The sequence below is a fragment of the Anopheles arabiensis genome, chromosome 3 (genome assembly GCF_016920715.1).
Source record: "Anopheles arabiensis isolate DONGOLA chromosome 3, AaraD3, whole genome shotgun sequence".
NCBI lineage: Eukaryota > Metazoa > Arthropoda > Insecta > Diptera > Culicidae > Anopheles > Anopheles arabiensis.
The window spans coordinates 28,876,680-29,020,858 of NC_053518.1; the positions used below are offsets into that span (position 1 = coordinate 28,876,680).

General features: G+C 43.2%; 2 protein-coding genes across 2 annotated transcripts; one reads left to right on the forward strand and one right to left on the reverse strand.

The window, feature by feature from the left end:
• Nucleotides 1-55,687: 55,687 nt before the first annotated feature.
• Nucleotides 55,688-84,682, forward strand: LOC120902952 (zwei Ig domain protein zig-8-like). Its single transcript, XM_040312051.1, has 8 exons — nt 55,688-56,397; nt 64,589-64,669; nt 67,715-67,950; nt 68,056-68,172; nt 74,431-74,524; nt 77,489-77,616; nt 81,475-81,643; nt 82,628-84,682. The coding sequence occupies exons 2-8, from the start codon at nt 64,624-64,626 to the stop codon at nt 82,756-82,758; spliced, it is 921 nt and encodes a 306-aa protein (XP_040167985.1). The 5' UTR covers nt 55,688-56,397; nt 64,589-64,623; the 3' UTR covers nt 82,759-84,682.
• Nucleotides 84,683-108,825: 24,143 nt separating this feature from the next.
• Nucleotides 108,826-114,632, reverse strand: LOC120902475 (cytochrome P450 4C1-like). The gene is made up of 8 exons (XM_040311235.1): nt 114,114-114,632; nt 112,291-112,488; nt 111,956-112,144; nt 111,615-111,687; nt 111,366-111,492; nt 111,115-111,303; nt 109,362-109,669; nt 108,826-109,265 (listed from the first exon to the last, which is right to left on the reverse strand). Exons 1-8 carry the CDS (start codon nt 114,286-114,288, stop codon nt 108,977-108,979), a joined length of 1,548 nt encoding a protein of 515 aa, XP_040167169.1. The 5' UTR covers nt 114,289-114,632; the 3' UTR covers nt 108,826-108,976.
• Nucleotides 114,633-144,179: the final 29,547 nt, after the last annotated feature.

Consider the following 144,179-nt stretch of genomic DNA (forward strand, 5'->3'; position numbering starts at 1 on the left):
TGGATTTTTTGAACAGTTGCATTCCCGGGTCCCTACACCTGTGTCCTGGACACAATACAAGGCACTTGCTATGCCCCTCGGGCCATACATAACATTAAACTTGCGCCATAATAAATTGTTAAACCAAACCGGCCGGCCGGGGCTCGGCTGTGTTGAAATTCATTATGAGCGCTTGTACGCCCGAATGCATTTGCATTTGTGCGCTGGATTTATTCATAGCGTTTCGGAGTGTTTGGCTTAGTCAAATAAACTACACCACCAGCAAGCTCAGTGTATGTGTGTGTGTGTTCGGTGACAATAGGAAGGTGGAAGCAGAGCGAAGCACAGGCACAAATAAAGAGTGACCCATCCAACCGGTGGCTGCGGTTGTCGTAAAAACCAACAGCCAACTCTAACAAATCATGGCTCGCGGCAAGTTTTAGTGAACCGCAAACTGGCGGGAAAGGTCTGGCGTACTTGAGTAAGTGTGTTTGCGCTGTACATTCTGGCTCATTGGAGAGTGGAGCGATGGCGCTGGAATAAGCGAGAGACTCAATTTTTTTTTGTTTTTGCTCCAAGGTTTTGTTTGACCGACGCCAGCGAAGAATAATTCACCTTTGTCTAGCAAACAGGACCGTGCGAAGGCTCGTTTTTGAAACCTTGAAAACTATCCTTTGTGTGATGCGTTTGTTCTCGCCTAGGGTAGACAATTTGCTGCAGAATAGAATGGTTTACAGTAGACAGACAGAGCATCCTTATCTGAGGACATTACTGGAAAGGAATAATTTGAGCTAAAAAGACTTTCAAGCTCACACACTGCTCCAGATGCGGGGAATATTTGCCTCCATTATCGGATATCGGATGAACCGTAAATTAGAACAACACTATCTAAAACAACAAATAATTAGCACTTAAATTTACCGCACTCAAAACGAACCAAGAAAACCACTTATACAGCTAGAACAATTACACACTTTATTTCCTAACGCAGCTAGCCTTGTACCCTATCCAATCTAAACCGCACACGTTTGTCCTACAGCTAATCTACGAATAATCGAAAGCATCTGTGCTTTGGATCTCTCGCACCTCGCACCCCGCACTCACTCTCTCATCTGTTCGCCTCTTCGTCGTTGCTCTTAATCCGCACTCACTCTCGCATCTTTTCGCCTCTTCGTCGTTGCTCTTATCCGCACGGCTACTCACTCTTCCTTATCTCCTCAATCCATTTGCTATGGTAGCCGGCCGAGATCTCCGCAGTCGATCTCGTGGCATCTACTGTGGTACAGTCGAGGGCTCTACACTTGGGTGCAGTTGTACGGTGCGCCACGGTGACCTATTCGAGGCGCAAAGCATCAATCTGCATGCCGGCACACGTTCGGCCAATGTTTAATTGGTGTAAACAGCGCATTCTGCACGGCACGGAAACGGGCACGGAGTAACACAATTTATTCCACCGGCGTTTCGTGTTTGAATGATGATCTATGCTGCGCTTACCCTTGATTAAGGGCATTAAGTAGGGACTGTTTTTTGTCTGTATGAGTGTGTTGCTTCCCATACTCAAGCACCATCAAGCGATCTTTCTCAGTTTGAGTGGCAAATAGCTAACATTTGCTGGAATGCATTTTGCGATGTATTTTTCCTTCCCCACTTTGCTCTCTGTACTGTAGTATGTGCATGCATAGGCAAGTGCGAGCAGTTATATTGTCCGACTGTAGAGCCCTCTTGCCAGCACACACACACAGATAAACACACCCACACACATAAGCGCACACGGTGGTGTGTTGTGCTGTCGGTGCTTGGTCATTAATATTAATTGCCCGCATGAAGAGCTGCAGATGCGGCGGCCGATCGCAGCAAACGCTTGAGCGGTGGAGTGCAATTTCTCATGTTGCAAGATGAAGCATGTGCTACTTACCGAAGAATTTACCGTGAGTGGGTGGATTTGGCAACAATGAGTTACACACAGTGCAGTGGCTGTGTGTGGAGGTGTGGGGCACTCTTAAAGATGCAGGTGCTGGAATGGTAAGTGTACGGTCGTTTAAAGTTGTGCAAAAGGTTATTTTTGTATGCTTTTTTGGGAAAGAGTAAAGTAAGTTTTGTTTAATTTAATGTTTCTGTTGTCATTTTTGTTAACGAATTCTACAATTTTAATATATACGTTTGTTGTCTCCTTTAGAATATTGTAAGCTTGATGCATGAGTAAATACGCCTAAAGGTATGCAATCTAAATGCAATATTGAATTAATTGACGTGGTTTATTTCGGTAAAGTGATCAACTTTGTTTTTCTGCATTTTTTCAATTTCAAAAAAAAAATACCTTGTCTGCAATATATAACTGTAATGAGCCAAGCTTACTTATTTTACAAATAAACCTTTTTTAAATCATATTTACTGTATATTGTTGTCGCTTTTCATAATATAATAACACGTGCTGGTTTGCCATATTTCGTGTGCAGTTGAATGAAAATCGATATATTTTTTATTTTTTTTGCAACTAATCCTGATCACATCACTATATCTTTAAACACAAAAGATAACACACAACTCTCCTCGCGTAATAAAAAAGGAGAGTAAATAAATCATGCAGACTACTACATGTACTTCCGTCAATACATACTCTTACAAGAACGAACATCTTTTCCTATTACCTGACACCTATCATCACGTATTTGATCGCCATTTTCGGGCACACCTGGTGATTGGTGTTGCAAACTGAACATGCCCTTTCAACCGATCCTACTCCTAGATGCATAAGGGTAACCATCGTGTGCACACGAAATCCGTACCGCTTGTTTTATGGTACGATTCGCATGTCCTAGCATGATTTTATGAGCCTTTGGATACTGCCTTCGATGCCTACAGCGCTATCGCCGTTGGCACTGGCACGTTTGCAAAGGTGTTAAAGGTAACGGAGGAGCAGAAGCAAAAAGCTCCAACGCACGTGAGAGGTTCTACCGAGGGTGTACTGTGTCGGCTTCCCTATGTGCAGTCATGTTCAATGCTGGTTCAAGCTACGGGCCAGCAACACATCCGGCACAGTAAGATGCGTTTTGAGCGAATGGGAGTAGAAAGAAGAAAAAAAAACCGGCTGTTACGTGCGTACACTCTAGAACTCCCACCCCATTAAATATCACATCCGGATTATCCGGGCAAAAGCTACCATTGAAGTTGATCTAGCGTCTGGGAGGTGTTTGGGCAAACAAAAACCGAACAAAAAATGATTTGAACTCAGCCCATCTTCCGTGTTACTGAGGGCATAAAGGATATTCAGAGCAGAACGTTACCAAACGGGCCATCTTACACAAGTGGTTTGAGAGTGCTTTTGGCTAAGCGAAGCGAAAGAAAAGAGAAGAAGAAAACATACTTTCCCCCCTTTTTTGACATCGGGAGCTGGCGCTCGATTCTGGGAATGGGAGTTGGTTGATTGACACTTTTATTTTTGCTGATCATCGCAGCAGTTTTTGCTCTCGCACACAGCCCAACACCCTGTGTGATTGTGCTTTTGCTTCGGCAGCAGTTGGTTTGTCTGCCATCTTGACGCCCAGTGGAGGGGGGAGGCGTGCGAACTGGTCGCTCTGTTTGAACTTTTGCCCTCAATGTGTTACCAGAAATGTGTTCAAACACTCGACCTAAACCAGAGAAAAAATCGTTTGAATAAAAAAAAGGAAAGGGATCTCCGTTCGGTTTCGTTAGCAGTTTGTGAAGCATTCTCTCACTCCTTCGCTGTATTTTCTTCGCCCACCAGTCAAATGTTGTGGTGCCCGCACGGGGCGAAAGACACGTTGGCAAAACATAGTGATTTTGTTTTGCACGAAACAGTGCCGAAAGAAGCTTCGTGTGCTCGTTAACACCAGCGAGAAAAGGACTGACGGTGCCTTTCCCGGTCCCCGGCCAAAGCTTTCCACTGAGACAGTTGACTCCTTATATTTCTTTTTTTTCTTTGCTTTTGTCACATCAAACCAGTTCACCACACCCCTGCTTTTGGATACGCCTTTCAGCTAACCTCTTTTACTTGCGCCACACCAGTGCCAGTGCCAGCGTTGAAGAGCCAGGAAAAAAAGCTCATTCGTTTTGCTCTGTTTTCCTTTCCAGGAACCGGCGAAGCACGCAAATGCCACTTTGGCGAAATGATTGCTTTCAATTTAAGGTTACGCATATGTTGCTTAGCGCCACCGATGGAAAAGGGAGGGAAGTTTGCAGCCTGCAAATGAGAGTGCTCCAGTCACAGGGAGCACTCTTCCTGCACGATAATGATGATTTAAGTGTCGTTCAATGCGTGCTGTTGCACGTGTGCCCCTTGCTTGATGCGTACGGGCGATGGAAGGAAAGCGTGTATGTGTGTGTGTACACTGATCTGGTGAAATTATTTCCGCATTACTTTCCGACCTTTCCGCTGACAGAAACGGGTGTGCACGGTAAGACGCGACGAAAGTTGGCAAATAAATTGGAAACGGCTTCAGCACAGCCATCCAACAGCCTAAATGTATGCAGCATGACATCTTATTTGCCTAAATGTATGCAATTCAGTCGACAAAGGTATGTTTATTACCGTAAAAAAAGGACCTGTGTATTGATTAATGATCGGATTATTAAGAAGTACGACACTTTGAAAGTTCGGTATTTTGGTTCTTCGAATTGGAGCAATTTCTTTGCTTTATGGAAAAAACGCTTAGATAATGCTTGCGTTGACATTCGTATTTGAAAGTTGGCTCTAAACATTTTGATAGAATAGTAATAATCATTTTACTTACAAACAAGCACAACTGATAAAAAAATCGAAAAATGAGGTTTAATTTTAGATTTTTATTTTGTTATTGGTAGAATATTGGCAAACATCCAGTAGGTATTCATCAAAGATCCCTAAGAGCATGCTCTTTTATTTAGCAAGCTTGAAGCTCTTTTATTACAGCTTGCGATTACTGATTACTGATATGCCGATTGTGATCCTGTTATCACTAATTATTTGCCCTCAACTTGTTATATTTTTAGTTTTTAGCCATTCATTTTTGCGCACCTTTTCCTTGAAAGAATGATTGAAAAGATGTTAATTGTGAACAAATCCGCAAAAATGAACTTCTTATGGATGGTTACGTAACAGTATGCCTTCAATATAATTGCCTTATGCTGATTGAGGCCAAACTCACAGATTGTTATAACGGACGATATAATTTTATGAGCCATACATGGTCAAATTCCATTTTAAAATGATAATCTTTTATTATGGCAAAAGCTCAAAGGAGCAAATCATGACTTGAAAGGATTTGAAGCTAAATTCCTGAAGTTCCTAAACAAGTCATACGTATGATTTGCTGCATGTGTAGGGTCCTCGTGGTGATTGCCATTTCTCAAGAGTTGAAGCTTTAATTTGCCATGAGCTTGAGGTAACATACTACCAGAAAAGTAGTATTTATTTGGTTTTAAGGGTGCTAAGCATACTAACTACGAGAAACTCTTCACAAACACGAGGGAAGAAAAATGAATATGAGCTAACGAGTAAGAGTTTGAGTAGAGATGAAAACTTCCCCTGCTATCCGCTCCAAACAACACTTCATTGAGAAAGTGGTGCACAAGAGTTTCTCCAATGTGCAGCAGCATTATAATTACACTTGAAAATTTTACCCAGCAACGTTCAAGTACCCGTTTGCTTGGTAAACTTTCAACCCCTTTTTCTAGAAATGTTCCCTTGTTTGAAGTCTTGTTTCTTGCACGAGTTTCGCCTGAAATCGTTCGCCCACGACACACAGTTGACAAAGCAGTAAAACCTTCGCTTGTAATACTTTTAAGTGACAGGACGAGCATTAAATTGTCCATCAGCAGCACGAACGTGTGGCTGTGAGTGTGTGTAATAACGCAAACGTGGCTCATTCACCTCCAGCTGCAGTATCAGATCTGTCAGGTTTGTGGAAAGGGTGTTATGTTTTATACATATCACATCACACATCGAAGCGTGTGAACAGTGCCGGCAACAAATGGAAACCAAAACGCCAAAATTGCTGTTCAACTACCGCATTTTTGGCACGCCAGCCAAGTGTCCCATCTGCCGCCCTGCGACCTTTCACCATCCACGCCACGACCACGGTGATCAGATGAAGACACGAGCAAATCAAAGATAAATCCACATTTCTGACACACCAACCACCACATCAACCTGTCGTGCCGCGTCGTGGTTACGCATTCGGTTCTCGCACGATGATGGGCACTACGCGCGAGCCCGGTTTCGCCAAGGGTATTGGCTGTATTCATTTGCATAAAATTGAAATTCTTTCCGCACTCATATTGCCGTCGTCCGTGTGTGTGTGTATGTGTATGGCGGTGCGCACACGATGGGCTGCCAGCACTGCTGACAATATTATAAAACGAAGTGATATTGTCGCCCAGCACTTGACTCTCGGATGTCAAAGGCCATCCCGGCACGGCGCGCAAACGAACGAGCAGGTAAGTGGTATTGTGTATTTGAAGATTGCTTTTCTTCATTTGCAAAAGGTATCCATCACGTGGCGTTCATTCAATTGCCGAATTTCCCATCGGGGCTGGATTTCATTTTTTGCTGGCTTTTTTTGCCATCCTGATAGGTTCGGCCCATGGGTTTGGAAAGATGCCATTTGCGTTGTTTCGATGCGGGAAACTGTTTGATCTATCCAAGAGCGATCGTTTTACGGTTTCAGTTCTAGAGTCAGGTGTAATCGATGCTGTGTTTGAAGTTGATAAATCCTGGCACAAAACGAGTTGTTGGGCTTGTTTCATTATGGAAACGGGTAATGTGCCACACAAAGAGGGGTACCATTAGCTAATATGACTCAGCGTGTGTTCAGCTTTCCGTAGGCCTAAACGTTTGATGTGTTTTGATTTATGAAATGGAAGTATTATTTTTATCATGGTTTCCCACAAAGGATGCTAGTTTTGCACAGTGGTCTGATTTCCCATCATTCAGGCATTGAAATGTCAATAGATAATCGCACGAATATCAGAACCAAGTTATTATGCAACTGATAGCAATGCGCCTAAAGGTATGCAACACGACAATGTAATCACATTATGGCACTTGACCGGTATTACGTGGTTGATAAGCTTGCAAATTATTTAATACACTTAGCAATGAGCCACATTTGAATGGCCTTCTTTGTGTAGAACCCTCCAACCTAGAAAATATGGATGGTATGATTGTACCTGCAGTTTGTAGAGAGTTTGTAGAATGGGAGTTTGCAATTGGTCAGGGGGAAAGAATTGCAACTGTTTAAAAATTGAAAACCCTACCTACAGTTCACAAGTAGGTGATGTGCAGAGGTGTACGAAATAAAAAAAAAGATCAAATAAATTTTGTTCGGGTTACAGTTTGATCAAGAATGAGCATTTTAGGGTTGTTGCAACCATTTTACTATGAAAACAAAACGCCTGCCAGTACGCAATCGTTGGATAAAATCTACTTTTTCAGCGGAATCATTATGCTTACGAGATTCGTGTAGTGTATATGCATCCGAGAACGCACTAATGGTCTGTAACGTCACAAATTTCGCGAAAATTTCGTTTCAGAATTATGTGAACGCTGCATCACATACCAGAATTGTGTGAGGTTTTATTTGTAAAATTTATGAAGCAGGCATCTCGTCACATTTCCTTCTTGCTTAGTTGTTTACCCAGAAACCTTTTTAGTAATTATTCAGATGTGTGCAGTCGATGTTTGATGTTTTGCGAATGCATAATGAAAGCTGCACAGTGTGCATAGTACATAATATCCTGCAAAGTAGTACATTTTAAGCAGCATTTATGTCAATATTACCAGTCGAACGTATCGCACGCTACACAGTGCACGCATTTGCGTAAATTAATTATTCCGACACATGTGGCTTCTATTCAGAGAAGATGTGCTGTGTGCTGTAGCCGAAATAAAAGAAATAATTTGTAGTGAAGCGGAACAACTGCTATATGTTGACTGCACATTTGTAAATGTATGCCAGTTTCAGTTTTTAGATACCTTAACTTTTTGGTGCAAGAGCTAAACCCAGTATGAAATCTTTCATCAGCGAACAATGCAACGCTGTAACATGCACAACCGGCTTCACAATTTCGCATGTAGCTGCAATGTGAATGGGTGAAAGGTTTTGGGTCTACCGTTAACTGGGGTGTAGCTGTAAATTTTGTACGAAAACCAAAAACTGATAAAGCCTTCGAATTCCTGCAAACCCTGTACCATCGTCTGATAACATGCTTTGAAGTAGCGAAAGTAATGTAACGACCGCAACAGCAACAGTCGCAACAAGGTTGTTTCAAATTCTAGAAGTAAAAAAAACTAACTTCCCATACCACAATGAACATTCCCTGTCCGCCATTTTCACCATCATCCTTCAATGTGCATGGCGTACGCAACCGATCTCAACCCTCTTTCGAACGTAACACAAAGGCGGATAATAATTTGGGAATGAGTGGAAGGTAATGATTTGGCACAAAATTATGCAGCAGCACACAAACGCGCGTGCGAGCACCGTTGGTGTAAATATTTGCAAAATATGATCATAAACATGTGAATTAATCGAACGACGGCAAGCATGGTTTCTGGCGGCACGGTGGTCAGGGTTGGCAAGCCACTAAAACGGTGTGACATATTAATTTGATTAAATGGTTTTGGTTTTCCGTTCGGCGTCACGTTCACCCTACCGAACTCCTGGGGAACCGGGTGCAAAATTTGTGTGTTTGCATGTGTGTGTGTATTTGCGGTATTGGTGTTCGCTTTCGTCGGTTTTGCCGTATGTGGTTTCGTCGTGTATTAGTGAGAGCTATATGAGGAAATTCCTACACAGTTTAGGTGAACGTTTTTTATTGCATTTTACCAGATGATTGTCGACAGTGCAATAAATGCTTCTGTTCTTTTTTTCCCATCCCTCCGTTTGGTTCGGTGGAACATTTTGTATTGCGGCGGGAATTTGATTCATTCAGGAAAGTCATAATATCACCATTAGTGGTGTTGGAGAATGGTATGGGTTTTAGTCGATTTGGCCAGATTTTGTGGTAAATTATGCATAGCGCTTTGTGTGGCGGTGAGTTAATTTGCATATTTCATCGGAAAACGGATAAAATGGTTAACATTTTTTGGTGATTGTGCAGAATGTGTGTAACCGGTCAATTAGAATTACCAAACTATTATTTGGCAGGTTTTGTGATGTTGATTGCATACTTTTAGGCGAATAATTTGAAAGTTCTTTGTTCCTAATCGAATATCTGATTGAAGAAAAACACAAAACACACTTTTGTAGGTTTCAATGAAGACATGTACAAATCAATACGAACATGCTGCATGGATTTGACACACTCTCACAGCTTCCCTCGGCAGTAAAGAACCTTCATCAGATTAAGTAGGTTTATATTTTCTTTGCCTCCGGTGCTTGCCGTTACTGTTGTTTGTGCTCATCGAAACTAGTTCTCAATAAAAGAACCTCCCCATCCATCCAATTTTGTTTTCATAGTGCTTCCCCTTTCCATCGCCCACACGCTGATAAGCACAATCGGCCCTCATCTGCCGTATGCTGCCACACCGTGTAACACTCCGTACAGTCGCAGCCGTGCAGTCTCGTCGTTGTTTTGACTGCCAAATCCGTAACACTATTGGCCCGGTCCCATTGCAGACAGTGCGGGCACTAGATAGTGGCACATCCTCGCTCAAGAACGCCCGGAAGACGGAAGCTCTGCGCCATTTGTGTCACAAATATTTGCTCACCGAGTGCCGCATCCGTGGGCGACTTGGGTCCACACTTGCGCCGAGATGGGAGCGTGGTTCGTAGCATGAATACCATTTCGCGGCTACCAGTGTGCGCCTGAGGGGGAAGACAAACAGACAGCCTGGCAGGCAGGCAGGCGTCGGGCGGAGGTTTTGATGATGAAGCAATGAGCGAGTCGAAGCGCGGAAGGAAATGCTGCCGTGTGTAAAGCCCAAAGTGGCCGAGCGTCGAGCGTGACTCGGTAAGTAAATTGGCATCATTTTCTTCGTCACCCGCGTGTGGAAAAGCGCCCCAGCGGCCATTGACAACAGCTTCGACATGGTTGTAATACACGCTGCTCGTCATTTCTTGGTTGTGATGGTGGTGGTGGTGGTGGTGGAGCTTTTGTTGTGATGCCTCAGGCACATTCATCGATGCGTGGCACGCACGTGGTTCGGCGCACGCTTGTTCGTGAAGATTTTTGGCAAACAAAGCCACGTTCGAAAACACGTTCCTTGCACGTTGCTGTGTCGTATGTTACGCTGAACAATGCTTGGATGCCTTGGAATGATGATTTTGCTTCCTGGAGTGTTGTTGCTGCAAGGGAAAGTGATGTTAGAAATTATTCGATTATTTTGGCGTAGCAAATATCATCCAGGAAGTAAGGCTTGATTCAAAATCGTTAGACGCTGGGAAATGTTTCAAACGAAGCTGTTCTCTTACATAAACAAACCATAAGCAAAGAATGACTGCAAAACAGGTAACTAACGTAACTTAAATACAGGTCACAGTGAGCGCATAAATGTATGCAAGCTGTTTTAATTTTTCTTCTTTAAATATTGTTGCTCATTGAGAACTATAAACTGTTTTAATCAAAATCATCATATCTGTGAATTGTCGTGAAAATATAATTGTCAGAGCTCGTCACAATTGTGCGTTGAAATGGAATAATAAAAACAGCCAACAAGTTGTTAAAAGTTGTACAAAAAGCCCCCGTTTTGCTAGTTCCTCACTGTCGACGCTTGCACAAATGTAAAAGCCACTCGAGAAATAACAAAGCTTTGCACAGTGTTAACGCATCCGTAGCAACAAGAGACAGCAGTGTCGATTGCTTCTGTGCTCATTTCCGCGAATGCGGAAGTGAATAATGTTTGCCTTTCATCCTTGCAAAACTCGCTCACTTTTAAGCAATTCGCCCTACCCCATACAGCAAGCAGCAATTATCGTTACGGAATCAAGTGGCACGGTTTGTTTACCCATTTTGCAGGCGTTGTCTTACTACCAGGTGGCTCCTTTAACTTCAAAGCAAAACACAGCGGAACGCAACGCGCGGCATCGACGAAGCATAGGGTATCGTTTGTACGCCGTTTCGGCGTCAGAACCGGGTGTAGTGTCTTTCGCAAGGCGCGGCAATTGGGTGTACAAAAAATAGGAACCTACCTATTCGGTCGCAGCACATCGCTAAGCAGGTGGAAACGTGACGCGGCGTACAGTGTCCCTAGCTGTTGACTTTCAGGCTGCTGGGAAATGGGACAACTTCGTTCTTCCTTTCTTGTTCTGCGGGTGTCCCTGCACGGCTCGGTAAAGCCAACATCACGGGAGAAGGCGGACGAATGAGCCACCCGGCCGCCCCGTGATGATGAATGACGTGGCTTAGGGTTTGCGCGTACCAACTGTGCGCGAATCACCCGCAGTTGAAGATGACGGCTGCTCGTTAGCATTAAAGGACAATGGCGCGCTGCACACGACTGTCGCGGTCGTGTATTTGTCGTTTGCGGATTTGAAATAGAGGGACGGGTCCCCCGTAAGCTGATACGATTCTGACATGCCCTGGGTGGTGCTAATTCCCGCGCTACAACTGCGAGAGTAGTGTCATATGGAAGGCGCCAGCTTTTGAGTCTTTTTACTCCATGTGCTTGTTTATTTTTGCTTTCTTTTTTGCAGCATCGTTTACGCTTCACCGCAACCGGAGCCCGTTCGTTCGCTGCAGGCTCCCGGCTGAAGGATCCGGAAGTGAACAAATAGAGAATGGTAGAACGGGTACGCTGTAGTACCCGCGGGATAGAAATAAACGTCATGTAGTGCAGCTTTTGCTTTTTTCCCCGAGAACGGGGGGCGCAGAGAAATCACGCGGCGTAAGATTAATGTGGACAAAGCGGAGCGGCCAGCAGCAGTGCTTCTGGGTCCATATGTTGCCCTACGCGACGGCGGCAACCTTTACGCATAATAATGACGAAGGCACTCTCCCCCCACTGTCTCGGCCGGTTTCGCTGGCTAGTTGGCCAGGGCAGGGACGCATACGAGAGCTAACCGGGAAGGCCTGGAACTTTACATTTTGTGCCTTGATTTATGATTTAATTACTGCGATTAAATCGCAACGATCTCACGCTGGTAGCTGTGCTTTCGTGGCTTTAATGGCGAGCGTGCTTTAACTTTCGCGTGTTGCGTGTGGCGGGAGGGACCAAGGTGCATAAAATATGAGCTACATTGTGCTTGGTCGCATGAAGTGATATTTTAATCAGCAAACGGCTGAATTCGATTAACTTTTGTTTGTTTTTTTTTTTTGTGCAAGTACATTTTCCGAATGACCATGTGGCCTGAATGTTTAAAGGCGAGGAGCTTAAATAATGGTTTTTCGTTAAATATTGACGACACGATTGACGATAATGACGTTCAACTCATTATTCATGCAAGATAAAGGAAAGCGCTGACTTTTTGTTTTATAAATTGGCTCACGGGTTTAAAATTATCTCCGTTATGTAATGCATCCACTAAAATCATTTGATTATTCATTCCTCTACTTTGGTGTAGAGAGGTTTTAAGCAGCGCAAATGCAAACAGGAAGTAAACGTGCGTGTGTGTAGGTGTGTTGGTGAGTCAAAATCCAATAGCGAATAAACCATTCGTCCGAATCCTGTATCTCCTTGCTATTGCACACAGACACACACACACCCTCCTCCAGGGCCATAAATCAGCGCACGACTAAATCATGTCGGTCCAAACGTGTCCTTAATAAACACAACGCGAACGCTCCGATGAGCCATCAGCGGCCCGGGTAGGTGTCCGTAACAAGTTCACAACAACTTCCGCCGCACTTGAACGAAATCCCGTATGAACTCGATGAGGCTGTGTAAATAGTCGCTTTCACCGCTGAACGACTCGAAAAGGTCGAGGTAGCCCTGCCCTTGGAACACCTGTTTGGTGAAGCTCCCTGTGCGTTTGTATGGAGAGAGAGAGCGTATTTGTTGTCTTTTTTTCCTCTTCTTCTCCGAGACACAGAACAGCACAGTAACGCACGACCAAGAGCAGACGGGGCCGAAGTGTTTACATATTTATGAAATAAATCGACACCATAAATTCTTCCGCCTGTCAGCCGCCAGATTGCGACTTATCGGGAAGCGCTAACGATGGCGGAAATCGTCCAGCTCGCCATTCGCTGGTGTGTGGGGCGCAAGCCATGGACATATTGCCTGCCGCATTGTAACCATAGAAATGGTCAGTGGGGGGATATTTTGTCTTTTTTTTGTTTTTATTCCGGACTTTTGTTTGGCGATAGGCTTTTCCGAAGGGTGTTGTAGAATTCTTGAGACGGTGTAAGAAGCTATTTTTAATGGTGTTTACTTTCGCTGGGTGTGCTGCTTATCTTGAATCATGGGCACTTGAAATAGATTCGATTAATCTTTTTGCTATCACTTTTTTAGATGTTGTTGTTTTTTTCTATTTCAATTTGACAGAAACTTATCTTTTGCTTTTCATGATGGTGTATAAAATTGTTAATAATTGAAAAACTCATTTCTACGGTGTGAAAACTCTAGCATCATTAACTTTTGTTTCATTACCTTTTACAACTATGCTTAAAATTACAACATATTTCTTGCTAGCTGTTATTTTGAAGTCGATCAACAAACATTGAGACATTCAAAAAACATCCTTCTGTAACGTGGGTTTGCATACTATAAGGCGGTTTTTTTGGGATTGAATTCACTCCGAAGTTTTTATGCGTTGTCATGGCATCATTGCAGACAAATTCCCACATTCGCCCAACCAATCCGAATAGCCAGCGCTGTAAAAACTTTCGCTAAGAACCGTCTTAAAATAATACATCACTTAGCAACCTTCAATGCTTCATCATAATGCATAACATTTCTTCGATATGATTGTACCCAATAAACATCACGAGTGAGTGAAGAAGGAGAGAAAGGTGGAAAACTCCCAGAATTATGAATGCTTTTCAAACAACAACGGCCCCCCACCCGGACCCCAAAATAAGTCAAATCAAAACCACACAAACGCACAGCTCCCTCAATCGGAAAGGGTGCGGGCAATGGTTTCCTTCCCACCGCACCATTCTCAAAAACCTGTCATTGCGTAGCAAAAATTTTCCAGAAGGTTCGCCACAAACAAAACGTATCCGTATGGGAGATTGTTTAGGACAAAAACATTAAGATGAATCAGTAGCCGGTGAAGTGAACCCTTTTTTTTTGAGGGGCATCCAAAAGCATAATGCATAAGAATGATGGCGTACTGCAGTGTCCGCTTCTTGGAAGGTTTGAGGGATGTTTTGCCGACCAAAAGAAAAAAAAGAAAATAGGGGAAGATTTTTGTTACGGAACAGGTACGCTGTTCGGGAAGAGTGTCGTGGACATACAGTTGTTTACTTAAACATATTTGCCATATTTTTGTGATGGCACCATTTATATTTTAAGAAGGTTTTATGTCCTCTCGAACCTCCCGAACCGAGGTGAGTGTTTGCAACGGTTATTTGATATCAATCGTTTTAGTTCTTTTGCCTACCATCGACTGTACCTGTACGACTGTACCTTCATCCTTGTTTGTGGTGGTTCAATGTCAATCGCTCAATCTTATTGTGCAGTTGCGCATGACGTTGCGCTACCGTACGGAGCTTGTCGAATAAATGAAGAAAACATTACAGTGCCATCACCGTGATGCAAAATGGCAATCAAAGCACTTACGCTCATGAACCCTTCCCATAGCAACGATCGAAGTGTATCTGTACTCGTACTGCCTCAATACTTCCTTTGCCAATTGGCTGCTGAAAGCCAATCTTTTCCCAATTTATCGTAAACCAAGCCACAGTTGCTGACGTGTACCGCACGAACCCCCTACCCGTGGTCCGCTGTACTCTGATTCTTGAATCAGCCTATCGAGCAGGGCACAATTGGGCCCAGGCGTAGGGCTCCCGGCACAAAGTAACTCGCCTCTCGAGTGGCACACTATCGTGCAGGCACCCGGCATTGATTTGCATGAAATACTGACAAAAATCATGCAAATGTAAGGGGGAAATAGAGTGAGAGAGAGAGAGAGAGAGAACATACTCGCTTCAGTGCTTGACTTCGGCGGCTTCGTTTTGACTGTTCCGCACGAAGCAGAAAGTAGAAATTGGTGCTTCGAGTGGCTCGAAAGGTTCGAACTTCCAGTTAGAGTACTAGTTGTGTGCAGTCGAGTTGCTGCTATCCAATTCATCAACCCTTCAACCACAATCATGCCTAAATTACCTTCCCCTCACTCGCATTGTTTCCGCTGCAGGAGTGATGGCAGTTTCCCGCTTTGCTTTCCCCGAAGCTCTTGCGCCTTCCCACCGAATCCGTGCACTTCCGGTCGTGTTTGCGTGCATGATGGCTTCCCCTATTTTGCCCGTTTTGCCTGACACCGGTTGATGTATTTGAGGGGGTTAGGAGGATCCGCACACACACACACACACACACACACACACACACACACACACACACACACACACACACACACACACACACACACACACACACACACACACACACACACACACACACACACACACACACACACACACACACACACACACACACACACACACACACACACACACACACACACACACACACACACACACACACACACACACACACACACACACACACACACACCTACAGGAAACCTGTTACCGCTGCCCGACACCGGAATGGATTCCTGCACAGCACCTGCGGTTGCATGATCGGTGCCGGGAGGTTTGGGGTTTAGCTGTGGCTAATAAAGTGAACCGCTCGAATGACTTAATTTATTTTTGACACGAACCACTCCCTTTCTCGGCACCCTCACACACACACGCACACAGGTTCGTGTTGCACATGGAAAAACTGTTTGCAGGGGGGGGGAAATAGAAAAAAATCGTCTCACACAGCGTTTGCTCCACGTGGCTTAACAAATCGGTTTGAAATTATGCACGACATGTTTGTTGTTCGAGGGAGAAAGAGGGAGAGGAGGAAAGGCGTTAATAGTATATAAAAAACTAAATCGGCCACCAAACACCCATTTTCGTTTCGGTATGCTAGTGTGTTCACTTTTTTATGCTGCGGTTGTTGTTTTTCTTTGTTTGAATTTCAACACGACAACTTCCAATGCGATTCCGCTGCTTCAAAACCACTGATGATGATGATGATCATGCGCTGTTTTGAAGTTTTCATTCCACTTATGTCGTTAGCGCACATACTCACACACACGCGTCCGGACACATGAACGCGCTAATTCGGGGGCGGTCCCATTTCAAAGCACACTATTTAAGATCAACTTTTGATTTCCGAACCGGGCGCTTCCGGGTGCAGCTCTGACAGTTCAGAAAAAGGAGAGCTTCATTTTGCGACTAGCCAATCGGGCAAAGTCACACGGGGGGGAAAGGCAATGCATTCGTCACACGGCTCGCATATCACGTACCCCACGTTGATGAGCGGGACGTGCGCTAACGAGTTTCGGGACGTTCGAGTCGCTTGTCACATGTCGGGACGGAAGGAAGCCGCACTGATTTGTTCAGTGAGCCACGGTGGATGATGTTCAATGTTTGGTTCAATGGCGGATCGAAAGTGGAGGCTGCAAAGACTAAAATAAGTAGATTGTGGTCTTGTTTCAATCGATAGTGAAGCTTGTTTGAGTTGTGAAAAGCAGTCACGAGACCTTTCTTTCAGATGAAACAGTTTCAAATAAGCAAATCAAAGCACTACAGCAAACATGACTAATAAAACGCCTGCAGGTATGCAATGCGCGATACAAAGTGACGGTTTTTAACATTTATGACTGCAAGACGAGTTTTTTTTCTGTTAATCTTTATCTAATTATTTATCAAATGACATTATCGTATCCAAACAATAAATTTGAGTATCATTGTGTTCCAGAATCCTCAATCACTCGATTTGTTCTGCCTGCCTACGACTCAGCCGAGCCGAGGAAACACTTGGCCGTTGATTTGGTAAGGATTTATTAGTTTGATTTTTGACAATTTCTAAATTGAACCATACATCATCCCACCCCAGTGGAGCTAAACTGTCCATCTCCATCCAGCACTGGACAGTCCTGAAACCTACCCTCCAGTTCCATAAACACCGCTCAGCGGGCCACCGAAACAGAAGAAAACTCATTCCGAGACGAGCGAGCCGATTTGCCGCATGATTGCTGACGGTGACCGTAATAAATCTTGACGTGGTAAGCCTTTCGGATCCACTCGAGAATGTCCAGGCGGAGAAAGTTATTTTTACTTTTCTACTCGAGCGCGCGCGCTCGCTTAACCGATTCACCCCACCGTGAGCTTTGATTTTCCAACGAATCGATCTTCGTTGATGAGCTGATGAGTCGGCCGGCCCTGTGGAAGTTGAATCGAATGTGCAGTGAAGGGTAAACTATCACGAGCGAAAGCAATTGTGCTTGCAATGACATTACAAGCCACTGCTGATTGATATTATTCTTTTGGCGTGTTGTTTGTTTGTTTTTTTTTGCGCCCACTTTCCAGCAAAGACCCAGTGATGAGCTCAAGACGCATCTCGAAGGCACTCGAAACCGAACCGTGTAAACAGGCGCGTGTATTGAATTGCGTTGCTAGGAATTTATTCCGCTCCATTCAAAACTGTTTCCGTATCAACCGGAGGAGGGGATTGGGAGTGGGAGTGGACCTCCTCCGTAAGTATCGCTGCCTTCACGGGAAAATGGTTTTTCGATTCGCGCAATAAACGGTCGTGCGTAATGAATTGCTTTTGAAACAAATGCCCCCGAAAACCCCCACCAACACAAAGCAACGCAACGGTATCCACGGTTTGACGTCGGGTCTGGGGCTAGGGCCAAACATAAAGGCCGGCTTCGACTGATGACAGTGTCCCATTCCTCCCGCCAGCAAAGACAGCGATCGCTCAAGGGTGGCTCGTTAACGGTTACGTATTGCGTTTGCGAAATGCTGTGACTTCGTCAGCACGCGCATCCATCCAGTTTCCAGGCGCTTAGCAAAAGCGGCCAGCCTGGCAAGCTGGTGCGTCAAAGACAAGACAAAGCAAGGGGACTTGGTGGTAGAAAGGTGGGGCAAAATAAAACAAATCGCTCCAAACGGCTTGCGTTTAGCGGGCGGAAAAACGAATTACGAATCAAATCGTAATCCGATTACGTTCAATTGTGTGATCAAAGGCAGCCTGTACCAAACGTCACTCGGTGGTTTGGGAGGGCGTGTGGCCATTTATGCTCGTAACCGGTTGGTTGGTTCGTTTAAGCTGTGTAGTTTTGGCCATTCTTTTTCTTTTTGGGTTTTGGTCTTGGTTTTGGGTTTGGTGGCAAATTGGCTTAGATATTAGGTTTACTGATGGTCGTTACGCATCCGTGGTTGTGGTGTCGTTTAAGGATTGTTCGGTACTTCGGTGATTCGGAATCTATATGGTCGATCTAGAACACTAGAATGCTTGATTTTGTTGTATTTGAAATTCATTTGAGAGTTAAATCGCATTATTGGTTTGTAAAATTAATCCTTTTCGTCAGAATCCGTGAATTGCATACATTTTGGCGCATTACCTAGAAGAAAGGGGTTATCCATAAATTTGGTAATGCCGAAAATGAGTATTTGTGTGTTTTATAAATTGTATAATTTAACAAAAATTGGCTTTTTCTGGCCTTTATTGATCATCCATTGAATAGGAAATTCAATTGCATTTTTGGAGAACGTTCTTTTGACTAACGGCTTTGGTTCTAAAATTCAACGCTAACGTCTTATGAGAACGTGTAATTTTACAAAACACAAAAATACAAAACATGGTATGTACAACATAATAACATACTGTTCAATCATTGCATCCAAATCTCTCTACAAAAAAAGATATCTGAACCTCATTCTTTTGCTTCACACATTAACAATCCAGCGCAGCGCGTTCCCCATGTTCATCAATCATGCATTAACGGGGGGGGAGGTAATTTAATTACGCCGGCACATTTGCTGACCCTTATCAAACCGGCCTAACCGGTTTTGCGACACTTCCACTCCTTCTGCCTGCTCCACGCAACGTGCCAATTGAACTTTACACAATTAAATGCAATTGCGTTTTTGTTGCCTCCTTACTGGGATCAATAATTTTTATCGGTCTCCTGTGTAACACTGTTAAACTATGGTGTCGATTGTAATCGAAATTGATACTTCGGTAACAAAGCAACCAGCAGCTGGCTGGGGTTTGGACACAAATGGACCCGGCCAGGATTAAGCTAATTAAAATGATAACTGAAAATGAGCCATTTTAACGAGTAATGATTGCCTACCACGCCCGTTCCCTGCATTCACAACCATTTGTTTGTGTGCGAGCTAGCTGGGAAGTATTAAAGATTATGAGGCCGTTTTATTTGGCCCGTTGTGACTCACGCTGTGTTTTGTGTTTTAAAGATCAAACGCAAAATGTGGCCGTAATCCACGAGCCGAGAGCTGTAATAAGCAGATTGTTGAGAGATTTTGATGTAATTACGTAGAGTCACAATTGTGAATGAAATCACACTTCCAAGAGAAACAAGCAAAACAGTTAAAACTTTGTGCTTTGTCCATTCATGGCTACGACATGATCATTAAACTGGATGAATAATACAGTGCCAAATATCTAACGCTAATGATGTCTGGCAATGTGGCCAGCAGTAAAGAGATAGCGAGCAAACGCACTTTACAAGTTTTGCATCTTACCGTTGCTGATAAAGATGTTATTGTGGCGGCAAATAAGTGCTTTCCCCTTGCTTTCGCATTGCTCAACCGGCTGGATGTAACCGGGTCAAGGCTACTTGCCTCCCCATAGCTCCGCCATTTCCTCCCCCAAAATAGTGAATAGTGGCCTCCAATGTGGTAATGTGCGCACGCTGTGTCCCCTGAACATGGCACCGGCTTCACTATAAATTAAAGTTTATTATGGTAATTTTAATTTTCTTGTCACCAACCCGTGCTGTAACTCAAGGACAGCACGGAAAAAGGGAGATCTGGTTGAAGGAAAGGGGGCGGCTTCCTCGGGATTGAAGATTTACTTTAGCCCAATAAAGCGGCCGCAAGGTAGCCGCAACACTTTGGAACGCTTGCGGGTACGCCCGGGATCGCCCGGATCGCCCGGTAGGGTTGATTTATGTCCCGGCCGTGGCCGGGCCTGTCCGCACTTCACGTTCACAGGGTTTGGTCCGTTTGGAGGTGGGTGGTAGGTGTTGGGCAAACTTAAAAGTTGCCATTTTGCACGGAACCGCCAACTCCTGTACGGAGAGCGGGCGGAAGGGAAGGCTAGATTTATTGCACTGCTTACATGCGGCTGGCAAACGGGCTTAGCCAACAGCCGATGGCGCTGAGTCAGTTGAATTAAATTCGGTGACTCCTGTGCTCTCTGTTCCCGTTTTCCATCGCGCTCCAGCTTCGGTCGGATAAGTGGCCGGATGATCATATCGGATTGACCAAGGCCGCACATGGCTGAACAGTGTCGCGATGTGGTCGCGCACACGCACAAAAGAAAATGAAACACCATCACGCAAAAAAATGAAAAAAGCCATAAATATTCTTAAGTACCTTTTTTTGGTCGGTTTCTTTTTTCGATTTGTGGGTTCATCGCGAAATGAAAAATTGTTCCCAAATTGATCCTAACTGAATTAAGTGCCATAAGGCAGGGCACAAATGTGTGTGTGAGTGTGTGTGTGTGTGTGCGGTTCTGTAGCATGAAAGATTCGATAGTTTGTAGTAAAATAGCAGAGAGAGAAAATCGATATGTTTTTTTTGTTGGTAGATATAAAATGGAAGCCACACAGCGGGATGGACCATGATCAAAAGGGTTCGATTGCTTAAGAGGACACATATTTTATTTGGGTGCGGTTCAACGGACAGGACAGTAAATCTTGGATCGATTGAGCGTCGCAAGCATAACATGTAAGTAGGACGTGAGTTATGGTGCTAGCAGTACGCCTACAGACTGTTCTCCGTCTCTCTGAAAAGGGTTCGTAGCCGTTGTTATCCCCTTTTTCATGTTGGTTGGGCCAAGTATGCGAATTAGTTGTGCGTGCTACTATCACGCTTGTTTATTTTTTTTAAGTTTTCTTGAAAGAAAAGTATTTTTTAAATTTTATTGGCAAAAAACTAACCTAAAGCTGATTTCTGTGACTTTGTGATTAGAGGTCAACCATAAATTAGGCAATGCGCATAGGGAATACAAGGTGTACATTGCAGCGTAACGATGTGTTATGTAAGGAGTACAGAAGACTTTGATTCTACATTAAATAAATAAAGTAATCCAAAAACTACAAATTTGAAAACGTGTTCCCAACAAACATCAAATAATTGTTAAATTGAATCTTTTATGTAGACATACCATGCTTTTGCAGCCTAAAGTTATGCAATTCTGATGCGCTAAATGCAGCAATATATACAGTCAGGCCGTGGTGACAATTACATACATGTGATTGTGTAAGTGCTGGAGTGTTATTCGGGACTACTATCGTAAAACAGTGAAATCTCTCTAAGATGTATTCTCTTCAAGATCAACTGTTTCTTTAATATGAACATTTTCAGGGTGTAATATACCATACAATTTGTGTCTCTACTAGCTGAATGTCTCCCTGAGTCGAAAATTCTCTAAGCTTCATTTGCAATTTGGCAGCTTAAATTTTCTAAGATTAATTTTTGGGTGACGGTTCACAAAAAATTTAGTCATAGGATATCGTGTTTTTACGACGTTTTTTGGATAATTTAAAGCAACACATTCATGAGTTTTCCGTAACATGAATCTTTCGAAGCTGACGGTCCCTTAAAGATTAATCTTAGAGAGGTTTCACTATTATTGCGATTACGTAACTTATGGATGTCCCCTTTAGAATATAACAAAAAATAAAAACTATCAATTCCTGTTTTTTTACAAATAACTGCTTAATTATGTTGGAATTACGGAAAAATTGAAAGAGCGCACCAAGTCAAAAAATATTTAGAAACTTATAGAAACCCCTTATTTTAACAAACGGTACGGATTCACGTTATTGTTAGCAATAAAGTTTAGTTTTAGTCAGTAGATTTTATCTCAAAATGTTTTATAGTGGAACACGTTCGGTATTTAACATTCAAAGGTACGATATTAACAAACATTCGCTGAGCAGATTTATTCCCATGGAACACTGTTTCCTTTCATGCCAAATGCACCTGACCATATACCATGAAGTCTCTTTTGAAGCTTCTCCAATCCCATACCTCATATTTATACTCCAAACGCACAGATAAAAAGCCTAAATAAATGACTCAGTTGTGACGAGTCTATACTCGCCTGCTCCACTTTTCCTAACGCAAACTTTCACCCACAGCGTGTCAGCACCGAAAATCGAACGTGAAAAAGGACGCAAATGATATGCTCTGCGTGCACAAACTGAACCACAACCTCGTTCGACTCGCGATATTGATGGAACGATAGAGGCCGGGAAGGTGTACCGAGCGAGTGGGTACTTTCACGTTTTCGTACCGTCATCCCCGTTTCCCCGAAAGCGCTCCGGACGCATTTCCGCGTGATTTGTGCTTGCATCGGCGTGAATGGCAGCTGCCTGTATGAGATATGGTAATGAGATTTCGCTTAGCTTTCACTGGCAATGATTGATTCCGGGTTGATTAATTGCTTGAGTCAGTTGGAACACGCGGGAATGGCACGCGAGTGAGGCACGCAGAGAATGCACCCCAACCACCCCGAAACGGTTTAACAATTTGGCTTCCAAGTAAGTGGGTCACAGTTGGAATGAGAGCGGCTGAGCCTTGGGTATATAGAAACGTTACTTGTCCCACAAACCCGGAAATGAAACGGAGGAAAACTGTTGACAGATAGAGACGTTTATTTATTATTCGTAAAATGCAAACAGAGGGTTGAGGAGCCGTTGCCGTTTCATCGTTCTACTCCGTCCCCGATTGAAATGTCTAATTTTGATTTCTTGGGAGTTTTGTCTGAGGCTCAGAGGTCAGAGGCTTGCCCAGTGCGCAGCACAGTCGCTTTATTTCGATGGCCAGCTAATTTATTCTAAGAAGCAAACAATTATACTGCCAACAATGCATCCCCGCCGGCACTGTGCGCTGTGTACGCATTGGAAAATCTAATAAATTCACAATTCTTCACAACCTTCTCGCCAAGAAAACCCCACGAGAATGGAACGTTCGCTGACTTTCCATGAATCGGTCTAATTGTTTATAAAAATCTTTACTGACGAGCTGAACGGATGATTTGCATAATTCTTCATCTTCGTCTCTGGGGCGTTTGCAGATGAAAGTCGATACCGATGCTGCCACTAGCGCCGGTGCTGCCAGTCCCCTTTTCATCCCCAAACGAGAATGGATTCATTGATCGAAACAAGTTCTCCCACACCACCGTTGGCATCGTTTATGTCATTTGTTGGCTGCTGTTCACTCCCAGCGTGGTCCATTCCAAAGCGTACGCTTGCGGATCCGTGACTCGTCGAATAGACCATTCCTTGGGTGTGCGGGTGGGGCGGAAAAAGCATCATTCACGGTCGGAAACCATCGATCCAGCACCCCGCTGGAGTCTGTTGTCGATTGGAGATGTGCCTTTTTTTGTTTGCTCTACCTTTCTCACTCACTCACTGTCCCTGCTGATAAGTGGAGCATTTTTGTGCCAACCGACCCAAACGCTCATTAATATTCACGGCACCAATTTGCGGCCTCCAGTTGGCGTTCGGCGGGAAGAAGCGAACCGTGGGAAAGAAATAACCTACCGGTCTCCGTCAGCGCTGACCCGGTGTGGAACAGGAGGCACAGGGATCAATGCTTGTGCCCGGCAGAGGAAAAATGCGAAAGAAAAATGCAAACCACAAACAGGGAGAGCTAAGAAAGAAGCGGATGTAAAAAAAAAAAACACAAAATTCCCACTTACTGGCCCCAACGGTTCGCGGACGTGGTGTCGGACAGGCGTCGAAGTCACGTATTGATAATGATAGCAGGTAATAATTCATTCGGGTAAAAAGTTTTTCGAAACTTTTAATCATACCGCTCCCGGGCGGTGGTGGTGGTGGGTGTGAACGGTTTGCACGCGGTTTGCTTGCCATTATCATACAAATGAAGTCAGCAGAGTAGTAATTTGGTGGCTTTTTTTTGTTAGTAAGAGGGTATTAAAAGACAATAACAAGAGCGCAAAAGACGATATTATAGCGATCAAGCTCATGGTTGATGTAGGTAATTGTTAATAGTAGGATATTGTGACAACGAGTGCATACCTTTAGGCGTTTTCTCCCTTGAACGGTTGTTCCTACTCTTGGGAATGTAAAATTCATTGCAAAAAAACATCCTATATCATTCAAACAGCTTGAAAAATGGTGTTGCTAAGATAAAAAGAAAATTTAAATAGTGTCTGCTCTCAAATGACCCGTTCTTAACCTTACGAAGATTCAAAGCAACGTTCTTTGCTTGATTGTACAGTTCTGGGACCAAACTGCATTGATTTAGCCCACAGATATTGTTAATATCTGTACAATCTGTACATTACCTGACATTCTGAAATCCATAATATAAATTGTAATCAAATGTATCGTAAATACGCTTGGTAGTGTAAATCGTAAATGTATCAATAGTGGTGCAATTTATAGTCGTACAGATGTGTTTTAATGGATTTTAAATGTCAGGAAGGTTAAAATATGATTTTTTTAAACACATATTTATCGCAAAAGGTTTAATCTTCCCACTCACAACGAGTTGTACCACCAAACTCAACATCTTTACGAAAACAGTACGTATTTTTGTGACTGCTTCGTTGCAGTTTGCCTGTTTTCTGTGTTGTGTACGTATAATGTCACTGTGGTGAAAAGAAAAACACTAAAAATGAGAAAATAGACCCAAAAGTCGAAGAATTGAAGTAAATTAATAACATTTCATAATAGTTATGAGTAAAAAATAATAGTTCCACTGTTACGTAGTCATTTACAATCTAAATATGAGTTTCTTTATGAATTTCTAATAATGGCGCCCTTCACGATTCTAGTCATTTTTTTGTATGGAGTTTGACAGTTGAAGCCTTAAATCATTTAAACACTCCATACAAAACCACACATAAAACTAGCCTGCAATTTTCAGTCTAGATTATTCTAGCCACAAAGCTAGAAATAGATTCGAGTACCTGTTCGAAAAATGTCAAAACAAGGTGGTGTTTACATTTATCCCAAGGTGCATTGAAGAGATCTGGTGATGGAATCCAGAATCAAAGTGTATATAGTCCAGGTGGTCTCCTAGTTTTTTTTTTTCTATAACCAAATTTGAATATCACTTTTTGACAGGATGGGTGAAAACTTTTGTTCTAACAAGCTTTCTGGAGGCTTGACGAATACACAAAACACTCTTAAAATCTTGATTCAGAAACAGAAGCGATAAAAATCAGCTATCTAATTTCATACACCTTGGGATAAGCCCACCTGTATATTATACTCACTTAGATAGCTGCTCAAAAACTGCTATACAATGCAAACAGCTGACAGGCTGAAATTTCAGCCTACGAACTTAAAACGGAAAGGGCCCCAATTTTGTAAAAAAAAGGTGACACATTGAAAAAAAGTGATTATTTCCATCACTATCTAATACAAAGGCATATCTTAATTTTAAACCCCTTTCTTTATAGTCCAGAGAACATTTCAAATTAATAGTTTAATTATTTATCAATTATCGTACGCAGTATATTTTAGCGCAAGACCACCATTGGGGCCCTTTCCGTTTGAAGCTCGTAGGCTGAAATTTCAGCCTGTCAGCTGTTTGCATTGTATAGCAGTTTTCGAGCAGCTATCTAAGTGAGTATAATATACAGGTGGGATTATCCCAAGGTGTATAAATTTAGAAGGCTGATTTTTATCGCTTCTGCTTCTGAATCAAGAATTTTAAGAGTGTTTTGTGTATTCGTCAAGCCTCCAGAAAGCTCGTTGGAGCAAAAGTTTTCACTCGTTCTGTCATAAAGTGATCTTCAAAATTGGTTATGAAAAAATGCTATGAGACCACCTGGACTACATACACTTTGATTCCAGATTCCACCACCAGATCTCTTTAATACACCTTGGGATAAATGTAAACAAACCCGTGTTTTCGAGCAGGTACTCGAATCTAATTCTAGCTTCTCACTATATATAAAATCGAAAATCGCCGCAATGACGTGAGAGTAAACATTCAGCGAGAGAGAAAGAAAGCGGTGAGAGCAGAGCTCTCTTAGCAACGCGCGTTGCTGCGAAAGGACTTGCTCCATGCACCACTGCTAGCCCGCAAGTAATGAGTGCAATGGTTACTTAGACTTTTTGTTTACACAAACCGATTCGAAATCACATGGTATTGGATATAATGATTTTTTTAAATATTTAAAGTTGCAAATTAGCCACCAGATGATAATGTGTCCCATTTCATAACCCCTTCCCATTATAAATCAAGATGTTCAAAGAAATATTAAAAAAAAACATGTTTGAAAACTATGCAAAATAGCTTAATTGTGAAATGGTTTATATTCCAATTCATTCAATCATTCATAAAGCCAACCATACTCAATATTGGTGCTTAATCACCTCGAATACTACATACACCGTCGTCATCGGCAGATAAGTGTGGTACAGAATAACCTGTAACACGGGTTGCTATACCCAGGACGTCGAACATGTACATTCCCTCAAATCTTCTTCTATTTGGCGTAACGTCCTATGCGGACATGCCGGCCTGCATAGGCTTTTGAGACTTAATTCATTACCACGTAGACGGATAGTCAATCCTTCCTACGGGGGGACGGTCCATGGGCTTGAACCCATGACGGGTATGTTATTGAGTCGTTCGAGTTGACGACCACGTACGACGAGACCGCCCCAAATCTACTACTCCCTCAAATCTACTACTCCCCAATATTGGTTGAGTCGGGACCAGGAAAACGCATGACAATAAGAGGTGGATGTAGCCGAAAGACCCTAAGCGGCCATATGCTAAAAAGCCTTGCTGAAATTCCGAGGAAGAAAGCGGCGGATGTTGATGGCTTGAAAGTTAAAATTGAATTTGTAACGATTTGCTCGCGGGCAATAAGAACTACTTATTTCAGGATGTCCTTCCGAAACAAAGCACTAAAGGGAGAGATGGTTCATTGCGCAACATGGCTGCAACATACTGCGCGTTAGGTGAGACAACCGTGCGCACTGCATTTAGCCGGATCAGCATCAACTGCAGAATGATCCACAATGAAACTATGCTTACTGTAGCGTGCCCAAGAGGGCTGAAAAGATTCTGACTGTATCTATCAAGAGTGATGGCGATATCTACCATATGATGCTATCACCGTACTATGGTGTTGATTAAGAACAACCACGTTATAATTAAGGACATGTCAAATTAGAAGCAAAATCTGAAAGATGTGGGGTGGCAAGAGTAAATAAAGTAGTTTGCAAGTAAACGTGAGTTAATTGATCTGGGAAGCAGCAGCGGGTTTACAGTGTCGGGGGCCCTAAGCAGTAAGAAGTGTTGAGGCCCCTTTGTACATGATTACCGAGGGGTACTCGGCATCCGTCTTTGATTATGTTACATTTCATCTTAAATTTTGTTGCTGCCGGGGGAGGGTGCTTATGGTTCGTCTAGCGCGGGGCCCCAACGTCCATCACCCACGGGGCCCTCCTTGCTAATACAGTGCCATATTCTATTAACTGTTATGGATAATGGACTAAAGATTCCGGGGCCCCTCATTGACGGGGCCCCCCACAATTGCTTACTTTGCTTGCCGTTAAATACGCCACTGCTGGGAAGGCTGTAACAGTGTTGAACCATTCTTTTCTATAATAGTATAGATCGGAATATTAGAACTACACATTTGGAATGGTTATATGAGGAGATATGTTCACTGTTGAAATTTGATATTTGGCACAACAATAACAATTGTCTCATACACAAATACCAATTCCATTTAATACTTCAAAACCAGTTTCAGGTTAATAAAATTTTGATGGCGTTTTGGAAATGACCCTCATTAAATTGAAGACCCAGAAAATTTACATTGAAATTGTTCTAAGCATCTATTACTTATTACCTAACGTATGAAACATAAGTCGAAAAAAAGAGTAGAAATGGAATTCAAACCACGTGCGATATCATATTTTTGTAGTTCAATCTTACATTTATGGGCACAAAAAACACAAAATGGATTGAAGCAAAAGTGAGCATTTCAAAAATTGAATGTTTTTAAGTACGCAATTGGAATTTAATCTAAACATGTTGTATATGAATTAGCGGCACCCTAATTTTTTAATCCACTGCACATCCATACATTATTCAATGAACACGTTGTTGAGGTTACTACTTAGCTATGCTTTCCATAAAATCATGCTTTCCATAAAATTCCTTAAAAATAACTAAAAAATAATAATCCAAGAAATATACATTTATGTCAACAGAGGCATCGTATCAGTTTGAAAAATACAAAATTGCATGACTTGGCTCAAAAGTAACCTCATCGATATTTAACGGTTCTGCAAAGTACAGTAAGAACTGTCCAGGAAGTTACTAGGTTAACACATTCGTGGTGTAACGCATAAGAACAAATAGGTGTTTGAGTTATGGTTGTTGCCACTGAACGTGGAGAGTTTGAAAATAATTTGAAATTTGAGGACATCCGGTAGATTTTACCGGGCCTTAACTAGTTTAGGCTAAAATTTTCTAGACTGTAAATCGCAGGCTAGTTTTTTGTGTGGTTTTGTATGGATTGTTTACATGATTTCAGCCTCCAACTGTCAAACTCCATACAAAAAACTAACCAGAATCGTGAAGCCCCCCATTATTGGTATTTGCATCACTATAGGTACGTATACCCAAAATAATGTAAAATATAGAATCACCAAGATAAATCGATATTTTTTGGATTATAAATTGTATTAAAGTTCAAATTCGTAAATCTTGAATGATGCATAACTGCTCCAAACTAGCTGCAAGCAGTTTCGGACAAAACACTTTGAAACACTTTTCTTTCCCAAGGACTCGGCACGCAAACTTTAACCAAAGCGCTCGCTGGATAAGAAAATTGAACCATTCGCTAGCATTTGGTCCTCCCTTTTTGCGGATAATTTGTGTCTAAATCTGCTCCAAAATCGGGCAGCAGATTAAATATTGCCACAGTGCAAACACACCCATTCACACCAACACACACACATGGTACGGAGCATTCGCAACGACTTCGTTCGTTCTTCACAGTCAGCATTTGCCGCCTGCCATCACGCTCTTGAACGGTGCCTTTCAATATGCTTCCGTTTCGCTGAGCGCATTGTTCCTGTTCGGAGTGACAAGCACTAGGGAGCAGAATTGTGGGGGGAGCGGGGGGGGGGGGTGGATTGTTTCTTTGGAAGCGCATTTTTTTCCCACCGTCAATCCGCACCGTAGGGCGGATGGACGACGGGGTTTTCAATTTTCCCCGCAAGACGAGGGCAAAATCGTGCAAAACGAACAAATTCCGTTGCAATCTCCCCGGTGGATGGACATTGCTGCCAGATTTATGCTATCCCACTTCGAGTGCTTTCTATCGGCCAGTTAGGAAACGAAAGGGGGATGGGGGGAGGGGTAGGTACATTAGAAAGCACAAACACTCTCACACACACAACCAGTGCTACATTCCCACTTGCGCCAGCTGATGATGCCGTGTATGCATTCCTTACAGGGTGCTGGTCAGCCCAGAAAATGGTGGAATTCAAAATTCATAGCGCAGGAATCATAAATTGAAAGGCCGGCCATCGGTGTGCACCGTCCCGGTCCGGGCCGGGGTGGGAATTTCGAGTCCACTCGCACCGAAAAGATACCGTGATCTTAATGGAGGCCAACGGGTGGATAGTTTCTGGGTGGGGTGTTTCCCGCGCATCGTTTTCCCGGGCCGGCAGTGCAGAAAACGAATGCACATTGCGATGGAGCACGGAATGGACGGTCTCTTAAAGCGAGGATGCGAGCGCATTTGGCACAAAACCCCATGGGGTGTTGGTGGTGGTCACATCTTGCTTTGCTCGCTACTAGCCGTCCTAGCTGCTTTGCATTCCTCATGCTCATGCTTTATGCACACACGATGGTGGCCAGCTTTTTATTAGTTTTGCTTCGTCTTACCACTTCATGAATGAACACGGGAGACAGCAAGAGCTAGTCGGCGGGCTGTGGAAAGTGTTTCATACTTGGAAACGTAGATCAGCCGCCCATTTCCCTGCTCCCGGCACGACTGCACGAATGGTTACTCATGGTAGCGAAACACACAGCAAAAAAAACGACCAACAAAACGAACATACGCTACTCCGTTCGACAGCGTTTTTCCACTCCTTCCCACTCGCTCTACATAATTCATACATTTTTCGCAACTTTGCCAGTCCAGTGTGCAAAGAGTGGCGTTCGACGATGGTCAAAAGCGAGGAACCCAGTGCTGCTCGCCTGCACTCTGGTGGCGAAGAGTGAAATGGTTTGTTTCAAAAACCGCCCTGCTCGAAGGGTTCACTTATGCTATTGAATGGTCAATTCACTTGCAGGAATTTCTATTTCCGTCATTCGCTGAGTCCGTGCTCAGTATGTGTTTGTGTATGTCCTCGTACAGCACACCAATCAGTGCCTTCGGTGTTACCAGTGAAGCGATCCCCCATGGAAGCCGAATTTCTAAAGCGCTTTCGTTTGAAGGGGTTTCCAAAATAGAGGGAACGAAAATCCTCACATTGCACAGATAAAAAAAGAATGGGGGAGTTTGTATCATTATCGATGGAATTTGTTTTCCCACACACGACGCCGGCGTTGGTCACGAATAATTGATTGCGGTTTCGGCTCAACCCGAACGACGGGTAGAAGAGCAATGATACTGAATTGCAAAGTTTATATGCGACTGGGGGACCTATCTTTTACGGCCTTCGAGCTCGATTCTAAATCGAGAGTAATGTTCGTTTTTTATTTTGATTTTCATTAACGTCCGTTCCACCCAGTCCGCCACTTAATCCTTCCAATTCGGTAGCGGAATAGTTGTGCTCCGTTTTGCAAAATAAAGGAAGGCGATGAGTACAAGGGATTCTGCCGACCCCGAGCCGAAATCCGCTTTTCATGGCAATGAAATGAGGAAGAATAATGTGATTCAATATTGCGTTATCAATAAACTGCTGCAAAATATGTGCCTTTGGCTCCCTCCCTCCAAAGCAAGCCCCTCCCAACCCGAGGGTTTATAATACCGCCATGCTCCTCTCTCTCTCTCTCTACCGATTGGCAAAGGCAAGATGAAATCGAGCGTAAAGGGCGCTCCCTATTCCCCTTGCGAACGGAGTCAATTGTTCGAGGGTAAACCGATGCTTCCCCCGATGTAGGCTTAGCGGCAAGAAGCCGTGTGGCGACCCGGGATTAGATTGTCCTGCCGCTACGACGTCGAATACGACGACGAAGACTTCTGGATCAGTGGTGTGTAAAATATTCACCATTCTCTCTGTGTGCTTGCGGTATGACGAAGTCGCTTGCCCCCACCCCCTAATCAGTGCCATCAAGTGGAACGATTTTACAGCCGACCGAGCCGACCGGGCTTTACGGTCGGGGTGGGGGTGGAGGCTGTGGAAAACATTAGCAAAACCGCTGACCAAAACGGCGCTCGGACTAAAACGGTCTGTGTCATCACTTTGGCGAATCCTTTCATGATCGTTTTGGTGGGGGGTGGCGAGAAAGGGGAATGGATTTATGTGTACCTCATTGAATCTTGGTTTGGCCGCTCGCTGTGGCCCAAAATAGTTTGCCCGTTAAGTCAGGGCGTTCGTCGATAAAGCCCTTTTCTAAGATTGTTTGCTAGTTTCTCTAGGGTAGACCCGGTTTTTTAAGCGCAAAGGGCGTGGAATTGATGCAAATTAGTTACCATCCTGAAATAGACCGCGCGCGTGCGTGTCTATGGCGATGCTTTTGAGGCGAAGCAAATGACAAAATAATATTTATTGTGCTTTATCACACGAATGGGTGGTTTGTAGAGGCAAACTGAGGGTTGAGAAGCGCATTATTACGGATTTTGAGAATAGTTCTGAGAAGCTGTTGAGTGTGGCATTATTACACGGCTGCAGAATGGAACACTTTATTGCAACCGCCGGTAAAGTCAATGTTTGTACGAAACGGGGAAACGCTATTGTTGGAACATTGGAGAAGCTTTCACAACTCACACGCAAACTGAGGTACGACAAGATGTAGGCCTCTATATATTGGTTTATATAATCCGTTAACTGTTGACATGCTGACTTCAAACATTTCTTCTCAAACAAGACCGGATGCCAGAATAGCAAACAACCGTACAAGATCACCTTAAACCAGGATATTATTTACATCCTCTGAGTGGGAAGCTTTTCCATCCTGCCACTTCTTACAAGCACTGGCTTACCGTAGCTAGGTCTCTCGTTCATCCGGACGGATCCACCTCACTGTTTATTGTGCCAGTTTTATGCGTTCACTTTGCGAAATTGAGCAACAAGAGGACACACGGGCAGACGTGTACATCCTCTTATCGGGCGGCTGCCGGACAGTAGCCAAGCTTTCACAACAAACAATTCTACGTACACACACACACACATACACAGGTGGAGTGACATAAAACCACCTCGTCAAAAAGTGCCTTTCAATGGTGCGGAGGCAATGTTTTTTGAGCCAGCCACTGTTCCCGTTTGTTGGCCTGCCGAAATGCGTTTTGGGGCATTGTTCGGTAATTGAGTTTTATGAATTTTTATCTGTATTTACACTTAATCAAATATGGTCATTGGGTAGGGCGGTGCTGGAGAGCAGGGTTGCGTATTGTGATGAATATTCATGCCGAGACAAGAAGATAATTGAAACTGTCTCCCGGGCCGCCGGCAGTGTACTGGCCAATGTACCATTGCGACTGGAAGCTTTGGGGCAATGGCTGGGAAATAATTATTATTCCACCACCCTACTCCCACCCGGTGGGAGGTCTGGGGAGTTTGTTTGTGAAATGAAAATATGCGTCTTTGGCGACCGGGAACAGTATGGTGGGTTGGGATTTAGTTTAAGTAAATAAAGCCATCAGTTTTCGACAGAGTTCATGCTAGTTTTGGCAGTCGGTTGGAGTTATGTAAATAAAAATAATTCATAATTCGATAGAATACAGTACCATTTCGGTAGATTTTTGGACACACTGGATTTACTATGCACTTTTTAACACAATTTCCAATGGTGAATTGAGTACTGCACTTTAAACAAGCACTAAAACGGTGGATATGTAGCACAAATTGCATAACGAAAGGCGTATTCGAACATGAAATTTATTTAAAACGATTAAATGGTTTGGAAAGCGTTGCGTTTTACTTGGAAGTTTTTTATTATATTTGTGAAAATTTATGTTAAATGTGACAATGAACAGGATACTACGCTTTTACAAAGTGTCTCCAGTTATATCATTCAACTGCCACACATACACCGGCAAGCTCGGCACAGGCAATAGCACAACCACTTAGCGAACTGTAGTTACTGTAACTTTCCATTTTTTTTCCGTTGCTCTTTTGATCGAAATGACTTTCGGGTGGCATCGGACGATCGAAAACGCTCACCTCTCCCTCAAGTCAACAACTTCCACACCCGCACGAGGAAGCAGAAACGGTCCAACCAATATTTGCTTTAAAAAAAAAAACACACACACATCCACCAACAGAACAAGGTTTGCAATCAGTTTTCTTCTGGTCGATTATTCATCTTTTCCCTCCCAACGATCTTCACCTTCGCCAGCGCTATTCGCTAGAATGTTTTCGTTACAGAGCCTTGGTCCCAGGATGCGATCCGATCCCAACAGGCAACTGGTTGTGTGGACCCACACGAGCACAAGAAGGGGAGTGGGTTGTTTCAAATGGTTCGAGGTTTGAAAAATCGAACGGACAACTTTTTCCCATAAATGGGATGAACTGGCATAAAAAATTCATCCCCGAGGTCACCCCGACGACAAACGTCTCCGTCCCCGGCGTGCTGTGCTGTGCGGTGCTCCGGGTTGAATATTATTCCCGTGCCCCCGTCCGGACGGAACTGTGTATACTGGCTGACTGTCTGTCCGGGTGGGTAAAAATTCACATTCGTAAACAGGCACACTCTCGCTCGCCTCCTGTTGGCGCTCGATCAACCGTTGACGAGGAGGAAGCACAGCCCAGTGTGTGTGTGGATGTGAATATTTTTAATGCTTTTTCTGTTGTTGCTTGCTTGCTTGCCTGCTTGCTAGTCCAACATTTGCTTACCTTCTTGAGCAGCCAGTTGATGGCGCTGCTGGCAGACCGTATCAGGTCGGTTCCGATGAGCGATGTGTGTGTGTTTGCTTGTGTGTGCGTGTCGGAAAATATTCACCAGCTGCGTTGTATCCTTTGCTACCTTTTTTTTGTTGCGCCCTTGCGAGGCGGGCAGCACCGATCGGAGTCGGATCGGTGGCTCGCCCGTCGGTGGGAAGTTTTGTTGCAAACTCATGTAAAATTGAACTGTCTAATGAAACGGAACGGAAGTGATTTGGTAATCTGTTTACCATTTGTTACACGCAAGACTCCGTTTGATCGGGGTTGTTCCGGATCCGATCAGTTGCGGCATACGCGTGTGTGTGTGTATGTGAATGTGTATGTGTATCTATTCGTGCGTGTCGGTTCGGTTGGAGCAGCAGACTTATACGGAATACGATTTGGCTGGAAGGTCATTTAAGAAATTACGAAAGGGTAGCCGTTTCGGAACGGCCAGCCAATTGGGGATGGTTGCCGGGCGAAGAAAAAGCATCCGAAGGGTCGATAGATCGGTACCGAATAGATTCTAATGAGATCAAGTGTTTAGCATATGAATAAGAAAGTTGGGCGGGCAGGCAGCAGTTCAGTTCAGGCTATTTTCCGATGGACCTTAGGTTTACGATGTGATGGTCCATAAACAGTTATTTGGAAGTTTCTAATGGTAAGCAATTTAATCATTTATTGATAAAGGGAGAGCTTACCGATTAATCGGTTAGTTGGTCAATTCTCATAAGAAACAAACCAACAATCAATAACAAATATAGGAAAAGAAGTTTTCGCTTCCTAAAAAAAAAATAACTTTGTCATACCGTAAGCATACATTTAGGCGTTTGCGACTATTTTCTTTCCGCAAATAAACATTCAGGCATTTTTATTGGTTAGGTTTCTCACATAAGTCATTTTGTATTTGGACAAAAACTGAATCGTCTCCTAATATTTCTTTTTAAATTATTCTTGTTAAAATTACTCCGAAAGTATTAATCAAACCCTTCAATCCCGCCCGCTGCTGAGTGCTTCGCTCCAAAAACAACCTCAAATGTATGCAAATTTATGTTTGATCGCTTACAAAAACCCGTCACCAACACCGTCACCGAGCAGTGACAGATGTTGAAAATGGAAAGTCAATATCGTGGAGGCGATAATTTATAATCAACTACTTGAAGGCACGCAAGCAACCATTTTTGTCGCAAGCTGCTCCACGTGTGCACGATGGTATGTGCGCTTAGCATCAGTGTCTGCTAATGCTTCACATTTCTCTTCATAAAGCAGAGGGACAAGGTTGTGCGAGTGATGTACACCACTATCGCGCACCGGCAGACACAAACTCGCATCCATTTCCGCGGGGTTTCATAATTTCCAGATTAGCTCTAGAAGCATCACGGGCTGGGAAGCCCCGTAAAGTACTCTCACTCCGTATCACTGTGAGTGTGTGAGTGAGTGAAAAGTGTATTATTGCAAGAGCCGGAGAGTAGTGACGATGGCGTGGATGCGGAAATAAATCGATCCAGCTAACAGTGGTGCATGCAGTGCGCGCGGCAATAAATTAATTGCGAAATGCAAGTTTGTTTGGGTTAATTTAAAAATACTGTTGCTACTGATGTGGAAGCCAATAATTTTGCACTTTTACTATACTAATAATTGCACAAAAGTAACACAAAAATACACCAGTTGTGTGCAAAACCCTCCGTCAGAGCTACAGTTGTCCCATCACCACGCCCAACCGGATGTTCAGAATGGCCAAAGCGTGCCGCGCGATTGTTATTCAAATTAGAAACTAGTTCGTCCGTCCCGAAAACCCGGGAGTTTCGGTCCGTCTTTTGCGTCAAAATCTTCCCAGCGCAACGGTCTTAACGTACGTGAGTACGTTGGGCATGAAATTATTGATGTCAACCGACGGTCCAACGTGTGTGAGAGCCGTGCGCGAAGGACGTACACAAACTTCAGCATCAGTGTAGTGTTACGCTAGTTGGTAGCTGCTGTCGAGCTGTTCTATGCTCACTTCTGGGCAGACTGACTGACTGCCTGCCAGCTCAACAATAGCTTCATATTTGCTAGAAGAAAGATGGTAAGCAATGGTACGGATTAGTAATGGCGAGGATGCGGTACACACGCAAACATCTCAATATTCGTCGCTGAGGTACGCCGCTCGCCTTACTTCCTCGCCAAATGGGCTCGTTCGGTGCTGGTTTGCGAGGAGAGGGCTGGAAGAGAGTTTCCATCTTCACGATCGTTCGGATGAAGGAGTTTGACTTGAACCTGTGAAGCAGCCTCTTCGATGATGAATAGGTAATTTTCGAGGTAACGGAGATGATTTTCCCACAGCGCTTTCTACGTTGTCTGTGTTCCAGCGCAACGGGGCAATGCACACAAAAGAGTGGCTGAAAAAAAAGAAGAAAAAAAAAACACACACACACACATTCATATAATGATACCTAATGAAAGGACAAGGTTTACCGGAGACACGGTGTAAGTGAAGGAATTGCTGTCGGGTTTTGTGGGTATGTGTGCGTGATAAGTGGGTCGCTTCCCATCCGGGGAGGGGGGAATGGGATCGGAACGGATGGTAGCAAAATATGTGAATATTTTATCATACTATTATACACGTCCCCTTTCAGCGTCCAGTTTGCCGTCTCCACCGCCGAGTCGGAGGGCTCAGGTAACGGTGCGAAATGCCATTACGGGCTCGACGGTAGATGACGGTAGAGCGGGCTTTTCTTCTTTCTTTTTTTTCGCTCTAAAGGCTCAACAGCTTTTCACCGCACCAAAATACGCATTAGTGTACCAGGCAGTGGGAGGGTCATGGGAGGCAGTGGGAAAAATCAAACCTTCCCTTTCGACGATCTGCTTCAGCCCGCAAGCAAATCGAGCAAATCCGGCAGCAGCATAAGAAGATAACGGGCACACGAACGCTGAGGATACGCGCACCCACACACACACACACACATACACACACACAAGAAAGGCTTTTCACGTGTTTTCTCGAACCCTCTCGGATGTGGGTACATCAAAGTTAGAAGAGAGAGAGAAAGAGAGCGAGCAAGAGTGTATGTGTAGGGTAGGGTACATGCTTTTATCCATTTCTACTTTTCGTTTCCATTGTGATGTTTCGATTTCGATGCCCTTTCCTTCCGATGTGATTTTTTGTTACGCTCTCCTCTCTATGCACATTCATCCTTCTCTTGTTCATCTTCCCGTTAGTATCTCGCTCTTTTAGCCATTTTTTTTTTGTTCTTTTAGCGCAGGGACGGACGGGTTTTGTGTGTATTTCCATGGGTACAAATCGGTCGACTGCTTTGTTCGCTGGATGCTTGCGGGCATTCATACAACGAGCCGGGAAGGGAGAGCTTTTCTGAATTTCTGAATATGCTCTTTAGGAAATTTTCATAACAAGAACCTGCAGCACCTTCAAACTGGTGGTAGGGCGACAGCAGCAGCATCAGCAAGGACGGCAAGACGCCGAACGTATCATGCGTAGTGGGATAAGTATGTGTACGGGTTTTTCTTCATCAACAACCCTGTCGGAAGATTATGCTGCTCCGCCCGATTTCGTTCCCCGTTCCGTTGGGTTTTGATACCCTTTCCGTTTTACGTTTTCCTTGAGCGACTGTAGGAAAAAGACAGTGCGCAAAGCAGAAACTGTTAACGCCTTTCTCTTTAGGGACGCTTCTAGCTCCTCGCTTTTTCCGGGAAGATCTCAAAACCCTGCCCCTTTTGCACGCTTTGTTAACCAATAAAATATTAAAAGTAATCGTACAGACATACACACACACACAAACTGTCACCCTTCCCGGTCGTTCTGTTTCATTTTTGGAAATGCTGCCTGAATATTCCCTGCGCACACTGATGACCTGCCTGCCTTGCTTGGTGGAGGGCAGAACACCTCCGTCGAATACCAATGCGGCAAGGGGGTGTCTGATGCCATCGTGATCATCTGCCACCCTCTGCACCTGGGGATGGATGGCGCACGAAAAGGCACGTCGGATTTATCCACCGGAAAAGCAGTAAGCCTTGCCGGGCCGGGAAGAAGGGTGGGTCCATTTACCGTGTGTCTTCTCTACGCTGTGGAACCGTTCATGCCAACCAACGTCTTGCAGCAGCAGCAGCACGATCAGTTTTAATAATAATCCACTAGCAGGAAGTAAGGACTCTTTTGAAGGGACGCTGGTGGCTGGAGGGTAGAACATTCTTGAAGTGAACAACAAAATCTGGAACGGTGGGATTGGGAAGTGCGGAAGTGGGAAGACACGGGAAAGTTCCGGCAGAAATCGGAGACGGCGTCATGCCGCTACAGTTGGGCTGTTAAGGAAGTTGAGCATGATTATTTGCTGCCTTCCATCGAGCCCATTAGAATGAAGCAGCAGTAGTAGTAGTGGAAGTACTACTAGTCGTAGTATTAGAAGTAGTGATGTTGCTAGCAGCAGTCGGTTGTTTTTTGGAAAAAGGGAATGAATGAAGTTGAAATCGAGCACGACACGTACACGTGGTATGTCTATCGACCCAACTTCCTCCCTGCTAGTCCACGAGTTGCACGAGCATCTTCGCCAAAGTTCAGTTTACTTCAACCATCAAGAAACAAGCACGTAGAGGTTAGTGCGTGTGGCATTGGTGGCTGCCCCATTATTGGCTTTATCTTGTGTACGCAGGTTTTCCGGCAGCTTAACACGGCCGATCATGGGGAAGCTGATATGCGGAGGTGAAAGGGTAAAGGCGGGATAGAAAGATTTTAGCTACATTCATTGCATTTTGGTTTGAATGTTGTGTTTTGTTTGTGAGTGTTGGGGGGGGGGAGTTTTGGTTGGGGATATTTATTTAACGCAAATCGCTTTTGTCGTTTAACTCAATGCAATGCGAACGATTAATGCGAATCGAATAGAAAGTTAGCGTTTGTTTGTGGCTGAAACTTAAGCTTTTGTAGCATTTATCTCAGATTTGTTAGGTTGATTGCATACCTAAATGCAGTTTCTCAAATTTACTAACAGTAGGGTCCTTTCCATTTTATGTTCGTAGGCTAAAATTTCAGCCTTTCAGCTGTTTGTTTGCATTGTATAGCAGTTTTCGAGCAGCAATCTAAGTGGGTTTAATATACAGGTGGGTTTATCCCAAGGTGTATGAATTTAGAAGGCTGATTTTTATCACTTCTGCTTTTTAATAAAGATTTTAAGAGTGTTTTGTGTTCGTCAAGCCTCCAGAAAGCTTGAAATTTCACCCATCCTGTCAAAAAGTGATATTCAAATTTGGTTATAAATACATGCTATGAGACCACCTGGACTACATGGTTGATTCTGGATTTGATTCTGGATTTCAGCACCAGATCTCTTTAATGCACCTTGGGATAAATGTAAACAACACCTTGTGTTGACCTTTTTCGAACAGGTACTCGAATCTATTTCTAGCTTTGTGGCTAGAATAATCTAGATTGAAAATTGCAGGCTAGTTTAATGTGTGGTTTTGTTAAATAATTTCAGCCTCCAACTGTCAAACTCCATACAAAAAAACTGACTAGAATCGTGAAGGGCCCCATTGCTGCTACCAACTTTTGTTTACAATTGATAACATCCAATTTTACTGTCATTAGTTAAACGCCTAAAAAATAGTGAATGTTTATTCATTGATGAGATAATTAAAGCGCGACATTCTAGAGCTTTTCTGACATAAAGCGCCTAAAATTAGGCAATTCTAATTGCCAATCATCTTCTAAGGCACAACAAATATTTTATTTGCATCTTTTTAATAAATCTGCACCTAACGGAAAGAAGAATTTATTTTTTCATCATGCTTGAAAATTGAACAACGCATCAATCGTCCCCCAGCTCTCGACTACCATCTTACGTCAGTTCAATTGTTTTGCAATCACGCGCTCGTAAGGCACACTTGTTTCTTTTGCTGAAGAACCGTCATGCGTACACTTGTTACAACCTTCCCTTTTTTGTTTACACCATAACTTGACTTTTAACTTTACATAAGCAGCACTTGCCCATTAAAAAACGAGGCAAGCCAAAACCCCACAGGCCCCAACGGCGCACGATTTGCTTGGGCAACGCACAAATGATGGCATCGTCATCAATCACATAAATTTGATTTAAACGGCAGATATAAACCAGGCGTAGATCATTCACCCACCTTCCTTCCCGAGCCAACCCCGGGGGCTCTGGATATATTTTATATTTTATGTCTTTTTATCAATTTCAACACACGACACCCGCTTAATGATTTCACCCGGCACGGAATGGTGAACGGTGGTGTCTATTATTGCTCCGGTCGGTTTTTTTTTTGTTGCCACGCTCGCCTCTCATGCACCATTCATCATTCATCCGAGCGGAAAGCGTACACAGCTTAAGTGGCAGGCCCACCGTACCACACTGGTAAAAGGTACGCGGTGCCCGGAGTGTCTTCATCGAAAGTGAACTTTTGCTCTCCGTCCGCCAGCCATTCGAGTGCTTACGAGCTTTTGATTTATCTACCCATTTTATTCGCATCGGTTTGCAGACGCTTTTGAACGGGCCCATAGCGGGGCCCTAAATGTTTCCAGCGAGCAAATAAGCGGATCCCGAAACGATCACACCTGACTAGGGGGCAGCCCTTTTTTTCCCCCCAGGGGGAAAACTACGGCATGGTATCGCAAGGCAAGCATCTTGTCCCACTTGATGGCCACAAATTACCCACCGCTTTACATCGTATTACATCGTGTCGGTCACGAGGGGGAGAGGTCGCGTACACTTTATCGATGACAGAGGGTCCGGGATCATAAATTGTGTACGTTCCCCTCATTTTGGGTCCGGAAGGTTGGGGAACTCGGGCAACCAATCGTCCACAACGGCTGACAGTTTGGGATAATTAAGCGGCTTACCCGCGTGTGGCTCGTGCCGTCTGGACTGGGACTGGTGGGGTCCCGATGATTTCGGGTGTTTTTGGTGTTCCGTGCTGCGTGAACGGCTTTAACGATGCAATTATTTTTCCTAAGCGAAACGAAAATCCACCCCGCTCGATAGCGTTCGTTTCGTTTGGTCGAAACCATTCCGAAAGCGGTAACATACATGCTAACGTCCCCTGCTTGCGGGTGTGATTATGTCGAACAAGTGTGTTTCATTGCTTTATTTTACTTTTTCGCGTGGAAGACCATTTTAAACTCCGAAACCCATGCGGTATAAGCCGTGAGCCGGCTTTTGGCCAGTGGAAGCATAAATTATTGATAATGATAACGATACACCATGACAGTGGCGGGTTTTTGGGACAAACGGTTTCGGTCCACCGCTGTGGACACGAGTGTGTATCCTTTCTTTTCTGTTTCGTTGTTACCTCAAACGGACCACCGACAAAGCCGACCAAGCCAAATTACGTCCGGTGAGGAAGAGGACGAGAGGTATAGAGTGAGTGAGAGAGATAATGGACGGTCCAGATTACATCCGCTGACCCGATGCCTCGCTGCTAACGCGTTCTAACCTTACAAAGCGGATTGCGAATGAATGATTCGTGTTCGTGGTCAACGTGCAGAATGGGCGCCAGCTCTCGCCAGCCTTTTGGTGTGCGCGCACAGAAGGTAGATTAACAGAGTCGGGGATGCGATTATTCACAACTGGGCAGCATAGCTTTGAAAGATGGCACAAATGTATAAATCACACGATAAATCGATTTGGAAACAAGTTTTGCTGGGGCTCGAAAATAAATAAATAGTATAAATAAATAAATAGTGTGTGTGTCTTTTTTCGGCTTTGGTTGCTGTATCGCTTAAAAGACTGCTGCTAATCACGTGAAAAACCCTAAATTAGAGCGAATTGTATTTATTTAGGCGGTTTATTTTGCCTTAACATTGTTTGATTATGTTAGTTAATTTGGCCAGGGTACAGTACTTCGCAATGCAATGGAATGGATGCTGAACCCATACCGCTCCTGGAATCAATAATGAGACCATTCTGGCTCATGCCCCACCAAGAAGGTGTTTAACAGCGATCCCCAGTTCGGCATAAAGCGTAGGGGAGCACAGAGAACTCGATGGCTGGATCAGGTGAAGCGAGACCTGACAGAGATCGGGTGTCTAAAAGGATGGGAGGCTGCAGCCAGGGGTCCATCCTGGAGAATTATTGTTGAACGGGCCATGTCATATCAAGCAGGCCAGCTCCATCGTGAGCAGTCCGACAAGAGAGAGTGGTTCTGGCCCAGTTGCTGCACCCATATCAGTCCTTGAATTAATACTGAATCCATACCGGGTTCCTGAAACTGATCATGATTCCATACCAGGTCTTGGAAATGTTCAAGAATCAAATCTTTAACCGACCATGAATTCATACCGGTTCTTGTACCAATCATTAACCCATATTGGTCTTGTGACTGATGCTGTACTCGTACCGGTTCGGAAATAGCTCTCGATTTTATTCTGTTCCTGGAACGTGTAGATGTTTCGGAAACGGAATGAAATTTTAACACAGTCAGTTTTAGTCTACAAACCATATATGTTAGTACATGTGCAGCTTTGGAATAGCGAAGAAAATGGCGTAAGAATTTAAACAGATTTTATAATATAAAATTGTTTTCTTAAAAAAAAACAAATCAGCAAAAAAATATGGTCTTATCTGAGTAAACGCTTATGTGAATGCAATCAAAAGGTCCACTAAGATATCTAAAGAAACATATTTTAAAGACAAAATAGACATATTTCTGATGAAAACTAGCTCCAACCAAACATTAATTTCACTTCGTGTAATTTGAAACAAAACTTAAACTTTAAAACTAACTCTTTAGCATCATTTCACGTGGAGTAAAACCAATGATAAACTCTGCTCATGTTCTTTAAAATTTTGATTTTTTTTTAAACGGACTGAGCTCAAAGAACAAGCACCAACAGTCTTTAAAATTCAAACATGAGCTCCTCATCACAATCAAGTCCATTTATTTTACTCCCATTTCAGTGAGGGCGCATTTTTCAAACTTCCATCAAACCCGCTCGGCACGGATCATTTCCTCGCAGCATCACCCGAAAGTCAGACCCGACTGCCGTTGTGCAAGAGCGAAAGCGTGTTGCACTTGGCATATTCCTTCCCGGGGTTCGCCCTCACACCCGGCCAGGACCAAAATCAGCGTGACGGATGCATCATCACGACCACCGTCGCGTTAAGCATCGGCAACTTCAATTAGTGCAGAATCTTATCACCAACCCTGCCCCGCTTCCCTTCATGCGGCTCCATCAACCAAACTCCAGAAACGTTAGAAAAGGTCCCCGGGATTTAGCCTTACGCTCGGGGTTCCGCCTGCCTACGGGAGCGTAAAATTGGGGTTTGGTGAACTTTTACAAGTTTGCTCATTACTCGGAAGGTCGCGTCGACCACCCACCAACAGCCTCCCCTGTTCCAGGCTCTCGCATTCACGAGCGGCACTGTTCTTATCGCATCTTTCCGGCACAGTCCGCTTCCGCGACAACCCAGTTCGCGAACAGGCGCGCTTCCCCCCCTTGAAACGCTTCATCCGAATGCGCCAACTGCACTGCATTGAGGTGCATCGGGGTGGAAAAGTGGGTTTTTAGGGGAAATATTATGTCCCACCCTCTCCGCGTTACGAATTTGTAAACGATTCGAAGGAAATGGCAGGAGCGCGCGCGCGTGCTCACTAACCCTCCCGAAATTGCTGCAGGGTGAAAATGATTATTTAGCGGCAAATGGTTTTCGAGGGGACGTTTGTTGGTATAGTTAAAGGCCGCTCCGTTCGCGGCCGGAAGGAAATGCATTGCGGACCGTTAAGCAAGTGAAGCAAGTTAACGGTTCAATGAGCACGCCACAGTAGATTAAGTAGTGTCCCGGATCGCTTCCTTGGGTTGACATTACTGTGTCTATTTATTTGTCTGAGTGTTTAATACTGTGCGGGAGGAGCGGCGGATTCTGCGGAATTGATGAGGCTTTTCATCCATCGCTCACGATAACGTCTTGTCGCATAATAGTGCCGAACCGACATTCTTGCATTTTATCGTGAAACTTTTAATCTTTCCCCCTTGAATAGAACATCGGCAGCAGTTGCCTCTAGTTTAGGCCAACCAATCCACGAGCAATACGCACGTGCTCGATGCTACTTTAGTTTTATCGAGAGTTGCAAACTCGAGTAGAGGCTGAGAAAGTAACGCAGGCTCTTGGGAAACTTCACACAACGAACAAGTTTTCACATCGTGCGCGTGTATGAATTTGCTCCCGCTGACGGTGATATCTCAGCTTATATCAGGTAGCGCGTCCGCCTCCACCGGTATCTCCGATCGGTATCTGGTTTGTAAGAGTTTACCTTTTTTATATCGTTATCCTGCAACATAGTGCGGGAAGTTTCAGTTTCTCTGGTAGGTTGCTCCGGAAAGGTACATTTCCATCGTTGCTACGGCGAGAGTTTTGTTGCTAAATTGAAAATTTAAATGAGAAAACTTTCGCAATGACACGGTGGCAGGACAAGGTAAACAAGGCCTACGGATGGGTCAGGTGTACGGTTGTGCTGGGAAGGGTACTGCTGCTGCTGCTGCTGCTGATAACGTCTTAAGGAGCGAGATAATTATTGTCGAGACGGCCCTGGTGGATAAGTGATAATCATGACTGCCTGTGGCAGTTTGAAGCTTCCGTAGCTGGCACTGTGTTCTCGTAAAATCACATCTTAAGTAACGTGGCCTATCAGAGCGAAGGTATGGAATTGCTAAACGAGGCTATGAAGTGATGGAAAACATAAATTAAAACAGTATATGAGCTCTGTTTCCAAGGCCACGATGCACTTCAGACAAAATAAGGAGCTCCTAGTTTTAAAGAATAAAAATAGCAATAAAATAAGTATAAGACTGTCATGAAATCGCTTTTCTTTGTAACTAGCAGAGAGCTAGCAGAATCGCAGAGTAGCTTTCTTCAAGAACAATGCAGTGTGTAACGCTTGTTAAAAGCCTAAATGTATGCAAGCTACATTGCATAACTCATGTAGTTCTATCTTGTTTATGACCATTTGAAAACAGAACGATGAGTTAAAGCAAATACTTTTGATTTAAAGTATTTTAACAGTAAAATAAACTATAAATTGTGCTTTCAATGTAAAAGTTAATCAATTTATTCTAAATTGAGCAAATATATAATCAAATTCAAGTCCTTTATTCAACTGATTCGCAAATTGCATACTTTAAGGCGTTGAAAATTTGAAGACTTTGAACGATTTTTTATGTATTATGGACCAATAGATAGCAAAATATATTGATAAAAAAGCACCAAGCCATCAAAAAAGTAATGTTAAATCTAGAATTTATGCTGTAGTTTTTTTTTTATCGCGTAAAAATTAATATCCACGGCATTATCCAACGTGACAATCCGGCAAGGCGTCACAATGCTGCATATTTCATACTCCGGTGACAACAAGCAAAAGCCATAAAAAAAGGATTTAAATCAACAACAGCCTTCTCAACAGTGACAAAAACAAGCCAGCAAATAACGATGACGGGTGCTAGCATAAACTCATGCACACACACATTAACAAAGCGATGGCTATATCCTTTCCTCTCCTTTTCATACGCGTTCGGCTCGTAAGCTCGCGCAAAACTCGCCCGATATCAGCATAATTGAAGGTGAAAATCAATTCCCGTCGCTCCCGTCGATGGCATCGTTTAGATGAAGCGCTTTGAAAGCAGCCGCAGCTAGGCGAGAGCTTATGATTTGAATATTTTCTTTAGGCACCGTTAGCCGGCTTCTTCAGCTGCACCCCTGAAGGACTGATGGAGAAAAAGGCACTCACACACACACACACACACACACACACACACACACACACACACACACACACACACACACACACACACACACACACACACACACACACACACACACACACACACACACACACACACACACACACACACACACACACACACACACACACACACACACACACACACACACACACACACACACACACACACACACACACACACACACACACACACACACACACACACACACACACACACACACACACACACACACACACACACACCCGTTCCATCACGCTCATCCAGCAGCTGCTGCAGCGGTGGCGGTACAACAGCGGAAGCAAAAATTCAATAGTCAAAACAGAATATAATGTAGATCTTCTTTTTCTTCTTCCTCTTCGTTCGGCTACAAAACTCACACACACACACACAGACACAGGAAAACAGTGTGTGCTCCCACGCTCCAAATTTCGTCCGGATCCGTTACGAAGAAGCCAACAAAACCGCGCAGGGAATTCGGACGGTGCCCGCATGGGAGCGGCAGCAGTGGATGAAAACGAATAATAATTGGAAATTCTCAAAATATACCGATCCCATCTAGCAGCGCGTGTCGGGTGGGTGTGCGAGCGACGCACGGCATTGCTCGTTGTTTCCCATTCCCTCACGCGGTATGAAGTGATGTACTTACCCAAAAATCGGACAAAAAAGAATGTCGCTTTGCACTGTGAGTGTGCCCCTCTGGCGGGGGCAACAGAAGGGTAAGGGTAAGAGAGAAAAGGGGAAGAGAAAATACAGAAAATCAAAATATCAACCAGCGGGGGGACTGGCCCAGAATCGAAACGGCACAGTAAAAAGCCTCACAATCGTTGCTTATTTTTCCACCCATCAATACCGTTTGGGTGCGTATCGGTGAAGCTCTCACAGTTGTATGTATATGTGTTTGATTTTTCCGTCCACATGGGAGGAGGGTGGAGAGAAGCGTTGACGAGGAAAATAAAATTATGTTGACGCCCGCAGCAGAAGAAACGCTATGCTAGCGCAGCTGATCCGTCTTGATGTGTACGGGCGCCCAGTTGCTTACCCAAAATCGTAGAATATTGTTTCTTATTCAGCTTTCGCGTCGCAACACACTCGACCCAATCGACCAACCGCTGGGTTATTGAAATTTTCTACCAGCCTACAAACGTCATCATCATCATCATCCACCGTTTGCCACAATGGTGTGCGCAGTGTGTGCCTGCCCAATTTCGGAGAAGGTGTGCGTGTGCGTTAGTTTTTTTTATGCAGCACGCCGCTTCTGCTTATGATTGAGCGAAGATTGATTACATATGCGTAGGCGCAGGGTGGGTTATTGGGTTCTAATGTTGTGCCCGTCTTTCCCACTATTCAAGCACACGCACCGTGGGGGAGGGTGCAGGGGAAGGAAATTTAATCCCCTGATGAAGATGGAGTAGAATAAAAGCAGGCATCAAACAATTCGGGTAACGGGAAGCTCGACCGGAAGCGAAGTCGAAGCGTACAGTGGGTCACCACCCAATGGTACGTGGTGCGATCCGGATATGGTGACTTTACCGGAAGAGTGTCACGAATGCGGCATTGATAAGGTTGTAAACGATGCCCGGGATGTGGAGGGTCCGAGCGGGAGGAAGCTGTTGTGATGGAAACGCACTCCAAGGTCGTAAAAGCGATTGAAAATCAATTTCTTTTTGGGAAAGGCAAAGAAGATTAAAATTAGAGTTTATTTAGAGCGAACCAGTGGAAAAGTTATCTTAAGATACAACAAGCTACCTTCTTTGTCAATTTTTTTTTATTTTCCGATAGTAAAACGCCTGCAATGTATGCAATCAACATGACGTTGGGTGCATTTTAAGACGCTTCTTACATTTTTATTTGCTCGAGCTAACGAAATATAATGATTTTAATTTGTGTATATTATTTTCTTATGTTTCTTCTTACTTAAATTTAATCTTTTTCAATATGTAGCCTTTTTATAACTTATTTAGCATTTCAAATTTTTGTTTGTGTAACAATTTTGAGCCATAATTAAGCTTTCATTAAATTTCAAAATTACCACTTACCATTGCGAACCTTTTTTTTGAGGAGCACCAGCGCTCCACGATGAAGAGACGACTTCCGGTGGATGCCAAAAGTGCCAACATCATTCCTCAACCCACAGCGGATGCTATTGTTGCTGGGGTCTGCTCCATTTGCCGATTCGCCGTATGGCGCGTTTTTGTTACGAAACTGCCTACGGAAAAGTGCCGCTTCCTGTGCTGCTGCTGGTGGTGCTACTGACCTTTCTGTAAGCTTGGTTGGATTGACGTTGTATTTGTGCCGAAAGAAGGGAACGTAAGAACGGGCAGAAACGCCCACTTTAGTACGGGAGGTATTTGCACTTTTCCAGAAGCGAAAGAAAGCCTGAAAGAAAAAAAAAACACACGATCCCTCTTATCCCTTTCCCAAACAGACGAAGGGTCCTGGACCGAAATCTCATCACTGCCGCTTCAGCTGATCGATTTGGGTTTGTCGCCTTTTGTTGGGCTGGGCCAGGCCATTTCGAGAGAGGAAAGAAGGAGTCACAACAACAGCAATACACAGCACAAAAAAAAAGTTGAACGAAACGGTAAGTAGACGCTTTGAATGAATTTGAATGCCAGTTGCCCAGTTGTATGCTCAGTGGGTTTGAGTGTGTGAATGGGTATATGTGTATCGTCTAAAAGCACTCGGAGCCCGGGCCAGGGAGACAAAATCAGGTGAAAGTAGCAGCAGCAGCAGGTCGTCCAATAAAATGGCGAAAGAAAGGAAGGCACCCATCCCCTCCGAGTAGAAAATGACGAAAAAAGTCGGAAGCAAACAAATGGCCTCTTAATAGGCTCATTTGATGAATGTTTGGTTTGCTTTTATCCTGTGATTTGTTTCACTGCCCGGTCGGTTGTGGGTGGGTGTGATTGAACCTGCTGCTGTCGCTTCCTCGATATCATGCCGTGTGCCGTGTGGCCTTTCCGATTGAATGAAGTGCACGGAAAGGCACGTAAAAGAACGCACACAAAAAAACCCGATAAAAAAAGGTAGGAAAGGCATAATAAATAAACGTACACACACACAAAAACACATACATATATGGAGAAGAAAAAAACATCTCCAACATGCCGCCAATCATTGGAAGGGATAATTTCGAACGGACAGAGCGAAAAAGGACACACAAAAAACAGGACGAAATAAAATGAAGCTTCTTCTCCCGATGGGAAATACTTCCGCACGGTGTCAGACGAATATTTTCGTTCATGTATATTTTTTTTTATTCAGCTCTTCCCTCTGATGTCGAAGCTGGTCAGGCAAATGTCAAGGATATTAGCACGCCGGAAATGAGCACCGCGTGGTGCTTCAAATATTTCAATGGCTGTCAACAGCTTGCCTTTTTGATTTTTGTTCGTATCTTCTTTTTTAACTCCCATTGCAAGCGTTGCTTTCACCATAAATGTGGAGCTTCAACAGCTTCACAAAAAAGCTAAGCAAAAAAAAATAACACTCTAAATTTGATATCATTTTACTATGCTTTATTGTGCGGTGGACGAACGCATGGTGGGTGAGTCCCTTCCATTCCGAAATTTCTTCACCAACGAGCAAAGAAATCGTTGCTGTCCTTACTTGCGCTCGTATCGCTTGGGTGAAGTGGTTAAACTTTGCTCGTGTAGTGCAACGGAATCAGCAATGCAAAAGACTGGCTGCTTCTGGGAAGTTTTCACAAAGTATTATGCACCATCGGTAAATGTTTGCCCTTCTGGGTCTGGTTGCGAGCGTTGGGCAAGGGCTAAGCTAACACAGGCCGCACAAGATCATTACATCTGGAGTGTAATGGAGATGTTCGATAGTTTAACGTTCGTGGTAGATGCTTTAAGGGGCAAAACGAAGCGAAGGTACTGCTTTGCTGTTGTCTTCTTAATTAAGACGATTTGCAAAGAGGATTTCTGTTTCTGTTTTGCTATGTTGTATCGGTTAACCATGGATGTTTTTGCGTATATTTAAAGCAATGTTTGAATATGTTTACTGTAGTACATCTTGGTGGTTCATTTTTGATGTTTTACAAGTTTTTTTGTGCTGACAATTATATTTTACAGTGTTTCCCAAAGTTTTTTTTTTGTTTTTTTAAATAGGATTTGTAGTTTGGTTCCATCTTTTTTGGTGGGTTCTTGCGATTTTCAGGGCATTTCTCAGAATTGTTGGTTCGTATGGATATCCAATGGGACGATATCAATAAATCGTGGGAACAAAGTAACATCGATCGTGAGACGAGCCCAAAAAAATGGGAACCAAGCAATAAATCGTGGGCAACCCTGTATTGTACGACAGGCAAAATTAAAAAAAAAAAAACAAAGTCAAATATTCTAAGTCATATTTTTACAGTAGATATCTAAACCATACATTAATTTCCTACATCAAACAAACAAAACTATCAAATAGCGCCTACAAGTATACAATTTGCGTGACATTTGTGTGCCTGGTGCGTTTGCCAAGTGACATTTGTTCGAAATTTTTATCCCAAATCTGCTCGATTAGTACTCGATGCGCTTGAAATTGTGGATTTGTGTGTGATCAAGTGTGTTGAAAGCGCCAAGATTTGGTGTGTTCGTAAACTAGACGTGCCACTATCGATGGAAGATGCCGTCGAGCTCATTTTTCGTTCATAGCAATGGTTTTTGCTGAAAAACAAAAGCTAGTTTTGTATGACGTTATTCTATAAAAAATGGGTATTATTGAAGTATAAAATGGGAGCGTGACCAACTATGACGAAAGGAAACATAATTTCTGAGGGAATCTAGAATAATGTAACAAACATGCCGGATCACAGTTGATTTTAAAGGACTTTTTCTGAAATTCCTTAAACTGGTGCAGGTTAATGGAAGTTTAAGGCTCCATTTTAAATGAATTTGCTCGATTTCCAGATTATTCGTACTCAAAAATGTCAATTGGGTTATTTCACAGTTATCTGTTTTTGCTATTTTAGTAAAAGCAATATTAGACAATTAAAAGGCACTAAAACTTTTAATGCTGCTACGATGTACCGCCATTTGATTTGTTTCTTCGCACACTATTGTAAGCAATTTTAAAAACATTTTGCTTCCTACTTCTTTTTGGTTTCTCTCCACTATTCAACGATTACCTGAAACCGCTTTATCGATATTGACTTGCGCCAGCGATTGGAAAAAGAGTTGTTACCCACTTAAAAACATCTTGAAACACTCTCAAAAATCACAGCCCATAGCCTACGAGCCACCGAGTTCGACGCTTCCACGCAGTGTACGAACACAAGTGGCAAGAATTCCGCCCCTGCGAGAATACGGCCCAGAGCATCAATTGATACCTCGTTTGTGTTTTAGTGTCTCCCACACCCGCTCCCAGCCGTGTGGGAAACTTTCACAACTCTGCACGATTCACACTTGCCTTGGGCAAGGCCAAAAAGCTACCCCGTCCACACTCACACCCCTCTGCCGGACGCGCTGTACCCGGCAGAGTCGAAAACAATCGGCCACTTTATGGGCCGCGTTCGAAATGGCACAACTGGCCCCGCATAAATGCGTTCGCCCTGTGCTTCACAAGCGAGATCTTATGCGAGCGCATCCCATGGGATGGATCCGGAGCCGAAATTCACTTGTCGGGAAGCATACGCCGCCGTACGGATGTGCCGCCCCTCGTTTGCACCGTTTGTGGAAAGTGTGCCACGACTTAAAACTTATAAGTTCAATTTAAAACTTTTGCTCCTATTGCTTCCCTCTTGTTGCTCTGCTCTGTCGTTCGCTGCTCGTTACCTCCTTGCCCATTTCGTTTTTTTTTCCCATCCAGTGAACTTTGCCATTCGAACGATGGTGACGGTGTCGCGGCCGGTCTGGTGAAATGAGCCTTCCAGGGCACACCGCGCCAGCGTATGCATTTTTCGGCTGTGCATCTGTTGTCGAGCGCACTGCTACCGCTTGGCCAAAACTTTTGTTCCCACTCCGGACCGAGCGTGGCTGGCTCTGCACTACGCTACTGCAGCTTGCTGGGTAAGCTTAGTAGTAGTAAAGGATTCTTTGTTTCAAAAACTTTGGCCTAATGCTAACGAAAGCATACCCGGGACAGGGAAGGGACAGGGAATGCCAATACCCGAACACGGAAGGAGCGCACCGTGCGCTTCGTTGGTCATGAAAAATAAAATCACGACCGTCGACAACGCTTAAGCCGGAAAGTGAAACATCCAGCAGCAGTGAACAGTCAGTCGGTCGGTTCGGGTTTGTGTCTCGCAGAGCAGCACAAAAAAACCCACCCGCTTGCCAGGGTGCTGCTAGCTGCCCGCGATGGTTCATGATATATTCAAAGGCGGAACTCCGGCCGTCGACTTAAAACTGTCGGCGTAACAATAAAGTCTTGAGCAGGCGAGCGGCGCTGCATAATGCATGCACCGATGACCAATGATAAATTTATCGTCCCGGTGGCTTCAGCTTCAGTCCAATTGTTGCATTGTTACGGTGGGAAACAGTGCACGCCGTCCGAGGTATCAGTTTCAGATAAATTTATATAATTTACTATGCCTTTGTTTTTTTGCATTGAAGAAGCTCTAATTGCAACAAAACTGCTCGCTGCACAATGCATGCAGCGATCACCGTTAAATCCAATTTCACTTCACAGCTGACTGCCCCGGGTTTAGAAAGTGCTTGCGTGGGCCGTATCAAATTGGATCCAATTCATGTATTTTTTCCACTTCCTTTTCCTTTCATCTCACCAATGAAACGGTGCAATCAAAGAGCTCTATCCTTTTAGTGTTTTAAAAATGGTTGCTCTAGAATGCGGCTCATCCCGGTCACGGCGAGGGTGGCATGTGCATTCACGCTCGTGCCGGCCACCGTCCAATGTCTCTATAAGGTGGAGGGGAGCGCATCGATGCATCGGCACCGGAAAAAGCCATAAAAATGTCACAATATAACTCAGTCACTTTCAACCAACACACACACTGACACTGCCTGGAATGCTATCAGTAGTTTTGGGTTGGCACTATGCGTGTAGGTGTGTGTGTTTTTCATTGCATTTCACTCTTTGGTGCTCGTTTTTCGCTCGCAGAATCGCATCAAAAGTATCTGGCTTTTTCGGGGACACTTTTCCACTCGCTGCACTAGGGGCTGGACCATATTTTATTCGGTACGACCCCCCGCCTATGACCGGTACGATCTCGGTCACACAGCAAAGAAGGCTTTTGCCTTTTCAGGTCATGAGGTTAGCGTGGATAACAACCGTGGATGGGAAGGCTTTTGTTAAACGGGAAGGTTTTTAGTTTTATTTTTATAGTTTATGGTGTGCGCGTGTGTGCAATGCGAAATGAAAAGCATTCATTGCAAGTGCAGTTGTGGATTTGATGTGTATGAAGTACGCTTGATGATGCCTTTTTTACACAAAAATGTTTGGCTCGGAAAATTTGTTCTTAGTTATCAAAGCGCCTAAAAGTATGTAACATAACAAAATTGCTATTAAACAGTTACGTTTTATGTTAAATTCTCAATATGATCTAAAATGAAATGATTATCAATTAATCCATGTATATTTGATAATAAAAACTTGCTTTTTAATCCAATTAAACTAAAAATTTAAAAATTGATTGCATATTGCACCACTTTCGATATTACACATTATTTGCATACATTTCGGCGCTTTCAGCGTAACTACTATGTTTATTCGAAATTTTATGTTTTTGTGTGTGCTTACAATAGTTAAGCTGCTAAGAGCTTTATCTCTGTAATTTATCAAACAGTTTCACAATTCGAAGCTGCAACACATATTCACAACTATGCTTCAAACCAACCAAACATTCATTGATAAAATCTATCCATCTTCACCGAAAGGAGATGAATGATTGCCTTTCCAACCGTTACTATTGTACCTGAGTAGCGCAGCACGCTAACAGCAATCCAAACATGGCGAAGGTGGAAGGGAACCACCTCACAATCGTTACGCACAGGTGCAAATAACGCCGTTTATTGCAATGTTTTCTCGTTTCACAGAGAGCGCGCACCACGAAGCACCAGCTGTATCGGATCGGTACTAAAATTACATTTTCATTGACAGGCGAACGTCACTGTGGGCACGTACTGGTGTGGCGAATGGGAGCAAGCCAGCTATCGATCACCTCTGCGATGCTGCTGGCAGAGTACCGACACCAACGAGCTCGAATTTGCGGTATTGTTATCCACTGCCGAAGCATGTGTACCTTTCTCGAGCGACACGTGTCAGCAAAGATGTGCAAAGATGTATCGAAAAGGGGCCAATGGTAGTGGTTTTGTGATGGAATGCAACAATACTGGAATGCTAGAATATAAAAGATTATTTTTTTATTATTTCCAGTGACCCATATTTGTAATTCTGGAAAGTCATTAGAAAAGGATTCTACATAAAACATTGCTTCTAATCCATTTTGCAAATGTTATTTCGCAAATGCCGTCATTTCATTCAATGAGCATTAGGAGCTCAACGCACATCTTCACTGTGCAAGCAGGTTTGCAAAACTCTCGATAAACATCCGCCCGGAAACAGTGCATCGTGCCTTATTACTAACCGCCCCAGTGGGGCCCAGTGCTGATTTGCTTACATTTAGATGCGATATGAAATCGGTCGCGCGTGCTTTCCCCCCTTGCTCCCCCACACCGGGCGAACAGCATTTGCACTAGCAACAATCAATTGCGACCAAGCGCAAATGCGCTCTCTGTCCCTGGCACTCATCGCTCAATCCATCCGGGCAGAAGTTAAATTTATTTACACAACCGCATCGCTAGGAAACGGCACAGGCAGCCGTCCGTACCAGCTGAAGCTTGCAGTCGGCATGCGGATGGGTTTCGATTTGATTCATCAATATCTAACGTGCATCTAGACGAGTCGCACTGTCGCAGGGCGGGGGAAAAAATGGGGGGCAGCAGCAGCATTATTTATGGGCAGTGGTTGAAAGCTTAAGCCATCTGCAACGCACTGTTGGCGAGAGGGAACGGAAGGGGCTCCTACTGCACGGCCAGCAGATCGATCGTGTTAGCACTGATTAGCGAAGCGTTGTACGCAATTTGCGATTCACATTTATTCGTATATGCGATTCTATGATGACTGTGATGATGATGATGATGATGATGATGATGATGACGATGATGATGATAGTGTGATTGTTAGGTAGAGAAGTTGAAATTCTGCCTCTTTTCCACCAGTTTCCAGTGAAAGCATCCAACTGTGGTGTATTAAATTGGACTAGAAGGCCTCCTCTCTCGTCACCCTGTCATACTCTTCCACTGCTTCTTTTTGTCTGTTTGTTTATGTCCGCTGTTACGTTTCGTTTTGCTTTATTGATCAACTGACCTTCATTCCGCTTGGCCGGTTCCGTAGCCGTGCCAGATTCCGTTTCCAGCTCTTCTGCTAACTGCCAACAACTCCAATCCGCTTCATTCTCCCCCGCCCTGTGCGATTCAATGCTGGGAGCAATCAGTACTTTATTGAGCCTGACCGCTCCTGCGCTCGCGAAAAATAGCTCCACGTCAGAAAAGGGCACCGTAGACGGCGCGAGGGCGAACGCAAAACATAAACTTCAACAATGACCTCACATCCGGTCGCGCTCGAGAGGGAGTGCGCGCACATGCGCACCAGCAGGCGCCACTCGCCGGATGAACTTCTCAGCCGCTCTCACGATGAGAGCGGGCTGCGCTGAGATCCACTCACTGGCGAACTAGCGGGTGAGAAAAGAAAACAAACCCTGCACAAGGACAAGGTTGAGTAACGAGCCCGACACAGCGACCAGCGGCTGCACCGGTTTCAGTTCATCGTGGGCCGCGAACGGGAACGATTCGTACGCTGTGTTACGCTGTGCGTGTGTATGTTCGTGAGTGCGTGTGTGTGTTTTGTGCGTACGCACCCGTGAAGGTTAGCGTCGGAGCGATGGAGCCGCCTGGTCGTTTGTAACGCGTGCAAGCCTGTGTTTTGCGTGTGAAACAGTGTGACAAGATTCGATTCACAGTTTTAACGGGCCACTTGCAGCGGTGTTTTGGAGTTTAATTGTTTATCCCACGAAAAGCTGTCACGTCGGTGAGACAGTGCATACTGACAGCTGGGCCTTTGCGGCAGTGTCAACAGTGAGTGTTTTGAGCAAAGGGGTTAGCAAGCACTGCTTGGTGTGCTTTCGCCATGGAAATGATAATCAAAGCAGACGAAACACAGTGCCATTTTGCTTCGTAAAGCCATCAAGATGTGAAGGTGTCTTTGCGTGTGTTCAATTGGATAAATTCTTGCGAATTAATGGTTGGCTTAATATTATTCCATCAAACAAAGATATAACGTTTCAAGTCTGTGTTTCTTCCCCGTTCCGTGAAACGTAAGAAGTGTGTGTGTGCGTGTGTGATTCTACGAAAACCCACAGCCCATCAAAGGTTACCGGTTCGGCTGCGGGTGATTTCCATCAGTGATAAAACGTACACAAATGCTGTTCACAGTGAAACGCTTCGGCTGGATGTAATGCGATCCGGCTTCCCTTGACAGCCAAAGGTACGGGCGCGTTTTGTTTCAAAAACACTTATTTAATCAACATTAATTTGACGTGCCATAGAAACAAAAAACAAAAAAGATGCCAAACAATATTGGTACAAGTACACGCACACTTTCCGCTGCCTGGTTGCTCACGGTTTTGCAATTTTAATAAAAATAACCCCTTTATCACACCTTCACTTGCAAATGGAACGCCAACATAGGAAGGCACACATCCAAGCGCGCTTACCACAGCAAAGCTTCCAATGCAAAGCAAATTTCTCCATTCCTTTGATTTTGTAGCAAACGCACTTTGATTCATTTTCGCAACGCATTGTTTGCACCGCTCACACAGCAAGGTAAGGCACAGCGAACGGAATGGAAATCAGCTCCACAATCACAGACCGACCAAAGCGGTTGCCTGTGCCGTGACGAACGTCAAAAATCACACCGTTCTGGTTGTTGGGTGGCTGGAGAGCGTAGCCGATGGAGGGAGGGATTGTTTTGTTTGCAAACAGAATGAGTGCGGACACGCACGAACAAATGCAAAATAAAGGCAACACTTTCTTGTTGGCGAGTTGAGATATAAAACGCGTTCGCATTGTGCTGTGCAAACGGAGCTTTTGGGGAAATTGTAAAGCCAAACGGGCGAACAAATCCAACGGAATCGAAATCAAACACAAGCGTCACCCCGCTTGTGGTCACGGGTGGGGTGGAGATCGAGATAGGGCCGAGATGAATGGGCATTTATATTACCCGTAACGGACTGCAAGCAAGGTTTCGGTTTGATATCAAATGTTTGCACCGGTGCGTCTCTTGTGTACCGTGAAATGGAGGCTTTTATTCATTTGTTGCCTTTGAGAATGGATAAAGATAAGGAGAGAGAAAGAGACAGAAAATAAGAGAGAGGGAGAGAGAGAACAGGAGAGAAAGAGAGAAAAAAAGAACGAAACAATTTGTATTTACAATCCTGAACCATTCGTTTGATCAATCTTGTTTTCGGAATTGTTTTGTTTGGTGTGAAACGAGGCTCGCTTGTTATTTCACTTATCACGCAATCATTCACTCTTGCCTACATGCGAGGATGGAAAACCTTTGATGTGCTTCTCGTGGGCTTTCCCCTTTTTGAACAGTTTTTTTTAAAGATGGAATGAAACAGATTGAATTGTATCAAAGGCTTGTTTTTTGCTTTGGTCCGTTCCTTGCTGTAGCATGCTTGCTTTATGAGAAGCAGTTCACATCTCTAAAGGTTATACGTATCAAAAGGCTGTAATATTTAAATTGATTTACTGTTGGAAGCAGAAATGAAACAAATGATTTACATTTTTTGCCACAATTGCAATGCTTTCCTCATGCGATCCGGCCAAAACGCCTGAATGTATGCAAAATAATTATAAAATTTTAAGAACGTGTAGCTCAAAGGTCGGGAAAAGCAATGTTATTATTGAATTCACTTTATTGAAATACTCATCATAACATGTTTGCAACGTAAGTTTCGCAGAATTGAGTTTATCGGTCCTGAATGAAATCACAGCCGTTGCACAGAGCGCGATAAAATCCACCTCATAGGTAAAAAAATACAATATATTCTTTGCACTGCAACATTTACAACGATAAAAGAGTGGAACAAACGCTTAAACAGAGAGCGAAACAAAAAGCAAGAAATATAAAAATATGCCATTACTTGGAAAGGATCAACACACCTGGCAAATGGGTTTTGCAGTATTTGCAAACCGAAAGGATACAGTTGCAGGCAGAATGAAACCTGTTAAAATCAATCAGTGAAGTTTTTTTTATGACTCATGTTGGCTTTTAAAAAGAGCTCTTGACAAAGGGGATGAAACCACCAACTTTTGTTTTATTTCTACAGTGTCAATGATTGAATTTGATCAGAGAATAGGTTTTTGAGCTGGTGTTAAATGAAACCGGTTGACTATAAATTAAATTCTGAGTTGATTTCAAGTTAAATATATGATAGCGTCATTCAAAACAAGTGCAAAAAAACTTTATTAAAAATACCGCAAAGGTTAACGCATTGTAACAAGGAATTGAATTTACAGTGTTTGCAACAAGCTTCGTGGTCAGAAAAAGAGATAAGAGCTCATGGTCAGCCTGTGAGTGCTTAATTAGCTTTTAATTAGTTAGAAAACTGCCCCACTAAATCTTTTCGATACACCATAAAATTTCCGAAATTCAAAATTAGTAGCACAATGTTGATGCTAATGGCCACTTCAGAACTATGAAGTGGTAACTCAATTACAGGCAATTAAAATGGGCAATATTCTCAGTAAGTTGTTATCCAAGCCCACATCAAATAGATGAAAAGGTTAAGTCACTCGTTGTACCGAATGAAGCTATACAACCATAACGATTGTTCATGTTCCGATAGAGTCGAGCAAAAAAAAAATGTTTGTGAACACTATCGCGAACACGCTGCCACTGCAACGCCACTCATTGGCGCACTACACGATAATTGTGTGATAAACACATCAACAGTGGTGATGTTTTTTTTTTTTTGTACAAAACCTATTAAAAAATCGCGCCCCCTGCCTGTCATGGAGCTTTGAAAGGGTATTAACATGTTTAGCACAGAACCGCTCCACTCGAAGCTCCTGGTCCCCTCTCTGTCCCATTACGATTATCACACACGGTGGAGCGATCCCTGGATCACGGGGCAAATGATTAATATTATTGTTGCTTTTGTTGCTGGTTATCCCCCTTTTGCAGGCGACACTTATTTGTGCGCCATTTAAAACACTTCGCAGCGTGCCATGAACAATAAACACGTTTCACGTAAACAATATAAACGATTTACCTGTCCGGACCTCGTTCGGGGAGGGAACTGCTGCCCTGTGTCATACTGGCGCACACAAACAAACGCCGGGAAACACACACACACACACACATACACTCGCACAACACTTGTGATTGTGGCCGCTGCAAAGTTGCACAGTTTTGATGAGGGTACTGGCTATTATTTATACGACCACTTTTGCAGCACACCGTAGCTGCTCTTGCTACTGCTTTATGTCCCCTTTCTCCCCAAACCCAGTGCATGGGTGGGACTGCGGGTGGAAAAGCCCGATTAAGGGTTTCAGCTCGGCGGTGGGTGGGCGCATGCTCCTCGCAAATGCAAAACTCTTGCATCACGTACATTGGTATCATAAATTATAAAACTCATTATCGCCATGTTGTGAACAATTAATTCAATTATTTTGCCATCGACAGCTCCAAACAGTGGTGCAGGAGAAGGGAGGGGAAATGTTTTTTCCCTGTTTGCCGAGCAAATAATGAGTCCACTATTACATGCCACTTTCAATGTTTAGGCGGTGCGTGGAGGGCTTTTGTTAGTTTCGTGATGAATGTGATGGGATGTACATGAGTTTGGAGAATGTGCTCCTTGTTTAGTGTGTTGGCAGACGTTAAATGTGGGTAAATTATGTTTAAATGTTTTGGAGCTCAATGGAGCTTCGCCAGTGCATTTTTAAAACGCTGTGTACAGTAGGAAATCCTTTGTCAGGAAGCGCTACAGAATTATGTATGATTAAAAAAGCATTTTTGTTGCTCATATAGCATACTTTTAGGCGGTATCTTTTGATGTATTGAATTAAATACATATTGTGAGCATTAGTTGAATTCCAACAGCATAACAATTCATGCTATGAAACAGTGAGCATGTTGCAACACATTGTACAATCTTTGGCTTTCCATTTTATTATACATTATTAGAACAGTTTGTTTTGCTCTATAATGAATGTAATGCTAGGTATGCAAACAGTTGGCATACCTTCAGGGGTTATCCCACATTAGAAAAGAACAGCGTTTAAAAAAAAAGGTTCATGTTGTTGAATAGAAAAGGTTTAGCTTAAAATTTTCAAACTCAAATTCTACACTACACCATCGAACACAAGTTTTGCATCCAATTAAGTGCTCACCTGTTTTGGGGCCATTCTCCTCGGTGTACTTATTTATCACCATTAGCTGGACCTAATTAAGTGTTTAGCTGGGGTTTGACTTAGTTAACCACTTTTGCTGTACCTGCTAATGAAGCTTGTTTGCAAAAAGTGCTTTCGAGAAGGGATCTAGAAAGAAAAACACTCACTACACCCAGTCACATTTACCATGCAGATCGCATGACGTTCGTTTATCTTCATTAACCTCCACGCCACGTAAATGCACTATCATATCGCACCACAGAAACACCTGAGGACGAGTAGCGATTAGCAGTAAAACCAGCATGTGCCACACCGAGCAGCAGTTGTGGAAAGTTTGTCCCAAAACGAGTGCCACACACACACACACACACATACTGATTGACACGTAGTCGCCCGAGATGGACGGACAAAAACAACCTAATGACTTGAGCGCTGAAAGACTTGGGCTGGATAGTTTGCTTCTACTGCAAAAACGCTTTTCATGACGATGGAAAGTAATGCTTCTGGTCTTCTGAGGTACCACACTGAGCCGCTATAATGTCGTTGGGAAGTTGCTGGAAGGGTGGAATTGTCAGCTGTCGTCTTAATTAAGCTCCCTTGCCCGTCCAGTCGATCGATTTTCCATCTTCTAATCACCAGCCACCGTTGCCGGCTCCGCTTTCTTCAAGACACTGGGAAGAGCGAGGCCCAAGCGTACATCGTCCGTACTTAATCAGCTTTCCAGACCCTCTGCTCTCAGGCCGAAACATGCATGACAATCTAATTATTTTGTAATGTTTCCTCACCAGCAACCAGAGTCCGCAATCGGTTGAGTAAGCAAGAGTGCGCCAAGATGCTGGAATTATAAACCACCAAGAAGTTGAAGTGGAGATGTGTCGAGCTGCCGGCTCAGGGCAGGATGTATTACTGCGCCCCGAAACTCCTGCACCCACTGAAACCCCAAAACCACTTGCCAACATTGAATTAATGGTCAGAGTATAAACTTGTACGGTGCAAAGGACGACACAGGCGCCGGTAGATGGGCTGTTTGCCGACCGAGAACGATACAAAGTTAGGTGCAAGTTTCTTTGGTGTAGGTTCCGTGTTCTTCGGCAGTAATTCCTGAGCGGATTGGGGTGATAATCCCCCCCCAGACCTGCTATCGTGCCATCATTCGCGCTCTCTCTCTCTCTCTCTCTCTCTCTGTTTTCGTCCTCCGTGTGCGTTGGTACTGTTCCACCAAAGAAATGTCGAGCTGTATCACTGATAGTGGGCTCTCTTCACCTCTTTTCAATGACGCAACGCACAAAACTTGCTTGTCCGCTTTGACAAATATCTCACAAAAGCAATTTTCCCCCGTAGCTGATGATGGGCCATGCCGAACTTGGTAGCAGCAAACTACACCTGCAGTCGTTGCCAGGCGCGAAATGAGCTGCGACAAAATTGCCAGCGGTGCCGATCTTTCCCAAAACTGTCAGGCCAGTACAAAACAAATTAGTTGTGCCGCGCCGATTGCAAGATTCCGCCGTTGTTGGAAGCGCAAAACCCCGTGTCTCTGTGGGATCATTTTGGCGCGAGGGGTTGAGGGTGTTTCAACCCGGAAGCGCTTGCCCAGCCGTTGGGTTGGGTTGCGAAATAAACCCGTCACCGTGTGGGGCAGTCTATGAAGCCTTTTGCTCGTTCAGCTTCACCGCTGGCGTGGAGCGTCGAGATGACACTAATTAGCAAAGCTGTGCCCGTGGACTGCTTTCGCTCTGGCTTGAAATGTGTCGTGTTATGTGGTGTGCTGGCTGAGATCTTACGACGCTGGGCAGAACGAGGACTTTGGCAAGAGTTTTACAGGGTGAGATGTTACTCGACGCAGAAAAGCAAATGGAAGATAGAACGGCAGAAAAGCGATGGAAACAGAATGTGTAAAACTCAACTCGACACAGATGATGAAGACTCTTCAGCTTTTGAAAAAGTTGTACAGCTTTCTCACACCACCACGAGGCTGGAAACGATGTTTTGGGACGGAGAGAGCTCTAGAGGGTGTTTTTTTCTTCTGGCTCTCAGTGTGTAACTATTTCCGTTTATCTTGTTCGGGTTTCCGTGTTGGCTTAGTGAAAAATTAGCTTCTACAAGAGCAAAATCGCATACAAAAGAACGTTCATCTTGTATGTTAGTTTGCATCAGGAAGGTCCAACTCACATAGGACGTTGTGTACAGTGTTTTTTTTTTACTGAAAATAGATTCAATAGTAATGGAAAAAACCGTATTTCAATGTGAAAATATTGATTTTTTAAGTTATAATATGATCGAATATCTCCAATATCATTAGGGTTTTCAGCAAGAGCAATGAAAAAGTTGACAAATAATTTATGTCCAGTAGTGAACTATTCCAAGATCAGTTTTACTATGTGAAAGTATTGTAAAGTTTGTTCCTGAGAAGGATGTAATAAAAATAATTTCTCCAAAATACATCCGTACAGTCACACAGATCGAAATATTGTGTCAAATGTACTGATCAACTTAAGGAACATTTGGCAGGTAATGCTTGAAGTTTAAATAAACGCTTCAACAGTTAAACGCTTCGTCAGTGGTGTACGCTTAGGACAGATACAGCTTTTCGTGTTGGATAATCACATACAAAAAACATATTTTCGAAAGAACAATCAACGAGAGACTACAGTCTGTGGCAATACTTATGCGAATACCGATATACAGGGTTTCCCACGATTTATTGGTCAGTTCCCATGATTTTTTGGTGCGTTCCCACGATTTTTTGGTCGTATCCCATAGATTTTTGGTTCGTTCCCATAATTTATTGGTATTTTCCGATTGGATATCAATACAATTGCACCAACAAATTCTGGGAAACGACCAAAAAACCGTGGGAACGCACCAAACAAACATGGGAACCCACCAAAAATTGATGGGAACCAACCAATAAATCGTGGGAAACCCTGTAAGCGGTCAAATACAAAATAAATTGCTTTTTTGCTACTATCTTCAAACCACTTAAACACTAAACATCCTAGTTGAATAGTTGAATGGTTGAGTTGAGTTGAAGTTATCTTTTTTTTTATTAAATAGTTACGTTTGTTTTCACAACATTAGTCAATATTGAACTAGCAGCTGCTTGTCGTGAACTGGTACCTGTCATGGATTGTGCGGTATTCGGCCTCACGATGACATTTTGTTGTCACAAATTTTACTTTTATCGTCGGTTCTCCGGGTTAAGCAAACCTTGATTTGTCGTTCAAATTAAAAAGCAAATGAAAAAAAGATAAAATAACAATTACCATATCATAAAAAGAACTTTTTGCCCAAATAAAAGTATTCCATTGCCCAAAATATCTCAAAAATATTATTTTAAAAAAATCACTTACTTTTGGCCCTTGTCAATTTCCATTTACGACACCGACACCGACCATATGTTTGACATCGCTGTCTCCACGTGTTGTTACCGTCCGACCGTGACCGTCGTGTGCTGTCCTGATGAAAGAGCATAATCTCACCAATTCTGTGTCCCCGAGGGACCGTGAGCTTATTCTGAGTAGAATACCATGGCTGTTGTCACCTGAACTGCCCTTTTTTGGTACACATTCACATTCGTACGTGAAAGTTCGTTCGACACAGACACACGACAGAACAAGCGTGTATGCTATTTTGCACGCCACCGTCTACCAAGGCACATCGTGTGCGGCCAACAATCTTGCGCCGTGTTTGTAATTCGCATTCCAGCCAACACTTGAGGCGGCGGCGCTCTTGAGTGCCAGGATTCGGTCAGATTACCCGGTGCACCGTGTAGCGAGCAAGCCACCACTTGTCCACGCCCAAAGGTTGCAGTAAACAATTCCATTATGCAAAGCGTTAAGGTGAAACTTTTTCCACCGAGAAGGTAAAGGAAAAGCAAAACACACTAACGCACATAACTACAGAGGCACAGCACGTGGCGAATTCCGGTGCCTCGGCGTGAAGTCAAAACCGAGATTGAATTTCTTCCTCATGTGCATAAGAAGCCGTCTGCTCATCAGCCAGAATGGAACAAGTTTGGCAAATGCCGGCAAATGTAAATTAGATTGTTATGGGTGCGAAACGCAGTACGAAGCGCGTTGCGTAGGCTTCGGTACAAACCGGAGTATGTGCATTAACGAAAGCTTCTCAAATGAAGGCCCCCAAGTTTGTCATTGGTGGCAGCTAAAAAAATAACGCTCTACACCTGAGCAACGTTTTCTGCATGTTGTACTCGGTTTGTACTCGGCAATCATTTTCATTCCATTTTTTGTATCCCTCCATTTTCCTCTCTTCCACAGAATATGAAGCCAACGGACCGCAACTAGCAGCAACTATGAGACAGCTAGCGGTAGTGATGATAATTTTAAATATAAATTACGGTAAGTACCGCTATCCACAGCAGCTTGTTATTGCTGGCAGCATCCGGGGCGGGGTTTTTCTTCCTCCCCTCCCCATTTTAGGCTCAACAAAACGGAGAGGCGCATGATTTGCCGTTGTTGCGGTAGGACTTTATTTTTTCCTTTTTTTTTGGTTTCTTTTTGCATCTTCACTTTTACCTCTCGAGCTCATCTCGTTTGGGGGAATAGTTCTCCATCACCACGACTACACTAGATAAGTTCCCGGTCGGCCTTCCGTGGGGCCTTTTCCCTGCCAAGCTAGCTGCAGCAGACCGTTTTCGTGGAAAGCACACCACCAGCGGCAATGCTTGCTTGTGGTTTTGCAATCTTCACTAATAACACCGGCAGCAGTAGACACTACCTTCGTACCTTTGTGCAGCAGCTACACTATGTCGCCATGTTTTTCCTAAACCCTCCATTTTGTGCCTCCCTGTTTTTTCTTGCTACTTTCACGCGTACACTCCATGCCTCTTCGGATTCACGATACTTTATAGTTGGCGAACGGCTTTCGGCATGGTAGGACCGTTTTTCCCGGGAAATGAAATTAATTTGGTACAAGCGGCAAGCACAAGAGTGAGCAGCAGTGAGGGGAAAAGCACCGAAGGCTGCTAGTGGAAACAGCACCAGCAACAAGCCGTCAGCCCGCCCCGGTCTGTATGCATACGTTGCGCACCGTGAAAATAAACCTTCCGGTGTGTATGGTTTGCGGAGCGTTGCTTTGCGTTGCCATGACGGGCCTCGAACCGTTTCCCGGTTGAAGGCTGGGCGCTTGTTCGTGTAGTATTTAATTCCCATAAATTAAATACTTCAGTTCTCGTGATGGGACCGGAGAGGCACTGGAGGGTAGCGGAGGCACTCGATGTAGCGTAGCGTGCGTTACCTGCTATCTTCTTACTATGCATGTGCGTTCGACGCGCTGTTATAGTAAAAGCTCATAATAGCGAGAGTTTCGATTTTAACAAGGTAAACTGTTATGCCATTGTAGGAAGTGTGTGAAAACACTGCTTCAAAGTCTTTCAAGCATCCGTGTTGATGGCGGCGTATTTAGGATGCGTGCTTGAGAATTGTGAGCGAACGTGAGCGGCTGAGGATGCGTTTTGTGTGTTGCATGTTGTAATTGTAAATAGATGAAACGGGGAATGTTTTGGGAAGGGTTTTTGATTTCTATGAGCTCTAAATTCGGAGAAATGATTCGATATGAGCCATAGCATGAAACACATTATAAACCGTTCTTGGTATTGGTACTGCACAAAGCTATCAGTTACAATGAGTACCCCATTGTTTTGAGCTTCTAACTACTTGGAGATTAACAGTCAATTAGATCGTGTTCAAAAAGTGCCTAACTTACAGTGAAGTACACTAATGTGGAAGTCCGTTATTGATTTTAAAATACAGGGACGGTATTTCTTAATCTTTGAGGATTGCTGGACAGTTTTTTAAGCCTTTACTCGGAATATTGTCTTCACAGATCGATTAATATTGTGCTATTTGTCATTTAGATTTTTTGAACCACTGTACTCAATCAAAGTCATTTAATCGCTTAGCAATGGAGACTGTTCGGCTTTCAGTGAGTCTCATGAACTTCACGCCTTTTTATTCGTTTATGTATGGTTTTACAAGAAACTTTAGTAAGTATCAGACAGCCTATTTCCAGTGGCAATTCAACAAAGGACTGCTAAAACCAATCTACACTTCCCAGGATTTTACTCAGAAAGTAAAAGGATTAGCTTTTTTTGTTTGATGCTACTGCTTCGAATGCAAACTACATCGTATCATCTCATGAGAATGGATTACGAATCACAGGAATTGTCCGTTTTTACCGAACAAATTAAATAGATTTCCATGGAAACGTAACGAACCTTCGTAGCTACGATACCGGTTAGCTCGATCGAATATATTATTGTATAGTCTGTTCGGAATCGTTTTAGCTACTTCGTTGCCTTCTCAAAAGTCAGTACCAAACATTCCAATAAAATAAGAGAAATGAAAACCAACAAGCTCAAGCTATACATTTTTGGTAGTAAGATCCATAACAAACTTGATTCGGTAAAAGAAAACTGGCACACTGACGCAACACATCTGTAGAGATATTCCAAATTTTGTGAAATCGTTGAACTTGATTGTAAGTTTGCAGTACATTGTTATTAAGTACATCTTATTGATGATGTATATTATTTAGATTCAAACTACTGAACCAACGTTCATTTGGATACTTACGTTATATTTACTTAATGACAAATCACAAACGTAAAATCATGTTTTGACTTCAATCTGCAAGCAATGCTATATAGAACATTTTTATCAATTTCTGATGAATCAATCACGCAGAAATAAGATATTTTGACAGCTGAAGAGATACTGTAGGATGAAAGCTTCATCTGTCAATACCATTTCAATTATTTTGTTTTTTTTTCAGGTTTACTTGAACATCATTCATTTGTTGTACTCCATGCTAAAAAAAGACTTCTTTCCAAAATCAAAATGATTTGAATGAAATGAATATTACAATAAAAAGCCATTTGAAAAAATGATACCAAACAATTTTCCAACGCAATTTCATCGTATCATGTCAGTATTTAGATAGATATAGTATCACCGACTCTATCAAAAAATATCCCATTTAATCACGCGTGTGTAGTAATGGAATGATTGTAGAGTTAAATAAATACACGAGGACCATTTTGCACACTTTATTATGCCTGGCACGGCTTTAGAAAGTAATTTGAAAAACATTTCATAACGTTTTGATAACGATAGAGTAAATTACGCGCCAGAATTGCGTTCAATCTGCAATGTACACATAATTTGTAATAAAAGAATAAACTGTCATTGTGACATAAAACTAAGGCCAAGGTTTTATGCTTTGAAAATAATGAAAAGCTTTTAAATAACAGAAAATTGTTACAATAATCACTAGATGCATTCATTGGAGCTTTAACACCAATTCGTGGCCATCATTTCAATGACTGAATTTACTTCTCATTAATCATTATTCACTTCGCACTACCGCTACCCCAACTTTTCCAGGTCGCCTTCACTGCTCTTACACCATGGACATCGACGAGCCGCACACGTACACCCCACCGAAGCACTACTACCAGACGTCCTCCTTCGACGACAACGAAATCAACGACGACGGTACGGCGAAGAGTCCGCTCGATCGCGGCCCTTACTTTGACATTTCGGCCTCCCGGAACGTAACCGCGCTGGTGGGCAACACGGCCTATCTCAACTGTCGCGTCCGGAACCTGGGCAATCGGACGGTAAGCAGCTCCCCCGGCCGAGGTCACGAGGGGATTGGGATGATTTAATTAAAAATATCCGTTTTCATCTGTCTCCAATCCATCCCCTCCCCCTCCACACCACAGGTTTCGTGGATCCGGCATCGGGATTTGCATCTGCTGACGGTCGGCAAGGCGACGTACACCTCGGACCAGCGCTACCAGAGCGTGCACAATCCCCAGCTAGACGACTGGTCGCTGAAGGTAAGTGGGCGTGCGGTCGGCTCCTTCGAAAAGCTAGAATTTTAATTCCAGCGACACTTCGGGCCCCATTCACTGTCGGCGGCAAATCCAACCCGGTTGTGCGGTGTGGGGATGAAGAGGTCATTTTTCTGTCACGTAACCAGCTTTTACAGCTGTCTGCTTTTTGGGGTGCAAACACACAAAAACACAACCTTCGCCATCTTTTCGGTCATGAACCTGACCGGTAATTATGCCGGTAAGATCCCAAAATGTTGGGACCCAAATATGCGACGGTGTAATGAAAGTGATAAAAATAAATTGAATTTAAGCTGGCATAACATTGCCCACCCACTCAGAACGATGCTGACACGCACGCACAACTACACACGCAGCCCAAACTTGGCTAGGCTGCGCTGAATAATCCAGCCCCAAATAAGCGTCATTCAAACCTTCTGCCCTTCAAACCAGTAGGTTTATTCAAACCAAAGGTTCTCAAGGTTGGAAAGGGGTAACGATTTCGCTCGTTTGTAAGTGGTTAAATAAATTCCAGTCCCTTCCCACCCCATGCCGCAGTATGATCCACCTGCCACAGATGGCACTTTCCGGGCGAGATTAGTTTCTTATCGGGCGCGCGCCTTAATTGCGATTGTTTTGGAACATTAATTATGACACACCGTATCGTGACGGGTTGATCTAGCTGCTGCCGTGGATGATCGCCGTAAATGCGCCTTAAATCTAGATCCGCTTAAAGTGTCTCCAAGTCCTAACCAAGTGGCTACGGTCTCTAGGCCACATAAATATGGCCAAGGGCACGGCCAAGGCTTTTGCGTTCGTGGCGGTGGCACGGTGGCGGTGAACGTGATTTCTCTGCCAGTTGGCCAATTTTGCTAATCTTCGGAAGCGGCACTGTGGAAGTAAACAATCGCTCTCACACAGCGCCACAAGCCACAATTCTCGGAAAACTCAAGTAGTACAGCAGCTTCAGTCACAGCTTGAATTGGGAGTACGGGCAGGACTTACTGCTTGCTTCTAGCGGCACCAAAACAGCGCGTACTTCATTCGGATCCGTTTAAGATGTTTATCGGTTAATTTATCGACCTTATATTTGGAAAAGCTTCCTCCGGCTCTTGCTCCCCGCCCAGCTGAAGGCGGGTTGCTGATCAATTTTGAGTGGTATTATTCCTCTTTCCCCCAACATGGCAACGCGGAGGAAAGGAATGTGATAAATATATTGAGTCACGCGCTTAAGTCAGACGCTGGCACAGAAAATGGAGCCAAGGCGAAAAAATATTGTGTCACCATCGACCACGACCGGCACGAACCGAGCCGGCAAGGCGTCTGAGTTTCGGCACAAGGCATAATTTGTAGAAAAAGGCCGTGTCTAAATTGAACTTTCGCTCTGTTCTTGCCTCGCACATTTTCCCTCTTCACTTTACTTACCCCCCCCCCCCCTGCTTTGTGGTAATGCTTCGGTAAAAGCTTTTTGCTGCTTCGCTTTCGCTCCACTCGAACAAACCAATCTGCCCGCGCTTGATGATTAGCGGAAATGGACTGGAAATGATAGAACGTGCCCCCCGAGTGGCCTCCGGAAGCGAAGGGCTTTTGTTTTGCCAGATCGTACAGCTTCGTGCAATTCGTTCAAAATTCATTCCGACCGTCCGAAAAGAGATGGAAATCCGAACGTGCCTGATGCGATACGGAAGGGGTTAAAGGGTTAAGTAGGGCGAAAAGAAAAGAATCACAAACCCGCCAGTCACACAGCCCGACTGAAGCAATGTTTCGAATGGAGAGAAAAAAAAGAAGATAGAACGAATGCATTGCAGAGCATTTCGGGGCAGGGGCAATAATATTAATCACTAGCTCGTGTGACTAATGGGTTGCGTTTATCCAGAGTTTAATTACTATCATCCGTTTGCTATTCGCTTGCGGTGCGGAGTGGCAGCAAAGAAAGGGACGTCCCTACACTTTCACCACACAGCTGCTTCTGCGGAAGGATTCGTTTCGGAAAGCAGTGCGGATAAAACGAAGTAAGAAACGCAAAGACAACCCAGCAACACACTTCGGAATGCGAAGTGGTCGCCCGGTGGTACAATAAAACTATTATAAACAGGAAAGCATTACACTGGCGACCTCCGGTCGGGTTTGGTCGATGATAAATGTTGCCCTCGAACACGCTGGATGCCCACCAGTTCATCCAATCAATCCATCTTGTTGCCTAATGGAGGATGGAGTGAGTGTTTGGGATTTTAAAACAAAACGTTTACGGATAAAGGATGGATTGTGCTACTTAGAACGACTAAAAAGGATTTCGGCTTCACTGCAAACAGCAACGAGATGACCAATAAACATGGATGGGTTAGGAGCATAGCTATAATTAATGAACATACGAATAGATTTATTTTAAATGCAACACTTAAGTGTGAAACAGGAATTAATAAATGCTCTATAATTGCATGGTGAAGCAACGAGAATTAATCGATTATTTAATTTCCCAAATGCAACAGACAATGGATACTCCGGTTCGATGGACCAAATGTTGAGTATGAAGCTTTTAATCATGTATTGGAATATCTCAATTGCTTGTGATGAACTGTTTCAAATGTATAATGGGATATTAGAAGCATTCTGTTTACACGTTCACAATGATTTAAATTGTCTTTATATGTCCCAAATGATATTTGCTCGAAATTGTTTTCCCATTTCTGCTCGATTAGTACTCGATACGCTTGAAATTGTGAATTTGTGTGTGATCAAGTGTGTTGAAAGCGCCAAGATTTGGTGTGTTCGTAAATAAGACGTTCCTCTATCGATAGACGATGCTGTCGAGCTCATTTTTCATTAATAGCTATGTATTTCTGATGAAAAACAAAAGATTCTTTTGTGTGACGTTATTTTATATAAAAAAAATATTTTTTTTAAAGAATACAATGGGAACATGGCCAACTATAACGATAGGAAACATCATTTCCGAGCGAATCTAGAAAAAAGTAACGAAAAGGAAGCATCACAGTTGATTTTAAAAGACTTTTTCAGAATTCTGAAGTTTAAGGCTCCAGTTTAAGGGAATTTTCTCGAATGCCCGATTATTCGTGCTCGAAAATGTCAATTGAGTAAGGCTCCAGTTTAAGAGAATTTGCACGAATTCCCGATTATTCTAGCTCGAAAGTGTCAATTGGGATAGTTTTCAATATCAGAAACTTTAATTTGATTTTGTTTCATAACTTTCTGTGCAAGTAAAATGCTCAACATGCTGTAAATGTGTGTTTTTATTCAAAAAATTTTGCTTACGTATTTACGTATAACTGTTTTCTATGAGCTAATCTGTCTTGCTTTATGTATCTTCTTTGTTTATATGTATCGGTCTCTTATTCTTGTTTTTGTTCAATCGATTGATGTTTAAAATTTATAATTTTTTGCTATGTTCTCAGTTATTTTTTTCTTATCGCCTTGTTTTCTTTATGTGTGTGTCTTTCTTTGTTTATTAAATCCAGTTATTGTTGAGATTACCGTCAAATTAGGACTAATTTTGAGTTTGTGTTGCTATAAAATGTTATCTTTGACTTTTTAACAACAGCTTGATTAAACAATGTTCAAAATTTAGCAAATGATATTGGGTTGGCAATCGTGAAACCTAAATTCAATCGAAACTTAGTTCTGAAAATGTATTTAAAGATCATTAAATGATTGTTAGAAACGTTAAAATTGAATCAATCCACTGTTAGAATTTTAAATTTAATATATAATATTTGACATACCCCTTTTATTAGTCTATATTTGTAGACTTTCCTGTTTCTGCTTGACTTTGCGGCATGTAAAGCCAACTTCAATAAATACATAAGAATTACAAAAATACCAAAAGCTAAATTGTAAAATCAATTGCTGTAAACTTGAAAAAAAAATGTTAAAAACTTTTATTAAACTGTATAGTAATAAGTTGCAATATTTTCCATTCGCTGTGATCTTTTCGTAAACAGTTTGTAATTTCTCTCTATCATTTTAAATTATTCGATCGCAATTGTTCCACTACAACATTGAAAATCCTGGAAATCATTGAAATGCATACGATTGTTTTCAAATGTTGATACCTTTTGTCAATTTCCGAGAAAAAAGTTAATTACATCTTCCATATAGCGACTATCAAAAAGACCCATGAAGTCTTGGTTCCATGAATCGTTCACATTTCCATGCAATTTTATTCCATTGATTTGCATTCGAGTCATTGCAAGGAATGAAAAAAGCGTACCGAGTCCGCTCCTCTGCTGAAGATGCTATTATCAGCCCGCAAAATATCCGCTTTCCATTTATCCAAACTGACAGCCACTCAAACAAACGCTGGCATTCCTGTTGCACTCCCCGGTTGATGTATTCCAGTTGATCATATATTTTCTTTCGTTTTAAAATGACCAACAGTTCCTCGAAATCGTCACACAAAACCGTACGATGGTTTTGTTCGCTAATCTACGCTTAATTATTTGCTTCCCTATATTCTCGCTCATGCCTTGTACATTGCAAGCCACTGGTTCGCTGTTCCGAGTGTCAGTTTTTAAAACACACTCATTTTTATCCCTGTTGCCACCGGTTTTGTGTGAGCTAAATGTGATGATTTTCTTACTTTATCACCATTTGCCGACTGTTGCGAAGGTCTCTTTGTGTGTGTTCTTTCCTCCAACTGATATTTGTAGAGTTGACAGTTTTTGTTGAATTATTTCCGCCCTCTTCGGACATGTTCCGGTTTTGCGTCGTTCCCTCTAAATGTCGCCTACTGCTAAATCGTAAAAGCGTATCCGCAAACAGAGTGGAATTGAATGTCAAACAAAAACGCACCACCCCATTCAAACACACACACATACCTACACGCTCCGAGAAAGAGAGACACAGGAGGGAATGCATAAAAACGAGAGATTGGGGCGCACGCACAAAACGGTGTACAAGTTGTAGATTTCTTCGTTTACTGCACTGCATCAGCACATCCGGGCCCCAGCTTCACGTCTTTTGGCCGATGGTGATAAGCAACGGTCCGGAACCGTTTTCATCCTCCCTTTCTTGGCCCCTGCGCTCCACCAGTACGCTTTAAATGGAGCAGAAAAGGAGCCGGCATCTTATCGAGGGATACAGATCAGACTAATTGCCCTCTGCCCGTGCCCGCTTTTCTGTTATCGTTGCCTTCTCTACACGCTACCCGCTACAGAGCACGAATGCAGACCGGCCAATCGACATGGCGCATACCGAAACCGCTTCCGGAGGTCAAGTAATTAGCACTGTAACGATGTGCGCTCCCGTTCCTTTCGGTGCAAACCGGACGTTTCTTTAGTGTTGCACAGCAGCAGATACAAAACTAAGCTGAAGATGAAGACAGGAATTTCTACGAACGTTTGCCAGACGGCAATATTGTCGCTTGACTTGTCGGGTCATCCCTTTTTCCATGCAAGTTACAAGATGGTCACAGTCTTTGCGCTGCTTTGCCGTATTTTTTTTTTTTTTGGAAGGAACGAAAGGGTTTACGTAAGAGTTGCTTTGGAAAGCTTTCGATTGCGGGGCAACGAGCCCCAGCAAACCGATACAGCCAATCGATATCACCGTATGCCCACGGGGCATCTTCCCGCAAACACGAACCCCGGTCCCAAATTGTACAGTTTGATGCTGGGCAATTGCTGTTATGATGACTTCAATCAAGCCAGCACACGACCGATACAATCTTGTCAGCGGTTGAGAGGTCGCAAAAGCTTATCCGGTAGCCCGGACATCGATAGCACCGGATGCCGTTCCTTTGCTCGCATTCCGCACCTGATACCGCCATTTTAATCCAAACGCACACACACACAAAAATCTTACTTTCTACAACGTTCAATTCGATTTGTTCAGAAACGGGCCCCCGGGGAGGGAGAAAGGTGAAAGCATCCGATAGTATCTCGTTCGGGTTCGATCTCGATAGTAGCCTACCACACACCCAATAATCTCACAATGTCGTCCTTGGTTCGAGGAATTAGACCAAAGAAGGACACGCTGGAATGTCTTCCGGAATGTACGTGAGAAAGTGTGTGTGTGTGTCTTAAATGAAAGAAGCAGCAGCAGCAAAAAAAAAAACGAAGAGCTGATGCTGATCTCGACAACTCTATTATCACCTTGCCGGATGTCTTCTCTTATCGGCTGTGGTACCGTTCGGTGCTATTGAACCATCGACCTGCTTGAGCGTTGTCCACTGCTGGACAACTAATCCTGACCCACCGTGCGCTCTCTCTTACACATTTTCTCACTCTATTTCTTTTCCCTCTCCGGCAGGTGCTCTACCCGCAGCAGCGTGATTCCGGTGTGTACGAGTGTCAAATCTCCACGACACCGCCCGTCGGCTACTCGATGACACTGTCCGTCGTTGGTAAGTACTGTGCGTAATGCAAAAGTCATTAGGGTTCGGCCGGGGTTGAGTAGGTGTGACCGTACAAACGAAAGTGTACCGGCTAGTGAACCTTGTTCGAGGTGGTTAGAGCACGGGAGAGAAAAATAGTATGCGAAGGGTTTGTAGATATCTTAACGCTGTGGAAGATGCTCTTCATAGGAAGGTACATGAGACTGAAAGAATGACTGAAGGCATGAATATTGATAGTTATTTATCATACAAGAACTTGACCTGTTTCATTTTTTTTTGTCTGGACAGGTTTTTCTATAAGGTAGATTGAATTTGCTGGCAATATTGCCTAGCTTCAGGCGTTTATAATTAACTGCTTAATTATTACGCCTGAAGTTATGCCTTTGGTATAGTAGATTGTTGTTTGTAATGGATTATGTAGTATGTTACGTAGCCCAATTTTAGGAGTTGCGTTTATAGTTAACTGTTCCATTAGCACGCCTAAAGTTAGGCAATTTGCTTGGGAAAATAATACTAATACTTGATTATAATAGACCGTTGGAAGTTATTCTAGTCATTTGAAAGTCTATTTTTTGGTTAGAATAACCTAACTACCCTTGAGTTAGTTATTACGCCTCAAGATATGCTTTTTCCATGACAAAATATTACCAATAGTTGAGAATGGTTAAAGATTTCAGCTTCAATTATCAGCCAAATTTTCCAAAATTATTAAACAATACTCGGGAAACATTGAAATAGCATTCCTAACACTTGCGCATCCACTCACTGTGCCAGCTGGCCAGATGATATCGCATTTTCACTACAATTAATGACCGCTACGATCATCATCATCATCATCACCATCACCATCAACAACAGCATAGCCAGCGCTATCAGCCGGGGATAAGTTTTGTAATAATCCTCCAGCTGCAAATGGCACCAGGATGGAGGGTTTACATAAAACATGGGCTCCAAAAATTTCAATCTTCGCTTCGCTAGTTAATCGTTTGCTAGCCCCGGGTTTTTTGCTGCTGGTGAGCTGAAGCAACGACTACAGTGGGAGCTTTTCGGATGGGAGAGAAGGATCGGTTGAGATGGTAGTTCATTTTCCGGTTACGGATCTTACCGTCGGAGGGTTTTTTATATACCTTTACCTCCACACCTTTTTTTACTTACGAGCTTGTTGAGCTTTGAGTAATACACGTTTTTTCGCTTCCGCACTGCCGTTGCCGGCGACACCGTGCCCACCCAGCAGCGGAAAGGCCCTTCCGGTGGCGGCGGAAGGTGCACGGGAACGGCTCTAAATAAATAATGCACCATCCCGAGCCCGTGGCACCTGATTGGCCGTCTTACCGTAATAAATCTTAATGTCTTCGGTCGTGGATGGAATCACGTAACCTCACGCGGCCGAACAGCGTCCTATGCCGTGGGATGTTTCATGCGCTCCAGCGCGCTTCCATTTTATGTGTCCCCGGTTGCGGCTCGCTAGGGCCGGTTTCCGGTTTCCTGTGCTGTGGATACACAACAGTATGCACAAACCAAAATGGAAAGGAAACCAAAGGTGACTGAGCGAGGGAAAAAACAGAACACGTATCCTCGTTATCGGATGACAGTTGTGCTGACCTTCGTTTTACGTCAACGATAAATATTCCACTCGTTTTAATTAAACCTGACCTGATGCGAGGATGGGAGGGACATAGTGCAAAGATGAAATGTGGGTCAAAGCTCACTCAGGCCTGCTTAAAGAATCGTAACCTGGAGAGAATGAAAAGATCTTAATTCCGGGGAGGTCTCATAGTAACTGGGCGTCTCCATTAGGGGCGTCTGGGAAGGGGAGGGCCAAGGGGGGCAGCGGTAACTGTGCTCGTGATACGATTACGCGCCCGAGTAGGGCGATGATATGATAGGTTGATGATAGAGGACTAAATGAATATTTGACACTTGGCATCGGCCAAAGGTTAATGTGGTGTCAGCCGTCCTTTGGGTGTATTTGTCACTCGTGATTTCGTTACTGTGAGAAGGATGTCAGGAGAAATTTTCACAAGGACACGTTCTGTTGTTTTATGTTAAAGTTAAATATTTACCTCTTTTATACATGATATTCTGCACATCACCGGCCAAATAGACGCACCTTGTCAAAATTGAACAGTGGGTAGTTTGGAACAATTGCCGTGATAAATACGGGCACTTATTGCATGAAAATTGTAATAGCGTGAACTCTTGGTAATTGTTAAGATTCGATATATTTTACAAGTATTATTGTTCGTTTTAAAGATTTAACCACTTTTTAAATTATTTATTATTTCATGGATTTATTATCCAAAAATTATGTTTTTTTTTTTTTAATTTGTCCTTATAAACAAGCAATAATTCATAATGTTCGTGATCGCGCTAGGTCACACTTACTTTTATGCCAAATGTCTGGAATGGTTTTACATGCTCATAACACATTTGAAATACCTTTTGAAGCTTCTTTTTTAAATTATATTCTTTACATAGCTTTCGCCCAATATATGTACACGTAACATGTAATCAGTAATGTATTGTTGAGCCAAAAGGACCCACTGCAGTAAGTCCTGTAATGTTTATTGAAAAAATCTTCCCATAGCTCACCCCAAAGTATCGAGATTAGATAAAATCTATAAATTCAAACCATAAAACGATCGACGCCGTTCGAGCCCTCGGTAAACAAGCGCACAGAAATTGCTTCGTTTGCACCGGCCAAACACGACCATACCGGCCCATTGCCCAGGGGCACTAGTCCTTATCCGGGGCCGGCCCATTGCAACCCTGTCGTTTATTTTCTCCTCTCAAAAGCATGCGGTCCTTCGCATACATCTTAGCGGTCCGGAAGCATTACGGCTATCAGGGCCAACTTTTCTATTGCCCGGAAGGTGGAAAGTAACACCGTACATCACGCCCGTAAACCTTCATCATTTTCTCACTCTAACCGTTCATGTTTCTTGCTTCTCTTTTTTCTCTCTCCCCGCACAGAGCCCGTCACATCGATAGTTGGAGGACCGGACCTATACATCGACACCGGTTCGACCGTTAATCTGACTTGCATCGTACAGTATCTGCCCGAGCCGCCACCGCTGATCCAGTGGACTCACAACGGCATGGTAAGGCCCGATACATCAAGGAAACATACACAAAAAAAAAACGCTCACCCTACTCCATTGCTTCCCGCCCACTAATCCTTGAGCCCCAAACTCGGAAGTTAAAGCTACTCGTCACACCTTCCCTTACAACAAACGGCGGTCAGTGGAATGGTCATGGGAAAGGCCCCCAATGTGTGTGTGTGTGTGTGTAAAGATGCCCGCATTTCCTTGCACCGGTCATGTTTATCTTTGATTAGTGTGCTGTGACTGTTAGGACAGAAGGACTGACTGAACCGAAAACTCCGACCTTTTCAATCGGGTGGGCCGGGGCCTCGTCGCAAGCTGCCTTATTAAATCTGCCTTCGGAAGGTTTGCCAATAGGCGGAATGGGAATGGGCGGAGGGTGTTTTGCCAGCGTGGCAGGGAATTGTTGTACAAAAGGTTTTTGGGGCATAAATGGCTCGCCTGTGATGCCGAAATAGGTCGCCAATGCCGAAAATCCACCACAAACTAACTTCCAACCAAACCATCACACGGCAATAAGGGGGGGGGGGGGAGAGACGGTGTGTGGGAATTGTTTATCGAAACTTTTCTCCCATCCCTCTCTCCCTGTTTCCGTTCTTTACCTTTCGGGATGGCTTCTCGACCCGGGGTAAAGGTAAATATTGTTTCAGAGCGTCCCCAGCACCGGCAGGGACACGGAATCGCCTCGAGCGCTTTCGCGTAGATACTTTGCCGAAAGTGTCTTCTCGCTGCCCTTTCCTTTCCTTTGCAAAAAAAAAGGTAAACGATGTGCTGCTGGCTACAAAACAAACACGATACGATACGATGCGATCAATCGTGAAAGGGTTTTATCGATGAAGGAAAGGGGAACAGGCCAGCCAACCTGCAACCTGATGGTGAATGTGAAATGAGATTTGAGATAATGCTCGTTTTATCCCTGGCGATAAGGCAACCTTAGCAAAAAGGGGCTAGCAATATTTTCCCCTGCTGTAACCCTGCTTTAATGCTGCTGAGCATGAGCAGTGCTACCGGGGGGGATTTCACTTATCATCATCAGCAGAGCTAATAATAATCTTTTAGCTAACAGATACACCGTGTACTCCCATCAGTCAAATCGGTCAAAACTGATGGAGTGTAAAATTTTACCAGACAGCCTGGCCGGGTACTTGCCAGCCGGGCATGAAATGAGAATGCATTTATTAACCCTAGCGAACGACCTTCGAACCTTCATTTTTGTGAAGGTGAGATTAATTTATTTACAAACAAAAAAAGATAACGAACAACACAGCACACTGTAACGAGCTGCTTATAAGTTACCCTTTTTTCTCCTTACCCAACATGACATTGATTTGACGTTTATGCTCGAGCGGTGAAAGGTTTCGGTGCTTGCGAAGAAACGGCTTCGGCACCGGAAAAGTTGTCAATTTTTTACGCTGTGGAAGGTAATGAATTTTTAAAATGCAATCAACAGCCGGCCCCGACTGTGTGTGTGTTTATGTGTGTGGAAGCCCCTTAATGTTTTACTTTGGACGGGTTTCAATTTGTTTTTGTTTTTTTGCCTCATTTTAAGATACGTGGAAATTGTAGTTGATTTCCAACTTAAAATGATAAAGAGATTGCTCACTTTCCTGCCGTTCAGGAGATAATTATAATGAAATCAAAAGGGGCGATAGTAATAAAATCAAAATGTTGTGTAAATTTAGGTTAAATGTAAAAATGAAAAGAATGTTTATTTTGTTTTAGGTTTGTGCGCTTCTGAACCTATGGTGTGGTCATAATGCTTTATGATGAAAAGAAACTCATTTTTCTGAGGGTTTCCTATAATTTATTCACTGTTTTTTTTCGTATATTTTGGAATCGTTCTCACGGTTTATTGGCATCTTCCCTTTGAAAATCAGTACAAAAGATTCTTGCAATTCTTGTTAATGGTCAAAATATCGTGAGAATAATATAAATATATAGCAAGCATTCATACATTTTCAGAGAACACCAACTAAAAAACCGTAGGAATTTTTTTTACAAAAATCCAGATGACATAGTTTTCTTTTTATTACATCTGTAAAGCAAAGGTGCTCTCTTAATTAATTTTTGCGTTTAAAAGTGTATCATGATGTTAACAGGCAAAATAACTAGGAATGCATTGTGTTTTACAAGTCCGAATTAAATGTCAACAAACTATATTCACTAGCTCAAGATGCACTTAAGCTTTGAAACGTATTTTTATAACAAACCGTATTTTTACAGGCTCTTAATTATTTATCTAACGTTCAAGATAGTTTTTCTTGTGTGCATTGTCTTTTACATATTCAAAGATGGATTTACAAATCGCTTGATTGTTAGTAATTGTGTGATGAATTTTAACGTTATATGCGCAATGCCAAGGGTACTAGTTCAAACAAAAAAACTGTGAAAATGGCCGCAATGTGATAAAGAAAACAATCAACGTTTCAAAGTCAAAATGTGTGGACATGATTTGCCGACAATTAACTAGGATTTTTTAAACCTTGCAACAGTGGCAGCAAAATGTCACAAGCATCTTGAGATGTTTAACAACGAATACAATGAATATATCCATAGTAGTTTGATGCTCATTGCTGATACTCAAAGAAAGTGCGTTATGACATGCTAAACACGACATGTGAGTGCTTGAGTCAAACGCGAAACTGTGACTGTCAAGCTGAGCTTAATACCGGCGTAAACATAATCATGATTTTTTCTGGCTGTGAACAGTGCTGCCAAATGCCACTGTTTCAGTCACCAATACTCATGACTGAAACGTAGCTCAAATTAGCTCTGGAGGATTAATCACATGCTTGATGACATTTTGTTTAGCACCCCACTCTAGGTCACTCACTTGGTCACGTGAGTGACATTTTCGGTCAGTGATAATCACGACATTCTCGGAATGTATTTGTCATGAGGTCCCAAGCAGCAAAATGCTATCTCGTTCTGTTTGGTTTGATGGTCTGACGGGTCCAACAGAGCGATAAACCATGCTCATTTTGTTTCTTTGAACCACTCGCACGCACCACATATCTCCCATAACTAGCGGGATGATCACCGACTGAAAATGTCGCGAGCAAGTGACTGACCAAGAGTTGGTCGCTCAAAATGTCACAAAGCATGTGATGGTCGCACCAACTGTTTGAGTCACACCTGTGATCATCACAGTAGAGCTCGTGACGCTGACATTATTTTGTTTCAGACGGAATTTGTCATGACTAAGTCAGTGACATTTTTCGGAACTGATCACAGTAAAAAACAGTCTTGACGTAGTGACTGACCAAACGTTGGTCGCAAGAATATCACGAAGCATTCATAGGTCACATCAATCATTTCAAGTATCACATCTAATTACACATTTACCGTAATTTATGACCTAACATTTGAAGAATGATTAAACGAAATAATCTTCCGCGGATCTCTGCCACTTTCTCGACCATCCGATTAAGCGTGTCGCTGCTTTAAACCAATCAATGTCAGCGATAAAACACGCCCGCCTGGAACCGCACCAGGTTGTGTGGTTTCCTTGACAACATCTTTGCAATTGCAAAACTGATTACCATTTAGTATGTGCCTTTTTCAGCGCACTACACACAGCGCGCGTGCCATCCCATTCCTACTCCTTTCCTTTTGATACCAAATAAAGAAAAAGAAAAAAACCCATTAGCGAATAAAAAGAGCGGACAGCAAAAATGTCAGCCCGGGCTGACATTTCCAATTGCTGCACCCGTTCGATGGTATCGATAATTTAATTAAACACTTCACACCGTTCTGCATTCGCTGTTCTGCCCGTTCTACCATCACTAATAGCAAACCGTTGTCACTTTCCGCTTCGGTGTATGTGTGTGTGTGTGTTTTTCGCTTTGCTTGCAGGAAATTAATTACGATTCGCCACGGGGCGGCGTGTCGGTGATAACGGAGAAGGGCGACATAACGACCTCCTATCTGCTGATCCAGCGGGCGCGCAGCACCGACTCGGGCAAGTACACGTGCCTGCCATCGATGGCCAATCCTACCACCGTGCACGTGCACGTGCTGAATGGTAAGTGTCTAAGCGAGCTCTAGCGCGAGCAAAATGGGCGGAAGGCGAGCCCACCCACTCATAATTGCAGCATATCGCGCGGTTATTTCATCTCGCTCGTCCGAATCTTGCCCTGATTATTCAAGCCGCGCGCACGAAAATGAAAAGCGAGTTGCTGATTCACGGTGGGACTGTATGTTTTGTTGTTGTTATTCGTTTTCCTCCACACTTCAAACACTGAAGCCCAAACTGTGCCACAACACAAACACCAAAGCCATCGTCGTATTTTCGACTTGTTGGGTTGATTATTTTTACCATGTTTGAATAACGATGAAGCGAACACGGTGGCAATGCCGGTACGGCTGCCCGAGTGACTTTTTTCCCGAGTGGAGTTTGGAGTTTGATTTCGCTTCCGGCTGAAGGATGCGAATGGAGCGGTGGTGGGGGAGTGGAGAATGCAAACACACGGCAACACTTTTGCCTGTTTTGTCCCGCCACCTCACAGGATGAACTAGCACAATTTTGCACAGTAGGCCGGTTGTTTGCGCGTGAAGTAGAACGCGACAAACGCCTAAAAGACATGACACAGCGCGAACCAGTGCGTTTTGGCTGTTCGCGTTGGCTGCGCACCATCCCAGGAAGCGTGTTTTAATTTCCCTTTTATACTTCTTGTAACAGGTTTTAATTTTCTTCTCTTGTGCTCTTTCTACGGTGGTGGGAAAATATTATTAATTTCACTTATAGCGGTACAATAAGTGTGTAACTGCCAGGCGGACGTGTAGCCGGAAAATCAAGCAAACAGCGCATCAATATAATGTTCTTTTTCATTCTCGATTTTCCAACAAAATAACAGCAACGAAAAAACGTCGAAAATAATGTTTACTTTATTTACACTTTTCCTCTTTCAATTCGTTCCCTCGTTCTCCCCCACCGCTGGCAACGGTTGCACCTCCTGCATCACGCTCCACTCGTCGCTGTCGTCCTCGTCGCTCGCCTCGTCCGCAGGCGAACATCCGGCAGCGATACAGCACGGACGGCAGATCCGCAGCAACTGTCTGCTGCTGACGCTACTCTTCCTGCTGCTGATGGCGATATCACCCGGCCATCCGGGGTGGTACGGGACCGGCAATCGATAAGTGGTGCAACTGGGCTAGAAGCATCGCGTAGTCGCGAGCCAATCGCGACATCGAAGGCGCAAGGAAACATGTACATAGCGCATAGCGGAGGGTTCGAGCAGTGAAAGCAGTTCCGTGAAGCATTAGTAGCATTAGTTAAACAATACTGGAGCGGAAAAATGGCCAAAACATTAGTGTTTAAAGAGATAGAAAATGTGTTTTTTTCTTCTGGTGCTTAGATTTAACATAGAAACACTCTTGTACAAAATGTAAAACTTTCATATTTTTTGTTTTTGCAACCAAGCGAGAACCATACTTCAACCTTTAAGGAAACATTAAATCACTAGCGCGTAAGTGTGAGACACAAAATGGAGAAAACGTGTAGTAGAAGAGAGTGAGAGAGAAAAATGCAACGCAAAACAAGCACCCAGAAGGCAAAACTTTCTTCCCATTTGCAACAAAAAGTGGAACAATCGGCTCATTTGACAAACTCGCGCGGCTAAAACAAAGCCGAAGAATAAACACGGTTTTGCGAACAAAAGCGGGCGCTGCTGCCGCCCCTGCTCGTTGTGTGAAGAATAGAAGCAAATATAGATGAAGAGCGAACGTGAAAAGAAACGATCTATTATTGTACAAAAAAACAAAAAAAAAAACAGCAAAACGAAAGCCGTAGACGAGCAGGTGAAGCGAAGAGTAAATAAATCTTGCAAGAGAAATAACGCCTGTTTGATTTTGCGATTGTTTCAGTCTGTTGGTGGAGAAAGCGAACGCAGAAGCGAGCAGCCAAACCACTTGCAAACGGAATATGGTAAATAGCGTGCGGCAGTGAAACGGAATTTTCAATCTCACACACACACATTGAGTATAATACAAACAAGGAAACTAAACGAACGGTAACGGTGGCGGCCCAGAACGGCGTTGCTCACTTGAAGAAAGTTTCCTGGGGTGTTTTTTTAAAGACTCTTTCCCCCCCTACTTCACTCTATCCCGTTTGAGTGGAGTCGTTTGGGTACTTGAGGGCATGCAAAATATTAAAAAAAAACACACACACAAAACCGCAAAGAATGGTAAAGCTGAAAGAGTGAACCAACACAAACCCAAAAAGGGGGGAACGAAACTCATCACCTCCCGCTCCAGACTTCCCCCAGCTTGATGATAAATTATTCGCGAATGAGTGTTTAATTTTTTTAACCGGGGGTTTTCATTTTTCATATTTTTGTGCACGCGTCACGCGGCGAATGGGGTAAAGCCTCGGGGGCTCGTGATTGACGTGCGGGGAGAGTGTTGGGTTTGGCAAAGTGCACAAAAAGTTTGATCGACCCATAGCGCAAGATGGAAAGCGAAAGGGGAGAAAAAATGAAAGAAATTAAGAAAAAAAAAAAAGAAAAAGAAGGCGGAAGGAAAAACAATGTTCCAACCATTTTAAGTAAAGGACCACCACCACCATTAAACACTCACGTTTTTGTTAGTGGCTATTATGTGGCTGCACTTTGTGTTTTGTTTTGTTTTCAAGTGGTTGTGTGAAGGCTTTTTTAAGGAGATTGTTTATTTTAACAAGAACTATTGTTTCTGTAATTACATTTCAAATTTCTTCCCACGTTTTCATCTTTGTTTTGTTTCGTGCTTTTGTTAGAATTGCTCTTTTTTATTTATTTACTTGCTTTTTTTGCTTTTTCTTTTTATGATGTTCAGTTAGGTATGTGATACATTTTGTACAAATGCACATTTTTGTTATGATTTTCTTTTTCTTTTTTGAAAATAAAAGATAAAATAAGTGGCGAAAGATGAAAAAAAAAACTAAGGAATGTAAAGCGTTTGAACACGGAAGAAATTAAATGTTTTAACATCTCGAAGTCGAACACGAAAGGAAACTTGTACAAAGTTCAACAACAAACATATTAATGCATTTGTATAATTTACTTATTAAAAGTCATCTTGAAAATAATCTTTGCTGACTGCTCTATTTGTGAGATTTTCCATCCGAATGAAAAATAAGTTCAAAAAGTAAGTATTAAACCCATTGCTTTAGATAAATTGCCCCAATGTGAATGAGTTAATTGTTAAGTAAATTTTTCACTAATTTTTTAACACATTTTTCTTAGATCTAATACATTGAATATAACTTTTTCACACAAAAAAAGAAAAACGTTTTCCTCGAGATTTCCCTTTTTTTCACTCCGCGTAAAACAACAGCAGCTCATTTCACTTCCATCCGCTTATCGATATGGACACACGGCAGCCAGTTATCTTCGGCACTATAAATCATCAACGTGTCCGTGCTCGGTCTTCGGTTCATCACACACACACCGAAGAGAAGGGATGAAACAACCAGTCAACGGGGGCCCTTGGTGTAAGCACCGCCCGATACCGACGGCAGCGAACTTTAACGAAGGTGCCAACGATGCGCCGGGAAAAATGCCCCAATTCCCGCCAAACTTTCCCAACCAAAAGCGGACCAACCTTTCTCATCAGTGTTGTGTTGCAGCCTTTTTGTTTTCAAACAACAAAACAAAAAACCACCACTACGAGACGAGAAAGTTTTCCTTTTCTTGCTTTTTTATTTCCATTATGCGTCCTTTTGTTGCTTCTCAGCTCGCAACTCCACTCGCACAACCTGAAAGGCTCTTTGTGAAGCAATTTACTGCGCCGCATTGTGGGCAGGTAGGTCCTGGGAGAGTACGCGAGTTCTACGAGGGAGTATGTGTGTGTGTGTGTTGGCAAGTTGTCTTGTTGAATGCATAATTAAAGTCAGTCACATCCACGTGCGGTGTCCAGTTCGAGGGGAAGGGAAGCAAAAGGAAGATACGGGGTGGGGTTTTTTTTCTCTGCCATTATTTTTCACTCCACTTTACTCACCTAGCGAACCGAAGAGCTGTTGTGTTTAAATGAGTGTGTGTATGGGTGTTTCAAACCATGACAAGGTAAAAACAAGCGAGGTGGGAAAAGCTTCATCGGTTTTAACGTGTATGTATGTGTGTGTGTTGAGTTGCAATAAGAAAAACACGCAGAATCCTGTTAGCGAGTGAAAGAGGACCGGTTCAGCTGGGGCCGGTAATTTAATTCAGTTTGTCATCTGGCCAACGGAACCACCGCTACAGGCCGCCCCGTTGGGATGATACGAAGCCACAGCAGCCACTGAAGCCTCTGGCGGTAAAGCTGCTACCTTCGCACGATGGTGGGAGGACGCTTTTGGGGGGTTATTTTTCATTTGCTCTGGGCTGTCCGCCGTCCGTGGCGTTGTTAATAAACTGCAACGAGGATTAATTAATAGTAGTAGCGAAAGATGGCAGAAGATGGCTGCTGCAGTTGCTAACAAATACGTGCATTCCAGGGAATAGCAATAAACATTGTTAGTTGAATTCTAGGCCAAATGAAGATGATATTTTATGGTTTTTGGATGTGATTTTTGTTAAAGAAACACCTTGTTTGGAAAATTTATTGGACATACTAAATTAAATGATTGACAGAAAAGGGTTTTTTTTTTCATGGAACATCTCAATTATCCTTAAATTGGGTTTGGAAATAAATCCAACATTCAATTTCCCATAATCTTAAGAGGATAAATATACTAACACTCCTTCCACGTTGCCTTTCAAGAAGGAGTTAATTTTAATGTTAAATGAACTCAACCGAATTTCGTCCTTCGAAAAGTTTCTAATGCGTCAAACTTACCCCTGAATAGCTAATAAATTTACATTTCCATTCCTAATCCGCTTATCCTATCCGACCAATGCAACCCCGCGCGGGGAACGTGAAGGAAGCCGTGGTGATGGTACACGATTATAAAGAATTGCAAACCAAACACGGCGTGGACTAGGCATTGCCAACGAGCTTTCGGTTGAAAGCCAGTGGACAACGCTTTTTTTTTTTGTATGACAGACCCGCCTTTCGGTTCAGTCGGTGGGGTGATTGAGCTTCTACCCAAACATCCCAGACCAACACTTGACGCCCAGTTGAAGCTGCTCGTCCTTCCGTCAAACCATTCGCCAATAATCCGAATCCGTTCTTTTTGGGTTAAAGTTTGTTTGCCACGCTGGGAATTAAGAATACGGAGAATTCTCATTAGCAGCTTGGTTTGGTGGTTCGGATTTACCACTGCAGGAGAAGGAGTTTTTCTGGAAAGGCAGAAAAGGATAATGGCATTAAATTCGAAAGCATAAATTTAAGCTCTTCTGTAGATTGTGCTGTTACTTCGTGCAAACAAATTCATTCCCAGGAAAGAAAAAGGGCACTGGGGCACTCAATTTTCTAAAAATCTGCTTAGCATATTGTGCACTGGTAGTGTTTCTTGCACGCTTCCCTCCCCCTTGTACGGTGCCCACATATTGAATTGTTCAATTAAACCACACGTTGACAATTTAGTCCGTTTTGTTGTAGTACAGGTGCATTGCTGCCATTTCTTTTTCCTCGCCAATGGCTTGACGCTGAGGACCGAAAATTTGCAAACCGGCAGAATTTCTCATTAATCGAGCAGCTAGACTTTAATTAAATTCCACCACTTTCCGCTCAGCTCAGACACTTTCCCCCCACGAAGAAGCACGTCAATCCAATTGCTGAAGATTGGTGCAAGGGGCGATTGCTTCATCTGTGGCCTTGTTCCTTGCACCTGCCGGTGGAAGAATACGTTCTCTACGTTCTACGCGCTAAATGAGCTCGCATTTTCGTAATCTTCTTTACCTTTTTTTTTGGATTCCTCTTGGAATTTTCCCCTTTTGTTTCCCTTCGATCCTCTTTCTGATGTACTGCAAAAGGTTCACCTTGCTGCGCTTCTAATAGACGCCACGACTCGTACCTGTGCTAATGACTCGGTTGAAGTAAAAAATATGCGAAACATGTGCCCGTGCGCTTCAACTCATTTATTTCAGCTGTCAGTAGTCGGGGCCTCGGCCATAGGATTGGGACCATGTAATTGTACTGGTTGAACAGCAACCGCTGTCGGTTTTGTACCCGCCGGTACGTTCTTTAACGAGCTTGTCTGTATAAAAGAATTGCGCTGCTTTCTTTTTGCACGAATGGAGTTTTTTTCCGTAGCAAAATTGCCGATGAAATTCTTGTAAATTTTACACAGCAAAACTGAATTAAAATAATTAAAACACTAGCGATGAGCATTGCTTTGATGGGTTGAAATGGGAAAGACAAAATTATACTGGAGCTGTCAATTCTGCGAAAATGCCGATACGATGCCCTCGACGCTCAGATTGTTATCGAATTAGTCAAAGAAAAGTCAAACCATTCGGACGACACTCTACTGTTTCTTAGCCCCAAAACAGCACCAACACACTTTACCAATGTTTTCGCAAACAATTTGCATCGCTGAAAGAGAGTTTGTTCAGAATTTCGTAGAAACAACGAGTTAATTTTCGATGAAGCACATTATCACTGTAATGAATATTCTTGTGAGATGTCTAACGCTTGTCTGGTCTAGCGCTTTCCTCTTCATAAATTCTAGTTATTTCGTTTCAACTTCACAGACATGGCAGGTCGGAAGAAGCCAACTTCAAGCTCAGAACTTTATCAAACCGAATGATTATTAACCTGAGAGATGGGGAAAGAACAGACCGATCCACCTGAGTACGTGGAATGCATGATTAAGCTATCAATCAATCAGGGCACATGTTTAGGAAAATGAACCTGAACGGAACGTGCTCCATGCCCGTGGATGAGCTTTAAAGAAGTTCCGAACAATGGTGGGATGCACCCCAATCCGACGTTGGATATTGATTCGCTCCAGAGGGAATTGCAGGCACTCTGTGACGAGCAACCGATTTCTCATTTCATCCGTCAAAGTTTCAGTCCGTTTAAAGTTGAAACGATCTCTGATCCCAGCGTACTCGAAATGGAATGTGTCATGACACTGACAGCACCACCGAAACACAGATCATACACATATTAACTTACAGCCAGCTACGTGACACTCATCACGGTAAGGACGCACCAGAAATATATATCCCACCCCCATACAATCGTCAAGATGACGGTTTAAGGATAAATTTTATTTGCCAACACACAAATGCGCTTGATTGATCGCTGATGGATTAATCTGTCAGGCAAATGATGAAAAGCACTCCACGCACGTACCGCGCGCTTTTGGGCAGCGATTGATTTCCCCACGGCACAACATGCTAAATGTCATCGAAATCGAGGGCATTTCCTCGACATACGACGACAGCTCTCCATTCAGCCGTCGTACGCAAAGGAAGGGAAAAGGCACCAAATGGCACGGAGAATAACAAGCTCATAACGACCATATGGATACGCACAACTCTTCCAAACCGGTCTGTCACACACGGTACGCCACACACACACAGGGAACCCTCGTGGTGGGGTCCTACTGTTGGAGAAATGAATAAATGTATGCACAAAATTAAAATTGTTAAATAACGGGATGGGGGAGAGCATGATTGCAAATTGATTGCTCATCGAAGGGGATTTCCATAAAATGCAAAATTGCGCGGCACAATTGACTTCAATCGCCAATCTGCCCGTGACGCTGACTTCATGAGTGGATCCATAAAAAATAAACATATTTTCGTATGGCTCCTTTCAATGAGAAGAGATTTTTTGACCATTTACATTTTTTGCCCTTTTTGGTGTTTTTTTTTCGCAAATGATGTATGTCTTAAATGTTTGGTCTGTAAAAGGACGTACAGACTTTGGACTAATACGACGTACTATTAAGTGGAACATCTTTTCTTTCTTTGCTATTATTTACAAACATCTCTGCAACGTTACTTCCGAAAAGGAAAAGTGTCTTTCAAGAAACGTGAACGAAAAGCAACAAAAAAGGCGTTTGATGTTCTGATTTATGCTGAAGAAGCTTGCGCTTGTTTTTCTGTTTGTTTTTCTCTCATTGTTTAGGTTTGTTTCTTGCTTGATTATCCTCCGTTGGTCACCTTCTGCCCGCACAAAACGGCCTGCCCAGATCGCTCTGTGTGCTTTAGGGGGAGAGGAGGGAAAACAAAAATACAACATTTTCAACTCATGCTTAAGCTTCCCGCATCAACAGCGCCTGCCGAGACATACCAGTTTGCTTTCGAGTGGCACTATTTTGACACGTCATTTTTTGTCAATTTTGTCTTCCTTCTCGTTGCTTTTGAGACTAATTGCTGCTGCTGCTGCTGCACGTGGCCATTGCACGTTTGTCACTCGGGATTAAACTTTTCCCACGGCTTAGACTCGCTGATTGCTTCCGAAGTGACACCGGGAAAGGGCGTGGGAAGGTCATGAGGATATATGCTAGGGCTGCCTGCTTGCTGGTGGCTCGTGAGAAAAAGTAATAAAAACGCATAAAAAGATGAAAAATGCCAGCTAAACAACGCAAAAGAAAATGGGCAGATGGGCGCCCTCCCGCGGTGGCTGATCGTTGGGCAGCAAGTTTAATCTTATCCAGTTCCAGCTGTTCCGTCTGTACGGAATGACAGGGAGTAGGGGCCGGTGATGACATTTTGGAGGATGGTTTTTGGGTTGGGGTTTGTGTAGCTAGGTAAGCGATGTTTGGCAGACCGCAAAATTTAATACATCAACAGTAGACGGGTCACGTGTCAACAACAATGGTTCGTGCGGCTCGTGTTGCAGGTTTATGGATGCAAAAGTTTGATTAAATTTCCATCGAATTGCTTCAGACAGTTGGGCAAGTTTAGTTTTAAATCGATTATGGAGAAAATTTAATCCGATGGTTTATTAACAATTCACCTTAAAGACAACAGGTAAATTTAAGCTATCGTGTCTTCAAAATGCAAATGTGAGGTAAATTTTTTTTAGTAAAGAGTGATCAACCCAAACGAAAGGAAAACTCCCAGAAAACTTTATTTAAAATACGTAAATCATTGAAGGTATCCAGAACAAGCAATATGATAAGTTATTGATTTTATAAGTACCTGACATTAAAAAGGTACTTATTATTTATGTTCTTTTCTTTCCAAAATGTATATATCTCTTCTAGCGTTTTCTTATCCTTTGATGCATAATGTATCTGGTTTGTCATTTTTATATTTCTTTGTGCATTTAATGTTTCACAGATAGCAGTTTGCCGTTGCACTTTTCTCATTTTTTTAAGTATTTAATCATATGTATAATACTTTGTTTTTAAATGATGGTGTGAAATATATTCACTAAAGTGCTGGATTGTGATATTAGTATAGTATAAATTTGATGAAAAGCGTGCATCTTAAACGCCAGTCTGTTTGCTACTGTTTATGCGTTTGTCCCATAGTTCATGACGGGGAACATAATTCATGGAGGAGAAAGTAAAAAAACATATTTGAAAAATAAAAAAAAAAATACGCAAGAGGAGATTTTTGGAAATTTTTAATATTTTCATTTTTTGCCATTTTAGTTGTTTATTTTTCGCAAAAAATGATATAAAAATGATACTAAGTTCTTTCCTGTAGTTCGAGCAGTTCATTTCATGCAGTCCAAATTAGTCAAGTAGTTTAATAGTAGTAAACTTCTTTCTAATTCGAGTGTGTATTTTCCTTTGAATTCATATTCGTAAAATTAATTGTTACCCCAAATTCCGATAAATAGCTATTAAGAATACTGTTTGTATTTTATTTTCAATTTCTATTTTTATCCATCGTTCATTTAATTTTTTATTAATGTGTTGTATTTTATAATTTCAAATTTTATAATTTTCAAATTTTCTATTTTTCTATAATCAAGAACAATTTGTAACAAAGTTTAATAAACTGGACCAATGTTTGATCTCTACCATCACTACCAAGTCTAAAAATACATTTTAGATCCTCTTAGTAGCTTCCACCGCTTCCGTACTTACATGAAACACCAACGTGGAAAACCTGCACGCGCTGAGTATCGTCGTTTATGCAAACCAACAGCAACGGGCATGATTTAACACCACGCCACGCCTTCTCACTTCCCCCGTTCCAACGCCCCTTGTCCAGCTCGTAAGCGTGTTGTAGAGTGCTTAAGACAGGAAACCATTTGCACCTTACGCTGAATGCTCACCTTCCTCCCGCCCACGCTCGCTTGGAGCTGCCTCTTAAGCCTCGAACGAGCACAAAGCCTTCCCGCACGCACACGCTCCTTACGCCAAAACGAAACGGCACTCGCAGCCATGGTAAGCCGGTTCACTTCGAATCCTTAAAGCCCCTCCGGTTGGTATTAGTTAAAAGTTAAATATGGTAAACCGATGCAAATGCCCCGGGGCATAAAAGTTACACCCTTTCGCCTGTTCTGTGTATGTTTGTGTATGGGTGTGTGTGTGCGTTTGGCCACGTGCTGCACGGGGATTGAAATGATGGTGCCCGTGTTTTATTCTCGCCGATTCCTGCCTTGTCGACCGGGGAAGCAAAAGCATCTCGGGCGCTAATTAGCAACAAGATTTACCTGAGAAGTAAATTTTACCGCGCGTCAATTAAAGGCAAGAGTTGGCCTGCTAAAGCATAAAAACCGGGGAAGTACAACTTCCCCCACAGTTGAGATGGAGGTGGAAGATCGTTTACATTTGTTTGCTGTATAAGGAGGATTTAGGCGTTTTGCTTTGCTTATCAGTTCGTTTGACTTGATTGCGAGTCATAAACAAGTCGAGTGTGTCTTTCGAGTGGAAAGAAAGGGGTTTTATTGGTGGCTCAAGGATTTAGGGTGTTTTGTTTGTGATTCCATAGGTTAGGATATATTTTTGGATAAACACTTGCCGCTGCTTAGTAATAAAATCGAAAAAAAACTCTAAAAAGGCAACTTTGACTTCCAAAAACTCCTCCTGATTTTTAATTTTTGCCCTTAGCTAGGTTGACAATATTCGTATTTCAATTGTTTTCTTTTACCTTTAGCTTGGTCTAAAAATCCAAATATCAAACGAACGTATCAGTTGCTGATTGATGACAAGATTTTTCATCCCAACAGACTAAGACGAAGGGCAGCACGAACAAATCGGTCCCCACACGTGGGGCAAAACCCTTCCTGGAAGCAAAAGCTAATAGAGTTGCAACACGCACGACGCTCGTCAAACAAACAACGGGCCCCCGGAGTGCCTCAATGGACTAGGTCCCATTCCCCTGTCCGGTGCTGCCCTCCGAGCAGGCTGTTTGTTGACAGCCTTCCAGCTAAATGATATTAAAGCGGCGGCGCCCAAAAATGGAAAAGCCTAGCCCATTGACTTTGAAGTATGGCCATCAGTAGCAGCAGCAGCGGTGGCAGCAGCTGGCGCTCCCTTGTAGCAACACAGGATAAGGCAACGCAAACTGTGCGTGTGGGTGTGTGTTTGTTCCTTTTTTCCATACTCAGTCTACAAACTGGCCTCATCGAGCATGATGAACAAAGGCTTTTTTGTCCAAAGATACTTCTTTCCTTTTTTTTTTTTGAAAGTAACTGAAACATACAGAAGGCTTTCGGTTAATGGGAAATAGGCGCGAAAGTGAACAAAAAAGAAAACATATAAAAGAGAGAGAGAGAGCGAAAAAAAAATCACAGCGCACACAGTCTGAAGCACTTTTCGAGTGCTTTCGGCAACTGCGCGAGCTTGCGAGCCGGCAAGTGAAGTAAAACTTCAATTGAAATTGTGCTGAAAAAGCAAAAGCACAGATGAAAGGCATTATTTGTAACGAGGCGAGCGATGGTGAGGATGACGGCCAGGCGCTCACTTCCGGCCTGCCTCGTGGAGTGTCCTTGGGGCCTACGATCTGGAGCCGTTGGTGCCATCGTTTATGTGTTATTATCGCTTTAGAATAAACATGAGCGGCGCGGCACCCGATTACCATCAGGCCTGAGCGGCCTTAATCGCAGCGAAACTAACCGGAGTGGACCGGGATTTAAACACGGAGGGGTGTGACTGAGAACGAGAGAGTGAGGGAGTTCAGTTGATCGAGGCGGGCGCTTACATTGTTCGCCAGGACAGGACAGGCCACAATCGGGTGAACTTTTCTCCAGCCCCGAGTGCAATCCATGTTGATAATTGGCTTTCGTTCTGAGTGCTTTCAAACGACATTTGGAGGTCACTTTACCGGGGGTGTTTGAGCATGTTCGGCCCCTGCCCGCGCAAGCAGGAGCAAAGTTTGAAATTAATTAGGGTGGAGCAAAAAATAACAGCTTTAATCCATCAAACATACGCCGGCAGTGGAGGAGGAAGCCGTTTTTCCTTAGCAAAGCGAGCACGGACACCATTGAAGCGCGTACGAGCGCAAAGGGCGAGTGGGAGATCTTTTATTGTAATATCAAATGAACATTTATTAACATGTAATCTTGGTTTTGTGTTTTATTTCCCTGCGTATCGCAGTTTCCTCTGCCCCTTCGCTCAAGGTTATTTGCTTCCTTTTCCGGTCTCCGGCATGGCTCTCGGCTTATCTCTTGGTGGGTCAACCAACCGAACCCAGGCCGAAGCGAAGGTTTTATCGACATCAATCTTAACGTTCGAGCCGCCCGGGAGTGGTCTCTGTAACATTGATGCACCATTTTTATGCCTCACCGACGGCCGGCTAACTGAGCTTTCTCTTTTTAATATTTACCTCCAGCCCAGTTCGGTTCCCGCTGCGCATGTTTTACATTCACTGACCATTCTTTATTTACTTTGAATGGCACCATTACCGGTGTGCAAGGGGAGAGGGGATGTGGGAAAACTCTTTCTGGCCAGGCTTTGTTTTGCTGCCATTCACCGTTTCTTCGGCTCTTTTTGGCGAAGAAGAGGCGGCTCGCTCAAATCTTTTGCCTCCAAACACAACAGCCAAGCAGCTACACTGTGTCCAGAACGTCAACAAACAGACAGCGATCGTTGTTGTTGTTGCTTTTTTCCCCCCACTTCCCCCCTTCCCCCTCCAAAATACCAGAACAGTGCCTTATTTCCGCCCCGAGAAGATGTGTCCAAAATGATATTTAACCATAAAAATGTGTCGTAAATTGTCGTTCCTTAACATTTATATGCATTAATAAAATTACCCACCATAAAAATAACAATAACAGCGGAAATTCATAAACCTCACCGTCCACATCCGGTCCCGCCTTTGCTGGCATGGGCCAGCACGCGCAGCGTTTTACCATTTGGCGGAAAAATCCGAAACAGAACTCCATTGTGCGCTCATCAGCGCGTAAACCGGTTGCTGGATAGGGACGCACGCACGTTGGCAACGGTTGGCAAGGCTAATGCTATGCTCTGAAGTATGGAAATCCAGGGATAAAGAGAGAGAGAGAGAGAAAGAGAGAAAAAAGAGCCAGCAATAAGATAGAGGAAACGGTGTCGTGTAGACACAAGTAGATTTGTGGCTGTGTAGCAATGGTTCGAACAGGAAAGCGCTGGATAAGAAGCAGCCTTTGGAAAGTATCGCTACCAGGATTTGGAGAAACTACAGTTGCCGAATCATCTTCCCGGCTTTTCTTGGGTGAAATTGTAAGCTCACTGGAGGCATCAGAAAGAAAAGGAGAACTTGGTGCTTCCTACGCAAGATATAATTGAGTTAAAAGTTTTCCGGTAAATGTTGGGTTTGCTTCAAACTTTCCTTCCCATTGCTGGCACGACATTTGAGAGTTGTCCTGTTACTTTTACCCACTTGTAAGTCCCTTTGCTCTCTCTCTCTCTCTCTCTCTCTGTCTCTCTTTTTCTCTCTCTTTGTGGACATAAAATCGTATCGTAGATGTCAGTGTGAATGAGAGTGTTGTACGTTGTCCTTTTGCTATCCTCACCCAACAGCCGTTGCTCGATAATCTTTCATTCGGAATAGAGGAGTGAGCAGGACAAGCTTGGCAACTTTTCCCTCCACTGTTTGGATTTATCGCCAGCGACCGAACACGGATAGTGAAGTTGTCTAAGCACATTTTTGTTCTTCATGTCCTTCTTGTTTTCCTTTCTTTTTTTCTTCTTCTGAGAGGCAATCGTAAGAGGATTAAGCATCCACACCTTCGTCCGCACGGTGAAAGTGATTTTAAGATTGTGTTAATTGAGTAGATAGTCTCGACCGAGCGTTCGCTTTCACTCGCATTTAATCGTTTGTGTGAGTGACTACTTACGCTAAAAACGGAACAAAAATGGAGTTAAAACGAAGGGACGAAACAGTGTCACGTTGTGCTGCGGTGTGCTCTTAATTACCATAAACTGGACCGTGCTGGCGTCAAGAGGGAGCCTGGGTGCTGTGGTTGTGACTGCGCATAATGTCAATAAATCTCAACTTATCATTTTAGTTTTAATTAAGTTACAGCAACTCGGTTGGAATGGTCGGGATGGTTTGGGAACAGGAGCGAGCCGAACGAGCGAGCTGGAAAACTATCGAGAGTGAAATGGTAGGTGTAAGTGTGTGTGTGGATGTCCATCCTTTTTGGTGTTAGCCGAGAAAAGTGGACGAGCACAAACTATGCTAAGGACGAAAGTCAATTAGGACAAGAGTGATAAAGAATTTTCCACCACTGTAGCGGTTTGGTGATGTTCAGTGATGCAATTTGAAAGATAAATAATAATTGCTTCAATTTAAACAATGATAAGCTATTTTTGGGGAAGCTTTAGATGCCCGTAAACGATGCTTGCTGCTCGGAGAAGAAGGATAAAACACTTTAAACGATTTATTTAAATGTATTTTTGTAACAGCTCAAGGTATGCATCTTTAAGCGTATCGGGCGTTTACATCTTTGTGTCTGTGTGTGTGTATTCTAGAAAGGTACAAAAACCCCAAGAGCGAACACACAGATCGGAAAATTCAATCCAAAAAGCATTTTGTATTCTAAGTATTCAGCATGAAGGTGCGCTTTTTTCGGATTTGTTACGGACGGGTGCCGGGAGGCAGCCGATCGGCAATGGGTGGGGCTAAAGATTACACCCTCCCCTTGCCCCTCAACAAAAACACATACGACCGACACACGGGAACATCAATCGACGCGCTGGAAGCAAAATATCACAATCAGCATTTTCATTGCCACACAACCATTTTCTTCTTTTTTTCGTTCGACTGTTTCAAGTTTCATTTTGGTTCGATTTGGTTTCGTGAGAACCAGCGAAAGATTTGAATAAAATCCATAAAAATGTAAATGATATCGAAGTGTAGGAGCCGGATGATCCAAAACGGATGCAGATACGATGTTCGATTGAGTTGCCGCCCCAGCGCTCTGTGTATGTATGCGCGTGAAACTTAGCATATTTGTGTAGGGAAGATGAGTTTCGGACCCCTCTCCCGCCGGTTCAGAACGGTCGGAAGGATTAGCTTCTCTCTTTGTTTTTTTTTTCACAATTATTGGGCTTGGGCGAGAGATCATGATTAGCCTAACAAGGCAATAAACATTGTTTATACTATCTAGAGGTTATCTGAATGCTTGATGCAGTACATCCAAGCAAAGTATGTTTTTATAAAATATGTTTGTATGAAGGTTCAAAAAGTTACAATCAGAGTAAGTAGCGAAAGAATTCATTTTAACGCTACATAATATCCCTTTCTATCTCTTTTCGTGTATGCTTCTACTAATCTTTACAGATCAAAAGCATTGTAATTTGACCATTATATGCTTAAAAGTGTAGTTATTATATTAAATAATTAATGTTATTTATTCGATTTGCAAACCTTGTCAAAGGTAAAGAAGAATGAATGCTGTTGTTCGTTCACATTAAGTTAAGATTTCAATCTGAAGGAGTAAACGATTTTAGTAAAAATATATTTTGGCGCCATGTAGGTTTTGCATACTTTCGGTCGTTCGACTTGAGTTGAAGTTCCCAACGAATGCGTCTTTTGAAGCGACACAAATAGGGTAGTTTTTTATGCTAAATCTTTATCCCTTGTAATGCTGAACAAAATGATCTACCTTGCTGTACAGCACAGTAAGTAATGCTTTTGTGTGTATCCTATTTTCTGTTGCTATAATTGCGTTTCAGTATCATCCTTCAGCAAATCTTATCTCACATCGCCGGCTAGCCTGTGCAGCACGTTCACCCCACACGACTCTGAATGCATCCTGCATCACTGAAAGAGCTTTTGCCCTTGGCAACCAGCAACAAAAAAGTGCAAAAACTTCCATCTCACACCATTTCCAGGTCGTTGGCTTCGCACATCCCAAAGCCCGCGTGCCACAACCACATGCAATACCACTGCCCTTCCCCGGGAACGCGGGGACAGCTTCCAGGCCGAAACGCTCACGTCGGATGGCGAGCACGTTGCCAAACTACTTTGATGGATTTCAAATCATTCTCCCCCCCCCCCCCCTTCGGCTTCTCCCGGGCAGACAATGCGTGTGCTCGTGTAGAAACCGGTACCAGGATAGGATCAACGCTGTGCACTAAGGATCTATACAACATGCATGCAAGCACAGTTCTTCTGCGGAGGGGGGGTTTTACACTTCCCACACCGGATGGATTGCGTGCGAAACGCTCTAAAATGCTTCGGTGAAAAAGAAAAGTGCAAAAAAAAAAAGGAAATGGAGCAATCGCATTTATTGGAGTGCGTCGACGAGCTTGGGATCTCGCCTCCCCGGGCCGTCTGTTCGGTTTCCCATTTTTCGTGATCCCATCATCGTCAGAAGCGCTGTAGAAATGGATGGGGAAGAGGGAGGGAAGGGAACAAACATAAAGAAAAGTGATCCAACTTCCTCCACCATCCCATCCGGCTGCCGGGGGAGAAGCGTCGGAATGTTCTTTTGCATTCGCGCTACGATTTCGATCCTGTGGTATTATATTGGAATAATGGTGCACTTTTCCGATGCCATGCACTGCCGCTGCTAAAGGGGTTAGTTTTTTGCTTATATCTATGTATCTCTCTCTCTCTTTCTCACTTGCGTTCCTGCTGGAAGGGCTTACGGTGAGGATCAAGATTTCATATGGTGTGCGAACGAAATGAACCGAACCGTAATGCGTTCGCTGCAGCTGCGAAAGGAAAATGCATTCTGACGCTAACGGTCCCGAGAACAAAGCGACCCCGGGAAGAGAAGGAACATAAGGAATCCGGGTGTGTGTATGTGTGTGTGTATGCGTTGTTTTCTTTGTGCTAGGAAGCGTCTTTTCGGTTGAAGGAAACGATGGGACCGATATCACTCACATCGAAGGACGCTGAAGCCAACGAACTTTGAGTGAACCGGTTTTGTTTTTTTTTCTACTTTTCCTCGGTGCGAATGATACCAATCTCTTCGTAACTGCATTCTGTCAGCAGTGGTTATCGAAAAATGCGGTATAGAGTAGCATCGTTCGAAGTGATCGCAGCTTTCGCAGCCTCTTTTACTGTGCAATGACTCGGGAGCAATGTTGATATGATGCTACTTAGTTTAGTTTAGTTTAGTTTTGTAGTTAGTTTTCTCGGATTTGTTTCAACTTAGATTCCCTTCGAAAAACCAAAAACTTTGAAACAGTAATTGCAATAGTTTTTTTTTTTCAGAAAAAAGCACTACGAGCAACACATGCGTAAATACTTACCTAGAATTGCACTACATCCGTTTACGGTCGCTTAGTATGCATAGGCCTATGCATAACCAAACACAGCAAAACCTATTTAGCGCCAATGTGATGAAAAGAATGTGCTTTCTACTTTTCGTTTCCCCTTTTTCATATCATCTTCTCCATGCGGTAGGGCTATTTTCATATAAATTGAGTTTGCCCAGAAATGCATTCAAGAATGCAAATTGTATGTACTTCCTTTTGTTTGTCTCAAGTGATACTAGCAACGTTGCAAGCTTTCAACAAGAAGGGATATCTTTTGAAAGCTAATTTATTTTGGTTTTTACTCCTACGGGTTGTTTTTAGTGGATAAAATATATGAAAATGCAAAAAGGTTTCTTACTAACTTGCTGTTAGATAAGGGAGATACGCGGAAGTGTAATACTATTACGAAAATAACCTTTGCAAATTACCAAAACCCATCCAATGAGCAAGAGATTTTTATGCAGAAATCACGCAACATTCTAAATCATTTATCCAATCAGCTCGCCCTACAGATTCTATAAAACAAGCTATCTCAATCGACAGATCGAAAGACAGGTACAAGGCCTTCAAGCTCTATTGATGCTCCGAATGGTACTCACACTCAACAAAAAAAAATGCTCCAATTCAGAGCAGAATAATTTTATCAGCTCCCACTAAAAACGATGCATAAAACGAGCGAAAAAAAAGTGTGTATAATGCTTCGTAAAGAAAACGGAATACACGAAACCAAACCATACCAGCAATAAATAACAATCGCTCCATCGGCTGCGATGAACTGTTTATGAGCTTCTCCCATCGACACTCGAGGGCCGTCCCTTCGGGCGCCTTTCAGTCAATATTTGATCCGCGTTGGATCGCATCATCCGACCCAGGAGAGGGAGGCACATAAATCATCAAACGCGGTGGAATGGTTTTTTTGTGTATGTGTGTGTGTGTGAGTGTGTTTCTGTTAAGACAAAATTACCAAAGCTGAGAGGCTGGCGTAACGTTCATTCACAGCGGCGGGAATCAGCCGGAAGCCGGAATCAATGGAACCAGCAGTTCCTATCAAGGCCTTACCTCCGGGAGATGGTTGATCAATTTTTATTCATATTACCAATTGTGTAATGGCGCTGATTGTGTGCCGGCTTGTGCCGGATGAGAAGCGGCCGACATCAATCGACTCCGATCGAGGCAATCACGTGTTTTGTTTTATCGATAATTGCCCTAGGAAAAGAAGAGATAGGCAAATAAATTAAGCTTTTAAGGTTTATTATGTGATGTCTTCTTGTATGTCCGAAAATATAAGATATGATAGTGTTGTGTCTCTAGCGGTGGACTGTAACTTGAGGGGGTGGGGTAGTAGGTTTTCTTTCACCATAAATCGGGAGCCCTCACGGACAAGACGATCTTTCTTCGTTGATGCCGCATGCAAGACTAAAGTTCATTTATTATCATTTCAATGTGTGCGTGTCGCACTCCGAATTCTACTGTCACAAAAAAATGCAAACCCAAGCGACAAACCCAATCCCTGTGACATATGTCAGTTTGCCCAAGCAGCAAACGCAATGCGCAACTCGCACAACAGATAGTGTAATAATGTACAAACGAACCTTCCCAAATCACGCACGCATTCAACAAGCACATTTCCCTTCAACAACAAGTTGGCTAAACTCCTTCAACACGAACCACACACTCTTTCAAAGGGAAGGACTTTCTTCCAGCCCATCGCATTAACAACTTGCTCCTTCTCAAAATTACAAAATTGGATAGGCTCGGTAGAAACTTTTCTTCCACTCTTCCAAGGCAAGGGATCGAACAGTAAAAGACAAAACGCCATAATTCACACCGGCCCATCGAGCTGCACACTTGTAAAAGGCCAAAGGAAGGGAACGGCTCCTCACCCAACCATTCGACTCCAAAACTGCTCAAAACTGCTGGCGAGTGATTTTCACCAGATTTCTTGGAATCCTTTCCTTTCCTTTCCCTGCTGGTGCTAGGGCAAGTTTTCACACAAAAAGACACCGGCCAACTTCTTCCTGGGCTATTGTTTCGCAACCTCATTCAATTGCAGCTCTTAGGGATGCATTCTCACACACACACACACACACACACACACACACACACACACACACACACACACACACACACACACACACACACACACACACACACACACACACACACACACACACACACACACACACACACACACACACACACACACACACACACACACACACACACACGCAGACCTACTGACACAGGAAACTTTTCTAGTGCAGTGTAGAAAGATGTTCCCGGTAAGGACAAAGGCATTATCTACTATTTCGAAAGAATTTTACTTCACAGAAAGCGAGCGGGGTTTGAATTGTCTCCAACATACGATTTCCTTCCCAGCAGGGTTCGTTTCCCTTTGCGTTCCTGGTAGGGGAGAGGTGTGAAACTATCCTTCAGGATAAAAGAAAAAATCCCTCACAGTCAGACACACACACACACATTCACATACAATGCATACCTTTGTACCTTCACATTCCCCTGACACAAAGGAAAGCGGGAAAGCGTCGAGTTGTTTTCTGGTTGCAACGAAGCTGACGCTTGAAAACACAGCCCGAGAAAGTTAGTGCATCCGTGTGACTGTGTGACTGTGTGTGTGCCACTCCAAACCGGAAAGGTGGACTTTCAAAAGAGAAAGTAGTTGCTTGCTTGGTGTGTGTGTGTGTGTGTGTGTGTGTGTGTGTGTGTGTGTGTGTGTGTGTGTGTGTGTGTGTGTGTGTGTGTGTGTGTGTGTGTGTGTGTGTGTGTGTGTGAGTGTTTGTGAAGCAGGAATTATCAGCAGGATACGAATGTCGGTCTGCTTTCTGTGAACGTTTGGTTTGGATGTTATTTGTTCTTTGCCATGCCGGATCTTTTTCTCTGTTTTTTTGTGCTTCTTTCCAGGTGATAAGAGTGTGATGTGCTCGAGTGTAGTTGGAGTGTGGCCGGCCCTTCGTTGGCACTTGGCACTGGCATAGATTAGTGGAATTAAATTTCGTAGAAACACGGCGTCTTGGAATGTGGGTGGTTTATTCCGGGTTTCGGTATGTTTTGCGAAATATTTTACCATTCTTGTGCTGACTCCCAGAGCAAAGCACCACAGGAATGAGCGATGTATTGGTATTTCATTTAAATAAATATCAATGTTCGATTTAAATAAATTTAGAAATTCCTTTTAAATAGCTTGCAATACCTGTGGTCTGAGTTCAGTCTTTTTGCTTATTTATCTGTAGCTTCTGGAGACGATCTTCACCACTCAACACTGGGTTGCTTTACTGCAAGCTATAACCGTTTCGTTTCATTGTTTGCGCCTGTAAAAGCATTAAGCAACAACAAAAAAACACTACCATCAGATTACATTGCATAGAAAATGACGTTATTTTGAGTAAGTCAACGTTAACATTTAACCTTACAATGGTTCCCATTACCTTCATCGGTCATCTAAGCTACAGTGGCCGAACATGTTATAAGCGTAACCAAATTACCACTGCATACAGAAAGCATTATAGAGATCATTAAACACTTGTACATATTTGCAAGAAGATTCGATTGACTGATGGAAGAAAAACAAAAATAAAAAATATTGTTTTAAAAATCTTAATAAAGCAAAATAATTCCAATATTGAATAAAAAAGAAATAACTGCCGGAAACTAAAAAATTCATAAAAGCGTTTAAAAAATGTTCCTGAATAGTACAGGGTTGCCACGATTTATTACTCGGTTCCTATAATGTTTTGGGCTCGTGTTATTTATTAATCGTATCCTATAGATTTTCGATTCGCTCCAACGATTTATTGGTATGATTCCATGGGACATCAATACAACTGAACCATGCAAATCTAAGACACGACTAAAATATCGTGGGAACGCACCAAAAAATATGGGAAGCTTCCAAACATTTTCAGCAAACAACCATGAAACCTTGAGAAAACCTGTAATTATACAGTTTAAGACCAACTGACCGGATCGAATCAATTCTCAAAATTAGATTCAAAATGAGAATGCACTTTAAATAATTTCCAGCACTGTAAAAATTGCACTCCACCACTGTCTTCAGTGAGACAACGCACAAAACACATCACAGATGAACTCTATTGCAAGCCACTGTTTCCCGACAAATGACGAGAAAATGCAGCTCACTCAGCTGCTGGCGAAAAGTGACACACCTACAACAACGAGCGATCGTTGCTCTGTGCAGAGGAAAATCTTCTTTCTGCTGTTGAAACACAGTGAGACCACCGCAGCGCCGGAGAGCCATCGGTAGGTGCGCGCTGTACATTGTGTGATGTAGTTTGCTATCTGTGTTTCCATTTGTGTTTTTACAAAACCACCTCTTCCCTAGTGCAGGTGCTTCTCAATAGAGAGGACTGTTGGACGGGAGAAAAACTAATCCATCCCTGCCCGGTTTCAGCCTGCGTTTGCACCCATGGCATGGTTTATCTCGACGCATTTGCAACGTTTCCGTTGCATGAAAGGGTGCCGGGTGCTACTGGCTGTGTTTTCGTTATTTATTTACTCAATGCAACTCATCCCTCACACACACACACACTCGCACACTCCCACACTGCCGCTGCGTGTTCCTCCAAGCTGGGAAATTGAATTTACTCCCAAGCACAAACACACCGAGTCATGCTTTATTTTGTGCACGCGAATCTTAACTCGTCCGTTGTGTTTCGTGCAATGTTGCTGATCCCGAAGACACCTGTACCGCTGTTGAACTTTCTATCTCTCTCTCACTTCTTGATCTAAACACGTTTTTCGGAGCTTCGCAAGGCAAAGAGCTTTCGGGCGTAAGTGCAACATTTGTAATCATTGCAACTGTAGCTTGGGTGGTGGTGGTGCTTTGTTGTGCAGCGATCGTTGCTGTGGTACAGAGCGTTCAGCAGCAGGACGATTTCATTTCGCCTTCTCTTATCAGCACCCCACAGAGGGTCAAAGTCGGAGCACCTTTTTATGGTAAAGTACAGGCATGCAGACGATGCTAGCGAACGGACCGAATACGGACAAAAGCACTGTTTTTGGTGTATGACGAGTTAGCGTTAACTCGTTGTTTCTTCTACATTTCTCTCACAGCTCTTCCAAGGTAAGCTCTTCATACTCGGTATGAGCTTCTGGTTGACGTTTGCTCTTGGGTCGTGCATAATCGTTTAAGTACAGTACAGTACGTTTAAGTGCATCAACAAAAAGTGACACGACCGAGGCAGCTCTTTGTGCTTAATTAAAAGCCTCATTAAATAAAGTGACGGACAAGTGGTAGATAATTCGGCACACAAACCTTTTATGGCCAAATGGCCAAAATGTTGCTGCCATTCAACGGTTGCTTAAAATAGCAAATTGTTCTTTATTTGTTTCATGCTTTGTGTATGAATGTGTATGTATGTGCTAACTGTAGCAAAGCAAAGCTTGCTTTGTTTGCAATTGATTGCTGCCGTAAAATGCTTTCCCATTACGCTTGCCACGTTCAATAGATTTGATAGATTTGACTATAATTTATCTACATCCACCGCACCAAACATACCTTCCCTCAACTTGCCAACCAAGCGAACTATCATCAACGAATACACACACATACACACCACCACCGCCATCCATCACCTCCACCAGACGATCAAATGATAAAAGTTTTACGCAGTCTCATTTGAAATCTATTTGCCTAATGGAACGAAACACCTTACCCGGCCACCGATCGTTGGCTGGCCTGCTCGATCGCTTGACATTCGAAGGTTATGGGAAAGTTTTCGATAAATGGGCCAAATTTTTCCAAGCTTTCCATTCCACTCCCCTGTTGCTGCCTGATGATGCAGCAATGCTGGAAACAGGCAAGAGGGCAGGAGGGAGAGAAAATTGTTTCAATCTTTTGTAAAATCCGGTGTCAATTGAGTGGAATTGAGCGCAGCATGATAAATTGAGTTTGTTTTTTTGTGTGTGTGTGTGTAGGTACGTGCGATTGTTTTGAGGGTAGTGGAAGCATAAGCTGGTCGATTGTTTAATGGATCACAAACAGTTTGCTGACGGAGCAACAATTCATCGGTGATGTATGATGGTGAAAAGAAGGGACAACACAAAATACAACAATAACAATATTGAACAGAAATTTCCCCGCACTGCACCGTGAGTAATGATTTGCTGGAAAGCTTTGAAACCTTTATCAACAAATTGAAATGAAAACGATGCAATGTTTAAGTATAAGCAAAAAAAAACCCGTAAAGGTTTCATGTCAACCATTTGTTGCCACTTTGTGAAGACCTTTTAGTATACAACGTTTTATTTATTAATTTTTTTCATAGCAACTTTGAGATTATTTTTGTTATTGTTGTACATGATATATGTTCTACTTTTTCGATGTAATATACTAGACTGCATACATTCAGGCGCCAATTAGAGCCTAGCAAGATGACTGAATGTAGGTATTAGTGATGGGTAAATCTGATTCAGATACATAAATGATTCAATGAATCTAAATCTTGGTAGAAGAGATTCGTAAATCTCGAAAGATTAATGCATCTCAAAAGATTCATGAACTTCTAATGACTCATGAATCCCATGGAATTCATAAATATCCAAATTTCATGAAGTTAGATCTTATTCAAATTCTTCTTCTTAGCGCAAAAACCTACGTGGTCTAGCTAGCCAATACAGGACTTTCGAGACCTCATTCAAATTTTCAAATTCAAATAGGACGGTTTCAATACATCGTGGTAATGATCCAAAAATCTAAGAGAAACGGTAAAAAAAATCGTGAGATAAACTCAAAAGATTAGGAAAGTCATCCAATAAATTGTGAGAATCAATACTGTACGAAAATATTTAGATTGAAACAGTACACGAAATAAATTCCGGTAAGCTTGATCATAATGATCTGTGAAGCTTCCCGTATCGGACAGTTGTATGGAGTTCGCGAGTAACTGCAACTCAAGGCTACGGATGTAAAATTTATCGAATGAAAGGTATCACTCCTGTCCGCTGCATGTAACAATATGGCCTTTTTTAGGTAGTTCAAATTGGAATCTAATTAACCTATGCTGTGCTGCTGCACTATGTTATGCTTTTGCCACATAAACCGACTTATTTCTGCCAATAAGGCTTATACTCAGAAACCTGCCCGGGAGGTAAAATTGAAAGCAAATCTCGAACAGAACACAGCAGCTTGGCGCTCGAACCAGTTTCACAACCAGATTCCCAGTAAACTGAATGCTTCCAACGAACAATCTATCGCCCGGCCATCTAAACTGGAAAACTAATAAAATTTAATCAAAGTGTGTTGAAATGAGCCTCCTTACTTCCATTTCCATTCCAATTCCGCAAAAAAGTACTTTTACTGCATGCAAAAATGTGCCAAACGGGGCTAGATCAAACGGTTTGTCCGGTTTCAGTGCTTCCGAGAATGAAGCAACCCAGGCCCAACCTTAAAAGTGACCCAGTTCGGGCCTTATTTTGTGCTCCTTCCCTGTGCGTTCTTTTCTTCCTTTTGCTCTTCTTTACGGTGGGTTCCTTCCCGGGCAGGACAATGTGTTCCAATTTCTTGCAATCGTACCCATACCATACACCTTGCGATTTGCTTTTTCTCTCTCTCCAAACATTCCAGCATTTGCTGCTCGTCTGCTTCAATTGTGCTAGTGCCATCTTCCAGCCGCTGGGATAGACGTTTCCTTCGTATTTTTTCAAACCTTTTTTTCAATCAACGGAAGAAAGCAAAGGTATGAAAAGGGAGAAACAAAACTCGATGTCATAGAACCGGGAGGTTGGCCTGACTGTCAATACGCTTTCGCGCTGCACTACATTGGGTGAGGAGGGAGCGAATTGAGCGAGAAAGCGAGAGTTATGTACAGGAAGTGAACGAACATCTTCGTGGGAAGCTGGGAGCTGGTAGAGCAGAAGAGGAGAAACGCTGGTACATCCAATTTCAGCACTATTCCCGGTACGTCCGCCCATTGTCCGTACAATCGTTGAGCAAAATTTGCACCGGAAGTGGACAGTGGAACGCCCGACCGGGCGATTGCGATCGAAGCGGAAGCAGCTCAGCGGCTCGAACGGTAGAGTGGGAAAAGGAGAATTTCCGCCCGACCGGAGCGGGCATCGAAGGCTCTTGAAGCGCACGCCACACAGCACAGCGAACGTGCCATTCCCGGGGCTACAAAGGACGGGCCAGCACGGCTCGAGCAGCTTCACGGTTGAGGCTGATTGCAATCTGGCAGCAAGGTGCTTTCGGTAATTGATGGCATTACAGTGATTGCATGCTTGCCACGAGCGGCCGACAAAGACGCCCCGGCCTGGTCCCGGCAAGAAGGTAGCCGAGCCTCGCCCGTAACAGGGAAGACAGCCAGGCTTGAGCATCCGGTGCAGTTGCCGGCTGCAAGAATGTTGACTGACAATTAATGTGGTTGCACACCAGCTGAGCCCACCTCCCGCAGGCTTTTGTATGACTCGGCTCTCCGTAGCCTTAGACCGAAAAGATAGACGCAAAGCGTGGCTGGGTGGTTGGGCAGGATTATTTGCCACCTGCTGCCCGGCGGTGTTCGTGGCCTACCGTGGTACGGTACAATTCCAGCAATTAGACGCTACAAACCGGCTACCGGACAAAGTCCGTTCATTTCCTCCCGACCGGTGCCGGTGTACATCCGGGGCTGGGCCGGACACAAATGCTCACTGTGCTTGTATGTTTGTGTGTGTGTGCGCGCTGTTCGTTCGATCGATAGGATGGACGTGCCAAACGTGGGGACAGTGAAGGTGTCAATTATGGGTTGGTTGATTTGAGACAAGTCCGAAACCGTCATTATTTGACGATTTCAAATCGACAGGGCGTAAGTACGCTGAGCGGCTCTCAAGTGTGAACAGGTGGGACCGGGAGTTGTCCGGGCATTGTTTCGAGTTTATTTAGTGGGTAGGTGGGTAGTGCTTCCGTGTGCTCGTTCGCTTGGATGCACGGCATAGATATGTCAACGGATTAAGTGGCAAATTGTTGTGTTGATTTTACGGCAATAGCATTGATAGTTTCTAAAAGGGCTTCAGGAATGTTTCGTTCCATACTCGATCGATCAAAATGCAATTTTGAACTACGATTTGCTATAAGAACCCCATTTTACGAGGTGATTGGTTTTGTATCACTTTTAAATTGAAAAAAATATCACCTAGATTATTGCGACTTTTATCACGATCACTCATCACTTGGTATGATCATTTCGTACGCAACTTTGACGAGGCATCGCTGATAGGGCTTCAGGTGATCATTAATCAGTATACAGTTTTAAGGACCTATTATTTTAGTATTTTAGTTTCCTTCACATTGGTTTGTACAAGATCTATTTGTTATTTCACAACTAAAATAAAGACCGCTATTGGCTAAGTACATCATGATCTTTGTTTTTGTTCAGAGAATGTTAAAAGCAGTAAAATTTTTTACTGTATTTTTAAAACATATCGTTCAACTTTAATGTCAAATTATTCAGATAAGTTTACTAAAAGATTATTTGATTGGTTGAATTTAACTATTTTTTCAACGTTTACTATGTTCTCTGGAATGCTGATTTGGAATGCTTTAAATATTACAATTTTAAAAGAATATATAAAAATTAAATAGTGCAACAGTGAAAAAACCAACTTCAAGTATCTCTAAGAGTACATTAGTAATCGATTTTAATTAAAAACTTATAAAAACAAATAAATTTAAAGCCAGTTTTATAGAATTGAGTTTAATAACATAAGAATCCAATCTGATTATATGAATAATTACAAACGCTTTTATATTATTCTACAAAAAAAAAGGATTTTTTACATATCCGTTTTATTGCCAAAATCACAATGTTCTCAGTAATTTCCCTTACCCTTTATAAGCTAACTAAAAAAGCGAAAAGAACCCCCTTTTTGATAAACAACCAACCTCCCAACGAGCCAGCCCTACGCGTCCACCTTCTTCTGCCGCGACTCCAGGTACAGCAGGATGCCATCCTTCGGGCGCGTGATGAGCTCGTGCATAATCTTCTGCTCGTCGCGCGTCCGAACCGACCGCAACCGGTAGCGGCGCAGCACGCTCGACACGATGCTCTTCTCCTCCAGCAGCGCAAACTTCTGCCCGATGCAGTTCCTCGGCCCCGCACTGAACGGGATGTACGCGTACGGGTGGCGGTTTTCCGTATTTTCCGGCAGAAAACGGTCTGGATCGAATTTCTCCGGGTCGGGATAGAACCTGCGCAAAAGAACGAAAGGAGAAAATAAGAAGAAGGAAAAAAACCTTCAATGAAACACACGCCGCTACGGTGGCTGGTGACATTCTCGAGCCAACCTTTCATCCCGGTGCACATGGTACGCATGGATGCCCACGATGGTTTGGGCTGGCACCTGGTGCCCGCCGAGCTGGACGTCCTCGCTGAGCGTTCGACCGAAAAAGGACACGGACGGATACAGCCGCAGCGCCTCCTTGATGCACCGCTCCAGCAGCTTCAGCTCGTTCAGGTCCTGCATCGTGGCGGGCCGGTCGTCGCCGGACGGAAAAATCGACTCAATCTCCTCGCACACCCGCTCCTGCACGTCCGGATGGAGGGCGAGCAGGAACAGCACCCAGCTGATGCCAGCTGTCGTTGTATCGTGTCCCTTTAGCGATGCACGGACGCAGGTTGTGCCAGGGCACCGAGGTCGATCGAATCGGTTATGGGGAAGGGTGAAGAGGAAAAAAAAAAGAAACAAGACACGCAGAAAACAAGCCATCAGTAAAACTGCTGAATCAGGCTCAACCGGTACGATATGATTGAGAGTCGCTGGGGTGTAATTTAGCGTAGTCGCCCAGGTAACCTTTGCCCGCACCGGACTCGACATTTTGGGGTATTTGGTTGGAAAATTGGACAACCAATTGGGCTGCTGGTATTGACGTTTGAGGGTCGATGGAACGAGTTTCGTTCGATTATGTTTCTTGACGGCTGACGGACGGCTGCTGTACCCAAACACACAACAGATGGAACAAATGGCATTGCGACAAAACATAAATCGCTGTCTTTTGCACCGGATCGTAACCGGATAGTAATACAGTATTGTGATAGTAGAAAGGGATGAATTGGGGAATGTTTGTTGTGTGCTTTTGAGCAAGCTGTTTCCAAACTTACGACAGAGAAGAAAAAAAGGTTAATAACCCTTGTATAGTTACAACTTTGGATTACTCAAATGCTGGTCACATGAGCTCACGTAATTATTGCAGATACAGTCGTTGTTGCAAAATTTTAGTTCTAAAGCATCCATTTTTTACTCTAACGTACAATTTTTTGTCTGTAAGTCAACCATGTTTGTCTCCTAACGAAATCATGATTAATTTATAAGGTATTTGAGCATATTTCTGACAACAATTATTTCACATTACAAAAACTCTACAACAACAGTCTTGATTTTATTGATTTTTTGTAAAAAAAATGATAAAAAAATGAGTAAAAATTTTAAAGCCATTGTTTAAACCTGACATGCCACCATTAGAGCTTCCAAAATTGGTACAATGATTGAAATATTTCAAATTCTATTTTTGCAATTATCAACTACTTAACTGAAATTCAACCATTTTGGAACAAACAGTTTCAGACATTACGTTGAATTTTGTAATAAAAACAATTGATTAACTAGCAAAAAGTGGTGCTCTAGAGACAAAAATTGATGCCTTAAAGGCAAAGAATTATGACAGGCTACCAAACATTTGTCAAACATTTTTTCCTAGAGACAAACGTAGGTGAGTTAAAGCCAAAATTTAGTGTCAACGACTGTAACGCATAAATTGTGAATACTGAGAAAGATTTTGCCTGTGAGTGTGCACCCAGCAAAACCAACAAGTAAAATTGACTGCATAGGCCTTTTTTGCCAAAATGTGTGCAATTTACATAACAAATAAAGCTTCTTTGGTTTGATGTACATTGAAAATTGCAAATTTTCTGGAAATTAATTGTCAGATCGTTTACTTTAATCCAGCATATTAGTGAAATCCTTCTAATCTTCTCAATCAACATTTACGTACAAGCTATCAAAAAAAATTATAAATTGTCCATTAGCAATATCCATCTTACCTCAAACATAAACGTATCCACCTCCTCACGGACATCCTCATCGGTCATAATGTTGTGGGCCTGATTTCCTTCCAGCAGCAGATCGAGAAACGCCATTCGCTTCCTCACACCAAACGCTTCCCCGTCGCTTGTCTCTGCGCCGGCAGATTTCTTTGCCGACTCGAGTGCTGCCTTTCTGTCCCGGATTACCTGTTGGAGAGCAGTGTGAAATTAATTCCCGAACATCATCCCACCGTTCAACTGCACCATACCTCGCGAGAGTAGTTATGCACAGTGTCCAGGGCGTTCTTGTACCGTGCCGCGAACCGGGACCGCAGCCAGATAAAGTCCAGATGCAACCAGGGACGAACCATACGCTCCACAAACAGTCTGCTAAGCCTGTGTAACAGATAACAAGACCAAGGTATACCCGGTACATGCACACCGGTTGTAGTAAAGATCGAGCACTCATGTAGCAAACAACAACGCCAGGTCGCTCCCCGAAGGGAAACGCTACTTACTCGCAGACTGCCTTGACGTAATCGTTCTCCTCGCCTTCGCTCTGAGCATTCACCTTCACACCCATGGCCGTTTCTGGTGCGCATCATCGCAAACGTCAGGCAAATCCCGCACCAAGCCAGCGATCGAGACACGGAAACATAGAGAGAGTGGAAATATACCACAACAATCCATTAAAGCGCATGTTGACAGCGTGGACAAGCGTCTCGCGAAACAAACCCCCCGAAAATCCGACCCGGCTCACGGACTCGTACATCATCCGGCGCCTCGAGGGGTGGGCGCTTTGGGCGATTTGGAACGCGTCCAAGTCGATTGATCCCACCGCTCGTGTCCCAGCACTTACCGCAAATGATGTCCAGAGCCGCTTTCGCGATGAACGGATACACGTTGACCGGTTTGCCGGTGTCGGCGTGCGGCCGCAGGTATTCCACCATCTCCTCGCTATTCTCGGCGAACACGTCGCAGAAGCCGTCGAGGATGTTGAAGTGGAAGGTCGGTGTGATGAGCTTACGGTGCTGATGCCAACGCTCACCTGTTGCATCCGCAAGCAAGGAGCGCGATTTCAGAATGTACCGGAATGTCCCACAAGACAGCAGATGGGTGCAAAAGGAACACAATAACACATTGTCAATCAATTGTGGTGGTTTCGAGGTGATTAGTCCGTAGTAGTAGACGTACCTTTGGAGGTGAGCAGTCCGTTGCCGAGCCAATCGTGCAGAAAGCGGTACATGGTGGCTTTTTCGATGTGTTTGCTGGAGCCGATTACCTGCTCGACGTACTCCGGTTTGCTGATGCGTACCTCGGGGGTCAGCCCGGTCCATACGCGGTGGATTTCCGGGTAGCGGCGAGTTCGCTCGTCTAGCAGGTAGAAGATTTCTGTCGATTGATTGGAAACGGTATTAATTTTACTGGTAATTGAATGACAGTTACATGGGTTCGATTGGTTGGCTTGGAATCAAAACATAAAACAGTCAAATTGAACATCGAGCTAATTAAGATTAGAGACCTGCATAATTAACAAGAATTGACAAGTAAAACACTGTTAATCAACCCTTGCCATAGACTGTAAAATATCACACTTATATATTAAATGTCATTTCGATGTCGATTCATTTTACTACGTTTTGTGCCTTCATTTGCCATTTACTGATAATATGTTTTGATTCTGATTGAATCACACCTGTTCTCACTTTCCTTTGAATCTTTATCCGTTTGCTATGGATCGCAATCCATGAGAATGGATCGCAATCAACTACGTCTGAATCGTTGTCAGCTACGTTTGGATCGTTTTCAGCTACGTTTGGATCGCTCTCAGCTACCTTTGGATTTTACGGTAGCTCGCGTAAATTTCGTTGCAGTACATAGTATATTTAGTGACCGCTCGACGTACTTCACAATTCTCCTCATAACAGACGATTTGAAAAGGAACATCGTCATATTGTTATATGTTTGAACCCAATTGAGAACGTGTGTTGAAACCCCATTTTTAAGCAATGAATAACATTTGACAGATTTGTCGGCATCTACGCATCAGAATAGATTCCCAACCAGAACGTCCCTCCATAGCAAAGAAAGAATATCCGGCTAAATCTCGAAAGCAAGAACAGGACTGAATGACCACGAAGGTCGTTACGCCAAAAAGAAGAAGATTGTGTAGGTTTGTTTGGAAAACTTGGTCAAAGAATAAAACATGTATGAATGGTGATGTAACCTTCACATACAAAATGTTATTAGATTTTAGAATTGAATGCATTAATTATTTAATTCTTTCCTTGGGATGCAAATGTGTCCCGCGGTCACTGAATAAACGGTGCGCTGCAATAAAATTAGCGCGAGCTACTGCAAAATCCAAACGTAACTGAAAACGATTCAGACGTAGTTGATTGCGTTCCATTCTCATTGATTGCGATCCATAGCAACCGGATAAAGACTCAAAGGAAAGTGAGAACTGGTGTGTCTATACTTTTAAAATAAACGTTTGTACTCAATCGAACCGTTATCGACATAAAATCAATAAAAGAATGTAGAAGCTAATAGACAGCAGATACACATGAAAGTTTAACCGAAACTAAAGGCTATAAGCCACATAACTTAGTGTAATACTAAGGAAATGTAACATAATGAAGACTAAAACAAAATGAGACAACATCAACGTAATATAAATAAAAGAAGCTTACTAATTAGAAAAAACCATAAAACTAATACAACAATAGAAGAGTTACTGTAAAAGAGTTATAAAGAAGAGTAAAATTACTTCATGTTTAAGATAACATTAAAATAATAAGATAAAAAATCAAAGCAATAATAAAATTATTAACAAAAACAAAATTGTCTTTAATATCATTTTTGCGGTATTTTAGTAGTATTCTTTAACTTTTATTTTAATCACGTTTTAAAGTAATTCAAATCTTTAAAATTCAAATTCAATTTGTTTGTTACACATTCTTCAGGCTTGTGTGTTAAAATAAATAATAGCCACATTGTTGAGCCAAAACACTCACCGTGCCGCTGTTTGCCAATGAACGAGTACATCGTGCCGATGATCGGGTAAGCTTTCGGGCCCGGTATCTTCTCAAATATCTGGCTCAGCTGCCATCGTTTCATCAGCCACTGTAGGTAAACGGCAAACACAACAAACACGAGCACACCGTGAAAGATCGTACTGAGCTCCGACATGATCGTAACGGGAGAGCAACTTCGCGTTTTTGCTCGAAACAGGTTCTGCGTAAGCGCGCAGGTCTGTAATGACCCAATTTTCTCGTTACGCGGCGGAGCTTGACTGAGTCAGAAGCGCTCCAAGTAGCTGGACTTAGAGGCTTCACCGATGGACCTTTAACCTGTTATGCACACACGAGAACAATAAAGGCGTAAAGTTTGCACTTGAACTAGGAAAGTAACGATAGCCCACTGTCGATAAGAGCAAAGCCCCACGTTGCACTGTTGCTCTCGATCGAGCAGCTCATGAGCAACTGCCCCGTTGACCGGCTGTCTGTACTAAATAAACTCAAAACGAAGCGTTCATCGGTGGGAAGCTTAGCATAGCAAAACAAGCGGTATCAGCGGCACTCACCATGTCTAGAAGAGCTAGTCGAGGTGGCTGTGAGCGATCAAGCGTACAGGTAACGTCTTAACCCGTTTCATCGCGCACTATGGGATGTTGGTTGAAGCGTTGATGGTAAATATTCATCCTCGGGTATGTGTTGTGAGTTCAAATATCTCACTAGCACAAAACTTATAAAAAAATAGTGGTTTAAATGTGTAGATTAAGTGGATTTTTTTCCTTTTTTAAAATTTGGCAATGAATTAAATGAATAATATATGCATAAATATCAATATTTCAAGTCCCAATATTCCCAGCATTGTGTAGCTTGGCATGTACAATGCAAAGCATCTCGTATTGAATGATACAAAATAATAAGGGATACCGCTTTTGTTCTCTTAGACTACATGTATGATGTAAAAACACACGACTCACACATGTTCACACAAGCAACTTACCCGTAAAGCTAAAACCAGTTTTTTTGCTACTCCTTAATGTTAATACACATATCAATACAAGCTGCCCCTTGCTGTCATTAAACTCTACCTACAGATAATTAATTACTAGTCATATGCTGTCAGAATAACGAGATAAAAAACCATAAAAATGATTCAATCTTCCAAGAGTGAGAAACAAGTTAGTCAAAACTGAAAACAGAAATGAAAACAAATCTGAACAATTAATAGCATTGTCAATTTGCAGCTAAAACAATACAACTTGCAGTATCTCATTCTCTCATTGACTTCCACCACCATAAACACAATCATTATCACATGTTGCTTTGTCGGCTCTTCGTCTATCTCGCATGTTCACCGTCGGCCTTGCTTTACCTGTTGCTGTGTTTTTTTTAATGTGTGCGTTAACCTAGCTGCACGCACACTAGATTAACTACCTTTGATGCTTGCGCACCGCATGCACCAGTTGCTGTTGCATCGAATCAGTTCTCGGAATTGTATTGCTTGATTGTAATCAAATCAATGCGATCGAACTCCAACCACCCTGCCAGTCCATCCACCGTTGAATCATTGGTACTAAAAATAGCAACCACAACCGTCCAAAACAAACGCTTCAAGTGTGAAAACTCTACTCAAGTGGAACGTAAATCAACAAAAATAGACGCCGTCTGCCGTGCGCCACACATTGCGAGCTAAGAATGTGCAAGGAAACGGCCTCGGCGCCTCTCGGTCTTTGTTTTGTATTTTAATGACAAATTGTTTCACAGTGGCAACGGTTTGACCGGTACCGGCAGTTCAGGTGGCTTATCAGCATCAGATTGTCCTGGACGGGGAGTTTGGATTGGGGCATTAATGTTGGGTGTTTCCAGGAATTTGCCTTATCTGGCCGAGGAATGATACAGGACGGGAAAGCTGGTATAATCGAGTTCGAACCAGTGATGTAATGTGATGCAGCTGATAATCGATTTGTGTACTGTGTAATACAAGTTGTACGTTTGATAATTACATTGTGGATTCGTTGCGACATAAAATGCTTCACAACTGATTTTTTTAATTATTCTATTATTTGCGTGATACAATTATCAAAGGCTTAACTTCACTACATGACTTTACTAGAATTGCTTAGTGTGTAATTACACATTATTGTTATCGATAAAGTTGCACAGACTAGTGATGGGTAAAGTTGGCAGAAATCTGGAGTCGACTCCAAATTGACTTAAAAAATTGTCTAACTGAGTACAGAAGGTAGGGCCGCCTAACATTATCCGGAGTCGTTCGGAATAGTCTGGAGCTGGCTGGAGTCGTCTGGAGTCGTCCGAAGTCGCCCCGAGTCGGTAGGAGTTAGCCGGAGCTGGTGTCGATCGGTGTCGGGACCGTCCGGAGAAAGCCGGAGACGGCCTGTGTAATATTTTTGTAGTCAGGCATTTTATTTCGTTGGGCTCTTTTGCTTTGCGCGTGCACTTCTTAAAAGGGCTTAATTTCTAAGATTAGCTGTTTGAGTCTCCCGACTGAGTCAATGAAATGAAATACCTGGTCACAAGCACTTTGTAGCGGTCGTCTCAGCCTCCGAAAGACTCCAACTTCGGACGGCTCCAGACGACTCCGACTCCAGACTAGTGTTGAATTTCATGAATCTTTCGTTGAGATTATTATTATTATTATTATTATTATTATTATTATTATTATTATTATTATTATTATTATTATTATTATTATTTATTCTGAAAGTTTTCCAGCTGGTGTGAGCTTACATAACATACCTATTTCTATAATTAATTAGTTTAACTGTCAATTAACCAATTAAATACATAAATAACATAAAGTATGTGTTGGATTTTGGATTATTTCAAAAAATTTCAATTTTGGATATTTCAAATGTGAATTCAAATAGGAAAACACAGACGAATTAGAAGGAACTAAACCATAGGATATAGATAAAACTACTTGAATAATTTGGACTGCATGAAATGAACTGCTCGAACTACAAGAATGAACTTTGTAATGAATTATGTAATGAACTATGGGACAAACGAATACACAGTTGCAAACAGGCCGGCGATTAAGGAGCACTTTTGTCATTGTCATAAAATTTATACAAGCTAATATCACAATCCAGTAATTTAGTGAATACACACACTATGGATGCGTCATACTAAGCTATGTAAAAAGGTCCGTAAATGGTTTAATTTTAAGTTCAAGTCGACATTAATGTTTAAGGATTCATAAATCTCGAAAGATTCATGGATGCATTCAAATTTTTATATCTACAAGGATTCATGAATCTTGAGAGATGTATGATTTCTCGGAGAAGTCTCGAAAGCCTGTATAGGCTGGTATGACCACGTAGGTTGTTACGCAACCCCTTGAGATTCGTATATCTTTCAAAATTCTTGAATCTTTGAGATTCAGATTTCAACCGAGATTCAGATTCATTAAATCGTTTCAAATATTCATTCAGATTCATGAATCTGAATCGGATTAACCCAACACTACTCCAGACGGCTTCGAGTCCGTACTCCGGACGTTTTCAACCCGGACGAATCCAGCTCAGTATGACTGCGGTCGGAACTAGAGCTTCCCGTCTTGCGAGAGTCAAACTTGCAGTAACAATAGTCAGAGTTGGACCGGAGTCATGGGCACTCGCCAGAGAGCACACCACTAGTACAGAATGGACACATTTTCCAAAAACTATTTACCCTATGCAATCGCTTTATTCAATAATCAATATACAAACCGCTATGTACCAGAAAACCAAACTGTTTACTCTCTAACTCCATAATCCACGCTCCTTAAATCTATTGAACCGGAAAAGCATCAATCGTTTTCTACACCAACGTGCTGAAATGGTTAATTATGTACACGTCATTAACCATTTCCAAGGGATTTGATCACTCTCAAAGCCTCACTCCAAAGTATTGCCAAACCCTCCAGAACAGTGGTCAACGTGCCTTTCTCACTCCACCCGAACGATTTACCAAATCAGCTCCAAGAACTTTGGATTTGGTTGTACAAACGACACAAACACATCCCGGTGCAACCGAAAGCGAAGTGATTTTTGGACTGTGGGTCGACCCACAATTCTATTCGAAATTCGGTCCAAAAGAACCAACCAAGAGGAGAGGGGGGACTGTGATTATTTGCTACACTAGAATAACTTTTGCCAATCCCCCTGCTTTCCAGCTGAGGCCTTTAGACCCATTAGGTAGGTGGCAAAAATCACTAAAAATCGTACCGTATGAGTTTCGGGCTGTGTGCGTGTTTGTGGAGAAAGAGTTGTAAAGTCAAACCGAAACACACCCCTCAAAAAAGGCAACCAGGAAAATGTGCCCAGTGGAAACAGCAATCAATGGGACTGAGCGGGTGATAGAATTACAAATTTTTGTGGTAAACGACTGTGGGTTTTTTTTTATTCGTGTGTATGTAAGTTTTGGGTCAACTCTTAGGCTCATGTGAACCGCTCGGAAACTCTTCCTCGGCCCTCGCAAAGTCGGCGAAGCCTTGTGAAGGATGGAGTCAGCTTTTCGCTCCATTTTTCCAAACAAATGGCAACGTGCTGTGCGATACGATATTGTACGGTTGAGTGGCAGGAAATGGCTTCTGGTCACTGCCATACGGGAAACTGATTTTTTTTGCTGCTCCCACCGGTCAGTGTTTTTCTCGGAAGCGTGTTAGGTGCAGTGAAATAAAAAAGCTCCCATCCAAACTATATCCAACAGTTCGTAAATCGTCATCGTTTGTTTTCGCTCTCCCTCTCTCTCTCTCTCTCTCTCTCTCTCTCTCTCTCTCTCTCTCTCTCTCTCTGTATTAAATGTCGTATTTGTCATGTACAATTTGTACCGCAGCAAGAGGGAAACACTAGACCCTAGCACTCTTACCGCAACTCTGAGCGCTGAATGATGAAGTTTGTGTCCGCAATAAACGTCCGGCAAATAAACGGGCCGGGTTCGCGCAAATCACAGTTGTACTGATGCGATAACTTCAAGCGGAATCACATTACTACACAAACCTACGCTACGAAGTGTGTGTGTGTTTGTGAGTGAAGGCAAGGTCGCCCCAAAGGACCTCGGGCAACCGCAAAGCCCCGAAAATGAGCGCTCCGTAACGCACCGGGTTTATTAAATTCATACTTCAATGCTTTCCTGCTTGCGTTAGCTTCGGGCTTCATTTATCATCCTGGTGGGAGAGCTGGTTGGGTGGTGGTGCTGAAGGTGCGAACATTCCTTGGCCCATTGGGGCAGCACGTAAACGATCCACCGAGCCGGTGCCGGTTTGGTGGATGGATCGTGTGCAGTTTCCGTACGGCCGGGCTGCTACGTGTGTGTGTGTGTGTGTGTGTGTGTGTGTGTGTGTGTGTGTGTGTGTGTGTGTGTGTGTGTGTGTGTGTGTGTGTGTGTGTGTGTGTGTGTGTGTGTGTGTGTGTGTGTGTGTGTGTGTGTGTGTGTGTGTGTGTGTGTGTGTGTGTGTGTGTGTGTGTGTGTGTGTGTGTGTGTGTGTGTGTGTGTGTGTGTGTGTGTGTGTGTGTGTGTGTGTGTGTGTGTGTGTGTGTGTGTGTGTGTGTGTGTGTGTGTGTGTGTGTGTGTGTGTGTGTGTGTGTGTGTGTGTGTGTGTGTGTGTGTGTGTGTGTGTGTGTGTGTGTGTGTGTGTGTGTGTGTGTGTGTGTGTGTGTGTGTGTGTGTGTGTGTGTGTGTGTGTGTGTGTGTGTGTGTGTGTGTGTGTGTGTGTGTGTGTGTGTGTGTGTGTGTGTGTGTGTGTGTGTGTGTGTGTGTGTGTGTGTGTGTGTGTGTGTGTGTGTGTGTGTGTGTGTGTGTGTGTGTGTGTGTGTGTGTGTGTGTGTGTGTGTGTGTGTGTGTGTGTGTGTGTGTGTGTGTGTGTGTGTGTGTGTGTGTGTGTGTGTGTGTGTGTGTGTGTGTGTGTGTGTGTGTGTGTGTGTGTGTGTGTGTGTGTGTGTGTGTGTGTGTGTGTGTGTGTGTGTGTCACAACGATTCGCAGTAAATTTCGTTACAAAACACCACATTCGTGGTAAACGAACCGCGCGTTCTACGTCAAAGCAGCGAGTTCCGGCCTTTCATTCGTTCGCGGGAAGCCAGTAGCATCATCAACGAGTGATGGCGGAAAATGGTGAAGGTGCCGTACAACAAAAAAACAGGCCCCAATTTTCTCGCCTTCAGATGCTGCGTCCTTGTATGCGACCAGGTTTTATAAGCCACCGTGAAGGTGTTCGAAGCCATGTAGCCATCTCCGGTCTTGGTTGCAACAGCGAGGCTCTCGTGTAGTTGCAGCGGCTGCCACGTCGGCAGCGTTAAGGTGGCGATAAAAGCGAAAGAAAGAACGCCCCATAATGGCATTTTGCAGTGTGCTTCAATCTACACGGCCCTGCTCGGCGCACTTCACTTTAAACGTCCCATTTCCACCCATTTTCCGTTCACATAAAAAACGGAGGTATGCGAGATGAAGTATTTTTACTACCCCTCGGTAACGTATCACAGTTATGCTAGCGAACGCTAACACCAGGGAAAATAACACTACACTTTCCAATCTGCAAAATATCGCACGTTGCGCCATATCCGCACTCACCACGTGTGTGTGTGTCTTTATGTGTGTGAATGTGTTTTTGGGATTATTCGCCCTGTTCCATCCAAAAAGACGACGCCTTTGGTGAATGTGAGGGGTTAAGTTTTGCGAACTTTGCTTCACCATAAATGTACCAATCTAAATGCAGTCTCACGTACAATCAATGTTTAATTAGCGTAAGCTAATTGTCCGAGCTTGCAGTGAAAGCGCTGAAGGAAGATTCTCCCATACACGCGCGCACGTGTGTGTGTGTGTCTTCCGTCTTTCGTCAGTGTTATCAGGGCGAGTCCGTGCATGTCCCAACACGGATACAAGTGGCGCATCGTGCGGCTTCCGGCAAAGATTGCTCGCGTATGTGGGCACAAAATCTCAGCACCAAACCTCCCACTTTGCTCGTTAAATCTGCACCGAACGGCTTTATGATGACGTGTACAGGATCGTTCAAAGATATCGCTGTGAGTGATGTAAACGTCTACCTTTTTTGTGTGGATCGTCCAATTTTGAGGTTAGCCGGCGTCTCATTGTGATAAGGATGGTTTGGTACTTTTTGAAAGCATACATTACTGTGCGAGATTTTATTAAGCAATACAAGTGAACATTTGGGTTTTAGTGTGTGTACCTATCAACTTTCGCTTTGTTGTGTTTTTATTGTTACATCTTGTACTGTTTAATTTCTTTTGTTCAACTTTGTTTGAAAGTGTAAGATTCATATCTTACATTGTTTTTTTAATTTATTTTCTCATGCCACCATTTATTTTTCTTCACAGTTTTATGTTTAATTTTTACAACATTTTCAAATCATGATTTATGATTTTACTTAGTGGCATCTGATCGGATTACTTGGTCAAGGTTTCTATAAACTTCAATAGATTCTAATGATTTATTATTATACATATTCGAAACTTTTCTCTTTTTCATAACAATGCCTCTATTTGTCCGCTCTCTTGGTGTATCCATCTCCCTCACTGTTTCTTCATATTACTCGAATCTTATGCATAATGCCTTTTGTAGTCTTGATAGCTTTTCTTTAGCATTGTTAATGAAGATTATGACTTCTTACAGTTTTAAGTCATACGTGTTTTTAATTTTCGTTTTGTTGTTTGAAACTAGTTTTTAATTGTTTTTGTAAAGAAGATGGTATCCAGAGAAGACTAAGAAGATTGTATTTAGATGTAATAATCAATTACAGTGAACCCTCTCTTATTTGAGAGGCGATGGGACTGTCGAATAAGAGAGGTTTTCAAATTACAGAGGTGGAAAGTGAATGAAAGGTCCATCCAAACAAGAAAGAGACAGAACATTTAGTATGCAGCCTTAACTGTGGCTATAGGAAACTGTGCATACGATTGCCAATTTGAGCATACATCATTCAATAACCATGGCAACACCATACACAAATAAGTGGGACACAGATTTTAGAGGTTTTCCAAATTAGAGGAAAAAAAACGTACTGTAAATCAAGGGACTGTGCAAAATGTTCAAATAAGAGAGGTTTTTCAAATTGGAGAGGTGTCAAATAAGAGAGGGTTCACTGTAGTAAAATTGAACAAACAAGTATCAAGTCTAATTTTAAACAAAATGAAAAGATTTGATTTAGTCCCTTACCTTCCGAAGCAAAATGTTCCGAAAAATGAACAATTTTATCATACATTCCTTCCTTCATACATTAATTTTGCAACTTCACGATACTTAAAAAAAATTTATGATTCCAAAGCATCCTGTGCTTACACTACATTCCAAAATGAATTGCACAAAGTAACTGTAACGAAAAAAAGCAAGCCAAAACCGTTTCCTTGTCAGTCTTTGAATCACCCAGCAAAGCCAATTATAAACAGATCCAATCGTCACAGTAGACAACATCATTCCTCCCTTCTCGCTCCATATTCCGATCCCAGCATAAAAATGCTCTGCAACTTATTTAAATGCTCTGCCCTGCCGTACGAATTGATACAACAAAAATCGTGGGCATGGGATGGAAATTAAAAACAACAACGTACACATGACTGCATTGCACTCAAGACTCAATTCTCATCCCAAAACACCCGTCCACCCCGAGCCAAAACGGTTTGCCATGTTGCCACCGGCGGTGAACGTAATTCAATTTGTTACGGCCAATCGAGCTCGATGCCCCCGGCTGTCCATCCCATCCGCCAACCGGTTGGACCTTCGGCTTCGATAAGGTCCAACCCTTTTGGACCCTTTGGATCCTTCCTACGCCCGAGCGCCCAGCAGAACGATCAGCATCCGATCGGGCGGAAGCGGAAGAGCATACATTATTCATTTGAAGTTCTTTGCCCCCGCTCTGCCAGCCTTGCTGTGTGCAGTGCTCTGCTTGGGATGCGATGGCAGTGGTGAAAAATGCTACATCGAAGTTTCTGCCGATTCCGAGAGTGCTCTTCCGTCTGTTTGATCAAAGTTTGTTTCTTTCGGCACTTTCGAACCCAATCGGTAATTCATGGACGATCGTCCCTGAAAATTTCTCTGCATTCCCTGTTTGCCATGATGAGGTGGGGAAAGATGGGAATCGGCTCGGCTCTGTTTTCCACTCGTAGGGCCGTGGATGAGCTAACGGCGGGTAGAGCGGAGAACGGGACAATGCAATGATTGTTATTTATTTTATTAACTTCCATTTGATTTTCACATTTATTTCTATTTCCCCCGGGGAAGGGACGGAGCGAATGGTTGAAACGTTCGAGAAGCGACGCCCGACGGCTATGCAACTAATGCATTCTCGTCCTATTGCTGCTGCCTGTGTCTTGCCGTACCCGGCGAATCTTGCTTCAATCCATCCGCTTCTGCCCCACAATCCGGATGAGATAAATAAATAAGCTTCAACATATGGGAGGTGAAGGTGTGGAAAAGTATTGTCCTGCGAGTCCAATGAAGAGAGTACCGAGTCAACCCCGTTTTCGAGATTGGTTGGTAGCATTCCAGCAAGCGAGAAGTGTTTCGAACCGGGCGAACACTTTGAATTACGAACACTAAATACAATCGCCTTTCGTACGCTGTACCACCGTTCCGAAGGGCAGAGCCACTCGTACGAGGAACGAGGGTAAGCATAGCATGCTTCAATTTTCACCACCTTCCTTCCGCTCTTTACAGAAACTACCACGAAGCGTGCCGCGAAAGCAACAGCTACGGGTGCAGCTTACCGGGATCCGTGCTGGTCGGTTTCAGGAAGCTTTTGAGATTTAATTTTATTACACCTCCTCGGTACCAGGGTGTACCGCGTGGGTCGACCCGGTTCGTAGCAGAAACGACGCGCGTTCGAGGAAAGGTGCCCGGTGCAGAGGTGGTGCAACGCGATACGCCTTAGCAGCTTGCGCTCGTCAGGAGTGTATTGTGTTTGATTTAATTTACGGTTTATTTGCAACGGTTTTGGGTTGATGGTGCAGTGGAGCACTGGCCCAGCGATCGGTATGATGGTGGTGGGGAAGCATATTTTATAGCAAAATTGTCAGACAATGGACCGTCCATCAACTGAAGAAGCTGCTATTGGGCACTTAGTTGGAAGAAAAACATCGTAGAGAAGGTAAAAATTACGGAAATGATTGTTCACAAATAGACGAAACATAAAAGACTTATTAAACTGATGAGTCAATAAGTTTGACCGTTTAATAAAAAGCTTTTAAAAGTGTTTAAATGTGATGTAAATGTATAATAATGTCAGATGTAGTGGTCCAATCGAGGGCATTGATGTAGTTCTACATTTTTAATTGAAAATATTCTAAATTAATGCTAACAGTGGATCTCCAATTACCAATTTTATTCTTTTAGAAGCATTCTTTAAGAAAAATATCCTTTTTAATTATTAAATCATGCTTTTTAGTAGCCAAGCAATGAATTGCTAGGCAAGATTGGTGTTGATCCGATCTCGCGGTACAGTTTTCACCTCGAACGATTTAACAACATGTTCGTTATGGGTTCAAGCCCCGAATAGACCGTGCCTCCATACGTGGAATTGGCTATCCTACTATGGGTACAGCAATAAGACACTGGAAGCCTATAATCCCTTAAAAGATTTTTGTAGAATAAGTTAATTAGTATAATGACCGAAGCTAACTAATCTGATGCGATAGTTTTGAAGAATTGTTGTTATTTATTGAATAAATACTTAAAATGATGTTGAAAGGCTATTGTCTGCGTCGATAGGCAAATAAAATCTCAACGAATCATAATGCATTATTCCGTTTGTAGCCAGTAGTGGTTTTAAACTAGCTTTTGGACCGGAAAAAGTTGACACCTGTTTGTTATGGCCGCTTCTAGAACAAAAACCTACGTTTATGGTAGCTTTTTCGGAGAGCCATTTCCATTAAAAACTTTCCTTAATCTACCATTAACCAAACGCCCTTTAAATGATGTTCTTTTTGGCTAGCTGTTAACGCTTTACGGTGTCGCGCACCGCGAGTTGTGATTGATTTCCGGAAGCAAGCTTACGCTAGCAAACACTCTCGGTAAACAGTGTGTTGCATTACGATGATAGGAAGCAAAAATAAACAAAAATGAAGAAAAACAATATCAACGTAGGATGGCATGGTGTGGCTTTGGCTGGGACGGTCATACTCACCTAGGTTGGTTCCACCAGACAAAGGAGTAAAGTAGCGACGGGCACGGGGATATAAATTAAATATTGCTAAAGTTCACATCACTGCATTTGCACGATGTTATGAACATAAATTTACCGCATTTGGCCTTCCGCTGGTCCGAGGTCAGCAGGGACGTTTGGAAAATAGCTGCATATCCGGCTGGGTGGAAAGCTGTGCAGGAGGTAGATCATAACATACCTGCCACGCATGTGTGTGTGTGTGTATATGTGTGGTTGCTCGGACGTGTGGTTAACCTTTTCACGGTGTACGGAGATACTCCACCCGGACGAACGTGTACGTGGACCGATGCGTCTGTAGTCGGTTTTGGGTGCAGCGTTGGAGCCATCCTGGCAGCGCTTCCCATGCACCGTGATGCAACCTGCAACTGTGTGTCGACCATATGTACGCAGCATGCATTACGGTTTGCAGCTGTCGGTGGCTTGAAGAGGGTTAGTATGTGTGTGTGTGTGCTATTTTTGGTCTGCAAAACCGCATGAAAGAGCATGCACGATGGACCGTATGGAGCCACACTGCCTGCCGAGAGTTGAGTGCACTTCCTGCAAGAATTTACGCTTGTAATTTACTCTGAAACTGAAACATCCACTTGTTGGGTAGTAAAACAAACATTCGCACAGTAAGAGACTTGAATTGAAAACAACAATCGTAAAACAAAACCCCCCCGCTGCCATGCCATTGTTCACCACTGTTGAAAAGCTCATGCGAAGTCGGTCCTGATGGCAATAAGCTTAGTGTTCCTTTCTCGCTGCCGCTCTCTTACGCTTTGCATACATTAATATTTAAAGGATTATGCTTTTGCTCTTTTGTGATTTCCTGCCCTGGTGTGGTGCAGGTATTAGAGCTTTTGCTACGCGAAAGAAGTGGCAAATGTGATGGTTGCGAAGCAGCAAGGCCAGAGGGGACCTACAGCAAAACAAGCACCTCCCGAGTGGAAAGCGTAGAAGGTTGTTCCGTGACGTTGTTGCATCCACGGAAGCCATTGTTGTTGACAATGCTCCACTATACCCTGTAAATACAGACACCGACAATACTCACCAAAGAAATCGCCCTTCACTACACCAATAATAACAGGAACCGATACCACCACCACGTCGATCCCAACCGTGTCACAACTACCAAGAACAAACTATATGTGGCTACATCTATCTAGGTTAGCCAAAACCGTCACCGTTGACCAGGTAGTGTCGATGGTAAAATCACAGTTGGACACCACGGACGTCATCGCTTTTAGTTTGCTGAAAGCGGGAACAACCATTAGCTCGGTTAGTTCACTAACTTTTAAGGTTAGAATTATCGCTGCTCTTCGAGATAAAGCACTTACCGCAGGATCTTGGCCGGTCGGGCTCGGTGTGCGTGAGTTTATCTCACTCCCGCAAAGGCCGTCTCACCATCGTCCTGATCTCACCAACACAAACACACCTATACCTGTTCGACATAGCCCGATGCACCCTGTACAATTATCACCCGATATGAATTGTACCTTAATATCGCCTGTTCCACCAAAAACAACTACAGCCACACCAAACACCGTTAAAATGCACCAAACTACTATTCAACACTTTTTTCTTAAGTAATAATCACACAACTGTTTCCTCAAAAGGCACTGTGCCACTGAATCTGACTAGTCATTTGTTTACACGAAACAACAACACGTCAACGACACGATCTCTCACCGATGACCTTGCACCAACTTACACACGCATACCACTCAATGTCCGTTCCACGTCTATAACTGTATACTATCAGAATGTGCGAGGTTTACGATCCAAAGCTGATGAGTTCCGTTTAACTGTGTTAGAAGCGGACTATGATGTTGTGGTACTCACTGAGACTTGGCTCGATCCCAGCCTTCCCACAGCTCTCCTATTTGGCGATGCGCACTGTGTCTATCGTTGCGATAGAAATGCCGCAAACAGCTCTCTATCTCGAGGCGGTGGAGTACTAATTGCGGTGAGTTCCGCTCTCCGCTCTCATGCGCTTCCAGTGCTTGCGCAAACACTTGAATTCGCTTGCATCTGCATTCAGCTTCCGACGTACCGATTATTCATTGCTGCTGCCTACCTTCCTCCCAACCATAGCACGGACGAAGGAAAAATAAATGCATTACTGGACACCGTCAACAGCATTTGCGACACACTAGGTCCAAACGACAGATTCGTGCTCGTGGGAGACTTTAACCAACCCGCTCTTTCCTGGTCGCCTGCGCAATCGAATCATGAAACCCCTTTTGTGTTTTTTGAACCTCATACTAGTTCAGTTCGTAGCGCCCAATTCGTCGATGGACTGCACCAGAATGCGCTTTACCAACTTAATAACAACACTAACTCTATGGGGCGCATTTTAGACCTTGCATACGGGAATTGGTCAAGTGCAGCAACTTCTTCGCTCATACGCGTCAGCGAGCACCCGCTGCTGCCAATAGACTGCTATCACCCACCGCTCGAATTTGATTTGGAAATCACAGCATCGTCTATGAATCACGCTACCACTGTTACGGAAATAAAGCTCAATTACGCACGTGCTGACCTTACTAAACTCAAGAGACTGATCTGCTCCTTCAACCAATCCTTTGAATGCTCAAACTATACATCCATTGACCATGCCACGAACGATTTCTCAGAGTTTATGCAGGCCGCATTGCGTGAATGTGCTCCTATTAAAAAGCCCCATCGCGGACCGCCGTGGGGTGACCGCACATTACATGCCCTAAAAAAAGCAAAGCGAGCCGCTTATGACAATTTACGCGCTAATCGATCCACACCGTGTCGGCTTTACTACAATGGTGCTCATGCACTTTATCGACGTTATAATAGAGTCTGCTATCGTCGATATATACGCCAGACTGAACGAAGCTTGCGAAAGTACCCTCGCCGCTTTTGGAGCTTTGCCGACAACATGCGCAAGTCAACTGGCCTCCCCGGGACTATTCGGTATAAGGATAATTGTGCACACTCGCCATTAGATATTTGTGAACTGTTCGCCACGCGTTTCGAGGATAGCTTCATCTCTAACATCACACCTCCGGAGGCTGTTGCTTCCGCGCTCGTGAACACTCCGGCTGATGCAATTCATGTCACGCTACCTATCGTCACCGAGACCCTGGTTACCCAAAAAATCGAGCGTCTAAAGTCGTCATACTCCGAGGGGCCAGATGGTATCCCAGCGACAATTCTCAAGCGTTGTGCCGTATTGGTAGCTCCTGTTTTAACTAAGATTTTTAACGAATCTCTGCGCACAGGAACCTTTCCATCACTGTGGAAGGTCTCTTGGCTAACACCCATCTACAAAAAGGGCAGCAAAAACGAAGCAGTGAACTATCGAGGTATTACCTCTTTAGCTGCCTGCGCCAAAGTGTTCGAGCTAATCATCTATGAACCATTAATGGCATCTGCCGGCAAATACATCAGCACTAACCAACATGGATTCATGCCTAAGAGATCAACTACGACAAATCTGATGCAATTCGTTAGCGGCTGTTATAAGTCCATTGATGATGGTATGCAGGTTGATGCCATTTACACGGACATTAAGGCGGCTTTTGACAGTGTGTCCCACAACATTCTTCTGGCAAAACTTGATAGACTTGGATTATCACCACCCCTGGTAAAGTGGATGAAATCGTATTTATGTGGTCGTTCATATGCAGTTAGAATGGGCTCCCACCAATCTAGATCTATCGGTGCCTCTTCCGGCGTACCCCAGGGCAGCAACCTGGGGCCTCTGTTGTTTCTGCTCTACATAAGCGACTTGTGCACGGCACTCCCGGATAATAGTTGCCTACTCTACGCAGATGATGCTAAAATCTATCGTGAAATCCGTGAGCCCGAGGACCATCTTCAACTTCAAGCCACTTTGACTGAATTTGTCTCCTGGTGCAAGCGTAATGCACTAAGCGTCTGTATCGATAAATGCGCCATAATCTCATTCAGCCGTTCAAGAGCTCCAGCGCTGTTTAATTATACGCTTGATGGTCAGAACCTCGAAAGAGTGAACTGTGTAAAGTCATAAACATGTCTACTTGGCTTGGTCATAAACATGACGCGCGAGCTTCGTGATCCTATGTGTTTCAAGACACTGTACTGCGCACTTATCAGACCACTGCTGGAATATGCTAGCATTGTTTGGTGGCCAGCATCTACTCGGGCACTTGCGCGGCTAGAGTCCATTCAACGGAAGGCAACGCGCTTCGCCCTTCGTGATTGGCCGCGTCGTCTCGACTACAGAACTAGGTGTCTGCTGCTTGGAATCCCGCCTCTCGCCGAACGTGTTGAGCACACCAGACTAGCATTTATCACGGGAATCTTAAACGGAACCATCGACTGTCCCGAGCTGCTTTCAAGGATTCACCTCTATGTTCCTGCCAGAATACTCCGTCGCCGACCAATGCTGGCAGTCGCTGAAACCCGAACAACATTTGGCTCTCGCAACCCCCTTCTTTGTATGTGCCGTCTATTAAATTCAGCTAACGATATTTATGAGCCTGGAATGACGATAACGGAACTGACTTCACTTTTAAGTGTTCGGAATGCGTTCAACAATAACAATATATAAATGTTCTGTTCGTTATCTAATGTAATGTATTGTAAACAAATTTTGACTCGAGAGGGCTTCATAGTCCATCGATTAATAAACTAAACTAAATAAAATAAAAATTTCTAGCCTAGCAAGCTGGCTGTGGAAATAAAGTTGATCATTGAACGGTGAAGAGTTTGATCTTGATGTAGGGACGAAACTTGCCCAGAGATTGACCTGTACATTGGGAAGCGGTTTTGCAAAGTGCGGCAAATGAAACATTTTGTTTTAGTTTTTTTTTCAGGAAAGACGATGATTAACTTGAAATACGTAATGGAAGTTTGCATGTGAAAATTGATAGGCATTGTTGGTTTTTATCAGCCAGAACTTAGAGATAAATTTAAGCTGAGTATTAAAATATTGGTCTCATGGTACAGTCGTCAACTCTTACGATTTAACAACATGCCCGACATGGGTTCAATCCCCAAATAGACCGTGCCGCCATACGTAGGACTGACTATCCTGCTATGGAAAGTGATCCAAAAAAGTCACTGAAAGCCAAAGCCCACTAGTGGTACAGGCAGGCCTTGACCGACAACGGTTGTTGAGCCAAAAGATATATTTAAATACTTCAATATAATTAAAGATGCTAATCGTTTCTTTCTTAGCTTCCTTTATATAGTACCCTTCTTAACAGAACGTTTTTCAAGATAGAATAGGCGTAAGAGTTATGACTGAACAATACCAACAAGATACCGATTTTGCTTCAGAAAATTAAGCATTGGGTATAATTTAAAAAGTCTTTGTTTTTATAATCCAGAATTGCAAAGAACTAAAGAGAATTTTTTCTAATGTCGACTCAGTATTATTCGAAATCCTGTACCGAAAATTCGAAAATTGAGGCTGTGGGCCAAAAGTCGTGGAAATTTACAACAAAAATCATTTTGTTACACTGTTTTGACTCCAAAAAAAGTAATAATAAGTCCACTGCATGTAAATTATTGTAAAGACACCATTGCATAAGGTCAGTGTACCAATTATGGCCTTATTATGTCATCAACATTCCGATTTTACTGCTGTAAGAATAATTTTTGAATAAAATTTTAAAAGTTCATATGATTTCTTGTATCCTAAAGAGTTTTTTTTTTTATTTTAACTCAGTGTTTATCGAAATGTTTAAAAAAAATCTAAAATTAATTGCATCTCAAGGTACCAATCATGGCTATAGTCTTCTTCTATTTGGCGTAACGTCCTACGCGGACATGCCGGTCTATACAGGCTTTCGAGACTTACTTCATTACCACGCAGCCGGATAGTCAATCTTTGCTACGGGGGGACGGTCCATTTGGGGTTTAAACCCATGGTGGGCATGTTATTGAGTCGTTCGAGTTGACGACTGTACCACGGGACCGCCCCAGCATGGCTATAGTGTTCCTAGCAATTCGCCATAGCTGTGTCAATTGTGTGGGCCAATATCTCCTAGCAATATCACTTGGAGGCTATGCCGAAGCCAGCTACCGTTTCAGCACGAGACGCAGAGGAGCGCAAATAAGGGCGGTCTGATTGAGATTTGGTTGTAATGAACAATCGTAGCCAAGCCAACTATCTCTAAGATATTTCTGGCCAAGACTTGCCCTAACTATTGATCAGGAAAGAACAAGAGCGAATTTGGCACAAAGGACTTTACGAGCGGTGTTTAGATTACACTGTTGTTGTATGAAAGATTCGGCTCATTCAAGACTGCATTGTGTTGATGAAACTGATTCGATTTTACAAGTAACTGTGCCCTAAAACGCGTATTAACACTTTGCGAAAATAACAACGAGGATTCATTGTAACTACTACACCATTGTTTAGTTGTACCAATCATAAACGTATAGAAAAATGCATATTTTCGATAAAATTTTGGTAAATTTTGATGTGAAGTCGTTAGATTGCTAACGTTTTGCATCGTTGTGATGATTCGCAGATAAAATTCTGGCTCGATACGTAAAAACACGTAATATCTTACAGTGTTGCTCTGAGAAAAATGTGAATAGATGCCAAACATCCTGGCCACACATTTTAAAATGGTTATGCATGGTCATATTTTCGCTCGAAAATAGACGTTGAACTCCCTATCAAAGAAAACAAAAAAAAAAAGAATAATTAAAAAAGCCATATTGTAATACTATATAAAAATCAGTCATTCTTCTCGTCAACGGATGGAAACCTGAACAAAGGCTTTACAGCCAACATTTCTCCCGTTTCTACCAAACCAGAAATTATATTCCAGCAAAAGCGTAAAACTCGCCTTTGCTTCAAATGAATCCAAACTGGAAACCGCACAACTAGTCCAACAATAGCCGCAAAATCGTTACCGGGAATTTTTACAAACTGCTGCATTCTGGTTGACGATTGAAAACCCGCATTCTTGCTACCATTTGCCATTCGTGCTCGATAGTCTATTTTGTGTGTGTGAATAAAAATAAAGCACCACACAATGAAGAGAGAGAGAAAGGATTTCCTTTTGTGATTGATTTTGTACACGTTACGTTACATCGCATTTCGTCAGAGCACAAAACGTAACGGGCTAAATGTAAAACTACCAACGGCGTTGGATACGTATTGTTTGGGCAAAAGGGCCACTTCTTTTTTTTGTGCGGCATTTACTGACGCATGGCACAGTGGTGCAAAGATTTCTGACCGAAACACACATGCATACACTCTCGCCTCATCGGTGCGTTCCGTTTTGCGGCACTCCATCCATCAATCATGTCCTAACGGGCGTCCTTTTATCCATCCTGTATAGGGTGGCGTGTAACTGACGGCTTGGCTCGAGTTTGTCTCACGGTGAAGGTAACGCTGGCCGCTCGTGTCACTGGTTTAGGATATGGCGGTGGTCCAACGGATTTAAGGGATTATTTCACTGTGGTGTTTGTGGTGTTGAGCGATGCAAGAAAGATATATTTTTTAAGAACAAACTAAAAGTTTTGTTAAAATGTATTTCGTGGTTTATCAACGCAGTAGAATGGTTAAATTTATTGTAAAAATACCCTTTTCTATGCTCAAATGATCGACTTACCATCCCTTTTGGTGGTTATGCCAGCATCACTTGCATTACATCACTTTTCTCGCCCGACTGCCAACGATGGCGAGAGTTCGTTTCTCTCCCATAAACCACACGCACAACCGACTGACACTTTAGCAGCAAGGAGTGGCAGCATATCCCTTATCATTGTTTTTTTCTTCTTCTTTTTTTGCGCCCTAAAAATGATACACTTTGATGCACTCCCATCTAAAGAATCTCGGACAACGTGAGCGTTACGGTGGCATTAAACCGGCACGAGCAAAACCACGAGCTGATGCAGCAACAATATCCATCCCATCGACGGAACCATCGCTGCATTGATTTTGAGCGCGTTTCAATATATTTTTTCTGCCGCTTCTTCATCCTTTCACAACTCCCTTTCGCATTGTGCGCTTTGGGTTTTGTGTGGTAATGGTTGCTGGCCAGTAAAACCGGCCCCCACCCCATAGCTGGCCGAAGACCGGGATTAGGTTTGCTGTTTCCGCACGTATAAGTGAAACACATCCACCGGTTCAAACCAGTGCATCCGCCTTTTCCACCGGGTTGGGAATAGAAACGTGTGTCCGGTGTGTCGCTCGGTGAAAAAACATGAAACGTAGCGCGTTTGCTATAAAGCATGGTTGGCCTGGTGGTTGATGATGGTGAGGTTTGTCCTTTGAAAAACTGTATGTGCACAGCACAATAACACACCCGTTGTGTCAATCAGTGCATCGCTTTTCGGGGAAATGCTTTTGAATGGCGGTTGTATTGTGTGCATCGAAGGTTTATATTTTCGCGCGGTGGTTTTGTTTCCGAGGTTTGGTTTTCGATTGTTACGGTGAAAAGAGGGAGGGAAGAGGACAAGTAATACCGAGTAGCGAGGTTGTTGTGGTTGAAATGTTTTATACATTTTGTTGTAGCATTTGCATCGCGTTTTACGACACATTTTGATGAGTCAGCTTTGGTGAAAGTTTTGCACATTTTATTTGTTAGCAATAATAATGAGTTGTATCGATTGTACAAAAGGGCAGTAAAGAAAGGAAATGCTGTCTCTTATCGAAAGGTTATGTGTCTAATGGAATCGCTTGGCGTAGATCACATAAGCACATGTCCAAAGAAATAGTCAGCAGCTCGGGTGTGCCACAAGGAAGCATTATTGGCCCGCTTCTCTTCATATTGTTCATCAACGATGTTATACTCGCTTTACCTCCCGACAGTGACAGTCTGTTTGCCGACGATGCAAACAGTTTCGCGCCTATAGATAACACTGGTGATTGTATAGTCCTGCAAGACTCCATCAAAATCTTCTGTTCGTGGTGCAAGCGCAATGGACTGACTATCTGCATCGAGGAATGCTTCTGTGTGTCTTTTTGTCGATGCAGGAACCCAGTCACTGGTACCTACTTCATGGACGGCACTGCAGTTAATTGACAAAATCATGCCAAAGACCTAGGCGTTCTTCTTGATTCAAGTTTGAATTTTAAACAGCATATCGATGACGTTGTTATTTGTTATTTGTTATTTATTAATTAAAATTCAACGGACCGCAAGCGGCCCACTTGAAGCGAATTCATTTACATTCATTCATTATAACATATTCACATTTCGGTCATTCATTTGTCACGCTTAGTCTTAAGTAACATAATTAACATGTAAAAGGTCGCACGACACGAATACTATTTAACAATGCGGTGCGCAACATGTCAGGTTGATGACGATCACAAATAACATTAAACTCACGGCATATACGAATAAACGGATCAGAGGAGCCAAAGCGAGTGAGGCGTTCCTCCACGTCAAGTAGCGATCTAGCTCGGAGCGATCTCGGTGGGACATACATGTTGAGCCTCGAAAGAAGCGCGGGCGAGTCGATCCGATTGTCAAGAAGTCCCGCGACAAACAGCCTCTGAGCGTTGCAGTTCCGCTGCTTCAGCGTCTCGATGCCAAGCAACGCACAGCGTCCCTCATAGTCAAGTTGGACACTTCAGGAGCGCAAAGCGAACCGCGTGAATTTGCGTTGGATCGACTCTAAACGAGCTAGGGGACAAGCAGCTGTAGGCCACCATACTACTGAAGCGTATTCTAACACTGGTCGTACCAAAGCACAGTATAGCGTCTTGATGCAAATCGGGTCAGTGATGTCTCGTGCTATTTGTTTTAGTAAGCCGATCAATTGGTTACCCTTAGTGACAACGTGCTCTAGTTGGTCGTGGAAGCTCAACTTTTCGTCAAGGAGCACTCCTAGATCCGTGACACAGCTTTTGCGACCAATGGTAGATCCATTTAACGCATAGTCATACACTAAGGGGCACCGCTTTCTCGCAAACGTAACGACAACACACTTCTCGACGCACAATTCAAGACCATTCAAAGAGCACCATGACTGGAAGGCACTTAGAGTGGCTTGAAGGCGGAGTTGGTCTGACCGGTCACGGATAGGCAGGAACAGCTTCGCGTCGTCTGCATACAGTAGGTGGCTGTCAGGAGGGAGCAACCGTGTTACGTCATTCAGGAAAATGACAAACAGCAGCGGTCCAAGGTTACTTCCCTGCGGCACCCCCGAAGAAGCATCGATACGGCGCGACGTATGGGGTCCCATCTTCACGCAGTATGTGCGACCAGCAAGATAGGAGCGCATCCAGGCCAGCAGCTGCACAGGCAGACCAAGAGTTTCGAGCTTTGCGAGCAGCAAGGCGTGCGGAACGCTATCGAAGGCAGCCTTGATGTCCGTGTAGACTGCGTCGATCTGCGAGCCGGCATCGATGGTCCTGTGGCAGAGGCTAACGAACTCAACCAGGATGGTGGTGGTTGAACGCTGAGGGACAAATCCATGTTGAGCTGTGCTAATGTAGTTCGAGGCAGCTGCGAGGAGAGGTTCGTACACCAGGAGCTCGAAGACCTTAGCGCAGGCACAAAGCGATGTAATGCCACGGTAATTACATGCATTTGATTTGTCCCCCTTTTTGTGCACTGGAACAAGCCACGAAGTTTTCCAGCAGGCAGGATAGATGCCCGATCGCAGCGAGTCGCGAAAAATCGAGGCTAGGATTACTTGCATTACTTTCACTCCTTTTTCTTTTAATACTTCTTACACTCCTCATACCATTAACACTCCCTAAACTCCTTACACTCTTTACATTACTTACACTCTTAAAACTTAAACTTAAAACTTAAAATCCTTACATTGCTTATACACCTTAAACTATTTGCACTCCTTGCACTCTGTTTACCTCGCTTACCACCCATCCTCGCTAGCCTAGCAACATCGCCTCTCTTGTATCCTCGCTTACCTCTTAACGTCGGTTTGTTCCCATTTTTCCAACTATTCTACCCTTCCAACCTCGGTTACCTATCAACCCAGTTACTCACCCCTGGCTACCCTTCCAACAATGCTTCCTTCACAAGCTCGCACCTATTGCAACTTCGCTTCCCTTACCGAGCACCTTTCGCTCACTGCTCATCGCTCACTTTGGTACTATCAAAATTTTTGCACGAAGCGAACTTTGCGGCATCATAACGGTAAGCGGAACAATCAAGGTTACTCTTTTGCTCACTACACACCACTAGCTATGAGTTATCCGTTTTGGACGCTACGTGATGCTGTTTTTGGTTAATTGGTTTGTTTGTCTTATGTCAACCCATGTGGATGAACATTTTGAGCAAACCTCCATATGATTGGTGGATACGAGCGTGATAAATTAAATAACACACTTTTAACAAAGTTACCTTGCTTCCGGTCGCCTATATAAGCATGTTTTCAAACGGCAGGATACATATTGAAAATTTTGATTTATTTAATTTAAAACAATAACTTAAAACAGTATCAATAATATTGTTTGCATAGTAATAATATTCCGGACAGAATGTGTAGGCGGTGTTATAGATCAGGTAAAGTAAGTAGTGATTGTAGATAAGAAACCAGATTACATTCGGACATTCAACAGGCAAGTTTATCTGTCTCATCTCTCTCAATTTTTTTCACTCGTTTAACACATCTGACTTAATAGTGCTCCAAAAAATCTAAAAAAATATTACTTTCCCACGATAAACCACAAAAATGTACTATGAGAACAATACTACGAACCTTGCACCATAAAAACAACATATTTCATGGCCAGTGTGTTGCGCCTTTTGCTTAATGTTACCCCAATAATATTTTCACCACCTTAAGCTTACACACAGCCAAACAAACGGTCGCTCACCATGCCCGTGAAACTTTACCGTCCTCTAAACTCCCCTCCTTGTGTGCTGCGACGTCTACTGCGCTAACCACGACTCGATTCACCACCGTGCAGAGAATCGTTTTCCTCTCGCCATCCTAAAAGTGTTACCGTAAAAGTTAAACGTGCGGTATTTGCATAAATTACCGGACTGCCCGGCATTCGCGGCAAAAACCCCTTACAAACCCTGTACAACAGAAAACAGTAACAAAATGAGAAAAGAGAAAGCACAAACAAAAACAAAAAAAATCCAAAAGCTCCATTAAACGCAAGCTGGAAAACAAAACAGATAGTGTTAACAACCACCAAACGAAGGGAGACAAGCAGAAGATTATGAACACACAGTGAAAAAGTGCGAGAAGCGAACGTTTTCGTCACGTGAAAATGCGCAAAATATCATAAAAAAAACGCACACACACACTGACACACAGTTCGCTACAGTTGAGCCGTGGCGTGTGATGGAACTGTCGAATATAAAATTTTAACAAAATCACACGCACCACGGCCATCGTCATCAACAGCTCGCCGCGCGTAAAACCATCTGGTGTGCGGGTATGGGGCACCCCTTGGAACAAAACAAAAAAGGAAAGGGAAAGAATGGAAAGAAAAACGCCCTCCCTGGAAGCGCATAAATTGTGACAAGCGCGAAAAAGATGAAACACGATAAATATTCAAATTAGCCGTGACGAAATTACCGAGCCGAGAAATAATATATGCATTCTACAAGTGAACAAACTGCCTCCTCTCCTTTGCCCATATCCCCTTTTTTCGCATTTGCTCGTCCCCCATTTGTCCATGAACGAACGGGGGGAAGGATTTTTCATCATTCGTCATCCATTCAGGCTGCATGTAGACGATTTTATCCGCTTACCTTTGCGCAAAAATGTTTAAAACTCCCTGCCTCGTGTATGGGTGTGTGTGTGTCTGTGTCGTTTCTGTTGCACTGTTCATTGCTGGAAAATTATTCTACCCATGTTTCGGGTGTGCTTTTGTTACCCGCTGTCACTTTGCCTTTATTGCACCACACCCCAGGGTGAGGAACAAGCTGCAAAGGGAAAGCTTTTAAAAAATGTTAATTTTTGTCGCGATCCAATGACCGCGCGCCACTTGATGGATCGATTCGTGTATGTATGTGTGTGTGTATGTGTGTCCGTTTTTGAGTGCGTTTATGCCGTGATGATTTCGTTACCATTTGCGTGTACCACATTTCAGCGTGACACGTTAGGCATGGTTCGTGCGACATGCGAAAAACTGCTTTCGAAATTAAATAGAGAAAAAAGAGCGAATCCATCAAATGCGTACGTTAAGGGTCGAGTTGGGCTTGCACCCATGCATGCAAATGATCAATTTTTCAAACGTCAACAAATTAAGTTGGGACGAATAGCTCCTCGCCACGCCACAATCAAATGGTTTCACACAAAGAAGTGCTCGCTGTAAGTGTTAAAGCATGTCATGTGACACCAAAACGGACCGACAGAAAATCTGGTCAAACACTTAACTTCACTTCGTCCACCTCTTACGGCACACAATCAACCTATTGACCGATCTTGCTCTTGCGCTTACCTTTTGAAACCCCACGCGTGTAAAATTTCGACGAAACATCATTAACAGGTCAACATTGGCGCACTGGCTCGCATTAGATAGCGTGGAATTGCTCGTAACCCAGCGAAAGCCGCTCTCTCTCTCTCTCTCTCTCTCTCTCTCTCTCTCTCTCTCTCTCTGTCTCTCTCTCTCTCTCTCTCTCTCGCCCGCATTCCAACCACTGAAAGTGATTATAAACGTCTGCAAGCCAACCACGACCACGAACCAAAGGCTAATGCGGCACCAACAGGGAGAGACAGTTTTCCAATTTTCCAAACTATCTTTCACCGTGCCACCGTTCCACTACAATAACAATCAAACCGCCCTCCAAAACATCGTCATCATCCGTTGGCCCGAGAATCGAGAAGCAATTGGAGAAAGCACAGTCTGGTGTGTGTGTGTGGAAAATAATACAAATAAAAAAAGCAAAAAAAAAACGCACGTAATCTTCCCCTGCGCGGGTGCAGCGAGGTAGAAAATCCCAAGAAGACAGCGATGCACCGCGGCACAGCGAGAATGGAGAAACGTGAGCATTAAAACCCTTTCCAGCGCTTCCCGGCTTCGGGGGGCAAATGCTGGAAACGAAAGATACCGCAACACTGGGTGCTGTTTCAGCTTAGTTTTTTTTTGTACTCAAGCGATCCTCGACAAGCCACAGCGACAGCTAGGATGCGTTTTTTGCGATCACATTTCAACAGTGCAGCAGCTGTGTTGTTGTTTGTGTTCCTTTTTTCGCGTGCAATGCCATTTGGCTTAAAGGTGAACTTGCCTGGGGGAGGGGGGGCTTTGCGTTTTCGGTGTGCCGTAAATTATGAACATTGCTGATAATTGAAAATTTATACCACACCCGCGGCGATGGTGGGGTTTGCTTTTTACTGCTTTAAGTTTCAATTCTGTCGACAGCAGTTGGTATCTGAAAAGATGGTCAGTATTTGTGTTCAATTGTGTTCGTATTCAATTTGATTTTTCCAATTGGTTAAGATGATCATATGTATAGACTTATAGGATTATTTATCATTTTTCTGTTTTTATTTCAACTTTTTAATTCTGTACAACTTATTTTATTTCTGAATGATTAGAATTGTTTCTTAATTTTTGTATTCGTTGGCTTAGTTTTAGTGTCGTTCTAAAATCTTTATGATATGCCTCTTGCCGAGTGACATAACCATGCCAAAATTTAATAAAACAAACGTAAAGCCCTTAGTAATAAAGCCCGAACATCTTTTGTTTTCATATTAATTAATTTCCCATATTTTTTTGGTTTTAGAACATTTTCTTCGAGTATATTACGCATAAAGTTTTTCTTACGTGTTGTATTTATCCTTTGTTTACTGCTCAGTTTTGAACGGCTTTGTTTACGTTCTCATTTTGAACATAATTTCATTTTTTCGAATTACACATTCCTCTCAAAAGCACCACAACTCAAACCATTCCTATTTGTAGTACCCCATTCCATCATCGCCGCCGCTCGTCGTTTTAATATCCCACACCAAAACGTTGCTTCATTATTGAACTCTCGAAGTTCGCAGACGCACGATGCTTTAAAAGCACTTTGCTCGCACTTTGCCGCAACTATTTTATGTGTTTCGCTGGAACGATGCCCACCGCCCAGTGGAAAAAATCGAGACTGGCTGAGTGCTTAAATTTCAGTTTGATTAACAACGGTTTGGAACGAAGCACAAGCTGAGCGGGCTACTTCGCTCCGTTTGGCATCGAGCTGTCGAGTCTGTCTGCCCTTGCTCGTAACGAGAGCTTCTAAACGAGAGCTCATTGAACCACTTTTCGACAGAGATTGCAGAAAGCTGTCCAAGAACAAGCTAGACAAAAAAAAAACAGTAATCAAACACACTGCTCGATCTAGGAAGAGGGGCAGAGCCTTTCCCTAGGTCCAATTACGACGCAAAAGTACGATGTTATTATTCAACGGTTCAAAAAAAGAAGAAAAAAACAAACGCTCAACTAGCGCCGAAGAAACACTGTAAACCTTTATTTTGGACATCTGTTCCGATGCTGGTGAGGCGGAAAACTTTGGCAGTCGTCGTCGTGGTGCTGGTCGCAGTGCCCTGGTCGCCTTAAGTTTGTTCATTATGTTCGATGCATTTGCGATGGGTAGAGCAGAACGCAACGGGCTTTCGTGCCAAAAGCAGCAGCAGCAGTGTAAAGTGCAGTGAATGTAAAGCGAAACAATAAACTGTTTCACTTGAATTGAGATTATTTTTAACGGTTGCAGGCTGTTAGCGTGCACGTTGCCAACCATCGTTAATAATCGTAGTAAATGAGTAGAAGCGTTATGATGCAATCAACATTTTAGTGAAATTTTGCATTTCATTTTTGCCTTTCGCCGCAATGCTAAATTTAATGTTGGAGCGCTCAGCGCCTAAAAGTATGCAATTACAATCGTTTTTCGTTTGCGTTACTTTCGGTCCGAAAGTTCGTTACAGAGTGAAGCTACAATTGTGTCGCAATTTATGCTTCAAAGCATTCTTCGAATTTATTATCAAACCTGAAAGCATTAAGCTTCATTCATCCATTGAAAGAGCAAACGCAGCCGAAATAAAAAAAAGAAGGAAAATGGCTCATTCCGAGCATACAAATCCTTCCAAACTTTTCACCGATGTAGCTCACTTTAACACCCCCAAGCATCGGCCTTGCGATAAACGATCGTCCTTCGCTGCGAACATATTTTTTGTGCCCAAAAGCATCCCACCTTTAGATAAACCATGTCCTGGCCGCACACCTCAGACGAAAATTCCGAGAATGAATGCAGAAGAGGCAATAAAACTCTATCGATAGTGAACCCGTCCGGACCGGTTCTCCAAGCAGCATGTAATGCTTCACGCCCACTGCTAGCAGGAAATGTGAGAAAAGGGATAGCTTTTCCAGGACCTCCTTGCCTGATTCACACCCATGCTTTACCCATGGTTCGGTCGGTGTGATCGAGTACGACCCCCGAGGTAATGCGACAAACTAATATATCTCACCTACGGCCAAACCTTTCCCAATCGGTTTGGTAGTAATTTTTCCCTCCGGCCGGCATGACAATACAATGCGGCAATGTCATTTTTGGATTTCTGTTGCCACTGAGAGTGTGAAGCGGAAAGGGTGAGAAGTAAAACAATTTTAAGCTCAAGTGAAAAATAATGGCAATGTTTCCTAGGTTTGGCTGGTACGAGAAGGTGTAAAAATAATATGAAACCTTTTCTTTCTGCAGTAAGCCACTTCAGCATGGAGTGTGTGGGATTTTATTTCACGAAAATGATATTACGGATTACATCGCAATGGGAGTTTGGGTGTTTTTTTTTACACCTCAAAATAATCGGTTTCTTTTGCTCCAGGAAACGTTGCTTGCACGCTGGTCTGCGGTCAGGACTGAATTTGGTGCCGAACCGATAGGAATGCCTGCAGGGCCGCTGCCGGAAACTCTAGTTTCATCTAATGCCGGTGTCCGATTTCGAACACATTCACCTTCTGACCTTCTCGCTTTCCTGTGACTGGACTTGTCTGTTTTTGTGAAAAAACTTGTGAAAAAGAGTAGGAAAAACTTCCCAACAAATCCGGGTTCCGAAACGAAAACTGAGCGAACTTTTTGGAGCAATTTTGAAGAAATAAATGACGGGCATGGGCACGCTGCAAGAAGATGAACACGTTTGATGCTGAAAGGAAAACAAGACTGAAGAGCAAAAACGACATATCTGTTACATTGGTCCGCAGCACACAAACACCGCCACTTCTGGGCCAACGACTAGCAGCAATTGAATGGAATTTTTGCAGTGTGGAATTGAAAATTGAAATGAGACAACTTTCGCTATGATAGACGTGCGTCTACTCCCTCTCTTGGTCGTGTTAGCACCTTCACGGGTTTGGTAGTGGGTAAACAAGGTATGATCATGTCTGCAGATCTTTGTCGACAGCTAGCCACCGCTGGACGTTGTAAGGGTGGAGAATCGGACCCCTCTTTCCAATTGCGTTACTATTACACTGTGTTGGGAAAGGACGAGAGCGGAGAAGACCGTTCATAAACATTCCCGGGAGCGCTTGTTTCCCATTCCTACCATCGTACGGAAGAAAAGCAAAATCATGCCAACCACTCCCGGAAGAACGGAAGATGGGTTGCAGTTTTCGTTTTTTTTCCCTTGTTGTATGGAAACGGAGACGGAAGTGAAAGTTATCAGTGAAAAGTGGGTGAGAAGTTGAGAAAATAACTAGCGAACCATTCCCCCAAATGATCAGTTCATTAAACTGTCACATAAAGTGGGCAAGCGCGGGAGCAAATGCTTTCGGACGGTTTCGGAATGGATCGGGCGTCCCGGTGGTGGGTAGCTTTTGCTCTTGGTTTGGGAAATTACTTCCGAAGGAACTGCTGCAGTGGCCGATTGCTGAGGAAGGTGAAAGAAGGTTTAGGTTTGCAGGGAAGCCAAAATAACAATGTTGAAGTTTTTAGTTTATGATAGAGAGGTTACTGTCGATCATAATTGGATGGCGGAAATGAATGCTGGTCTGAATGACTGTCTGGAGGAGATGCTTTTTAATCAACACGCTTTTAGTTTTGCATCACTAATTGGAGCTAGTTGGAGTCAATAAATGAGGAATCAGATAAATGAGGTAATTGAAATGTGTAAATAGAATTTTGAAAATCAAAAACAATTACATTGATAATATCGTTTAAGGATAACTATATGATATTAATTATAGTGTTTCCAAAAACAGTTTTTTTCTAGGAATTTTACATGTTTGGAATTAAATCAACGCTTGATTGTTAACATAAAACCTTTATTTGTTGCATGTTTTAATCCTTGATAGAGCATGTCCCATCTAGCGCAAAGTTTAAACCGGTAATTTATTTATTACTTATCTTGTTTTTAATACCAATATCCAATATGACCGGACTAATATGAACTTTTAGAATAAGACCGGACGAGTAAACCGGAGATCGCAGGCTTATGTTACTCGTCACTATCCTCTACGGAGATCCATTTTCTTATTGTCCTAGCTTCTTGTTTGGGAAGTTTTGTTTCAGTACCTGTTGGACTTCTTGGTTTCGTTCCTCCTGAGGATATTTTATTCGAGCACGTCGATATCATGGAAAGTTTCTTATATTTCCTCTGAGAGGAATTCATTCATATTAAAGGTCTGTTGTCTCTTGACGGGTTTGCTTCAAAATGCATTTGTCAAGTGTCCATTCTACTTTCATATTACTTTCACTTGGTTACCACATTTACTGTGCGTTTACACATCTAGACGTTGATACTGCTTTGAAATTGAAATATTTTAATCAACAGTTATTGCGAAATAAAATATGATTTTCCGCTAGTCTGTATTTTTGACGACTAGAATGTCTCTTTTTAGAACTCAAAACAGTTTTCGTTCAGCTTCAAAACTTGTGACAAAAGTGTGGCTGCTTTTAGACCATTGTACTACTGTTCATACGACGACCGAAGATGACATCACGGTCCATTCGGGGCTTGAACCCATGGCGGGCATGTTGTTAAGTCGTACGAGTTGACGACCGTACCACCAGACTGATCCAGGCCCAAT

What these genes read in the sequence shown, in the direction of transcription:
- LOC120902952 (XM_040312051.1), top strand. Translation starts at nt 64,624, where the DNA reads ATGAGACAGCTAGCGGTAGTGATGATAATTTTAAATATAAATTACG. An exon ending in GGAACCTGGGCAATCGGACG is followed by an intron (nt 67,951 to 68,055) that starts GTAAGCAGCTCC and finishes TCCACACCACAG; the next exon opens with GTTTCGTGGATCCGGCATCG. An exon ending in GCACGTGCACGTGCTGAATG is followed by an intron (nt 81,644 to 82,627) that starts GTAAGTGTCTAA and finishes CCTCGTCCGCAG; the next exon opens with GCGAACATCCGGCAGCGATA.
- LOC120902475 (XM_040311235.1), bottom strand. Translation starts at nt 114,288, where the DNA reads ATGTCGGAGCTCAGTACGATCTTTCACGGTGTGCTCGTGTTTGTTGTG. An exon ending in TGGATACGTTTATGTTTGAG is followed by an intron (nt 109,670 to 111,114) that starts GTAAGATGGATA and finishes GCATCGCTAAAG; the next exon opens with GGACACGATACAACGACAGC. An exon ending in CATGTGCACCGGGATGAAAG is followed by an intron (nt 109,266 to 109,361) that starts GTTGGCTCGAGA and finishes TCTTTTGCGCAG; the next exon opens with GTTCTATCCCGACCCGGAGA.